The sequence below is a fragment of the Schistocerca cancellata genome, chromosome 3 (genome assembly GCF_023864275.1).
Source record: "Schistocerca cancellata isolate TAMUIC-IGC-003103 chromosome 3, iqSchCanc2.1, whole genome shotgun sequence".
NCBI classification, from domain to species: domain Eukaryota; kingdom Metazoa; phylum Arthropoda; class Insecta; order Orthoptera; family Acrididae; genus Schistocerca; species Schistocerca cancellata.
Window position 1 is genome coordinate 595661994 of NC_064628.1, and position 124853 is coordinate 595786846.

Genomic DNA, 124853 nt, shown 5'->3' on the forward strand with positions numbered 1-124853 from the left:
ATAATCTTGCTCATGCACTTGTAAGGAGTTTTATCAGTCTTTCCTTGCAACGGCGTGCCGCAGGGGATGAGGACCCTCTGGAGGTCACATATCTCTAACCGTTTCTCCGCTACGCGGCATTCTGGCGTTAGCGCTAACACAGGGCGCAAGTTGTGTGTGGCAGTCTGTTTTCTATTATTGTGGCTTCTTTAGCTATTTGTTTTATAATCTTTATATTATTCTGTGCATTCTGAAAGCTGCTTATTAATTACGTCATTATCTATAATATTTTCATTCGAGTTTATGTCAATTACGGTCTCTTAACTTTTTCCTTTTTAGCAATCTAACTTTCGTCGTGTTTTATTTCATCGCTTTTTATTACTGTAATGCGTCTTACACCTTATAAGCCCATTACAGACTTTACTGATTGTATCCCCCTTTATTTTACGTTGTACAATGAATCATTCAAGAATATGTGTATTCCTAAAGTGGAGACATCTGGTGAACTTGCAACACCAACGATTTGTGGCTACTGTACGGCCGTTTGTTTTGAACAGTAGTGCTGCTGACAAGATGATGCTTGCATATGCTGTTATTTATATACATTTGACGATGCTGGTGCTGATTTTGTGTCTAATGTTTGATGATGCCGCATGGCTCTAGTATATTAGGACACGTTTTTATGAAACAGTATGCCTCTTCATATTTAAAGTACACAAATGCACATGTATGTCAGTAATACTCTTTATTATGGTCAATTTTATTGTTTTAAGTTGCAGACAATCTTCTAGTGCATTTGTTTTTTCCCACATTTTGCTGCAGATCCGAAGATTGTCATTATAGTCTGAAACTGGTAGTCTGATGACAAAAACATTTGTGGCCATGGGCATGAAGTAAGGGAAATTTGTTCTGCATTCAGGTCACTGTTCAATTCACGACTATGTCGCAGCTTGTGAGACAGAAATATTCGTTTCGTAAATACAAACCGCCTTTTCTTTTTGCAATGTATTTTATTTCTCCCAGACGCGTTTCGCCTTTCACTTTAAGGCATCTACAGTGGGATATAGAATGATACAGTTTTGTTTCGATATGTGATATCTGTAGATTATAAAATAGTTCATGTCTGGTTTTTTATGTAAACAAGTGACTACTCAACTTCTTCGGGTTCTGACTGACATCTGCATTTCCTTTTATCTGGTCACATGCTGGAGGTCACACCATAACGTCACTTACAAAACATAAGCACATAAACGAAAGTATAGCAAGCAGCAAGAAAAGATGGTTTCTATTTATAAGACAAAAGCATGGTAACATTTAAAAGTCTGACTTTATGATAGTCTCCACTCTCTGTAAAGTACTTACAGTGGGTAAGATGATGGTTTTACAGAGAAAAGTGGCATGCTCTTCGTGGAAAAATGTAGTGAGGATGTTTGTTGATGTTTGTGTAATCTGATACAAATTTCGTGAGCTGTTAGATACATGGTGACAGGTAGTTTACTACATCCATCGTTTCAAAGTTAACTAAAATCTTAGTTCACAGAAGAGCTCCTTTGGTAATTACTAATGGGTAATATACAAAGAAAAATATGTGTCAAGCATACCTAGTGTGCAATGTTGTGGAATGAATGAAATCTTCTAACGAAGTGCAGATCAGTATGTTTCACTTGCTTAATCTGCTAGAAGTTTCTCATTTTCTCAAAACATTAAAATTCTCCAATAAATAAATAACTTTTCTGATGTTATTGTCATGAACGGTGATCTAATTATGATCTATCCAGTCACTGAGCAGACTATAAGATAAAGAAAAAATTCATTCTCTTAGAAAAGTATCTTCTTTTCTCCACAACATAAACTAACATCAGAAGCTTTGCCTCCTACTAACAAACCTACACAGATACCCACATCTCTCATCATAATTAACACATTAAACGTTTCAGTCCATCCTAGGCAAAAATTATCTTGAATTAATGCTTCTCGCTCTGAATCATCCATTACTCTAGGCCTTGCAAAGTGGGATTTGTGACTCAGTCTCCACAAGTGTAACAGAATAACAGGCTTTGTATAGTAGTGTAAAATCTTCCCCTGGTAAAACAAGAGGCGAGAAAAGCAGGTCAGTACGCAGCAGCTGCATGAGATACCAAAAAGAAAGGACTGCTGGCGGCTCTAGGCATCTGACAGACCGTCACACACTGAGTGACCGTTAATTCACAACCAGAAATGGCGAACCAGCTAGACCCTGTCATCTACGTCCTACCATCATTACCCATCGTAGTATCTGACAGCCCATGGCGCTATATGTGGTGTCAGAAGTCATTTGATGTTGGAAGTGGTCCAGTGCGAGGAGTTCGCCATGGGCACGACTTGGGTAAGAGCTTTCAAGTCAGCAGTATGAGATGGTGTAGCGCTCTTTTTTGTTTTCGCATTTTTTGTTTATGGCCCTATTAGGGCACAGTGAGTGTCACAGGAACTTGAAAGTATTTGTTAAGCTGTAGGAGCCTGCAGATCTATCTCAATTTAGACTTAATTGTACAGAGGTTTATTTGTGATTGGTAACGTGCACATATTGTAACTTGCCTGGACATAAATTGTCATATATGCACTTAGTTTCAGTTATGCAGGGTGTTACAAAAAGGTACGGACAAACTTTCAGGAAACATTCCTCACACACAACGAAAGAAAATCTGTTATTTGGATATGTGTCCGGAAACGCTTACTTTCCATGTTAGAGCTCATTTTAGTACTATTCTTCAAATCACATTAATCATGGAATGGAAACACACAGCAACAGAACGTACCAGCGTGGCTTCAAACACTTTGTTACAGGAAATGTTCAAAATGTCCTCCATTAGCATCCACCCTCCGTCGCACGGAATCCCTGATGCGCTGATACAGCCCTGGAGAATGGCGTATTGTATCACAGCCGTCCACAATACGAGCACCAAGAGTCTCTACATTTGGTACCAGGGTTGCGTAGACAAGAGCTTTCAAATGCCCCCATAAATGAAAGTCAAGAGGGTTGAGGTCAGGAGAGCGTGGAGACCATGGAATTGGTCCGCCTCTACCAATCCATCGGTCACCGAATCTGTTGTTGAGAAGCGTACGAACACTTCGACTGAAATGTGCAGGAGCTCCATCGTGCATGAACCACATGTTGTGTCGTACTTGTAGAGGCACATGTTCTAGCAGCACAGGTAGAGTATCCCGTATGAAATCATGATAACGTGCTCCATTGACCGTAGGTGGAAGAACATGGGGCCCAATCAAGACATCACCAACAATGCCTGCCCAAATGTTCGCAGAAAATCTGTGTTGATGACGTGATTGCACAATTGCGTGCGGATTCTCGTCAGCCCACACATGTTGATTGTGAAAATTTACAATTTGATCACGTTTGAATGAAGCCTCATCTGTAAACAGAACATTTGCACTAAAATGAGGATTGACACACTGTTGGATGAACCATTCGCAGAAGTGTACCCGTGGAGGCCAATCAGCTGCTGATAGTGCCTGCACACGCTGTACATGGTACGGAAACAACTGGTTCTCCCGTAGCACTCTCCATACAGTGACGTGGTCAATGTTACCTTGTACAGCAGCAACTTCTCTGACGCTGACATTAGGGTTATAGTCAACTGCACGAAGAATTGCCTCTCCATTGCAGGTGTCCTCGTCGTTCTAGGTCTTCCCCAGACGCGAGTCATAGGGTGGAATGTTCCATGCTCCCTAAGACGCCGATCAATTGCTTCGAACGACTTCCTGTCGGGACACCTTCGTTCTGGAAATCTGTCTCGATACAAACATACTGCGCCATGGCTATTGCACCGTGCTAATCCATACATCAAATGGGCATCTGCCAACTCCGCATTTGTAAACATTGCACTGACTGAAAAACCACGTTTGTGACGAACACTAACCTGTTGATGCTACGTGCTGATGTGTTTGATGCTAGTACTGTAGAGCAATGAGTCGCATGTCAACACAAGCACCAAAGTCAACATTACCTTCCTTCAATTGGGCCAACTGGCGGTTAATCGAGGAAGTACAGTACATACTGACGAAACTAAAATGAGCTCTAACATGGAAATTAAGCGTTTCGGGACACATGTCCACATAACATGTTTTCTTTATTTGTGTGTGAGGAATGTTTCCTGAAAGTTTGGCCGTACCTTTTTGTAACACTCTATATATAGCACATGCAGGTCAGTTGGCCTCGAAGCACATCAGTGCTCTGAATCTCGTTAGGCCATGATATGGCACAAGGATTTACTTAGTTGTGTATGTTAGTGTGTAAATTTTGCTATTGTATTGTTGGATAGAGATTACAAAAAAATGGTTCAAATGGCTCTGAGCACTATGGGACTTAACTTCTAAGGTCATTAGTCCCCTAGAACTTCGAACTAGTTAAACCTAACTAACCTAAGGACATCACACACATCCATGCCCGAGGGAGGATTCGAACCTGCAACCGTAGCGGTCTCGCGGTTCCAGACTGCAGCGCCTAGAACAGCACAGCCACTTCGGCCGACGATAGAGATTACAGAAAGACCGGAAACACAAGCAGCGACTATGCAGCAGGTGAATGAAAGTAGTACGGCAACAGGGACATCGCCCCAAAGTAGGTCACGTCAGACAGGGACGTAGCCCCAAATCCAATATAGTGGCCATGACGCAAGTACGTGACGTCACAGTAGTGGAGCAACAAGGACGTCGCCACAAAGTAGGTCACCCCAGGGGCGGCGTCAACCCAAAATACTGTTATCAAAGATGGTGGCCATAACGCAAGTACGTGATGTCACGTGACGTCAGCTGACGACGCAATTGACGTCAGCTGATGTTGCGAGTACCGTTATCCAAAAATGGCGAGAAGATAGGTCAATTGGGCTACCTCTACTAACCTAAGTCACCCCATCCTACGAACTCGCGAGAAGTTTGAATTTTGGCGGGAAGATAGATCAATTGAGCTACCTCTACTAACCTCAGAAAATGGCGGCAAATAAACTGTACTCAGGCTACATCCACTAATCTAAGTCACCTCGTCCTACGAACTGGACGTAAGTCTTTATTTAAACATTTAAAAGCAGTATCACCATCAATTTTGTTAGCCATCCTCTTGGAAAATTTTCTTGAGCAGAGTTGGCATGATGTCGCCTCACTAGAGGCTGCTCATTTAATTCGGATGTAAATTCTATAAATTTGTTTAAATTTCTTTAAGTTTATTTAAATTTGTTTAAATTTACTATCTACCTACAGCATTAGTGTTGGATTACCACCACAAGAGGTTGAGACATCAGTTTCTCATTCTTTTAATATCTTTATTACATACACTTATTCATCTCTTGACATAAGTCTTTATTTAAAAAATTACAAACAGTACAGCCATCAAGTGTGTTCGCCACTCTCCTCGAATTTCGAATTTTTTCCTCTAATAGCTTACATTCAATTCGAATATAATTTTTATAAATTTCTTAAAATATGTTTAAATTTCTTTAAATGTCTGTAAATTTGTTTAAATTTATTATCTATCTACAGTATTACTTTCATGATACCACCACAAGAGGCTGAGATATCAATAGCTGTATTACATAAACTCATTCAACTCTGGACACAGGTCTTTATTTAAACAATTAGAGCCACTACGACCATCAAGTGTGGCCATTGTCCAAAATTGTCGCTTTTGGCGGGAAGATAGGTCAACTGGGCTACCTCCACTAACCTAAGTGACCTCATTCTATGAACTTGCGAGAAGTTTGAATTTTAAGTGGGAAGATAGGTCAATTGAGCTACCTAAGAAAATGGTGGGAAAGAAAGGGCAGTTGAACTACCTCCACAAACCTAAGTAGCATAGTCCTAAGACTGGCTGGAAGTTTCAATTTTTGGGGGTGGGGGGATAGGTCGATTGGGATACCTAAGAAAAATGGCATAAAAGAAAGTGCAGTTGGGCTACTCCACTAACCTTGAGAGGTGCCTTAGCCCCCTCTCATATTTCTATCTTACTCTGAGTAATTCGATTTTCCTCTCTAATTGCATGCGGTGAAAAGTCGCTATTCCGTCATATGCGGACTTCCCACGCAGTGTCTCTCATCACCTGGGTGGTCCGGTGACAGGCGGGTTCTGCTGATCTTGAAAAGCTTAAGCCGATGGGTGTGACGGAGTCAAGTGGACGCTTTCCAGACGCCGACATTGTCATAAGAGCGGTGGCGACACGCCCACAGGGGCCTGACGGAGCGGCTGGGCTAGAGATTCTGTTACTTCGCAGAAACTTTGTGAAAACACTTTCTGGTTGGCTACGAGAGAGGCGTGGGAAGACTTGTGTTCCCAGGCAGTCTTGGCGGACAAATTACCGCGTTTTCTGCAAAATCATAACTGTGATTGGTTTGCTCAGGGAATAGCTCCGTGACGTAGCAAAATTGGCGCAGAAATTGGCGCCAAGTATCTCCATTGGTGGAATAGTACTGCGTTGGCAATAGAGGGGAATTTTCCGCCGGTTTTCCAGTTGCTGATTGGAACGTTTAACCACAACCACTGTCGTGGGGGCGGGAATGTTCTGTGTTCGGCTTGGACAGGTGCTCTTGAGAGAGTCGGCTCTCGGCTTTCGGTCGGGGTAGATTACAAGACTGAGCTCTCGCTGCTTTGGACAGTCTGCCTTCTGTTGGCTGTCTAATTTACTTTCATTTCATTGTTACTGTGTTAACAATGTTGCTGAGGTTTCAACTTCAACATAACCTTCCGAGTACAGTTGGTAATTGAGCGTTCTGCGTACAAGCGGCCTCTGTTGTCTGTCTTGAGCAGTTTTGGCTAAAGTTGACTGTACCAGAGTTACTGTGTGACTTCTCTTGTTAAAATCACTCACTGTACCGTCAGTCATTGTGTAGCGAGCCTTCTACATCTCCCTTCGAGGCGTATTTGTGTTACTAGGAGGTCTTTAGTCTGGAACAACCAGACCAGGAGAATTCGTTTTGGGCTATACTCACGACCTTATCATCACCATGACGGGACGTCGAAGCAACCAGCCATCGTCCCTGGCATGCCAGATCTTGTCCTTGCAGTTAAGAAGACAGCTTGGTAATGTACGTCCGCAGCACCGGCAAATCAGGGAATTTTGCTAGGTGATAATTAGAGCTCAGCAGAGCGCGCCTGTTCATCTTTTCTTTGTTCTGTCTTGGGTGTTCATTGTCTGAGTTGTCACTACAGTAGCACCAATTAATGTTGGGTTAGCTGGGTGTTTCTCTTAAGATTTGAGTTGCAAGGAATTGGCTCCACATACCACTTGGTCATAAATGTCACAATCTAGTTTATGGACAAGCTCACCTTCACAGCATTTATTTGAGTATCCAATTTGATGTATTTAAATGTTTCATGTGTTTTGTTTATTATTTTGAGTTTAGTCATAATAAATCAAATTGTTATTTTGAACAGAACTTTCATTCTGTTAATCGGTAGAGTATCCCTTTCATTTCTCACTGCGTTAATGAAACTTTCCTTTATCTAATTAATTTCTATGCAATTAAATTATTGGAGGTGCCAAACTGTTTTCTCCTCCACTTGCAGGGTCGATTACAGTCAGTTCGCATTTCTTCTTAATCCATGTGTAACAGCAAAATTTGGAGTTAGAAAAGGGGGGGGGGGGCTTAGAGCATCATTTCCACATGAAGATTCGAGAAGAATTTAGTGTTAAATACACTGCTAGCCCCGGCACCTCCCAACCTAACCCACCTCCTCCTAGGAATTGGACATAAGTATTTATTTAAACAGTAATAAGCAGTACCACCACCAATTTTGTTAGCCATCCTCAGCAGAGTTGGTATGGTGTCGCCCCCACTAGAGGCTGCTCATTTAATTCGAATATATTTTCTACAAATTTGTTTAAATTTCTTTAAACATCTTTAAATTTCTATAAATGTAGTTAAATTTGTTTAAATTTATTATCTACCTACAGCATTAGTGTTTTGTTGCCACTACAAGAGGCTTAGATATCTATAGCTGTATTACATGCACTGGACATAAGTCTTTATTTAAACAATTACAAACAGTACCACCATCAAGTGTGCTCACCATCCTCCTCGAATTTCGAATTTTTTGCTCTAAGAGTTTACATTCAATTCCAATACAATTTATTATCTACATCAATAGTTTCGTGTTACTGTCACAAGATGCTGCGCTTCGCAATATGTCACGTTGTCGCACGTGGGTACTATGAACAACACTCGACTAGCCTACTCTCACACCCGTTGACATCAGCAGGGCACAAACATTTTCACGTTCTATATTCCGTCTGTGTCCGGCACCTGTTGACGTATGCCGGACACACAAACATTCTCACTTTCTCTAACAAAACTCAGGTCCGTCTGGGCCAGCCTTACGTGAGGCCGAAGACCCACAAGGCTTTACATAGCTAAGAAAAGAGGTTCCCTACACTTTCAAATACCTAGTTTCAACTACTTTTCAAGGTCATCCGACCACATTTCCTACATACATCGAGGGACGTGTGTCACCTAGTTTATTACGCTGATGCAAAACACTCACACTGCCGGCGGTCTGGAGGGAGAGAAAATAGGTGTTCAAAACGAATCATCATGTTCTGGACTGCAGGAGAGAGGAAGGAGTGTACTTTATTTATTTTTTGGACAGTTTATTTAGCTAGGGATATCTCCTAACTTTTTTATTACGCTGATGCAAAACACTCACCCTAACATGCTTAGAGTCACAATATACAGTTTACAGATCTCTATGGTACTCCTAAATAATGCATTACGCTGATGTGCAGAGCCGCGAACAACTCGTATATTGCGAGGTCGCGCAGTGGCTAGCACACTAGACTTGCATTTGGGAGACGCTTACAACGTTTAAACACCTGAAAATAATTCAGAGCACAAACACTCAGTGCAAGTAAAACTTATCAACCAGTCGAACCCTGATTCTACTGGCTGGAAAGCCTAACGCCTGGAAACTCTCCAGATCCGGGTAACTGACCCAAGTATCCATCTTAATTATATAATTAATCACAAAGATAGGTCATAATTACACAACTATATGCATAGCGCTACATAAGGAAGGCTTAAAATCCCAAAAACCAACTATACAATTCACCATATCATGCTTTAATTACACAACTATATGCATAGCACTGCACAAGGACCGCAATACTACGCAAAAAACTGACAAATCGGTTTATCCTGTTTGGGAAAAAATTATACCACTCGAAAATAGCAACAGAAACTCTCAAACTCTACACTACACCTACAAGCTAGGGAAAAAACGTTTAATCACTAGATCCTGCAGTTCGAAAAATCACCCTAACCGAAGCCAGTGGGAGATCTTCGTCCGAAAAGACTGTCTTCTCATCCATGTACAATCACAAACTATGTGATCGAGCTACTATGCTAACAGTCTCACGGCACCTACCTCCCCAAAATGCCTCGCCACGAAAGCCCCGCTTTCCCCTTCAAGTGCATCCTGTTCGTCCCTAATGCCTACGAATCATAGCTGGCACAGCTCCACAAAGCCTCTTGTTCACAGACTGTTTTTACGTCACCTAGTACGCTCGAGCAGGGCCGGACGAGAGTCACCGCTCAGCGTTCAGCTATTATTATTTATTTAACATCAACTTCGCTCCTATAAAAAGCAAAATATTTCCGATCACAATAAATGTCCTATTTTTCACCAAAATAGACAAAGTCCAGTTTTATGAGCAAAAATCTATATAGTTTTTCACTTCGACTTAGAAACTCATCACCTCTCAGAACACATTTGCGTCTAAACCGATATTTCCACTCATGAATACAGATTTCCGTGATTTAGCAGATTCCAAATCACACCCTATAATTTACAAAGTCAAATAACGTCTTTCTCATATCTAGACAACTGGCAAACGTGTCTTCCACCTGCTAGATGCACACTCCACAATCGACCTCTTCTCAACTAAATAAAGAAGTCAAATGCGAAGAAGTATTCTACCGAACAATTTACGAGATAACAGAACAATGAAGCAGCGCAAACACACATCAATATTCAGTCTTGTCAAATTCCCACTTGATCACGAAAGCTGTCCAACACATACTAAGTATTAGTTCGCTATTCGGTCGTCTAGACGACTACGCATTTAAGTCAAATACATTTCCGCATTGCAACGACCCTCTCTGTTCGGATGGCTTCCCACTGTCAGCGGGAAACTAGAATCATCCCTACCACAGACCCCACATGGACAGAATCATCTAACCAAATAGAACACATGTATATTTGACCGCTATGCTTTCAATTGAATTACATTCGACAATGTATCCGAACTACACACTGCTTACGGCTCTGGAAATAGAAATATCTGTACCATTCTTATCACTTGACATACTCTCTCCTTTGCTATCACAGTATTCCACATCAACTCCAAGCCTTCAGAATGAGATTTTCACTCTGCAGCAGAGTGTGCGCTGATATGAAACTTCCTGGCAGATTAAAACTGTGTGCCGGGCCGAGACTCGAACTCTGGACCTTTGCCTTCGCGAGCAAGTGCTCTACCAACTGAGCTACCCAAGCACGACTCACGCCCCGTCCTCACAGCTTTACTTCTGCCAGTACCTCGTCTCCTACCTTCCAAACTTTACAGAAGCTCTCCCGCGAACCTTGCAGAACCAGCACTCCTGAAAGAAAGGATATTGCGGAGACATGGCTTAGCAAAGGGTCAAAGTTCGAGTCTCGGTCCGGCACACAGTTTTAATCTGCCAGGAAGTTTCTTATGAGCGCACACTCCGCTGCAGAGTGAAAATCTCATTCTGGAAACATCCCCCGGGCTATGGCTAAGCCATCTCCGCAATATCCTTTCTTTCAGGAGTGCTAGTTCTGCAAGGTCCGCAGGAGAGCTTCTGTAAAGTTTGGAAGGTAGGAGACGAGGTACTGACAGAAGTAAAGCTGTGAGGACGGGGCGTGCGTCGTGCTTGGGTAGCTAAGTTGGTAGAGCACTTGCCCGTGAAAGGCAAAGGTCCCGAGTTCGAGTTTCGGTCCAGTACACAGTTTTAATCTGCCAGGAATTTTCAACTCCAAGCCTTCCTTGCCACTGGACATAGTCATAGCCTTTACACACATCTCAGAACACAAGCACATACTTTATAAACCAGAGGCTCCCAAATAGAAAATTATTCTGCTAAGGAACGTGTTATGAAACTGGCATTTTCAACCCCCCAAGCCACTGCAGCTAGATATTTATCCAGTATTTGTAAACCATTCTCTCTCTCTCTATGCCTTGTCAGAGGTTCTGTGATATATCGACTGGGCTATAGGCAATGTTTGATTGGTTGGTTGGTTGGTTTGGGGAAGGAGACCAGACAGCGTGGTCATCGGTCTCATCAGATCAGGGAAGGATTAGGAAGGAAGTCGGCCGTGCCCTTTCAGAGGAACCATCCCGACATTTGCCTGGAGTGATTTAGGGAAATCACGGAAAACCTAAATCAGGATGGCCGGACGCGGGATTGAACCATCGTCCTCCCAAATGCGAGTCCAGTGTCTAACCAATGCGCCACCCCGCTCGGTGATGTTTGATTGAGAAGGATCGCAAACAGTGGATGATGTCGTAAGAAATGTACACCAGATTTTCAGATCTCTAGTGCTACGCTATCCGCTAGAAATGCAGTATCCGATTTTCAATCAAGTCCTCGTATTCAAGCACATATCTGCGTAGGAACCTATGGAGAAGTGCTTTATTACAGCCACTAATGAATCATATTTCTAGCACTCTCATATATCGAAACGACTCACCATTCTCGAGCAGAATTGCTACAGTAAAATCCTAACCTCCTTTTAGTTAGCCCCCATGCAACTGCAGCCTTTTTTCCAGCTTTACGAATCTGATCGTTCCAATTTAAATCGCAACTGAGTAGGAGTCGGGGGAAAATATATCTACCACCTTCTGCAACCCATGTAGAAACAGGCTAAGCTGCGTTATTGCAACTGACAGTGTTTTAACCATTCGACAGAAACCAGAACTGCTAGAAGAACAATGTTTTTTCTACTGTACTGCGGTGCGCCCTCCCAAACTACATGCAAGTACTACAGACCCGCTTCCATTCACATCTATCTTCGTTATTCTGTACCATCCAACAGAGAAATATCACCAATTATAAAAGCTCCACTAACTTCATCCAATAGACAATTCAATAAGATTTTCACCGCATCTCTCTCCTACCATAAATAGAAAACTAAATACTGCATGTGTGCAGTCATCGAGCCCATGCAACCATCCTATTAAATATACACGTTCTGATCAACTGAGCACCTCAGTTTAAAGTTTCACCACCTGTACCGTAGGACAATGGTCGTAGCCCGATGACTATACTGTAAGTCGCAAGAGACACACCCTGTGACCCAGTCTCGTTGTTTGAAACATTAATTTTTATGCTCTAACACACTATGTACACTGTAAAACATATTATTTATTTTTCCCCATCACGACTTCGAGGTCTGTGTCAAGTTCTAAACTGACATTGACAAAGCTTCTCATCGAAAACTGGACCTCGTGCAGTGATGCTACCCAAGACCATAGGAGAGTGTGGCGCCTCCCTGCCAAGCCTCCCTTTGTGGGAAGTTTGAATTTTGGAGGTGAGAGAGGTCAACTGGAGCACCACTTGATATCGCATGGTGTAAATAAATTTTTTACTGCTGTTACTATAACACGCACGCGATGATTTTTAAATAAAATTCACTTACAAGATAACGAAATTGGAATAGTTTTACCACGTTCGTGTGGGCTTCCAAACTATAGTCCGAATTTGATTGCTATGCGTGCCATTTCGACTGATTCCTCATATTGCAATCATGTACACAATCACTGTTTCGGTGCTAGCATCCCCCCAGAAGGTCTCGCCCGTCAACAAAACTGTTTCCCCAACTTGAACAAGCGTTGTCAGTCAATCATTATGTGGTAACCAACAACATGCAAGTGGACGGCAAAGACACTGGCCGATCTACTGAAATAGCAAGCATTACAATTGATTATATGAACAATTTTACCAATTGTAAATTAATTTCGACTCCAACCAGTGATGTGATAGCATGTTTACCAGATTCAGTATCATAGCTAAACCACCCCTTCTCCACTTTGCGAATCTGGATAGATGACTGTGCAGTACGTCCATTCATTGTTAATTCTCCAACACATATATCATCTAAGTATATTAGACAGTGCTCTACATATTTCTAACACCTACAGCATATTGCTTAATTTACGATCTATGTTTATGCTGTTGGGAGTCACAGAGCATGCGCACAGTCTTATGCTAAAATTAGTGACTGAAAGACCTCGCTCACACTGTCATCGACCAACCCGCCCTGCAGCACTGGTACCTATTTAATCTGCAGCTGACCAGAAGTAGTCAGCTATATTTCACGACTCGTGAATGGATGGAGTTCGCTGAGTCCTAGCCCATCCAAGTGTACAAGATTTCTCGAGATGTGTCCATGTCGAGGAGGTTAGCACTCCTTATCAATGTACAGTAACAGATTTGGAAGTGTTGTGATCTAATATCAAACCATTAAAAAGAAGAAGAACTAGAAAAGGGTGATTTTTTATGCGCAATGGCGCTTGAGATGGATGGAGTTCGACGCATTTTTACGTAAATCAATCAAACCAACAATTTTAAACTATTATTCCAGAGTCTAGGATCAGTAGCTGAAAGGTATTGTTAAGAGTGTTTCGTATCAGCGTAATAAACTAGGTGATGTGTATGTTGGAAACGTGGTTGGTTGACCTTGAAAAGTAGTTGAAACTAGGTAGCTGAAAGCGTAGCGAACCCCTTTTCTTAGCTATGTAAGGCTTTGTGGGATTTCGGCCACACGTAAGGCTGGCCCAGGTGGACCTGAGTTTTCTTAGAGAAAGTGAGAATGTTAGTGTGTCCGGCACACTTAAGTGGGTGCCAGACGCAGGCGGGCAATGGAAAGTGAAAATGTTTGTGCCCGGCTGATGGCAACGGGTGTGAGAGTAGGCTAGTCGAGTGTTGTCCGTAGTACCAGTGTGCGACAATGTGACATATCGCGAAGTGCAACCTCTTGTGACAGTAACACGAAACTAATGATGTTGATAATAACTTATGTTGGAAATTAATGTAAGCTCTTAGAGCAAAAAATTCGAAATTCGAGGAGAAGGTGAGCACACTTGATGGTGGTACTATTTGTAATCGTTTAAATAAAGACTTACGTCCAGTGCATGTAATACAGCTATCGATATCTCAGCCTCTTCTAGTGATTACACAACACTAATGCTGTAGGTAGATAATAAATTTAAACAAATTTAAAGAAATTTAAAGATGTTTAAAGAAATTTAAACAAATTTATGGAAATTATATTCGAATTAAATGAGCAGCCTCTAATGGGGCCGACACCATACCAACTCTGCTCAGCAAAATAATCCAAGAGGATGGCTAACAAAATTGATGGTGGTACTGCTTGTAATTCATCATCATCATCATTTAAGACTGATTATGCCTTTCAGCGTTCAGTCTGGAGCATAGCGCCCCTTATACAGTTCCTCCATGATCCCCTATTCAGTGCTAACATTGGTGCCTCTTCTGATGTTAAGCCTATTACTTCAAAATCATTCTTAACTGAATCCAGGTACCTTCTCCTTGGTCTGCCCCAACTCCTCCTACCCTCTACTGCTGAACCCATGAGTCTCTTGGGTAACCTTGCTTCTCCCATGCGTGTAACATGACCCCACCATCTAAGCCTGTTCACCCTGACTGCTACATCTATAGAGTTCATTCCCAGTTTTTCTTTGATTTCCTCATTGTGGACACCCTCCTGCCATTGTTCCCATCTACTAGTACCTGCAATCATCCTAGCTACTTTCATATCCGTAACCTCAACCTTGTTGATAAGGTAACCTGAATCCACCCAGCTTTCGCTCCCATACAACAAAGTTGGTTGAAAGATTGAATGGTGCACAGATAACTTAGTCTTGGTACTGACTTCCTTCTTGCAGAAGAGAGTAGATCGTAGCTGAGTGCTCACTGCATTAGCTTTGCTACACCTCGCTTCCAGTTCTTTCACTATGTTGCCATCCTGTGAGAATATGCATCCTAAGTACTTGAAACCGTCCACCTGTTCTAACTTTGTTTCTCCTATTTGGCACTCAATCCGTTTATATTTCTTTCCCACTGACATTACTTTCGTTTTGGAGATGCTAATCTTCATACCATAGTCCTTACATTTCTGATCTAGCTCTGAAATATTACTTTGCAAACTTTCAATCGAATCTGCCATCACAACTAAGTCATCCGCATATGCAAGACTGCTTATTTTGTGTTCACATATCTTAATCTCACCCAGCCAGTCTATTGTTTTCAACATATGATCCATAAATAATTTGAACAACAGTGGAGACAGGTTGCAGCCTTGTCTTACCCCTGAAACTACTCTGAACCATGAACTCAATTTACCGTCAACTCTAACTGCTGCCTGACTATCCATGTAAAGACCTTTAATTGCTTGCAAAAGTTTGCCTCCTATTCCATAATCTTGTAGAACAGACAATAACTTCCTCCTAGGAACCCGGTCATATGCCTTTTCTAAATCTATTAAAGCATAGATACAATTCCCTGTTCCACTCATAACTCCTCTCCATTATTTGCCGTAAGCTAAAGATCTGGTCCTGACAACCTCTCAGAGCCCTAAACCCACACTGATTTTCATCCAATTTGTCCTCAACTAATACTCGCACTTTCCTTTCAACAATACCTGAGAAGATTTTACCCACAACGCTGATTAAAGAGATACCTCTGTAGTTGTTACAATCTTTTCTGTTTCCATGTTTAAAGATTGGTGTGATTACTGCTTTTGTCCAGTCTGATGGAACTTGTCCCGACTCCCAGGCCATTTCAATTATCCTATGTAGCCATTTAAGACCTGACATTCCACTGTATTTGATGAGTTCCGACTTAATTTTATCCACCCCAGCCGCTTTATTGCACTGCAATCTATTGACCATTTTTTCCACTTCCTCAAATGTGATCCTATTTCCATCATCATTCCTATCCCATTCTACCTCGAAATCTGAAACATTACTGATCGCATTTTCACCTACATTGAGCAACTCTTCAAAATATTCCCTCCATCTGGCCAAGGCATCCACAGGGTTCACCAGCAGTTTCCCTGACCTGTCCAAAATACTTGTCATTTCCTTCTTACCTCCCTTTCGAAGACTGCTAATTACACTCCAGAATGGTTTTCCAGCAGCTTGACCCATAGTCTCCAACCTGTTTCCAAAGTCTTCCCACGATTTCTTCTTGGATGCTGCAATTATCTGTTTGGCTTTGTTTCTTTCTTCAACATAACTTTCTCTGTCTACCTGGGTTCTGGTATGTAGCCATTTTTGATACGCCTTCTTTTCCCTTTTACAGGTTGCCTTGACAGTATCATTCCACCAAGCTGTTTGCTTCATCCTACTTTTACACACTACTGTTCCAAGACATTCTTTAGCCACTTCTAGTACTGTGTCCCTGTACCTTGTCCATTCCTTTTCCAATGACTGTAATTGACTACATTCAACTAACTGGTACCTTTCTGAGATCGCTGTTATGTACTTGTGCCTGATTTCCTTATCCTGAAGTTTCTCCACTCTTATCCTCCTACATATGGACCTGACCTCCTGCACTTTTGGCCTCACAATCCCAATTTCACTGCAGATTAAATAATGATCAGTGTCATCAAAGAATCCCCTGAATACACGTGTGTCCCTCACAGCCTTCCTGAATTCCTGATCTGTTATTATATAGTCAATGACAGATCTGGTTCCCCTGCCTTCCCAAGTATACCGGTGAATGTTCTTATCTTTAAAAAAGGAGTTTGTGATTACTAAGCCCATACTGGCACAGAAATCCAAGAGTTGTTTCCCGTTCCTGTTGGCCTCCATATCCTCTCCAGATTTACCCATAACCTTTTCATACCCTTCTGTTCGATTTCCAATCCTGGCGTTAAAATCACCCATGAGCAGAACACTGTCCTTGTCCTTTACTCTAACAACTACATCACTGAGTGCCTCATAAAAACTATCCATCTTATCTTTATCTGTCCCTTCACAATGCAAATATACTGACACAATCCTAATTTTCTTGCTAGACACTGTCAAATCTATCCACATCAGTCGTTCGTTTACATACCTTATTGCAACTACGCTGGGTTCCATTTCTTTCCTGATGTAAAGCCCTACACCCCATTGTGCTATTCCTGCTTTGACTCCTGACAGGTAGACCTTGTATTCTCCCACTTCCTCTTCTTTTTCACCCCTTACCCGAATGTCACTAACAGCTAAAACGTCCAGCCCCATCTTACTTGCAGCCTCTGCCAGCTCTACCTTCTTCCCAGAGTAGCCCCCATTGATATTAATAGCTCCCCATCTCATTACCATTTGTTTGCCAAGTCGTATCTTAGGAGTCCCTGGTTTGTCAGTTAGAGGTGGGACTCCGTCACCTCCAAAGGTCCGAGGCATTTTGCTCTGATTGTTGCCAGCATCATATTTAAAGTACCAGGGAAGTAGGTTGCTAGCCTTACTTGCCCCGAGTCCCATTGGGTTTTACCCCTAACGGCTGAGGGACTAACCGGTGGATTTGGTAGTCTTTGCCGTATGAGCACAAAGGTGACCATGACTCAGAATATGTCCGAGATGCCCAGCCTTATTCCAAAGTAACTGGTATGCCGACTGTCGGGACCACTTACTTGGCCACTCATACATTGCCCGTGGTTCATGAACTAGGACATGACTACAGGAACCCACACCATGAACCACTGCTTGTAATTGTTTAAATAAATACTTAGGTCCAGTTCCTAGGAGGATGTGGGTTAGGTTAGTGGAGGTAGCCCAACTGCCCTTTATTTCATGCCATTTTTCTTAGGTATCCCAATTGACGTATACCCCCCACCAAAATTCAAACTTTCGGCCACGTGACTTAGGTCAGTGGAGGTAGTCCAACTGCCCTTTCTTTCCCACCATTTTCTTAGTTAGCTCAATTGACCTATCTTCCCACCAAAATTTCAAACTTCTTGCGAGTTCGTAGCACGAGGTGACTTAGGTTCGTGGAGGTAGCTCAACTGACTTATCTTCCTGCCATTATTGGATAACGGTACTCGCATCATCAGCTGACATCAATCACGTCATCAGCTGATATCACGTGATGTCATGTACTTGCGTCACAGCCGCCATCTTGGATAACAGTACATTGGGGAGACACTGCCCCTGAGGTGACCTACTTTGTGGTGATGTCCTTGTTGCTCCACTACTGTGATGTCACGTACTTGCGTCATGGCCGCCATATTGCATTTGGGGCGACGTCCTTATCTGGGGTGACCTACTTTGGGGCGACGTCCCTGTTGTCCTACTACTACTGTAACCTGGCTGGTCACAAATTGTCATATATGCACTTAGTGTCAGTTATATCTAGCACATGCAGTTCAGTTGGCCTCGAAGCACATCAATGCTCTGAATCTCGTTAGGCTATGATGTGGGGCAAGGATTTACTTAGTTTTGTATGTTAGTGTGTAATTTTTGCTATTGTATTGCTGGATATAGATTACAGAAAGACTGGAAACACAAGCAGCGACTACACAGAAGGTGAATGAAGTCCTGAAAAAGCAAGTAACTGAATTACAGAAACGTAACTATGCCTTGTGCTGACAAGTAGAGCATCAGGAAACAGTTGATGGGCATAGACAAACTGATCCAGTGAAGCCTATATCGTGATTTTCTGTACCCATTCCTTTGATAGATTCTGTGACGTCTAGCCTAGTGGTACCTCTTGCTGGTAAATCGACAGAAGATGTGTCAGTGTTTATTAGTGATCTGAAGGCTGCCAAAAAGTCAGGCAATTGGTCGGATGAAACACACTTGAATATACCCAAGCTATATTTGGTTGGTGAAGCCAAATTGTACATAATGTACTATGAGGGACAGAGTAAGGCACAAACGTTTGAGCGGTTTGAGAAAGGGCTTCATCAGAGGGATTGCAAACAAAACAGTACAGGTTCTTTCAGCGAGCAACTTAACAGTCTGTCACAAAAACGTAACGGATCGGTAGAAGCATTTTCGGATAGAATTTGGAAAGTCAATACAAGTACGTTTGAATCAATACAGTATATGGAGAAAGATAAAATCATTTTGCAAGAAGTTGAGATCATTGCTTTAGATACGTTTTTAAGAGGAATACCAGTGGACATAGCTTCTGCTATTATGGTGACCACACAACTGAAGGAAGTCGACATTGCTAGACAGGGAGAGGATAAATGAGATATTTTTTCTTCTGAGGCACAATGTTAAGAATGTGGACACACAAGTCACATAGAGAAGCAATGGTGACAATACTAACGTTTTGAATGTGGGGTAATGGCCATTGGGTATGTGATCATCACAGTAAAAAGCAGACTGGACAGCGTCAAAACAAGCTTTTGTTAGACACCAGTGGGATTTCCTCAACTGCCAGACAGCACTCCCAGGAAATCAGAATACTGCAAAAGCCATTGCTTGGAGGACATAGTTAACACAACAGAACGTTAAGCTCATGTGTTGGTAGCCAGCCTGGGCCTTCTAGGTAGGAGGAGACAGAGGACTACACAATATAGGTTACGTGGAACACGTGGCTATGATGTGATGTTAATAGGATTGGCATCACTCAATTAGAATATTGGAGCAAGGAACTTTCAAGAATCCATGGAGGTCTCGCCACATGTCAGGGACGGATACTGCAAGAATTGTGACTTGATTTTCTGAATAAACAACATTCAGAAATTGACCTTTTGTATTATACTTTCGAACTCAGTGGAACCTTAGTTCCAGCTGGGAAAGACCACTGTTAGCGTGGCACCGCCACCAGATTCACCAGTCCTGAAGATACTACTAAATAAACTGTAGATGCATACACTGGAGATTAATTTGCTTAAAAAAGTACTGAGAGGCTGTAACCTCCCCCTCACTTATCGACCTTAATGACAGTGAAAAATTAAACTGCGTGCACCTAATGGAAATTTGGCAAAAGCAATCGTCACCGAAGTTAATTTGTCGGTAAAGAGGGAGGAAAGGGTTACATCTAAATGAAAGGAAAAATGCAAATGAAATTGGTGGAAATCAATTTTGAGAAAAGGGTAAAATTAATAAAGAAAGTAAATGTGTGGTCGTTACATTAACAATTAATTGGCGTTAGTTAGATATTTGAGTTATGGGGAAAATTACGGCTGCCAGTCCTATGGACAACTACTATAATAACTTAAAATTGAAGATTAATGCACATATAATTAGCACTAAAAGCGTGGCAACTGAAGGTTGACACGTGTTGTGTGGAAACTGAGTGTTTGCCAGAAGTAATAAATTTCGCTGCACTCTGACTTAATTTAGAAAAAGAATTAATAAAACCAGAAAAGTGAAAGTTAATTTAGTGACTGAAATTAATAGTGAACTTTGTTTCTGAAGCGCTACGAAATTCAATAAAATAAGGTTAGTCTTGGGCTACCTCAACAATCATTTCAAAAACTACTTGAATCTACACAATTTAGAAATAAGAGATTTAACTTTGAACTTGAATTAAATGATTCTGAACAATGAACAATAGTAAAATTTAGTATGTATCAAGCTGAGCTGCAGTCACATGTAAGCTAAAATATGGTAACAAAACTCACGCTCTTAATTTGTGCTTGTGTAATCTAAATATTGTAGCCAGCTATGAATACCGTAACTGAACTTTGAAATTAAAGCAGTGAAATCGAATGATATTACTTTAATGCTGGCGTTTGATTTTCAATGACACTCGGGTTCATTCCAGAAAAGGAAAGACCCTGCTTGGAAATGCAATTGGGACAAAGGAGCAACAAAGGTTCATGCTAAGTTGGTGTAATTACGTGAGGCAAATGGGACAATTTTAAAAGCTGAGGTCTGCCATACAGTTCTAAAACTTTACGTGCTTCCAGTCTTCCTTGTTGGTTGATTGAAGGTTTGAAGTCGTCGGTCAGCCGTCGCTGATGCAGAAGCTGGGTGTTGGCGCGCCTTCTTCTCGGCACTGTCCCCAGGCGAAACGGACTCTTGATGTGCACCAGCTAATGCTTCCCGTCCGCGACATTGTGTCAGAAACTATTGTAGCAAGTCGAGCGCAATTACATGCTGCCAAGCCCCGAAAGCGCGGCAACTCGCGGGAGCGTCACTCAACACACCTGCTCCGCCGCCCTACTCCAGCCAGACCCTCTCCGCCCGCGCTCCATGCGGCAGAGGTAACACTACCAAAGATCCTAAACACTTTGGCTCACCACACGACCTATCGATGTAATCGTTCGATAGCATAGTTATCCCTAGGCAAGCCCCAGCGAAATAACACAAATAATATTTGCAAAACAAACTAATTATATATCGACATAAATGCATAAATATACATATATACAAATTGTAAAACAATTACAATATATAAAGGCACAGAAATCTCGTATCTTCAGGCAACAAAATAAGGAAAAAATTTATAGTACAATAGATGGAAATAGGAGGACATGCATTTCCGGCGTTACACGTGCCCCACATTGTCTGAGGATGTTCGTGTAACCTAAACAGACTCAGAAAATGTCCCAAAAAGGAAAAAGCAGCGGAAATGCATATGCTCAAAACATCTAGAAAATTTAGCATTAGGCTAATTAACCATAAACCAATTTTTAGACCACAATAACTGAGTGGAGACACCCCTAACCTTATTCCACTCTGTCATCTTACACAAAAGCAAACAGGTTGACAATATATTAAAATTCATAGAAAACATAGAAATTGGTTTACCTATTCTAAAATGAGCAAAATTCCTAACAGTATCAAGAAATGGAATACTATCTACAAAATTAATCAGAGTACATGGTCATAAAACAGGTAGATCTACCTGTTTTTATGACCATGTACTCTGATTAATTTTGTAGATAGTATTCCATTTCTTGATACTGTGCTTTAATCTCACAGTAGATTAAGGAATGTAAATATGATTTTGTAACTAGCTGTAAGATTTCATGAATATGTGTTTTACTAGTCATTGCTGATGTACTTAGATGCTGCTACTGTGCACACCCATGAACCATGGACCTTGCCGTTGGTGGGGAGGCTTGCGTGCCTCAGCAATACAGATAGCCGTAACGTTGGTGCATCCACAACGGAGTGGTATCTGTTGAGAGGCCAGACAAACATGTGGTTCCTGAAGAGGGGCAGCAGCCTTTTCAGTAGTTGCAGGGGCAACAGTCTGGATGACTGACTGATCTGGCCTTGTAACACTAACCAAAACGGCCTTGCTGTGCTGGTACTGCGAACGGCTGAAAGCAAGGGGAAACTACGGCCATAATTTTTCCCGAGGGCATGCAGCTTTACTGTATGATTAAATGATGATGGTGTCCTCTTGGGTAAAACATTCCGCAGGTAAAATAATCCCCCATTCGCATCTCCAGGTGGGGGCTACTCAAGAGGATGTCGTTATCAGGAGAAAGAAAACTGGCGGTCTATGGATCGGAGTGTGGAATGTCAGATCCCTTAATCATGCAGGTAGGTTAGCAAATTTAAAAAGGGAAATTGATAGGTTAAAGTGAGATATAGTGGGAATTAGTGAAGTTCGGTGGCAGGAGGAACAAGACTTCTGGTCAGGTAACTACAGGGTAATAAAAAGAAAATCAAATAGGGGTAATGCAGGAGTAGGTTTCATAATGAATAGGAAAATAGGAATGCGGGTAAGCTACTACAAACAGCATAGTGAACGCATTATTGTGGCCAAGATACATACGAAGCCCACGCCTACCACAGTAGTACAAGTTTATAAACCAACTAGCTCCGCAGATGACGAAGAAATTGAAGAGATGTATGATGAAATAAAAGAAATTATTCAGATAGTGAAAGGAGACGAAAATTTAATAGTCATGGGTGACTGGAATTCGTCAGTAGGAAAAGGGAGAGAAGGAAATGTTGTAGGTGAATATGGAGTGGGGGGAAGAAACGAAAGAGGAAGGTGCCTGGTAGAATTTTGCACAGAGCACAACTTAATCATAGCTAACACTTGGTTCAAGAATCATAAAAGAAGATTGTATACATGGAAGAAGCCTGGAGATACTGACGGGTTTAAGATAGATTATATAATGGTAAAACAGAGATTTAGGAACCAGGTTTTAAATTGTAAGACATTTCCAGGTGCAGACGTGGACTCTGAACACAATCTATTGGTTATAAACTGTAGATTAAAACGGAAGAAAAAGCAAAAAGGTGGGAATTTAAGGAGATGGGACCTGGATAAACTGAAAGAACCAGAGGTTGTACAGAGTTTCAGGGAGAGCATAAGGGAACAACTGACAAGAATGGGGAGAAAGAAATACAGTAGAAGAGGAATGAGTAGCTCTGAGGGATGAAGTAGTGAAGGCAGCCGAGGATCAAGTAGGTAAAAAGACGAGGGCTAGTAGAAATCCTTGGGTAACAGAAGAAATATTGAATTTAATTGATGAAAGGAGAAAATATAAAAGTGCAGTTAATGAAGCAGGCAAAAAGAAATACAATCGTCTCAAAAATGAGATCGACAGGAAGTGCAAAATGGCTAAGCAGGCATGGCTAGAGGACAAATGTAAGGATGTAGAGGCTTATCTCACTATGGGTAAGATTGATACTGCCTACAGGAGAAAAGAGAATCACTTGTATGAATATCAAGAGCTCAGATGGAAACCCAGTTCTAAGCAAAGAAGGGAAAGCAGAAAGGTGGTAGGAGTATATAGAGCAGGCTGTTCCAACCGAGCTCCAGGGAGCCGGAGCGCTCCGGAGCGCTCACTGCGGCAGCTCGGAGCCCGCGTGGAGGGGGAAAGCGAACTCACTGCCCCCTGGCCGCATGCAGCCGCAACTGACGCAATAATCCGTGTTCAATGACAGCTATGATTAGCCGCGAGAGCCCTGTACCTCTATTGGAGGATACCTTTCTATTCATTGATAGGATGGTCGTTCACAGTGTCTTGTATGTCATAAAGTAATTAATTCTGCGAAGAGGTACAATATACAACGACATTATACACGTCTTCACGCAGCGCACTACGATCAGGTAGAAGGCGTTGCACGCAGAGAACTGGTGGCCAGGCTTAAGAACGACATACCAGGAGACGTTAAGTTTAAAAACGGTTTCGTAATACGGAGGGTATCAAAACATGCAACATAGTTCGTGATCTGTAATGCGTTTATAATTTTCAGGTGAATGAGAGCGGAGAAAACACTACTGAGTCTGCAAATCGAGCAAGCTGCAGGGTGGCTCACATCATTGCGACGAGTGGCAAGCCGTTTTCGGTGGGACCACTCGTAAAATCGTGCATGGTAGCCGTTGCAGAATGTTTGTTTCCAAGGGAGGTGCAGGCAATTCAAGGGGTTTGCCTGTCGAAGCAAACAATGTCTCGTCGAATCCTAGACATGGCAGCGGATTTAGAGACACAGCTCAGGAAAAAGGCGGAGAGCTTTGTTGTATTTTCGCTAGTGCTTGACGAAAGCACCGACATATCGGACTGTGCTCAGCTTGCAGTTTTTGTGCGTGGAGCTGCAAGTAACTGAAGAACTCTTGGATGTGGTACCACTCGATTACACCGCAACAGGACGTGACATTTTTGAAGCTGTTTGTGAATCAGTGGACAATATGAATTTGCCGTGGGATAAGCTCCATTCTGTAGCGACAGACGGTGCACCACAAACGATCGGGTGTCACCAAGGTTATGCTTCTCGTTTGAAAAATAAACTCAGGGACGAATTCGGGAAAGACATTTTGACTCTTCATTGTTTTATTCACCAAGAGGCACTGTGCGCTGAAAAAATAGAGCTTGGTGGCGTAATGAAAGATGTCGTGAAGTGTGTGAATTTTGTGCGGCGTCACGGTATGAATCATCGCCAATTCAAAGGATTCCTGAAAGATATGGAAGCGAAGTATGGGGATATACCTTACCACAGTACAGTTCGTTGGCTGAGTCGGGGAAAATTTCTTGATGTTTTCTTTGCCATTCGTGAGGAAATAACCCTTTTTCTCGAAATTAAAGGGGAAGAAATGCGTTTTCTGAAAGATATAAAATGGATATCAGAGCTGGCGTTCCTAGCTGACATAACTATGCATCTAAATAATGTAAATCTGTCATTGCAGGGCAAAGGGCAGCTAATAGTTGACATGCACGACCAGATCAAAGCGTTCATGCAAAAGTTACGTTTATTTGAGAGGCATATGAATAATGGACATTTAACGTTCTTCAATCGTCTTGCTTCTTTAAAACTACCTGAAGGTACTACTTTCGGCGATTACCAAGCAAAGTTAAAGCAGCTCATCACGTCGTTTGAAACACGATTCCGAGACCTCACTAGTTTGGAAATGGAACTTAAGGTGTTCAGCATTCCTTTTTCAGTTTCCCCAATGACTTGTCATCATCACTTCATTTGGAGATTATTGATTAGCAAAATTCAACTTTGTTGAAAGACAGGTGCTACAACACGTTGGATTTGTCATGATGGTATCGTTCATTACAGCAAAAAACATTTCCCAAGCTTCACAACAATGCTGCTCAGATCATGGGCATGTTTGGATCTACGTATTGTTGTGAGCAGCTTTTCTCAGCAATGAAAAGAGTAAAAAGTAAGGAACGATCGTTTCTTCAGGATGCAACAATGAAGGCCATCCTCCGTATTACCGCTGTGAACACTTTGACGCCTGATATTTTAGATCTTGTAATGAAAAGAAAAGTCAAGCTACAGAGGCCCAATAAATTTAGTATGCAATGTCTTATAAAACAGTTGTTTCTTATTTATTTTCTGAACATCGTATTTCCTGGTGTAGCATGTCACCACGTCTTAGGAGCTAAAAGTATGAGGTTGTCAAACTTGTAAGACGCAACTGGCACATCAAAACGCTTGCCTTGCCGCCTGCCTCAGCCTGCCGTGCCACCTGCCGGCGTGCGGGCCCACTTGAATGGTCACAGCGAGCGACACGGCTCCCTGGAGCAGGGAGCACTCCGCGGCTCACAACGGAGCCGACGAGCTGGAACAGCCTGATATAGAGGGTCTATACAAGGGCGATGTACTTGAGGACAATATTATGGAAATGGAAGAGGATGTAGATGAAGATGAAATGGGAGATATGATACTGCGTGAAGAGTTTGACAGAGCACTGAAAGACCTGAGTAGACAACATTCCATTAGGACTACTGACGGCCTTGGGAGAGCTAGTCCTGACAAAACTCTACCATCTGGTGAGCAAGATGTATAAGACAGGTGAAATATCCTCAGACTTCAAGAAGAATATAATAATTCCAATCCCAAAGAAAGCAGGTGTTGACAGAAGTGAAAATTACCAAACTATCAGTTTAATAAGTCACAGATGCAAAATACTAACGCGAATTCTTTACAGACAAATGGAAAAACTGGTAGAAGCCGACCTTGGGGAAGATCAGTTGGGATTCCGTAGAAATGTTGGAACACGTGAGGCAATACTGACCTTACGACTTACCTTAGAAGCTAGATTAAGGAAAGGCAAACCTACATTTCTAGCATTTGTAGACTTAGAGAAAGCTTTTGACAATGTTGACTGGAATACTCTCTTTCAAATTCTGAAGGTGGCAGGGGTAAAATACAGGGAGCAAAAAGCTATTTACAATTTGTACAGAAACCAGATGGCAGTTATGAGAGTTGACGAACATCAAAGGGAAGCAGTGGTTGGGAAGGGAGTGAGACAGGGTTGTAGCCTCTCCCCAATGTTATTCAATCTCTATATTGAGCAAGCAGTGAAGGAAACAAAGGATAAATGCGGAGTAGGTATTAAAATCCATGGAGAAGAAATAAAAACTTTGAGGTTCGCCGATGACATTGTAATTCTATCAGAGACAGCAAAGGACTTGGAAGAGCAGTTGAACGGAATGGATAGTGTCTTGAAAGGAGGATATAAGATGAACATCAACAAAAGCAAAACGAGGATAATGGAATGTAGTCGAATTAAGTCGGGTGATGCTGAGGGAATTAGATTAGGAAATGAGACACTTAAAGTAGTAAAGGAGTTTTGCTATTTGGGGAGCAAAATAACTGATGATGGTCGAAGTAGAGAGGATATAAAATGTAGACTGGCAATAGCAAGGAAAGCATTTCTGAAGAAGAGAAATTTGTTAACATCAAGTGTAGATTTAAGTGTCAGGAAGTCGTTTCTGAAAGTATTTGCATGGAGTATAGCCATGTTTGGAAGTGAAACGTGGACGATAAATAGTTTGGACAAGAAGAGAATAGAAGCTTTCGAAATGTAGTGCTACAGAAGAATGCTGAAGATTAGATGGGTAGATCACATAACTAATGAGGAAGTAGTGAATAGGATTGGGGAGAAGAGAAATTTGTGGTACAAGTTGACTAGAAGAAGGGATCAGTTGGTAGGACATGTTCTGAGGCATCAAGGGATCACCAGTTTAGTATTGGAGGGCAGCGTGGAGGGTAAAAATCGTAGAGGGAGACCAAGAGATGAATACACTAAGCAGATTCAGAAGGATGTAGGTTGCAGTAGGTACTGGGAGATGAAGAATCTTGCGCAGGATGGAGTAGCATGGAGAGCTGCATCAAACCAGTCTCAGGACTGAAGACCACAACAACAACAATCTACTGTGACTCAGCTGAAAATTTAAACTAGCAGCTTGGATTTTTCAATTGATTAATAATCAGTTACTCTGAAATCATTTAGTCAAAATTAATTACTTATTAATTACAACTTCTTTAATGTCCTCTTGGTCAGGCAAAAGCATGGCAATCTAGCAAATCCTTAAATCTCACACTCTAATTTACATACTGTACAAATTACCCATTCTGCGGTATTAATCAATCCTAGGTTGGTACAATTTGAAGTCTACAATGTTCCATATACCTAATAGTTTTCCAGAGCTTGGATACTCTAAGCAATAAGCATTTGTGTGAGGTATACCAATGACTTTATATGGTCCATTATAAACAAACTTAAATTTAGAGATTTCACTGTCTACCTCGCTCGATTTCTCATGTGCTATTACAAGTACTAAGTCTCCGATTGCAAACTTAGCAAAACGCGCTTTAGCGTCATGACGACGTATGCGAGCATCGGTGTTTAGCTTCATTATTTCTCGCAAACGATCTTTTTTCACACCAATACTAATGTCAATCCATAGAGGGAATTTGATTATCTCCTCCACTAAACTTTTACTTCTGTCATCTAATAGGATTTCCTCTGGAGAAAATCCCGTAGACTCATGTCTCAAGGTGTTCATAATTCTCTCAAATTCTGCTACATATTTGCCCCATGCCCTATGGTTGTGGTGGCAATAGGTACGGCAAAGTCGGCCTAGCTCGCGCATATATCTCTCAGCGGGATTTCCAGCCGGACAGTAAGCTGATATATGGATCACTTCGACCCCATTACTTGCCATGTCTTCATTCCACAACTTAGAAGTAAATTGTGCCCCATTGTCTGATAGAATCGCCTTGGGTTACCAATATGAACAAAATAATCGTTCACAAGCTTGCTATAGACCGCTTTGCCTGTAGCTTTCCTAATCGGGTATAGTTTGATGAACTTGGAAAAAGCTTCTAGCACTACTAAAATGTAGGCAAAGTTTCCTGATGACTTGGGCAAAGGTCCGTACAAGTCCACGCACAGTAATTCAAAGGTGTCGTTAGGCCTTATACTTTGCATATTACCACGACTCGTACAGTTGGTAACCTTCACCTTCTGACATAAATCGCAAGTTTTCACTCTGTCAGTAACGCGTTTTAACATGTTGTTAAGATGCACTACTTTACTCAGCTTTTCCGTGAATTTATTTGGTCCACAGTGACCATACGCCAAATGGCAGTGGTCTATTATTTCCGTGACTTACTTGGTGGGCCAGCATACCCGCCAAATATTACTATCTTCACCCTTACGTATGTACAAGATATGATCGTATATCTTGTAATACTTCCTGAATTTCTCTCCTTCTTGACTCCTTTCGTCATATCGGGTTTTCACCATATTTAAACAACCGTCCTCGTTCTGATGACGACGTAGATTTTTACAGATGTTCACTATTAATTTACGTCCCTCAACTTCTTTAAAATAGTATAATTTGACCACTCCGTCCGACTCATCTTTAAACAGATCTCGATTAGACTCGGGCAACCACGATAGCGCATCCGCTACGCAATTGTCGGTCCCTTTACGTCACAGATGTCATAGATAAATTGCTGTAGATACAGAGACCACCTAGTCAGTCTTTCGTGAAGTAGTTTACAACCGTTCAGATAAGTGAGCGCCTTATGGTCCGTATGAATAATCAACTTACGGTCCCATAGGTAACCCTTGAACTTCTTGAATCCCCACAAGATAGCGAGACACTCCTTCTCAGAAATTGTGTAATTTTGCTCACTCCTTGGTAAGTTCGACTCGCGAACGCTATCGTCCGGTGTTCCTTATCCTCTCCTTTACCAACTTCTTGCAACAGTTCTACCCCCAACCCGTAATTTGACGAATCCGTTCCCAGATGGAAGGGTAGCGATAAATCAGGATGAAATAGTATGTTAGCTCTTAACAACTCGTCTTTTAATCTCTCGAAAGCGGCCTGAGATCCGTCAATCCACACAAACGGAACATTTTTTCGTAAGAGGTTATTCAAATTTTCATTAAACACCTGTCCTTTTACAAATTTACGGTAAAATCCTGTGAGCCCTAGAAAACTTTTTAACTGTTTCCTAGACTTGGGTGGAGGACAATTCCTTATTGCCTCTAGTTTCTCTGGGTCTTTCGTAATACCAGCAGTAGTAATGCCCTAAAAATTTCAGTTCCTGCTTCACAAATTCGCATTTCTTTAGCTTTAGAGTCATTCCGCCACGGCGCTATGCTCTAAAAACTTCAACTAAGAAGTCACAATGGTCATGCCATGTGGCATTGGCCAACAATAGGTCGTCAACATATACAGTTAATCTTGAACTCAAAGCCGGGCCTAGTACGTTATCTAGGGCCCTGATGAATACGGACACAGATATATTAAGTCCAAACGGCAGTACTCTATACTGATTAACACCTGCCCGCAAACAAGAAGGCGGTGTATGGCCTAGATTCTTCTTCGAGTTCTATTTGCTAGCAACTAGCCGTCAGATCGAGGCTAGTCATGAAAACGTTGCAAAATCTCCTCCATACTCTCTGGTGTGTCTGTTTCGCGTTGAACGACCCTATTCAACGTGCGTGCGTCAATCACAATACGCACACTACCATCCCGTTTTGCTACAGTGACCAAACCGTTATTGTATGGACTCGTCCTTCTTTCAATCACTCCCCATTCGATCATCTTATCTATCTCCCGGTACACTGCTTCCTTTTTGGACAGCGGTATAGCATACGGTCTCACGAAGAATGGTTCGTCCGGAATTACGTGCAACTTGCATTTATATCCTTCCACAAGTCCCGGTTTGTCTGAAAACACGCTCTTATTCCTCATTATTACTTCATACAGGCCACGTCTTTGTCCGTGTGTTACGTTTGATATACCGTCTGCAATACTTTCCAATTCACTTTCTACACTATTGTCAGTGCCGAGATTTCTCACATTACAGTAGTTCAAATTCATACCTACGTCAATAGCATCCGGACAGTTAACAATGTGTATAGGCTGGTATTGCCTATGCACACCGTCTCCTGCCTCGTCAAAACTAACTACTATTGTTTTGTCTTGTGACGTACATGTCAAAGTTTTGCTTTCGCAATTAATCACTGCACGGTACTTTAATAGCCAATCTAACCCGATAATTACTTCCGTAGCTAAGTCTGGCACGACGACAAACTCTTGTTCAAATGGTGCCCCACATATCTCGAAGTTGACAAAAATCTGTTTTGTGACCGGTTTATTGGCCTTTCCAGTAGCACCGATAATTTTAACTCCTGTTACTGGCATAACTACGATACCTGGTCTGTCTTTCAGTAACTCAAATATTTTCCCAGATACAGCACTCAATTCTGCACCGGTGTCAATCAACACTTTTAGTTGTAGGTCGTGCATATTAACAGACACTACTATCTGTCTACACTTGTCCTCGACTGTTTCTTTATTTTCCCACAATAAATCATCGTCTATATCCAGGTCATTCCAGAAAAACTATCCGGCTTTGATCCTAAATCAGGCTTATCTGCCGGCTTTTTCAGCTTATGTTCACATACAGTTTTAATTTCAACACTTTTGTCCTGAGGCTTAGTCTGTAGCTTCGCCTCCAATACCGAAACCTTTTCCTGTAACTCGTCAACTAGTGAGTGTTGCTTTGCTATCAATTCACTAATTGTCACCTTCGTTGATTCCTCTTTGGCCAGATTGATCTCATCTGCCAATCTACCTGGAGGAATGTGCCCAGTAGTATCTGTAATTACTTCCTCTGGATCTGCGCAACCCACACTGCTATCGTCCGACCGTATAACGTCAGCTCTAACCTCATACATGCTGTAATCTACGTGCTTTTCTACCAATCATGTCCGGCCATCACTAAAATTCTCGTAATCTTTCTCCTTAATACTCTCGCAATGTTTAAACTGGAGTTTTGCGTCGGATGGGTCGGCTACTTCTACCACTATAACTTTCGGTAAGGTCTGCCGGTTAGGGCCAGAACTTTCCGTTACTACTTTAACAACCAACTCCTGCAGGACGAAACACGACGAATCTTGCTCGTGCTCCCCATTAACATCAACTGTTTCTGGTAAAGTCTGCCGGTTAGGGCCAGAACTTTCTGTCACTTCACAAACACTATCTTCCTGCGGGACGAGACGCGGCAAATCCTGCCCGCGCTCCCCATAAACACTTCTCCGTACAGGCCCCTATAATCTCGTTCGTCGTATAAGTGACCGAACTGCCTTAACCAGACCTCATCGCTCTTTGCATCCCTTCGCTCGATGACGGACGTGTTATCCGACATCTGATATTCTCTCAACAATTGCGAATCATTCTTAAACTCAGTCTCCATTTCCGCTGTGGGTGTTACAGCTGCCACTTTATAATCGATTTCCAGAACACTACTTAAATTGTTCTCACTGACAGTGAATGTATTTTCTACTGCCGTGTCTACAGCTGATCTACTACTTGTGGGCGCACTCCTTTCTTCTAACACTGGCACACTCTCCCGCCGTTGATTACTCCATACGGAATTTTCATAACGACGACACCTGGGTTTTCTCCTGTTATTGGGCCGCCAAAATTTCTCCACGCCCGGTCGGCCCCTCACCGGCGCGGCTAATGGTTTCCCTGTCTCTTCCCAACAGATCTGCACCTCGGATGCTGCTGAGGCGGCTTATCACACCCTCTGACGTTATTACTGTTCTGTGAAGCCCATATCACGTTAGTATGATACTGGTTTCCGTCATTCCTGTTATTATTTGCATTGTACCGATTGTCATTACGGTCCGAACCATTATTGTTATTGCTGCCATGGTTGCCGTATGCATTATTCCCATGATTATTGTTGTTGTGGTTGTTGTGGTACCCGTTGCTGTTACCACGGCCTCTACCATTGTCTCGATTATTGCGCCAATTGTCCTCGTCCTCAACTCTTTTCAGGAAATCATTGATTGTCTTGTAATTGCTTCCTGGGTAGCGTTTTATATCATCTGGAAGCTTCTTGTAGAGTTCCCAGACTATTTCGGATTCCGTGCGGCGATCACGCAAATATTCCAACTTGTGGATCCAGCCCTCACAAAACTCCTTCATCGAGCCACGCGAATTCGCATCGAAAGGCCTCGATACGACAAATTCGTGCCAGACACTTCGTTGTTTTTGCTCTGAGCAGTATTCAGATAGAAACAAATTTTTAAACTCGTCAAAAGTCAGGTTCGTAATATTGAGGTTTAAGCCCCAACGCTTGGCATCACCAGCCAACACGTCAAAAACCGCATTAATTTTTCTCTGATTAGTCCATGATCTGGGTAAAACTCTTTCACAATTTTTAATGAAATCCGTCGCGTGTATACCGCCTTTTTTCAAGGGGTCGAACCGCTCCTCTTTCGTCAACAATTCCGACCTATGTGCACAGATAGGCACATAGCTCCGTTTTTCGTCAAGTTTCTTTTCTAATTCCGACACTCTCGTAATTACTTGGCAAGTGATTGTCGCAAGCGCTTCCACTTCCCTCTTTTTCTCTTCGCAGGTATTAGCCTCCTCCCTCACTTTAGTATCTACTTCGGACACTAAAGCCTTTAAAGTTTCCACCTTCTGTTGATCCTCTTTTTTCACTAATTGAACTTGTCCCGTCACCTTATTCTCGATGATCGGAGCAACTGCTTCTCCTACACTTTTCTCGATTCTGCTAATTTCGGAATCAAAACGAGTATTTATGCTCGCAATTTCCGCCTGAGCGCCTATCATTTCCTGTTTAAGATTACCGATTTCAGCATTAATTACAACAATATCTTCTTTGATTTTATCAACTTTGTGTTAACAACTCCAACATTGTTGTTAACAACATTAATAGCTTTGTTCTGATTGTCTAGCTTCCTGTCAATTTTTTCAGACTGAGCTTCTTGCTTGGCAGACTGAGCTTTAATTTCTACCGATTGAGTTTCTATCTTGCTAGACTGAGCCTTGATTTCGTTAATCAAAACATTCAATAAATCAGTTAAATTCCCGGAAACCAGCGGTTTTACTTACGTAGCGGGTGCCTCTTTAATTGTCCCCCAGTATTCGTCATCAAGGGGTTCAGATTTGATTTTCACTTCCGATTCCGAAACATTTTCTAAAGTTTGGAATTCTATTTCTGCTCTTGTTGCGTATCGGCGGTCGCGTCTTTCATGCTAGCCGTCCACCCCTGAACAATGGGTTCCGCGGTGCGCATTTCCCACTGTTCGGCCGATTGTTCCGTATCCAAGACTACCAAATTTTGGTAATTGTTGCCTTCACTCATTTTACTAATTTTCAATACAAATGCCAAATCTCAAATCTAATTAGGATTCTTCCCACTACTTATTCTCGCTGACGTAACGACCTGTTCGTAACCAGTACTTTGTTATGAGATTTGCACAATGCAAAATTCTTGTCCAGAACAATCTCAGATTGTCCTGTCACCAAGTCGCCACGTGTAACCTCCCCCTCACTTATCGACCTTAATGACAGTGAAAAATTAAACTGCGTGCACCTAATGGAAATTTGGCAAAAGCAATCGTCACCGAAGTTAATTTGTCGGTAAAGAGGGAGGAAAGGGTTACATCTAAATGAAAGGAAAAATGCAAATGAAATTGGTGGAAATCAATTTTGAGAAAAGGGTAAAATTAATAAAGAAAGTAAATGTGCGGTCGTTACATTAACAATTAATTGGCGTTAGTTAGATATTTGAGGTTTGGGGAAAATTACGGCCGCCAGTCCTATGGACAACTACTATAATAACTGCAAATTGAAGATTAATGCACATATAATTAGCACTAAAAGCGTGGCAACTAAAGGTTGACACGTGTTGTGTGGAAACTGAGTGTTTGCCAGAAGTAATAAATTTCGCTACACTCTGACTTAATTTAGCAAAAGAATTAATAAAACTGGAAAAGTGAAAGTTAATTTAGTGACTGAAATTAATAGTGAACTTTGTTTCTGAAGCGCTACGAAATTCAATAAAATAAGGTTAGTCTTGGGCTACCTCAACAATCATTTCAAAAACTACTTGAATCTACACAATTTAGAAATAAGAGATTTAACTTTGAACTTGAATTAAATGATTCTGAACAATTAACAATAGTAAAATTTAGTATGTATCAAGCTGAGCTGCAGTCACATGTAAGCTAAAATATGGTAACAAAACTCACACTCTTAATTTGTGCTTGTGTAATCTAAATATTGTAGCCAGCTATGAATACCGTAACTGAACTTTGAAATTAAAGCAGTGAAATCGAATGATATTACTTTAATGCTGGCGTTTGATTTTCAATGACACTCGGGTTCATTCCGGAAAAGGAAGGGACCCTGCTTGGAAATGCAATTGGGACAAAGGAGCAACAAAAGTTCATGCTAAGTTGCTGTAATTACATGAGGCAAATGGGACAATTTTAAAAGCTGAGGTCTGCCATACAGTTCTAAAACTTTACGTGCTTCCAGTCTTCCTTGTTGGTTGATTGAAGGTTTGAAGTCGTCGGTCGGCCGTCGCTGTTGCAGAAGCTGGGTGTTGGCGCGCCTTCTTCTCGACACTGTCCCCAGGCGAAACGGACTCTTGATGTGCACCAGCTAATGCTTCCCGTCCACGACATTGTGTCAGAAACTATTGTAGCAAGTCGAGCGCAATTACATGCTGCCAAGCCCCGAAAGCGCGGCAACTCGCGGGAGCGTCACTCAACACACCTGCTCCGCCGCCCTACTCCAACCAGACCCTCTCCGCCCGCGCTCCATGCGGCAGAGTTAACAATACCAAAGATCCTAAACACTTTGGCTCACCACACGACCTATCGATGTAATCGCTCGATAGCATAGTTTTCTCTAGGCAAGCCCCAGCGAAAAAATACAAATAATATTTACAAAACAAACTAATTATATATCGACATAAATGCATAAATATACATATATACAAATTGTAAAACAATTACAATATATAAAGGCACAGAAATCTCGTATCTTCAGGTAACAAAATAAGGAAAAAATTTATAGTACAATAGATGGAAATAGGAGGATACGCATTTCCGGCGTTACAAGGCATTGGAAGGTAATCTGGGTACAGCTAGGTTTTGACCTCCTGAGTGAAATGTTGCACACTGCAGAGCCATTAAAATGCAGTCACGAGTCGTGTCCATCACACTGCTTTGTGTCAAGAAGTGTAGTATGCATTAGAGAAGTAGATGGAAATAACTGGGTTCCTGTGAGTATAGATAATTTTTGTATGGATGAGGTGAGTCTGCCGAGGGGATTGCTTACTGCCAGACTAGATGTCCTGAATGAGGGTTATTTCGATACATCAGATGGGGCTTTTATCACAATCAAACCGTTCATATATCAGCCTTGGATGAGAGTAAAATATTTAATGTGATAATATGAATCTGCTGTAGAAGCTTTGCTGTTACGATCTGCAGGTCTGTTTAACCCTGGCGGGCCATTACCTGCAACAGCAGTGATGCAGGATAGGACGCCAACTGGTAGTAATACTTCAGTGTACAGAAAATTGTACAGAATTTGAAGCACAGTTAACCAGCAATGGAAGACTTTATTGACCAGCTGTTGGTGAATGATTTCATTGAGCATAGTGACTGTCCATTGGGAAAATTAATAAAATGTTCAAGGCTATTATGCTGTGGTCGAGTGGATTTCATCTTAAAACCCAACGTTTTATCCCCACCTGTGGAGAACATTTTCAAGAGGTATCATAGCTTTTGAATGACGGTTTCACACCCTGGCTCGCTACTGAATAGAGCCAAATTCCGCTTCTGTGTGCTTCCACACGGAGGCTTGATGTCACATGCTTCGGATGCACAAGTGCAATTGGCTATTGTCGACTACTGTCGTCCACCGTTGCTATCACCCCATGGTGGAAGACTGGTACACGTATTCTTCAGCACCAGAATCAAAACATCATTCATGCTCCTCCATCCTATTGACATACCTTGAGAGCTTTACAAGCTCTATGGCCTCCATGTATAACCTTTCGTGATATCCGCTTGTGGCTGACGGTATTTGAGTCCTATCAAAATGAATGTGGTGGTCTCCTCACTACAAAGCATGTTCTGCAACTGATGATCTGTCAATCTCTCCTCTTTTGCAATTGGCCATGTGCTCTTCTAGTCGTTTTTTGACCATTCTTTTTGTAGAACCCACGTACACCTCCCCACAACTACACAGAATCCTATAAATTCCTGCTTTTTCCAGCAGTTGGCGAGCATCTTTGGCCAATTTTAGGAGATCTTGTATCTTCCAGGTGGGTTTGTATATTACAGTGATGTTCAGTTTTTCAAGATTTTTCCTATGCAGTTAGTAACGTTCTTAATGATAGGCAGGAAAACTTTCGATTTCACTGGAGCTTGAGCATTGCTATGTTTTCTATGCTGTGGTCTTAACGCCCTGTTCACTTCAGCGAACGAATAACCATTCTTGAGCAGTAATGCATTGGTGAGATGTTTAATTCTGCATCAAACAGCTCTGATCCACAGATTTTCATTGCTCTAGCCGCCAACGTTTTTATGATGCCTCGCTTTTGTTGTGGATGGTCGTTGTAATTCCGGTGTAGGTAACAGCCTGTGTGCGTAGGTTTTCGCTAAACCATGTAGCCCAAGCTACCACCTACTTTCTTGAAAACTAGCACATCAAGAAAATTCAATCTTCCGCCTGCTTGCTTTTCCATGGTAAACTGAATCTTCGGACGGATTCTGTTGAGATGCTTGTGAAAATGATGCAGTTCCTCCCTGCCACGCCGCCACAAGAAAGATGTACCATCCACATACTGGAACCAGATTTTCAGTTTCTTGTTCCCAGCTTCCAATACCTGCTTCCAGAATTTTTCCATAAAGAAGTTAGCTGTAAGTGAGGTTAAAGGCCTGCCTAAAGAGACACCATTCATCTGTTCATAGAACTCATCATTCCATCTGAAATATGTGGTTGTGAAGCAATATTTAAATAGTTCTGCAATGTCAAGAGGGAAAAGTCCTATTCAGCTGTTGCAACAACACTTCATTGACCGGAACCATAGTGAATAGCGATATTACATCGAAACTAACTAATACGTCCTCCGGCTGCACCTCTATGGAATTTAATTTATTGATAAAATTTGCTGAATTCTTGATATACGAATCCTATCAGGCCACATACGGTCGTAATACGAGGTGCATTCAAGTTCTAAGGCCTCCGATTTTTTTTCTAATTGCCTACTCACCCGAAATCGATGAAACTGGCGTTACTTCTCGACATAATGGCCCTGCAGACGTACACATTTTCACAATGCTGACGCCATGATTCCATGGCAGCGGCGAAGGCTTCTTTAGGAGTCTGTTTTGACCACTGGAAAATCGCTGAGGCAATAGCAGCACGGCTGGTGAATGTGCGGCCACGGAGAGTGTCTTTCATTGTTGGAAAAAGCCAAAAGTCATTAGGAGCCAGGTCAGGTGAGTAGGGAGCATGAGGAATCACTTCAAACTTGTTATCACGAAGAAACTGTTGCGTAACGTTAGCTCAATGTGCGGGTGTGTTGTCTTGGTGAAACAGCACACGCGCAGCCCTTCCCGGACGTTTTTGTTGCAGTACAGGAAGGAATTTGTTCTTCAAAACATTTTCGTAGGATGAACCTGTTACCGTAGTGCCCTTTGGAACGCAGTGGGTAAGGATTACGCCCTCGCTGTCCCAGAACATGGACACCATCATTTTTTCAGCACTGGCGGTTACCTGAAATTTTTTTGGTGGCGGTGAATCTGTGTGCTAACATTGAGCTGACTGGCGCTTTGTTTCTGGATTGAAAAATGGCATCCACGTCTCATCCATTGTCACAACCGACGAAAAGAAAGTCCCATTCATGCTGTCGTTGCGCGTCAACATTGCTTGGCAACATGCCACACAGGCAGTCATGTGGTCGTCCGTCAGCATTCGTGGCCCCCACCTGGATGACACTTTTCGCATTTTCAGGTCGTCATGCAGGATTGTGTGCACAGAACCCACAGAAATGCCAACTCTGGAGGCGATCTGTTCAACAGTCATCCGGCGATCCCCCAAAACAATTCTCTCCACTTTCTCGATCATGTCGTCAGACCCTCTTGTGCGAGCCCGAGGTTGTTTCGGTTTGTTGTCACACGATATTCTGTCTACATTAAACTGTCGCACCCACGAACGCACTTTCGACACACCCATAACTCCATCACCACATGTCTCCTTCAACTGTCGATGAATTTCAATCGGCTTCACACCACGCAAATTCAGAAAACGAATGATTACACGCTGTTCAAGTAAGGAAAACGTCGCCATTTTAAGTATTTAAAACAGTTATCATTCTCGGCGCTGGCGGTAAAATTCCATCTGCCGTACGGTGCTGTCATCTCTGGGATGTATTGACAATGAACGCGGCCTCATTTTAAAACAATGCGCATGTTTCTATCTCTTTCCAGTCCGGAGAAAAAAAATCGGAGGCCTTAGAACTTGAATGCACCTCATAATGTTCTCAAGACCTTGACAATCGAATAGGTGGGCAAATCAGTAGCACTCTCTATGGGCCTTAGAGGAACATATTCTTCGTGCACCTTCAACAGTCCGTAAAGTCTTGGTGGTAGTGCAACTGAATTGAACAGACTTTTCTGAATGCTCTATTCAATACAGGATTTCTTTACGAGACATGTAACAGTTCAAAGAACTTTGTCAGGGCTTTTTGCTCCTATATGTTCGCGGATCTAATTAGTCGTTAATCTAACTATCCTAGTCGGTCAATTCAGAACAACCATTGCATTTCCCTTGCCATTGTGAAGGATAATAACGCTATCGTCCTCATTCAGACGTTTTATGGTATTCCTCTCACCCACGGTAAAATTACTCTTTGGAGGCTTTGCGCAAGACAATGTTCTAACAGCTTCTCGTACACGGATTTCTTCAGTTACAACCGTGTCCGCACTATGAATGCCTGTTTATACACTGGCTATTATTTCTTCCGTTGGCACAAGTCGTGGGTCAATGTCAAAATTTCCACCGTTGGCAAGCACAGATCCCTCATCGCCAGGTAACAAACGTCCGGATAAATCAATAACCGTGTGGGAAGCGTCTAAATGCTGGATGGTCTGATTAAGTTGAAAATTATCAAATTTCTTCTTCCGTCTATTAGACACTGTCAACATATGCTTCCTAATAGTATCGTGTAATAGTCTGCCAGTTCTATCCCAGTCAGTACTACGCAATTTATTGCTTACAGTAATATGGAGAGACATTACCCTACAGTCTGCTTTTGGCAGGTCCTGATTGGTCTGTTGAAATCTGCTCTCATAGTAAAGCATCTTCGTCCTTCTCAAAATCTGCTGCACCTTGACCGAGCTGCATAGTTGCTTAATCTTCAAAAACTACAAAATAATACTGACCGCTCTGCAACAAAACAGAAATGTGAGGGAACACAAAAGCTGCACTCTCTTCTTCTGGACATTTTCCACGAAACACACATTTCTTGACATCTCCCCATAGAGGCGGCTAATCGTAAAATGTAAACTTTCACAGTCAGACAATGTCACAATTAATAAAATGTTCTGGGCTATTATGCCCTGGTCAGTTGGATTTCACCTCAAAACCCAACTTTCGTTCCCATCTGCAGAGGACATTTTCAAGGGGGATGATAGCTTCTTTGAATTTCTGATTCACACCCAGGCTCGCTACTGATTACAGCAAAATTCTGCTTCTGCATGCTTCTGCACAGTGACGTGATATCATATGTTTTGAATGCATTAGCGCAATTGGCCACTGTCGATTGCCATGTTACTATTGGCCATTGTCGACTACCGTCGTCCACTGTTACTATCACGACTAGGTTACTAGGACGACTGGTACACATCTTCTTCAGCACCAGAATCCAGATGTCATTCAGTTTCCTATTGAAATTCCTGGGGTGCTTTACAACCTCTATGGCCTCTATATACAACCTTTCATGGTATCCACTTGTAGCTGACGGTGCTTGAGTCCTATAAAGATGAATGTAGTGGTCTCCTGGCTACAAAACATGTTCCGCAACGTCTGATCTGTCAGTCTTCCCCCTTCTGCAATTGCCATTGTGCTCTTCTAGGCGTTTTTTGACAGTTCTTCCCACAACTACACAGAGTACTATAAATTTCTGCTTTTCCCAGCAGTTGGCGAGCATCAACATACAAACCTACCCAGAAGATACAAGGTCACTTAAAACGAGCCAACGACGCTCGCCAACCACCGGAAAAAACAGAAATTTGTAGGATTCAGTATAGTAGTGGGGAGGTGTCCTTGGGTACTACAGGAGCGCTCAAAACCCGATTAGAAGAACACAAGGGCAACTGCAGAAGAGGGGAGATTAAGAGATCAGCTGTTGTGGAACATTTTTTGCAGGCAGGAAACCACCACGTTAATTTTGATAGGACTCGAATTAGTACTGTCAGTCACAAGCAGATACCACGACAAATTATACAGAGAGGCGACAGAGATTATAGAAAAATCCACAGGAATTTGAACAGGAAGGAGGCGGGTGTGAAACTGAATGATATCTGGAGTCAAGTGCTGAAGAAGACGTTTACCAGTCTTCCATCACAGGGTGACAGGAACAGCAGATGATGGCAGTTTACAACAGCCAATTTCACTTGTGCATTCAAAACATGTGACGCCACACCACTGTGCGGCAGCACTCAGAAGCAGAATTTTGCTATAGTCAGTAGTAAGCCATGGTGATAACTGAACATTAAAAGAAGCTACGATGTAAAATGTCCTCCACAGATGAGACGAAATGTTGAATTTTGAAGTGTAATCAATTCGACCATAACATAATAGTCCAGAACATTTTATTAATTGTGACACTGTTCGGCAGTGAAAGTTTACAGTTTACAATTAGTCGTGGGGCGCAAGCGTTACAATTGCCCCAAAGAAATCAGTAAATGGCACAAAAAATGTAGATTTTGCTGTGATTACTGTTACTTGAATTAGACGAATATTACAGATGCGTATCCTTCACGAACAAAGACTCTGGACAACTAGGGTCATTATAAATATTTCTCGCCAATGTATTTGAAAATCGACTGTCACCATTTGAAAGTAGTTCCAGAAGACTGGCTTAAGACCACTTTTACTCTTCCTTGGGGCCATTATCAGTGCCATCAGATGACATTTGCTCTCAAAAACACCCCAGCTACCCTTCAAGTTCTACTACGTGAAGTGCTCAGAGGGGCGGAACAAAAACAATATGTGGTTTATCTTGATGACATTATTGTATTTTTGAATGTCATAGAAGCGCATTTGCAGTGGCTGGAGGAAGTTATCAAGAGGCTACACAGCTCATGGTTAGTCGCTTCGCAATACAACAGGTGAGCAAAGAGTATCAATATGTAACAGCCAGTTGGAATGTCTATAAAGAAGGACAACTTATGTTGCATGTAATATGAGTGCAAGGGAGAGTTAATAGCTGCACACCACTGGGTGTCCAGAGTGTGAATGCAGTAGAATGACATCATAAGGAGAGATGGATGCTGTTATTGAGACGACTACGCAGAGTGGAGTAAGAAGGCATAAATCGAATGCAAGAGCAACTATTCAGTTCAGTGACTCCACAAAATATGCCTGCCACCACTCCTGAAAGGCAAAGCTGAGACCGTTTAGTTGCAACCAGGGTGATCAGAGGAGGTGACTGGACAAACAAAGCAGGCCAAGTGATATTATTGCCACCTCACAGTAGAAGAACACATGAAGCGTCCTGTAAAAGTATTACTCGTGTTCCAATGGAGGAATCTACTCAGTTCATAGCCATCCAGTCTGGAGATTGGATCTATGACAGTCTGTCTCCTGCTCATCTAGCCATCTGCAGTCTTTGTGGCCCAAGTCTGGCCTGGGGGACATAGTCACTGTGAGGTGCAGTGCTGCGTGCTGAGTCAAGATTTACAGGGAGTTGTGGTTACCATCGTCCAGCAGAAGCCTTGGTGGCCTAAGCAGTGGGTCCAGGGAGCAGATCGTGAACTAGCATCATGATGATGTTGAACTGTTGCCAGCTGCCTTCCTTTCCTGTGGACAGACTTTGGTGTTATCTGCTGCTCTAGGATGGCTATAGAGTGACTCCAGAGGACTGCATGCACTTTGTGCAGAGGTGTTGGTGCCTATCCTGCATGTGGCTTATGATAAAACCAGGCATGCACTGGTCACTCACTTTCTGTAGCTGCAAGCAGCTACGGCCAGAGCAGTCGACAATGTCTGTACAGCAAGACCACAGGCCGCATAACGTCACCAGAAACTGACACTACTATCTCCACAGCCACTATGGGATGAGATGGCATGCTGCATGCTGGTGTCCGTGCATTCCTGGCTTAGTGCCTGCCACGCTTGCTCCACAGCTGCAGGCAGTATCAGAAACTAGGTAACTGTAACTTTTTTAGCAATAAAGATTTATTTTGTTAATAGTGTTTCTGTGGCGCCTCCAGGTGTCTGACAGGCCATCAGATATGAGTCATTGCTCACCCACACCCAGGGCTGGTGCACCAGCTAGCTCTTGACCACAACGATCTGCCATCAACACCCAACATAAAGTTCAGTGTGTTAGGGCACTATAACTCTCCTCCGATCTGACTCATGTATTGCCATCCCAGCTGTGTCACAGCCGCACTGGCCAATTGCTTGGACGACTGTCAGTCATTGTGTATCACTGACCTTACCAACTGCCTATATGTTAATTTCATAAACATAACCTATTAAAAATTTCGAGTTTTAATTCGGTATTTGTTTCAAGCATTTACACTTAAGTAATGAGATACTTAAACATTTGCTTTAGATTGATTTAATTTGGTCTTCCAATGTGAGATTTATAACTTTCCTGGCCTATATATTGTTCCACAAAATTTCGGGAAAACTGCCGGATGTTTGCAACTTCCTGCCACAATATTTCGGCGCAGAGTCTTCTGGTCATCTTCAGGTGAAACTGACGAAAACTCCCTGAGCTGTGATATTTAAGGCCCCTCCGGCACATGCGTGATGGATTCACTTGTCATTGCGCGTGCGCTACTTGATCGCGTTCGGTTCTGCTGCGTCGCGCGCCCTCCGTGGTGAAAACTCGCCGCATCGATATCAGTTCGATTGTCTTCCTGCGGTTCCATCACAGACCTATGCTGGCCACGGAGGACACGAAGTTTTTCGACAATTGAATCCCATGCCGAATTCAATTGATAACCACCGTCACAATTAATAAGAGACTCATTGTCAGACAACTGTATTTTCACAGATTCATTAATAATTGAACTCCAAAAGTTAGACGCACCTTACTGCTGGGCACCTGCTAGTAAAAGTTGTGTTATTTGCCAAAAGAGGATTGTAAGAGACATAGAAAATGCTGCCTCAAGAAACTCATGCAAATCCTTATTTAAGAAACTTCATATCTTTCCACTACCATGTCTATATATTTTACAAGTAATAGTAATTGTTAGGAAAATCTTAGAAAATACGAGGATTGGAACTTCAATAGTGGCAACTATTTATTCACAACCGATACAAAAGAGTTACGTGTTTGCTCCTGTTACAGTCCTTCAAAGTAGTCACCAGTGTTGTGTAGAACCCGTTGCCAGCGATGTGGAAGGCGTAGTATACCGTTAGCAGAGCCTGTTCTGTTGTCGGTGCGAATGGAGCGGTCTAAACTTATGGTGATTATCCGTGTACGACTGTGATGGTGTTATCCTAATGCATTACGTTCTTCCACAGCAGAATCTCAATACACAGTATTACTGATAGTTTTTGGAGCATCACCTGCGACCAGCTTTGCGAAAGAAGCGGTGACACTTTCTACACAGTCCACCCATCATTTTGCACGACAATGCGTGGGCGCATGCAGCGGGAGCTGTGGCTGCTCGATGGGACTGGGACTGGGAAGTACTGTACCATCCACCATACTCCCCGGACTTAAGTCCTTGTGACTTTGATTTGACTCCAAAGATGAAGGAATCACATCGTGGCATTCGCTTCAGAACTATTCCAGAGATTCGACAGGCAGTACACCGCTCCATTCGTACCATCAACATCGTCAACCACGAAAAGCATGACGAAGTATGGACGATGTGCGCACAGCTGAAGGCACATCTGAAGGCAATTAGCTTGGGGTCAAATGATTAACAACGGACGATGATTATCAGCCGTCAAAACTATATTCCCGAGAAACCTTGACGGTGCCGTGACATGACGGCCAGTGTGGATGCCGCCATTTGAAATACATTGTGCAATTTTTCCAAGGGACGTAACGTGATGGTAAGTGGTAACTGTCCTTTAATCGCCATATGCCGCATGTCTAGTGCCGTCTTAATTTGTGTTCGTGTCTACCAGTATAGACGTATTTCGTTCAACGTTTTCTGTCAACCGAAGTTGAATAATGAATAGCTACAATCGTTAGAGTGCACGGAAACACATCTTTGGAAGTTGGATCGTGAAACTGGAAACGAAGCTCTATGGAACGAAGTCCTGTGATGCGTATACACTCTGATGTGGGAGGACTACGTGACGTTGTTACCCTTATGAAATTTATGTTATCTTCAACTATTTATGTTGTGTAAAATTCACTTGTTATTCTATTTGCTTGGACTGTTGTAGAAGCTAGTCTGCTTCTGTAAGTTCTACGTTGTATAAATGCGAATCTTAAGATAGTCGTAGACACGCAAAATGGCGGCTGTTGACTGATTTTTCATGAAGTCATTCATTTTTCCTCCTTTTTGCTTTTGAACTACCTGGACCTTGTGACCTGTGCCACGGGTCCTGCAGTTGTTATATTTGTGTACATTTACACAGAAGTTTTTCTTACCAGTCAGCTTCCGCCGTTAGTAGTTTTAATCTTGTGAGCTTTGAGTTCTCAGTACAGTGAATCACCTTGTGTTATTAATAGATTAAAAATTCTGGAAAATAAAGTGAAGCATTCCTGTAGTAGGGTCATTTTACGTGTTATTTGATTCAATTCATGTCTTTCTGAGCAAATGACCGAGGAGAATAATGAAAGTACAGGTTATGAAGTTGGATGAAGTGAAGTTATGAAGTCAGCACAACTAATAATTTATGCTTCTGTATAGTGCTGTAGCAGATTGGTGATAGTGTTATTCGTGCGGTAATATCACTGCTTTTAATTTGTGACAGATTGCCCGCTGTTGATGGATGCTAGTTAGTGCTATCCTTGTTGGGCCTAAAACGTTTTGTATTTGAATTGTTATTGTCACCGCTTTGGATACTAGTCCTTGCCTGTTATTGAACGCAGATATCTCTAGCGGTTGCTACAAAATTTTAGTCAGCCTACTGACACTGGCAAATAGGTCTACATAAAACTTTCTGAAGCAACAAGGTTCAACTCACTGTCCTCCCGCAGAAGTGTTAGGCGTACATGAATTAAGTTATTACTGGATGGCCGAGTGCCAGGATTATTCATTAGAACAATCAGTGCGGATCCTCATCTGTGCTGATAAACCGAAGATGGGAATGTGAAAACTCGTAATTTGATCCTCGATAATCAAAGAAATTTTAGTTTATCAATTCCAAAATTGAGCTGGTGCAGCAAAATTATAATATAAATATTTTTAATATATTATTTTGAACATCTTTGTTCTGCATACATACTGCAGTTATTAATCATATTTAACAATATATTTCAATATTTTAATGTGTTGTGTGGGCTCTTTTGTAGGTAAGAACATAAATTATGGCAGAAAAGACACAGACAGCACAAATGTCTATTAATCCTTGGCAGTATCCTCCACAGTATGGAATGTACAATCCATATGCTGGGTAAGTGTGTTGCATATAGCTCTAAGAATTGGTCCACAAAATTGTGGAACAGCGTGTATGCCGGGGAAGCACAGCTCTAAGAATTGCTAACTGTGAATGTTATGTTTAGAAGTTATTGGTCTATGGTGAAAATATTTGATCTGAATTAAAATCTGGTTAAAATTGGAGACTGGGACTCTAGTTTCATTGTATATAGTTATTCTGTCCACAAAAAACACCATACCATACTGTCCAGTAGTGAATGTGAATAGCCAAAATGTTGCGTGGGACTGCCAAAATTACAATTATTGGGACATAGTTGCTGCTTTCAGTAAGAGGATTTAGCAGAAGCGGTACACATTCAATAATAGCCTGAGATAAGTACATAATGAGTTAAGTTTTTGATGTACAACAACCAGCCACGGCTGGTTGCTGCACACCATCAACAATTTATTTCATGTAACAGCCACTGTCTCCAACCATGTCTTTATTTGAAAAAGTCACATCATACATAATGAGTGTTTGACTAAAGTCTAGATAAGGCCAGTGGCAGTCATGGTATAGTTTGTTTAGTATTTGTGGGTTGGTAATGTGTCATCATGAAGCCACTAGGATAATACTTTTATGTAACCAGTGACAAGGGAGAAAATGGGCAATATGTTGTCGCCAAAATTGAAACCATAATCATATTCACTGTTGGTTTGAGATTTTGTTGTATTTCTTCACTGTTGTCAGGGCATTTCATGGTATTATTTTGCTGGGCATGTCATATTTAAAATTTCAACTTGCTGGTGGACCTGTTGTTTAGTAGTTGTTACGTAGTTTTTAATTTGCAGAAAATTATAACAACAAATACGGATTGGCTAACTGCTAATGACAAGTTAGTTTTATTTTTGTATGCAGGCTGAAGCAAAATTCACGCACTCAGGCTTCACAGCGCGACTGCTCACATGCCAGCAATAAAAAAAATTGTCTCTCATGAAATTTCGTCCGGCGAGTACATTGGCAGAAAAAGGACATTAAATAGTGGCAATCTGGCAGCACTGTAACCACATGTTTGGTAACTACCTCTGTCAGCACATTAGTTGTGCTGTACTGTTGGTGCAAGTGGATAGGGTTTTGGGTTACTAAACAGGAAGTCAGGGATTTGATCCTGCGTTAGAGGGGCAAATCTATTTTTATTTTTTTTTATTTTTAATTTGCTAATTTCATTCTGACATTTCATACTAAACACCATTTCTTAGGTCACATGTATCCTAAATTTATAAAAATTTTTAATGCTGAGCATAACATACGTGGTTGGACACATAAGAAATTAATAATTGAAACAAATGACCTGTCATAAGATAGAATAACTACGAAAAAAATATCAATTTAGAGATGCTAAAGATGATAGCACAGTACAATAACACATAATCTACTTGTCATTTATACTACAGGTAGTATGATCTCTCAGATTTCGCACATTAGCAACCAGTGACAATAATAATGTCCATATTAATGACTGCATGACCTTCACACCAGAATATGTTGTCCTCAGAATAACAGATGCTCAAAGCAATTTTCCTGTACATCCAAACATTACTCTACTCAACGGATCATACAGCTCTGGATCCTTCGCAGCAAAGCTGTGTCCACAGTAACAAGAGCAGCACGAACACATGCTACCAATTCTTCCACATTCATTGGCAGGGTGGAGTACATGTGCTCCTTCAGGTGTCCCCATAGGAAGAAATCCAGGGGATTTAGGTCAGGTGAACATAGTGGCCTACAACTGAATCTCCATGTCCAAGCCATTTCTCTGGAAAATTTCTGTCTAAATACTGTTGCACATTAATTCCAGAGTGTGGAGGTGCACCATCATGTTGGAACCATATCTTCTGCCAAACATGTAGTGGAACATCTTCCAGCGCATCAGGCAGATAGTTTGAGAGGAATGCATGATACCTTTGTGCAGTCAGGCAACATGTAGGGGCCCAAACACCTGTCGTCCAATATTTCATCCCAGACGTTGATACCAAAGTGAACTTGATATCCACAGTTGTGAGTGATGTGCAGGTTAATCTCTCACCAATAGTGGGCATTGTGCATATTGAAGGGAGACTCACAAGTGAATGCTGCTTCATCTGACCATATTACGATGTTCACGAAGTCATCGTTGGCTTCCTGTTGTTGTTGGGACCATTCGCAGAATTGCAACCATACATGGCGATCTGCAGGATGCAGGTGTTGCGTGAAAGCATAATGATACGGGTGCAGTCCATGCTCGTGCAGCACCTTAATGACGGTACGTTGCAAGACACGCGGCTGCCTTGCTATGCTACGTGTCGTTCGCTGAGGTTCTTGGTGTATGACCTCCAGAATAGCTTCCTCAGTAGCTGGAGTATGGCAAGTCCATGGACGACCTCTGTCACGTGATGGTGGAAGGAGAGAACCTGATTCCCTTAGGTGCAGCTTCAGATAACAAAACATTTTAATCTGGATGGCTTTGATGAGGATATCTAACAGCATATTCACGAGTGGCAACACCAGCTCCGTTATCAGATGCACCAAGGACCAGAAGCGTATCCACATATTCATCATTTGTGTATATGTCTACCACACTGGTTTAGAGGTTTACAATGAGAAAATTTGATACATGTACGCATTTGTATTTGAGTCTGTCACAGGCGCGTTACTCCATTTGCAAGTAGTCTCTGTCTGGTGCACAGCACATACAGTATAAACACAGCATCAGTCCTGCACGCCGTCCCGCATAATGCGCATTGCCCCTCTGACAGATATTATTGTTCTGCATGAGTCATCCCGACACCACTAATTGTGAAACTGTGAAGTTTTCAATTTCAAATTACACTGTTTCCCTAATGGTAATAGAAGTGATGTTTCCATAATCACATAGATAGAATAATAATAAAATAATGCATTGAGATACAAACTAAACAGCATGTGGTTACCAAACTCGATGTTGAAAGGCATAATTAGTGGGACCATGGTGATAACACATACAAATAGTAACCAAGTTTGGACATTAGCAGCAAAGCACATTGTTAGTCCTACTGGGAAAGTAACGCCCTATCAAAATGTAATGGACCTGAACAAAGCAAGAATAATAGTTGGTACTAATCTATGGGATCATCAGAGGAGAGTACAAAGAAAACTGGTTTCGCATCTAGTAGATGAAGTGGTGTGAATAAATTTATGCCCATGACATGGAAAGGGCTGCTTTCAAAGCTGACCAATCTTCCATGCCTATCACTCTAGCATGTAAGTGCAAATGTTTTCTGAAGGACCCGTTGCAATCACTGTTGACGATTAAGATGCCACATTAAGATACCACATGGACTACATTTACCAAATAAAAACGTGCCTCAACCCAGGTTCGAACCATCGATCTTTTGTGTGCTAACCCAAAACTCTATCAACTGCGCCAACTGTACAGCACAACAAATATGTACTGACAGAGGTAGTTATCCTATATGTGGTTACAGTGTTGCCAGATTGCCACTCTTTAACGTCCTTTTTCTGCTGGATGTACTCCTGGACAAAATTTTGAGAGATACATTTTTTTATCACTGGCATTTGAAGAGTCGTGCTGCAAAGCCTGAGTGCGCGAATTTCACTCCACCCTGTATAAAATAAATTAGTTTACATCTGTTACACGCGTTAGCCCTGTGGCCATTTGTCTGTAAGAAATTTAATTAGGACAGAGCTTACAAATGATCGAAACATTCCACAAGAACATGATATAAGAATAGTAAAGGCTTATTTATTCTGTTAATTAGTATCCAACCCCATGATGGTACCCACACTGAATAAAAAGATGGCGGATGAGGTCCACAATTACTCTATACGCCAACATTAATGATGAGACATCGAACTTTAACCAGAGCTACAGTGTACTTACAGCTGCTTTCATAAACAGAAGCTAAATATCAAAAAAGCCAAAAGAATGCTACCTACTACCTAATAGACACTGTACCCAGAAAACCCAACAGCACAAATCAGTTTATCCCTCCTGCCAGGTGCGGGTTCAGGTATAAAAGACAATTGCAGTATCATCAGTTACAAGTGGTATAACAATAAGAGATATGTAGCCCTATATTAGACTCCGAATTGCTCATTGCTAACATCATGGACATAGAAAGCCTTAATAACATCACAAATATTGTGCTCAATGTTATCAGATCTCCCTGCAGAGTGCATTTCTCAATGCTTGGGGAGAAATTTTATGAAAATCTGTCCTGTTCATGGTTTTTAAGTTTTTATTGCTCTCACTGACAACCTATACCTTACTGATAATTGAACAACCACAAAAGGCAACAGGATGCAGTTATTTCTGAAAACCTTCATTCACCAGCTGCCATTTTCCACATCCATAATGGGTAAAAGTTGCTTTAATAGTTCCAAGGAAAAAGACAAGCACCACAGAAATATATCGACCTTTTTCTCCACAATCTAAGAGGCAGTTACTAAATTTATAACCAATCACAATGAAAAACATCAGATTTTGATCACAAATAGGAACAAGCTCGCTTTAGAAGTGGATGTAACAGTAAGAGAATTTGCAAGTCATGACAAAAATTGTAGAATGCAACAAATATGGATTATCACCTTTGTGTGATGGGTAGATTTTGAAAAAGCATTTGACATAGTTTCAACAAAATCTCTGCTGGCAGGGCATTGGTGAGGCATGTATTAGTGTACTGAAGATCTCTGTTTATTTTGCAGGGTGTTGGTTAGCCCTATATTAGTGTGCTGAAGGTCTCTGTTCATGTTACAGATTTCATTAGAACTCATCATTTTGAGAAATTTAGAATGAAGAAAGTCTGTACTGGGAAAAAGAAAAAAGGAATGTATTGGTACAAAGCACTTGATTTTATTTATAATGTTGTACTAGGCTATTTACTTCTAGTGCAAATGAAGGTAGGCTTATCTTGATGTTAATACCTAACCTCAAATCTCAAGCTGCCCAGTTTATTCCAGCAAATGGTGGAGATCAAATAACAATGTTGAAACCTTTGTATAGGTGACTATAATATACAGTAAACATGGTTTGCTTAACTCTTGTTTGGTTGCAAAAAAAAACACAATCCTTGCATTAACTGCACAAACTAGTGCCTTACCAAATGTGTTTGCAGAAGAGAAGTGATGTCTTTGTTGGCACTTGCACTATTCTTAAATTGAGTCTTTTTGTTTTTAATTTAAAGTTCTCTGAAACAAATTTTGTTGTGATTTAAGTCACATTGACTAGGAATTTCCTAATTTGAAAGTAAGTGGTGCAAAGTGTACTTCTGAAGTTAAGGTTGAGTGCACTCAACATAAGTTAACATTCACCATCTGAAACATTGTTGAGGGGTCAGAATTTGGAGAAGAGGCAACATTGTTTAATTGTGTTTAAAGTACTAGCGTATAGGATTAAAATTGGTAAGCATCAGTCAGTTGCACTCAGATTGGTCTTGTAATTTGCATGACTCTTTCTGAATAACAACTTCCTACCAACAGTTATGTTTTATCATTAAATGATGTATTTATTTTTCAGTCAAGCGTATGGACATCCAGGTTATGGACATCCTGGACCATATTTTTACTACAATTCGGTAAGTAGATACCAATTTCATGTAATTTCGTATTGAGGTGATGATTAGTGTGATGTGTTCTGTTAGGAAACATTAGTGTTATTCAGCAATAAAAATGCATTCTAACCCTAAAGCTCTGGATATGTACAGATTGCTGTGTCTGAAATTACCATTGAAACACTGACCAGAAAAAATGTTTGGACAAAATAATATGAAATTGAACCCATGACACCATTTATTAATGTTAAAAAAAACTTCCGTAAGTTTGAATTTGGTACTTCGTGACGAGCGTTATATACTTGGAAGAGATTAATCTTTGTGATTGAAAAGTCATTTGTGCTGCAGTAATAAGGAAACTTCTATTCATGTTCATTACTCAAGAGTGAAGTGATAATTGCACTGAATGACTAGTGCAAAGCTGTTCACACAAAGTTAAAATTGATTTTCCCTGTGTCCATCTTCATTACAGGTGTGATTAAATCAGTAGTAAACTTCTTTCTTCCCTCTCATCTTGCGTTAATGCATTATGGAGTTGTGAGTTCTCAAAATATGGGTTCTTTTTTTTTTTTTAGTTGACATTGTTTGATCATCTATGGTCTGTTTAAAATTACTTCATAGTTTACGTCTGTCACTTGCTGCTACATTGTTGCCACATTGGCTGCTGGCTACCACTTGGTTGTAGATCTCTCTCTCTCTCTCTCACACACACACACACACACACACACACACACACACACACACACACACAGTCACTTCACAAATGCAGTTAATGTGTAATGTGGAGCAGTGTTGAACCCAAGGTGCTCTGTCGATAGCTGATTTCAAGTGACTAGTGATTGAAGTGCAACGGGAGGATGCAGTTAATTGAATAAAAATGATCATCAGACCGTTTTGATTAGGTTTATATTTTAACTATTGTGTTAAAGTTCATCACTGAGTGATGTTATATTTTTGACTGTGATCACACAGTTGCAGTGATGAATTGCATCCTTCAAGAAATCGGTTTCACGCTGTATCATGTGGAGCTTCTCTAATGTAAACCAATCTCTGTGATTACGATAATTGCATATGTGATGTTGAATCGTATCTTGTGCGGAAGTATCCAGTAGTGTTTAGTTAATGCTGCGTATGAAACAAGTGTATTTTGCACCATTATGTGAGTGATGTTTGTGGTGTGGTTATCGCATATGATGGAATATAAAATGAAAGTGCCAGTCCTATGAATTGGGATCCAAATACATCAAGAAAGAATGCTGGCCAAGAACTGGAAGTGAACTGACCAATTGTGACAGTTTGACAACAACAAAAAATTCGGGTCTGACATTGTATGCTCTGATTATAGGAAACCAGCTAGAATATGTAAACGTCCAGCTGTCAAGTAGTTTCAATCAGGCTATGGTGCCGATGTTTTCTGGCTACTGCTTTCATGTTTAATCAATGTAAAATACTTACTACATTTGGCTATCATTCCGATGTACATCAGATGTCTAGTTTTGAAGTTTGTGTTCCCCAGTTAATTTAGAAATTTGATGAAGCTGTGTGGTTTTTAGGCTAGAGCAGTTATTTAGCTGTGTGATGGAACTGTAAAAGGTCAAAGAATGACACTACAAGTTTAGAATTGTGACTTAATAAATATATGTTTTTTCAGTTAACAACTTTGGTGCATTATTTTTGTGCTCATTAGCTTTTGTATATGTTTTAACTAATTTAATTAGGATCTGTGGTTCTTTGCAGAATATGGGATATAGCCACAGTGTGTTCGATCAGAATGCACATCATCAAATTCCACCTAGCACACATCAAGGTATGCTAACATTTTTGCATTTATTTTAAAATCTGTCTTAGTGATTTACATGATATGCTGGAATTGTGTATGCGTATAGTGTTTCCACTTGTAAATTGTACTGAATGTTAAATAGTGTACATTATGCTGTGATTTTTATCTTACTTTTATTGTAACTTTATGTGAATGTAACTACAAACATCCATGGACACAAAGTAAAAAAAAACACTCTACACACTTGATATGTTGCTATGTCATCCTACCTTACAGATATATTTTATTTTTATATAAACTCTTAGATGTTCAGCATTTTTTAAGCACACACAGTAAACATTGTATTTTACTTGCTCCGCACCTTTCAATATCACCCCTTAAAATACAATGTTTGTTTTTTAATGGCTCTAAATCACAAGCTTCACAGATTTAGTTATCACACAGTCATGGTAATTGTTTCATAATAACATTTCTAAAGTTCTCAAACTTTGATCTTTGTAGAGCTTTGGTCAGTATGTCTGCTAATTGTTCTTCCGTATTACAATATTTTATCTCGAACAAACCTTCTCTGTATTGTTCGCTAACATAGTGAAATTTTACATCTATATGAGTGTGTCATCTAACCAACTGTCCTGATTTGATCATTTGGATAGCGCTTTGTCTACATGAAGAATGATTTTACTTTTCTTCTGGTTAACTCTTGTATTGGGGTATTGATGTCTTTTATTTCTTCTGTGCATTCTGCTGCTGAAATGTATTCTGCTTCAGTTGATGAAGTAGCTGTCACACTTTGCTTCCGAACACCAACTAATGGGAGCACCATTATAAAGAACTATGTATGCAATTGTACTTTTTCTGTCTCTTAAATCTTGCACATAATTGGCATCACAAACATTTAGGTGAATATTGTCATCTTCTTCACTTTCTTTTTTCTTACAGAAGAGACCATAATTCTTGGAACCTTGTAGATAACTAAGAGTTCTTTTTACATTTTTGTAATCCCTTTTCTTGGTGTCTTCTGTGAAGCGGCTCTGATAATTTACTGTAAATCCAAGATCTGATCTGGTTTTACATGACAAATAAAGAAGGCTTTCTATGGCCTCACAACATGCAAATTCATTGTGTTCGTTTTCTTGATTTTCTTCATTTGTCTTTTCCTCTGGAACCAGTGGAGTCTTCGTGGCCTTACAGTCAGTCATATTGAATTTTTCTAGTACTTTCTTTGCATACTGTTCTTGGTGTAAAAATATTCCATCCCCTATCTTCATTATTTGTACCCCTAAATACATATCTGGATTTTCTACCACAACCAATTCAAATTTCTTTTTAAGTTTCTTTGAGTATATTTTCAATTTTCTCCAAGTCTTTTCCTATTATGATTCCATCATCAACATGTATACTCATGTACATTTCTTCAGTTGCATCTTCAAATATGCACTGGTCTGATTTCAATTGAATTAGTCCTTCTGATTTTAGGAAATCTGTCAAAGTTTTATTCCATATGGATGGGGCTTATTTAAGTCCATACAGAGCTTTCTTCAAAACACAGATTTTTTCCAGCTTCTTTGTATCCTTCAGGTATCTTAAAAAAAATTTCTTCATTCAGTTTCCCGTAGAGAAATGCTGTTTGACATCAAACACTCTCATATGGAAATTTTTCTCTGCTGCCAGTGCAAACGACAGTCCAATGAACATATATATACTACGGGGCTGAATAATTCCTTAAAATCTATATCCTTTTCTTGTTGACAACCTCTGATAACTAATCTGGCCTTATATTGTTCATCATCTTTGACTATAAAGATCCATTTGCTTGTTAAGATTTCTTTCCCTTTCGCTTCCTCTGGACTAACCAACTTCCATGTTTCATTCTGGTGAAGACATCTCTTTTCTTCGTCAATTTACTTTTAACCAATTTTATTTGTCTGGACCACTTCTACATAATTCATAGGTAAGTAAAGCTGTTTCATAATCATTATATTTTACAGGTTTTTTCAAACTAGTTCTTTTCCTAAGGTTGTAGTTTCTTGTGTCTTCATTGCGTGTTATTACTTCTTGATTTTCTTGTCCTTGATTTTCATGGTCTTCTATTTCATTTTTTTATTGCTAGTATCATTTGATAGTTCACCAATAACAAGATTTTTCTGTCGAGTTTCTTTTGTCACTTTCTGCTCAAATTCGACATCTATTGACACAGCAATATTTCTTCTTTCTGTAGCCATTTTACTTCATACATCTAGTTTCTTCAAATAGGCTAAATTTTTGGCAAAAACTCTTGATCCAAAAATTTGAAGTCTTGACAGATCTCTTCTTTCCCCAAACCACTTCTCTGCAGGTATGGCACTTTGATTGATAGTTGGGCTTCTATTGATTATGTAGCTGTGAGCACGGCCTCTCCCCATAGCTCTTTCTTTATTTTACTATTGAATATCATAGCTCTTGCCTTGTTTATTATTGTCAGATTTAGTCTCTCTGCTTTCCCATTGAGCTGAGGGCTGTAAAGAATACTATAGTCTAGCACAATTCCTTTTCCTTCACACCAATTCTTAAACTCACGGCTGGTATATTTACCACCTTTATCACATCTTATTTTTGACACTTTCGTATTGAACTTATTTTCAATTTCTAACACAGATTTTCTTATGAATCTTTCAGCCTCTGACTTAGATCTTAACAAGTAGGTTACACAGAAATGAGTGAAATCATCTAACACTGTCATGTAGTACCTTCATCCATTAAATGTTGGGGGTTCTATCTCTCCACAGATATCAGTATGTACGATTTCAAGAGGTCTTGTTGTTGCTCTTTCTCTCACAGTAGAAAATGGTTTTCTTGTTAATTTTGCTCTCACACAAGCTTCACGCAATTGTTCTGCTCAGCATAAACTACAATTTGGCCATTAAAATTGCTACACCAAGAAGAAATGCAGATGATAAATGGGGATTCATTGGACAAATATATTATACTAGAACTGACATGTGATTACATTTTCACACAATTTGGGTGCAGAGATCCTGAGAAATCTGTACCCAGAACAACCACCTCTGGCCGTAATAACGTCCTTGATACGCCTGGGCATTGAGTCAAACAGAGTTTGGATGGCATGTACAGATACAGCATCCCATGCGGCTTCAACACGATACCACAGTTCATCAAGAGTAGTGACTAGTGTATTGTGATGAGCCAGTTGCTCGGCCACTGTTGACCAGACGTTTTCAGTTGCTGAGAGATCTGAAGAATGTGCTGGCCAGGGCAGCAGTTGAACATTTTCTGTATCCAGAAAGGCCCGTACAGAACCTGCAACATGCAGTTGTGCATTATCCTGCTGAATGTATGTTTCGCGGAGTCACGGGTCGTAACACATCTGAAATGTAACGTCCACTGTTCAAAGTACCGTCAATGCGAACAAGAGGTAACAGAGACTTGTAACCATACCATCACGCCGGGTGATACGCCAGTATGGCGATGACAAATACACTCTTCCTATGTGTGTTCACTGCGATGTCACCAAACATGGATGCGACCATCATGATGCTGTAAACAGAACCTGGATTCATCCAAAAAAAATGACGTTTTGCCATTCGTGCACCCAGGTTCGTCGTTGAGTACACCATTGCAGGTGCTCCTGTCGGTGATGCAGCGTCAAGGGTAACCGCAGCCATGGACTCCTAGCTGATAATCCATGCTGCTGCAAAAGTCGTCAAACTGTTCTTGCAGATGGTTGTTGTCTTGCAAACGTCCCCATCTCTTGACTCAGGATCGAGACGTGACTGCACGATCCGTTACAGCCACGCGGATAAGATGCCTGTCATCTCGACTGCTAGTGATACAAGGCCGTTGGGATCCAGCACGGCATTCTGTATTAAGCTCCTGAACCCACCGATTCCGTATTCTGCCAACAATCATTGGATCTCGATCAACATGAGCACCAATGTTGTGATACGATAAACCGCAATCACGATAGGCTACAATCCGACCTTTATCAAAGTCGGAAACCGTGTTGGTACACATTTGTGTTCCTTACACGAGGCATCACAACAACGTTTCACCAGACAAAGCCAGTCAACTGCTGTTTGTGTTTGAGAAATCAGTTGGAAACTTTCTTCATGTCAGCACGTTGTAGGTGGTGCCACCGGCGCCAACCTTGTGTGAATGCTCTAAAAAGCTAATCATTTGCATATCACAGCATCTTCTTCATGTCTGTTAAATTTCGCGTCTGTAGCACATCATCTTTGTGGTGTAGCAATTTTAATGGCCAGTAGTGTATTAAGAACTCCTTCACACATTCTCTTGATCTTTGAAGTGTAGCTTATGCATGGATGACGTAGTTTCTTATGCCATTCTTGTTTTTCTTTTTGTCAGTAGTGACTGCATTCCTGATTTAATGTTCACTTCATACAACCCATTTCTTGTTTTTTGTCCTTTCAAAACAAGTATTTCACCTTTATAGATTTGAACAGAATGTTTAGAAAATACAACTGTACAATCTTTTTCAGTGATTGCATTTACAGACATAAGATTTCTGCTCAGTTCAGTAACATACATGACATCTTTTAGAACACAGTTATCTCCTACAAAGTTTCCTGTTGCAACTATTTTCATTGGTCCACCTTGTTTGGCAACTTTTACAATACTGTCATAATGTATCACATTTGTTAACTGGTCCACTTCATTACACAAATGTCCTGTACATGCACCATCAACAACCATGACCATATCTTCTTTTCATTGGCTTCTTGTGAAATCTTTCCTGTGTTACATCCATATGCAATATGTGCAGTGTCTTCCATTTTCTGTTCTTCGTCAGTGTCTTGATCCTTGTTTTCTCGAGTGACTAGATCTTCTTCTATCCCTTCAAAAGTACAAAATGATTTTCTTTCGCTGTCTTTGTTCTTAAAATAACAATCTTCTTCTTTGTGGATAGTCTTTCTGCAATGAGGACAGGACTTGAAAGATCTCAATTTTGGTTCTTGAATTTTATTTTTAAAGAACACTCTTCTTCTTTGTGATTATTCCTCTTGCATATAGAACAGTGTTCTTTTTTCTTAGGCTTCTTGCATTCTCTTGCAAAATGTACACGACCACAACAATTTTTACAAATTATATGTTTTATTTTTGTTAAACCCAACATCAAAGGCAATACTCTCTTCTTGATTATTGTTTTTCAGTCATTCCTCTTCTCTTATACGCCTTGCAATTAGATTTTCCATAGTCTTATTACCACTGTGTGACGAATCCCGTGCTGGTGAAAAGTGTTTGTATTCTTCTGGCAAAATAGACAAAATCTTGGGTTGTTGTTGTTGTGGTCTTCAGTCCAGAGACTGGTTTGATGCAGCTCTCCATGCTACTCTATCCTGTGCAAACTTCATCTCCCAGTACCTACTGCAACCTACATCCTTCTGAATTTGTTTAGTGTATTCATCTCTTGGTCTCCCTCTACGATTTTTGCCCTCTGCGCTGCCCTCTAATACTAAATTGGTGATCCCTTGATGCCTCAGAATAAGTCCTACCAACTGATCCCGTCTTCTAGTCAAGTTGTGACACAAATTTCTCTTCTCCCCAATCCTGTTCGATACCTCCCCATTAGTTATGTGATTTACCCATCTCATCTTCAGCATTCTTCTGTAGCACCACATTTCGAAAGCTTCTATTCCCTTCTTGTCTAAACTATTTACCGTCCATGTTTCACTTCCATATACGGCTACACTCCATACAAATACTTTCAGAAACGACTTCCTGACACTTAAATCTATACTCAATGTAAACAAATTTCTCTTCTTCAGAAATGCTTTCCTTGCTATTGCCAGTCTACATTTTATATCCTCTTTACTTTGACCATCATCAGTTTTTTGCTCCCCAAGTAGCAGAACTCCTGTACTACTTTAAGTGTCTCATTTCCTAATCTAATTCCCTCAGCATCACCCGACTTAATTCGACTACATTCCATTATCCTTGTTTTGATTTTGTTGATGTTCATCTTATTTCCTCCTTTCAAGACACTGTCCATGCCGTTCAGCTGCTCTTCCAGGTCCTTTGCTGTCTCTAACAGAATTACAATGTCATCAGTGAACATCGTAGTTTTTATTTATTCTCCGTGGGTTTTAATTCGTACTCCGATTTTCCCCCCCTGCTTGCTCAATGTACAGATTGAATAACATCGGGGATAGGCTACAACCCTGTCTCACTCCCTTCCCAACCACTGCTTCCCTTTCATGCCCCTCGACCCTTATAACTGCCATCTGGTTTCTGTACAAATTGTAAATAGCCTTTCGCTCCCTGTATTTTACCCCTGCCATGTTTAGAATTTGAAAGAGAGTATTCCAGTCAACATTGTCAAAAGCTTTCTCTAAGTCAACAAATGCTAGAAACGTAGGTTTGCCTTTCCTTAATCTATTCTCTAAGATGAAATGTAGGGTCAGTATTGTCTCACATGTTCCAACATTTCTACAGAATCCAAACTGATCTTCCCAGAGGTCGGCTTCTACCTGTTTTTCCAGTCGTCTGAAAAGATTTCATGTTAGTATTTTGCAGCTGTGGCTTACTAAACTGATAGTTCAGTAATTTTCACATCTTTTTTACATTTTTTAAATGTTCAGATAATAAGTTGCCGTCTCTCTATCTAAGAATAGATGATGAATGCAGCTATCTCTGTGTAATGTCTTGTCTGTATAGGCATGTATCTGTTGCCTTTAAGATCCCTTCACCTTCACACATAAATCTATACAGTAAAGTAAGGCCCTCCCCGTTCTTGGCTGATCCGTGATAAGACAGGCGAAAAATTAGACTAATGGAGGATTATTAGTATTATCTCTATTTTCATTCGCTCTCTCTCTTTCTCTCCTTTATCTATGTACAGTTTTTAATATAATATTTCATTACGTGAAATCAGCCAAGTAGGATCTGTGGTGGAGTCCTTCGTCTTGGTAATCAGTGGCTGGCTTGCTGTAAGAGATCTTTACATTTATTATTACTGTTAAACACTGCAGTCAGTCGGGAGAATCAATCGTTTGGACAATTTGTTCCTTTTACGAAAGATTGTGAATTCCAGATGTGTACGAAGCCTTTTTGGACGACTTAACACAGACTCCGTGATTGCAGGCTCTCTTCGACACAGCTGAAACTTCCCCACTAATTACAGGGCCAACATGATCATCAAATGATTCTGAAAAAACTCATTCGTTCATTCGCTCCCGAACAAAAAAGTCACAAACCTTATTTATGAAGGAAATTGTGTATTAAAACCATCTCCATTACATATCCAGATCTCCGGTGTTTCCACGCCTTAATTATTTTCCTTTTACAGTCTCTTTCTCCTCAAACAAACTGCTAGTGGCACAAATGTTAATTGGCTCGCTTTAGCGAGAAGAAAAGCAGAATATGTATCTCTCAGAAACACGTCAATCCCTCAACAGATACTCCAGAAGGTGTCCTAGTTAGCACTCTCACAACCATGGAGAATGCATTAATGCATCTCTGTTATTTCAAAGAATAAGCGCACTAGAAAATACTTTGGCGTCGTCGAGCTGTTGCCGCATATATTACGAGAAAATCAGATCAGATAACTTTTGCAAAGTGAATGAATGTGGATGGTTTGATTGAAAATGATTAATTGGTGCGTGGTAGAGGGTATTTTCTGTGGGGACATTACAATCTGTCAACCCCTGCTTTCTTTGGGATTGGAATTATTATATTCTTCTTGAAACCTGAGAGTATTTCGCCTGTCTCATACATCTTGCTCACCAGATGGTAGAGTTTAGTCAGGGCTGGCTCTCCCAAGGCTATCAGTAGTTCTAATGGAATGTTGCCTACTCCCGGGGCCTTGTTTCGGCTTAGGTCTTTCAGTGCATTTACTGCATTTTGTATTTTCTCCTTTCATCAATTAAATTCAGTATCTCTTCTGTTACCCAAGGATTTCTATTAGCCCTCGTCTTTTTACCTACTTGATCCTCTGCTGCCTTCACCATTTCATCTCTCATAGCTACCCATTCTTTTTCTATTGTATTTCTTTCCCCCATTCTTGTCAATCGTTCCCTAATGCTCTCCCTGAAGCTCTCTACAACCTCTGGTTCTGTCAGTTTATCCAGGTCCCATCTCCTTAAATTCCCACCTTTTTGCAGGTTCTTCAGTTTTAATCTACAGTTCATTACCAATATATTGTGGTCAGAGTCCACATCTGCCCCTGGAAATGCCGTACAATTTAAAACTTGGTTCCTAAATCTCTGTCTTACCATTATATAATCTATCTGAAACCTGTCAGTATCTGCAGGCTTCTTCCATGTATACAACCTTCTTTTATGATTCTTGAACCAAGAGTTAGCTTTGATTAAGTTATGCTCTGTACAAAATTCTACTAGGCGGCTTCCTCTTTCATTTCTTACCCCCATTCCATATTCACCTACTATCGAATTCTAGTCACCCATGACTATTAAATTTTCGTCTCCCTTCACTGTCTGAATAATTTCTCTTATCATAAATTTCATCAATCTCTTCGTCATATGTGGAGCTAGTCGGCAGATAAACTTGTACTACTGTGGTAGGCATGGGCTTCGTATCGATCTTGGCCACAATAATGTGTTCAGTGTGTTGTTTTTGGTAGCTTACCCGCATTCCTATTTTTTTATGTATTATTAAACCTACTCCTGCAATACCCCTCTTTGATTTTGTATTTATAACCTTGTATTCACCTTACCAGAAGTCTTGTTCCCCCTGCCACTGAACTTCACTAATTCCCACTATATCTAACTTTAACCTATCCATTTCCCTTTTTAAATTTTCTAACCTATCTGCCTGATTAAGGGATCTTACATTCCACGCTCCGATCCGTAAAACGCCAGTTTTCTTTCTCCTGATAACAACATCCTTCTGAGTAGTCCCTGCCCAGAGATCCGAATGGGGGACTATTTTACCTCTGGAATTGTTATAACTTCAAATTTTCCCCAAGAAGGCCTGCAGTTCCTTAACAGATGTAGGGCGGGGAAGGGCATTGATCGCAGTGACAGTTTGCTGAAGCGGACGAATACCATCCCGAGGGAGTTGAAACCCCCAAGTACATGATAGATGCCTGAAAAAATTTTGATTTCTGAAGATTACACTTAAGACCGGCAGTCTGTAAGACATGGAAAAAATGTGAGGAGATTTTGAAGATGGTCGTCAGTGGTGGAGCCAGTGACAACAATGTCGTCCTGGTAATTTATACACCCAGGGATAGTGAGCACTAATTGTTCCAAGAATCGCTGAAAGAGAGCAGGGGCGCCGGCAACCCCGAATGGCAATCGTTGGTATTGATAGAGGCCGAAAGGCGTGTTACGGACTAGAAACTGCCGGGAAGCAGTGTCAAGAGGAAGTTGATGATAAGCTTCTGACAGGTCAAGTTTAGAAAAATACTGGCCTTCAGCAAGTTTAGTGAACAATTCTTCAGGTCGAGGCATAGGGTAAATGTCAATAAGGCATTGAGCATTTACAGGGGCTTTGAAATCGTCACAGAGACGAATATCACCATTTGGCTTAGCAACGACAACGACAGGAGAGGATCACTCGCTGGAAGTGACAGGAAGCAAGACCCCTGAAGCAGTGAGACGATCCAGCTCCCATTTGACCTGATCATCGAAGGGCCACAGGAATGGACCGACCCCGAAAAAACTTAGGCCGAGCAGTGGGTTTGAGCGTGATATGAACTTCAAAGTCATTTGCACGGCCTAACCCAGGAGAAAAAGGGACGAAAATGTCGTCGACAAGGAATCCAATTGAGCATAAGGAATAGCATCAGAGACGATACTGACAGTCATCTATGGAGAACCCAAAAACGCGAAAGGCATTGAAACCAAAAAGATTCTCTGCATTACTATGGTCAACCACAAATATGGGAACAGTGCAACAGTGTAAGATACCTCAGCATGAAATTGTCGCAAGAGAGAAATCTTCTGTTTATTGTAAGTCCGTAATTGCCCAGTGACAGGTGACAGGATTGGAGAACCCAACTGAAGATACGTCTGAGAATTGATGATAGTGGCAGCAGAACCAATATCCACCTGCATGCGAACATCTCGACCAAGTATTTGGACAGTGAGAAATAACATCCCTGAAAGGGAAGAAGTACAATTGACGGACAACACAGAATCAGAATCAGCGTCATGTTCATGAACATCATGTATGCGGTCGGATTTGCAAACGGATGACAGATGACTTTTTTTCACACGGCCCAACGTTGTGGACAATCTTCTCATGAATGTTTCGTAAAACACCGCGGACATGAAGGAAGTTGCCATGGGTTTTGCTGCAGTTTCTTGGAGGTTTGTTTACGGTTAGGCCGAGGCTGCACTGGGGACACGCCACACACTTTGTCAGCATCGCAAAGAGGTATTTCCCCGATGTTGCCCCATGCCTCTATTTGCACTCCAGCAGCGCGAGAAATTTCAAAAGACTGAGCGATGGATAGGACTTCATCTAGAGTCGGATTTGTCAACTGAAGGGCACGTTGCCTAACTTCTTTGTCGGGCGCCGATCGGATAATAGCATCCCGTACCATAGAATCGGCATAGGATACTTTGTGAACTTCAGTAACAAATTGACACTTTCTACTGAGGCCGTGAAGTTCAGCAGCCCAAGCGTGATAGGATTGATTCAGTTGTTTTTGACAACGATAAAAGGCAACACGAGAGGCTACCACATGTGTTTGCGTTTGAAAATAGACGGACAGAAGTGAGCACATTTCAGCAATGGACAAAGACACAGGATCTTTCAGAGGAGCCAATTGCGACAACAACCGATACATTTGAGGTGAAATCCATGAAAGGAACAGAGACTTACATGTTTGTTCGTCCGCGACGTGAAATGTCAAGAAGTGCTGTCAAAGACGTTTTTTGTACTCAGACCAGTCTTACGTCATCTCGTCGTAAGGAGGAAAAGTAGGTAGAGACAACAATGAGAGACTGCCCGCATTTGATGCCGCGACAAAATCACAAATCACATTTGTGAGAAGCATTTGCTGTTCTATGAGACCTTGCTATAGTTGCTCTAAAGTAGCCATGGAAACATGTGGGTCAACGATGGAAAAGAAAAATCACTACCTCAGCGCAAATCGTTTTAACTTCAAGCTGAACAAAAATATTTCAAGGAAGACACAATACATGAATGTCACAGATCAAGTAAACAGAGTAAGACGTGTGTACACTTTTAACAGTCAAATCATAACTGAGTCCAAGTCTAGCGGCCGCTGGCTGGCTGGCCGCTTAGGTGGCGCTGCTGCTGCATGGCTGGCAGACAGTGCCGCATGTAGAGGACGCGCGTAACTGCGTGGCGGCACTTTGAAAGATTGGCGAGTCACAACAGGAATATTTTTACCCAAGAGGACGCCATCATCATTTAACCATACAGTAAAGTTGCATGCCCTCGGGAAAAATTACGGCTGTAGTTCCCCCTTGCTTTCAGCCATTTACAGTACCAGCACTGCAAGGCAGTTTTGGTTAGTGTTACAAGGCCAGATCAGTGAATCAACCAGACTGTTGCCCCTTGGCATCTTGCATATGATCATATTGTGTGTCATCTTTTCTGACTGGAGATGATTCAGTTCAAATACTATATTCTGTAGTGCCCTTATATTACTAGCTATGTCTCTGGTTTTATCATACTTGAAACTGTAAAATTCTTGCAGCAACTGCTGAGTTCTTTGAGACGTATCTATTTTATAAATTGCTTTAAGTTTATCATACATTGCCTTGGAAGTTTCACAACACAGTACATGTGGCTTTTTCAGTTGTTTTCATTATAAAATGTTTTGCCTTGCTGTACATTTTCTACCATTTTTTCTGTTTTTCTAAAGTTTTGCAGTTTTCCAGTGTTTCAGTTCCATCCACAATATCACACAGGTCTTGCGTATTAAATAATATTCTAATTTCAACATCCCACAGATTGAATGTACTACTGTCTTTAAGCACTTGTATATCACAAAATTCTTAGTTTTCTTGAAACATCTTTTAACTGTTTTTCTTCCTTATTCATGCCTTCTATTTTTTAGCTTTTCTATTTTCTTATTGCTCTGGGCCCATAACCTGCTGTGATTTATGTCTTAATTTTATTGTAACTTTATGTGAATGTAACAACCCACATACATAGAAACAAAGTAAAAATAACACTATACACACTTGATATGTTGCTATGTCAACCTACCTTACAGATATATTTTATTTTTATATAAACTCTCAGATGTTAAGCACAATTCTTTTTTTCCCCTCTTTTTTTAACACAGTAAACATTGTATTTTACTTGCTCCATGCCTTTCAACACATTATCAGCAGATACGCAATATGTGAGAACAATATGTTTACTTTTCTAACAAGATAGTGGTGGCCCAGATTCATTTTTACACATTAATGGCCCTTTTTTATATAGGCATTTGTGTGGTTTTTTTACATTCTTGATGACTAAAAAATATCCGAATTATTATTTTGTGGTGGTGTTTTATTTTGTAACTGTGTTTTACCCTTAACAGTGACAGATTCAGTGAACTTAAAAGTACCTTCATATTTTTCCCCACTAGGGGAATTGTGAAGTTTTCATACTTTCATAATTTTATATAATGACATTATTTGGAATAAGTGTAGTTTTCTGGATAAGGGTAGTTGTGGGAATGTCACCTTTTTCTCTGAGCAGGTGTTTGAGTTGTAGCTGCGCCTTCAACCCTCTGACAGCTTGTAATGTCCTTCTCCTTGACGTAGTAAGCTTGTTATTTATTGTTTATGACAGTAGTATTTACACCATCCCATTGTAGATAAAAGTTGATAATTAATGAGCAAATACAAACATAAAACAAAAGAAGTAAAGCAAACGTAATTTGCCGCACGACATTATTTTACTGTCATCAGTTGCTTGTAGTTACTAACTTTTGACCTTATATTTACATTTCCCTGTTGTCAAAGAGAAGTTTAATGACAAATCTAAATGTAAAATACAAAGAAGTAAATAAATGTGAAACATATAAAGTAGAATGTAATGTTCCCTTTTTACCTGGTATATCACTAAGCCCACAGTAACCTCTAACTGTATTTTGAGAATCTAGTAGCATTTCATACTTTACTTAAGCACATTGGGCCATAGTGGCAATGAGTAAATTGCGATTCAGGGTGGCAATGAGTATTATGTTTGTCTTTTCAGAAAGCATGTTCGTACAGAAAATACAACATTTGCAATGTAGAGAGATGATGCACTACTGCAGTGGTCACAGTTATTATGTATGACAGAGCAGTAAACAACTTATCCAGTTAATAAGTACTTTAAAACAAATAAATTTGTAATAACATAATGTGAAAAGGGAATCTTTTTTTTGTTTATTAATAAATTAGCTTTGTAAAATATAGGTACGATAGTTAAGTCTCTTCTATGTTAAAATTTGCCACACATAGTAACTTCTAGTGGAGTGTCAGAGGCCTGTTAAAAAACCTTTCTAATGATACGTCATCCATACTTGTACATTAATAAATGTTGAGAAAAAGGGATAAGGACTTACAAAATTATGTGTATGATTACAGTTAAGGCGTGTATTCATGTAACTTTAACACTTAATAATTGAATTTGTTAGATTTTCGGCAAGAGGAGAATCAAGGTGGTACACCGGGTGGTCAGGCATCACCAGATGAAAATATTTGTGGCCAGCGCAATGAAATGCCACCACTTCCTCCTGGTCCTCCTCCACCTGCTAACCAGAACTATCTTTTGCCAACACCACCAGCCTCAGCTGTCACATCCAGATCACCTCAGTTCTACAATCAACCAGGAAACACGAGTATGTAGCCATTCAGTTGTATTGAAGCTAATGTTTACAATTACTACTGTAGTAAATAAGTACTTCACCCCACAATTTGTAATTTTGTTAGTATTTGAGCATGTTATTCTGTCTTGTCACATGAATTACAGGGTGATAAGAACTTTTCTTTGCAGCATATGGTCCCATAAAATTTAGTCTTCCAAATAAAAAGCCCGGGATTGGTTTCAAGCCGTTCAATAACAGTGGAGCAAGCAAGAAGAAGCGTAAGAATAAAAATAAGAAGAATGCACAAAACCTTAACAATTCTCTCAGTGAAAACTTTATGCCCAGTTCACCAGGTGGCCTAATGATACATCCTCCCCCTCTTCCTCCAGGCGACAATACACCGCTGTTTCCTCCTTTGCCTCCTGAACCGGCGCCCCCGTCAGCAATGCGTGAAAAGTCGTCAGAAGAGGCCGAGGTAACAAATGCGGCCGCAGAAGAAGATTCTGGAAAACCCTTTTCTGTTTCTAAAACACTACAGGAGCGGGCATCTGCTGCTGTAAACCACGCAGAGACACACCAGTATATGGAAGCACTCGCACGAACTGCTCAGTCTGTCATAACAGGTGAATGGCCGGAGTCTCTAAAGTGAGTATTCTTTTAAATTTAACTGCTAAAACACAATTTATTATGTAATTGTTTGTCTATCCCTTGAAACAATTTGTCAATTTCTAATTGCATATTTACAGAAATCGTAATAAGTTACTGCAGTGCGTGTGATTTATTTTTCCAATTCATGTATAATTATGTTATGTTACAATTTCTTCCACAACACATTTTATGACATAGTTCATCTATTCAGAAGTATTAAAAATTAACTGTTTAAATATGTCTCGGGTTCTTCCGTATGACTGAGGATCTTAATTCGTGACTGAACTGTAAGAGATTTAAAAGTAATTTGCATGAAAATAATTGTTTGGTCTAAGACTTGTTAATGTAGAGGGAGTGAAATGGAACACATTCCTGATCTGCACTTTATTCCTTGGCAGTTTCAATTCCATAGTTATGCCCACAGATTTGAAACAGGAATGTGCTCTTTGTCATTGTGTCCTACTAATATGCAAGAAGTTCATAAAGGTACATATTGAACTAGTAAAAAGAGTATTCCGAATGAGATGAGGTTATAAATGTCATTAAACCTGGGTTAAAAGTGGAAAGAGAAAATAGCTAAGATATAAGAATTTGAACAGGGTATAAGAAATGGAGGTACCTTAGGAGTTTTGTTAAAGACAAAAAAGCCAGGAAATAACAAAATAATTTAAACAGTGGACAAAATTATCAAAATTCTCACATCAGTGAAAGAGATATTGGTAAATAACTATATATACACAGAGCAGTTGCAGAAACAATTAGTGCTGCAGAGCAGAAATGTTGCTGCTGGACAACTGGTAGGAGGAGGGGAGGGTTTAGAGCATCTGGAATGAGCATTCTAGGTGTCAGGATAGCAATGAGTATGAATTATCAAAGAAATTATAGTTGGAAGATAAAAAAAAAATACAGTGGCAGTAATACGTAACGAGAATGGAGGCTGAGCATGACTCAAAAAGGGCTCCGATTTCGTTCCAGTACGAAGAAAATGATTAGAAAATGACCATTGGGGTGTGTGTGTGTGTGTGTGTGTGTGTGTGTGTGTGTGTGTGTGTGTGTGTGTGTTGTGTGAATAGAATTTTGTAGAAAGGTAATATGTCTTGCCAGGCAAAAGAGGCATTTTAAAAATGGTGGTTGGAAGGAACATATCTCACACGCGAATGGCAACATTTCAAAATCAGACGACTTAACATGACTCTGTATAACTGATTTTTATTGCAGGGTATATGCCACTATTGGCTACCTCTGTTAATGTTCATACCAATTCCATATTTTCAATAATGTTAAAAATATACACCCTTCGAAACTGCACTAATGTATGTTGCATTCAGCTGGAGAGTATAATAATTTAGCTTTTACATTTCAGGAACTATATAAATCGATGTTATGATCAGTGCATTGAAACAGTAGACAAAGATAGAGTTGAGATAATCTTGAAAGGTAAAATTACAAGAGCTGCTAGTGAAGGGACTTTATGGACGAAGAACTGGGATGTTGAGCCATTACCAAGGTAAAGGTGGCACACATTAGCAGTATGTAGTCTTTTCCATTATGCAGTTGATTGCATTTGTGATGTATCATTAAACATACTTAAAATGTGGTACTCTCAAAGTTCCCCGAGTACAAAATGTTGTTTGCATACTAATGTTCAACATAAATTTTTGACTTTCCTAGCATCCATACTGAGAGGAATGTAGAGCTCAAGAAGACTTTTCCTACAACACCAGATTCCAATGTGACACCAACTGTTAAAATGACTCCAATTGGTCGGGGTAAGAAACCGAATCTGTCAGCAGCGCTCGGTTCAAGGTTGGGAGCTCGATGCTACAGAAACCAACGCCGCTCACGATCTCGGTCGAGATCCCACTCGAGATCCAGGTCTCGTTCCAGGTCGAAGTCCCACTCGCCCTCAGGGAAAAGCCGCAGGAACAGGTCACGATCAAGAGACAGTTCTCGAAGCAAGAGCCCAGCGAGGCGGAGGAGGAGGAGGTCAGTTTGAATCCATATGCTAAATTTAATATTGCTGAAGATGAGCAGGGAAGTCGGTGGCTTAATTAGTGGTACAGTGTTAAATGAAGTAATTATGCTAACCATTAACCTCTCTGAGGTTACCACTTATATCATGACAGTGTGTTGGGTTTTCAATGACCATTTTGTAAGATTTAGGACATACATGTGTAGTCTACACAAATTGGCTGCCAACTTACCTACTCTGGTCTTCCGTTGATTCATTTTTGGTCACTTATGCAAATGACATTTTTGAGTGTATGCTGGTTAATTGACACTTCGTTAGGGTGATCTGTAGTGTATCCACCGATCTAGGTTGGTTAAAAGGTGATAATTGGTTAAGAGTTGGAGAAGACATTTTATGTGATTTGTTTAGGAGCTATTGTAATCTTTGTGTGGCATTGTTTAAAGTCTTTCATCTATCATATGTGACGACATTGGTATTAGTATGCTTTGTGTGTCCTGGACTGCAGTTGGCAAACAGCAGGAATGATGTTGATTCACATGTTACCAGAGGTGGTGTCCTTTTTGTATAACTTATTTTGCAAAAGTATTGGAAAAGTGTTGTGATTGAAAGAAAGTGTTAATGGAGAATCATTTGTTGAAAATAGGTTATTTTTGTCTGAAGTCCCATCTGTAGTATCGGTTCTTTGTGGTAAATGGTCATTTTATTATTACACATGGACTTCAGCCATAAGAATGAATAAAGATCCAGTTTCGACATTCTGTAACTGCCAGTCACCAATATTAGTTAACTGCTGCTCTTATATTTAACACAGGAGTTGAGGAAATGCAATATTTTGTGTCACATAGCTAAAAAAGGTAAATTTTGTGGTTTTAGGTGTTTCTGCAAAATTTGCATAAATTTCTACTGTTCTCTAGCATATAAATTGCACAGAAGTCAACATAAAACTCGAGAGAGATCACATACATGTTAGGGGTTGAAGACCTACTATTTAATTCAAATGTTATTAATGTACACAAAATGGTATGACTGAATTTTATTATTTGAATCTGAGAAAGACAAAATTTTTCATAAATTTTAATTAACTATAAAGTGTTCCTGCACCCAAGTGGTTAAGAAACTACCCATATGTGACATAAAGGGCGAACATTATTAAAACTGAAAAACTGCAGGCTTGAATCCATGGCTGTAAATGGAAGAAAAAAGGGCCTATATTCACACGTGCCTGGAAATGGACAGCGTGCATGCAATGACAGCAGATTGCCCCAAAACACGGTACAGAGCTGCACTGTATTCATGTCACAACAGATGTTTAAAGTGGCCTCTATGGGATGCCGTGCACACATTGACCATGTTGCATTATGGATTGCCGCACTGTTTTGCATGTTCCATCCTCTGTCCGAATTGAACATGCTCATGAAGGGTCTGCTCATTAGGACCTCGTTCAGCATACACAGCACTTCTCAGATGCTCCAAGAGATAAGAATCCAGGGGATGTAAGCTCGGTGATCTAGCTGGCTATGCTACAGGCATCCTTGAGGAATGATAATCTGTCAAAGTACGTGGTCGCCAAGAATCCTTGCCTACACATTGATGCTGAACCAATGCTGATGAGATGCCATACCCATTGCTTGATTGTTTTCTGTAGCCCACAGATGACAATTGTGCAGATTGATTATGCCCATTGTGGTAAAGGTTGCTTTGTCGGTAAAGGGGACTGATGACAGTAATCCCATAAGTGTGATGATCTGGTGCGAAAACCATTTACAAAATCTTTCCCATAAAGGGAAATCCACTGCTAATACTCTTTCCACTCATTGCAGGTGATACGGATAGTAGTGGTTGCCATGCAGGATACACATAATCGTTGTTTGGATTACACCATGTTGCTGGGTCATTTGCCTGGAGCTTTTATGAGGGTTCAACTCAGTATCCTGTATAGCCCTGGCCTCCAGATCTGGTGTGCACACAACCCACTGGCTCCCTCATGTTCGATTGTTTGAAAGAAACCGTGATCACACAAACATCCAAAAAGGACATGAAATGTCTTACATAGTTGGTGTCTGTGAGGGTACTTGTTTTGGTATAGCCATGTATCACTCAACCATTTTCGTATGTTTACTGTACATAAACACCATTTCAGTTTGTTTCTGACAATGAGTACCAGAGCATTCCACTGCTTACAGTACACTGTGTCAATCACACAGCCAGCAACACACTAGAAACACGAGGCACATGGTCAGAGGTACCTTCATTTGTCAGTACCATCTACCGTTGCAACGATGCGTTTCCAGATGCATCCTCATAGGAGGACTTTTTTTTCTTCCATTTCCAGTGAGGAATCCTTTACTATAGTTTATCAGTTTTATTAATGTTCACGCCGTATATAAAAGCCAATGCCCCAACTGACTGACTCACTCACCAACTCGTCACTACGCATCCTAAACCACAAAGAATAGAAACTTGAAATTTGCAAAAAGTGTTGATCACATACTGTAGGCATCGCTTAAGAAAGGATTTTTTGAAATTCCACCCCTAAGAGGATGAAAGGTTTTTTGAGAAGTATGTCACTATTGAAGCAACTTGGAAACTAACTACGGAAATTTGTATTTGGTTTCTTGGTCAGAAATAAAGAAATACATGATTCAGCACTTCAACAAATTTGAATCCTATGGAGGTGAAATAATGGGTGAAAGTTTTTGGAAAATAAATCACTATACTAAAGAACTACTAAAGTGTTTTTAAAGCTATATCTATGATAGTTGATTTTTACTCCTCAGTTACAGATAAAAAAATGCATGTTTCAGTGTTTTTGAAAATTCAACTCTATAGGGGGTGAGAATTTTTAAAAAAAATATTTCTTTATGTCAGAAAATTTTTAAAGTTAAATCTGTGACAGTTGGTATTTCACTTCTCGGTTAGATCTAAAGAAATATGTGTTAAGGGATGAAGGATTCTACAGAAATGTCATCTAAAAAACACAAAAGTAATGATTAACAAAACCTAGGACTCCAGCTACCATAATCTCTTTTTAGTCAGAATTACATTTGGAAAAGACCATTGCCTTAATTAGCATGAAAAGTTTAGGTGTTGCAATTTGTGAACAACATAAGAATTGGATTAAAGAAAACAAAAAAGAACTTGCCGACCAAACTGTCTGTGCAAGTGAAGCAGTGGGCGATAAGCTAGTGGTCTTATGTTCTGTTGTAATGCCAAAACGTGTGGACTGTTTCTTTAGCTCAGGGCCATATTCTAACTACAAGTAGTTACTTGATTGTATCATTCTGCCGAAGTTGCGAACTGAAATTATACTCCAGTTGGCCAACTTTGTTGTCTGGTATAATAGTTATTTGTATCACAAACAACTTTCATTTACTTGTATTTATAAGTAAGAAAGTGCAGTGTTGTAATTGAAGTTATTTGTTTTGCAAATAATATTTCAGCATTTTCAGTGTCCACCCTGAGCCTTGTAATTATTTTTTTATGGATTTACTGTTACATACTTAGTAACGAAATGATTGTCAATATACTTCTTTTAAGTTGTATGTGTGTATGCCACTGCTTAATGATTTCCATATGTACAGGATATAGGATGAGTATATTGTATTTGCTTTTTTATTTTTAGTGCTGCTGATAGCAGTACTTGCAATGGAGACTTTTGATTATTTAAAAAAACAAAGAAGCTGTAACTTACCAAATGAAAGTGTTGGTATGTTGATAGAGACAATAACAAACACAAATTTCAAGCTTTCGCAACCCACGGTTGCTTCATCAGGGAAGAGGGAAGGAGAGGGAAAGACGAAAGGATGTGGGTTTTAAGGGAGAGGGTAAGGAGTAATTCCAATCCCGGGAGCGGAAAGACTTACCTTGGGGGGGAAAAGGGACAGGTATACACTCGCACGCGCACATCCATCTGCACATAACAGACACAAGCAGAGCAAGCAAGGTAAGTCTTTCCGCTCCCGGGATTGGAATGTCTCCTTACCCTCTCCCTTAAAAACCCACATCCTTTCGTCTTGCCCTCTCCTTCCCTCTTTCCTGATGAAGCAACCACGGGTTGCGAAAGCTTGAAATTTGTATGTTTGTGTTTGTTATTTTTTCTATCAACGTACCAACCCTTTCGTTTGGTAAGTTACAGAGAGAGAGAGAGAGATATTTTTATTTTTTTTTTTCCTGGTTTAGTGAAGTCTAGTAATTATTCATATGAGAGAATCCACTCAATTCCTGGAGAAAATGATCAATGTTTTGAATGTGAATTCTAATCAGATCTTTGATTAAATAAGTACTTAAATGGAAGGTGATTCAATAGGGGGTAAAGTCTTGCAGTTGTCAGTTCTAACATTGTGGTCAGTGAGGGGTAGATTTTCCCACCACTGCAAATTGAAGTCGTAAAGTGGTTTGTTACTTACAAACCATCAAAAATCCAGCTCTTTTTGATTATTCATTACAGATAAATTTACAATTTAACAAAAAAAAAGTTGTTGTTAGGGTGATGTGGCTCTAAGGTTTACAAGTTTGAGTTGTGGTTTTCATGTTGTTGTTGTGTTGTCTTCACTCCAAAGACTGGTCTGATGCAGCTCTCCATGCTACCATATCTTGTGCAAGCCTCTTCATCTCCGAGTAATTACTGCAACCTATATCCTTCCGAATCTGCTTACTGTATTCATCTCTTGGTCTCCCTCTGTGATTTCTACCCCTATCTCTCTCCCCCCCCCCCTTCCACTACACTTCCCTCCAGTACTAAATTTGCAATCCCTTGATGCCTCAGAATGTGTCCTACCAACCAGCCACTTCTTCTATACCCGGGCCGGTGAAACATGTCACTTGACAGCTCGCATGTGGTTGGCTACACTGCTATAATGAGGTTGCAACAGCTACCACTGCACATGCCCACAACTCCGAAATACGTTTTGTAAATTTAAGCTACAATTAATGTTTATACGTAAGTGCAACAAAGTATGTTTTTCTAACAGTGGAGAGAACGACGACGGAGACTAAATGTTTGATTGTATATTAAATCGGGAAATAAAAACACCTGAAGTTAATGACAATATCTATGAAAAGTTGTTCCAAATTGTTACAGTAATAGCTGCATGTAAGACGTCGTATAATAATGTAAATCTAAGCATACCAAATAACATGCTATCCCCACTCATAGAAAGAAATAAAGCAAAACATGCATAGCCTATCTGATAGCAGAGAGAAAAAGAATTAGTTCTGTATACATTTACACTCACCAATTTACGATGTCAATGATGCAATTCCATCCATTTCTCCTTCCATGTCATCGGAATCGGAACCAAAACCTTTGTCTTCATCATCATCATTAAGAGAAATAGTTAACTGTTAGTTTTCATGTATAATGCCATCTATATAGTCTGTGCTTCTCTTATCAGTTTAGCAACATGGTCTACTTTTTTCCTTCATGAGGTAGTGTGTACAGTAGCAAGACCTTCACGTAGCAGTCTTTCCACATCTGTTATAGTAAAAGTCTTGTTGTAACTTCTAATGTACGTCTTGACTTCACTCCAAACCAATTCAATTTGTTTAAAATAACAGTGATAAGGGGGTAGACTAGTTACCAAGTGACCCTGTTCGCTTGCAATTTCATCTGCATTGTATTTAGGTGTCACAGGCTTATTTTGTTTCACAAGTGAGTATAACAGCAGTTTTGTCATGCTCACGTCTGCAGCAATGTCTCTCGCCTGCAACCACTGCACCATAGTTTATTTATGGTCACCAGTGGTTTATCTAAAATCATGGAGTGGTGCGGTGCATTGTCCATCACAAAAACTGTCATAACACTAAACTGGAGCAACAAATTTTTAAACCACTGTAGAAACTGTGGGAGGTCCATATCCTCATTATAGTCACCGTTTTTTTCCCTCCTTGAACAAAAAACTAGAAGTCCTTCAGACACAAAGTCGTTTGAAGATCCTGCATGGGCCACAATTAATCGTGATCCTCTTCCTGTTGACTGATGACCACTGCTATTCGGAGTATCATCTGTCAAGCATTTCTCAACTTATTCTCCAGCGTTGACCTAGGTTTCGTCTAACCATATGACTGAGTGTATGTCCTTCCCTGCAATTTTGTGTAAGAAAATGGTACAAGCTGCAACGACATGAGCTTTTTCTAGTAACAGTTTTCGTCTATCCAACTTTTTAAAACGGAAGCCCATGCTTTCTAATATCATCTTAAGTGACGTTTCCCCCTCTGATAGAAGTTCACTTTCTTTTAAAGAAATTAGCAACTTCACTATTGTGGGGTATTCTTTCCTTTAAAAGTATCCACATACGTGCCGACGAATTGCCCCGGATTGGAAAGCATCAATATCTGTAATAGGACGAGGCTACTTCTTTTTCTTGCCTGGAGTACTTAAAAACACACTGTTTCTTCCACAGGGGCTTTCTTCCACATTGTTTACTTCACTGTCTTGTAATTCTTGAAGTATCACCCCCTTTCCTTACAACTGTTCTTTCACTTAGTCCTAGAGTTTTCGAGGTACACTCTAAAACTCGATCGGCAGGAATCGATGCATGCCCATGAATGAAACAAATTCTTTTTCTTGCTCATAAGTCACACATCCTCCATAGTAATTCCAAATCTTGACTATTTAATGGCACTCCACAGCACAACAACGGATTGTTGCTGGTGAATGACATAATTTTGGTGACATTGTTTAACAAACAAAAACTGTAGTCGAGACGGTAACACAACGCAACAGCAGGTATCGCGCACTAACATATAATGTGTACACAGAAGCCGGCAATGTGGTAGTGTTGGCGCCAGAACTGGCTTTTGTTCAGTACTGTTATTGGTTCAGTAGACGCGGCGCCTCCTGTTCCTCACTTGTTTGTTAGTTATACTACCAACTATACGGCGCTTGGGGAGTGACCTTGAAGTGACACGTTTCAGCGGCCCGGGTATAATCAGGTTGTGTGACAAATTTCTCTTCTCCCCATTTTTATTCAGCACCACCTCATTAATCGTGAGGCATCCATCTAATCTTCAGCAATCATCTGTAGAACCACATTTCAGAAGCTTCTATTCTCTCCTTGTCTAAGCTGTTTATCATCCATGTTTTCACTTCCATACATGGCTACACTCCATACAGTACTTTCAGGAGACTTCCTGACAAATTTCTCTTCTTCAGAAATGCTTTTCCTACCATTGCCAGTCTACAGTTTATATCCTTCCTACTTCAACCTTCATCAGTTATTTTGCTGCCCAAATAGCAAAACTTATCTGCTACTTTGTGTCTCATTTCCTAATCTAATTCCCTCAATATCACCTGATTTAATTTGACTACATCCCATTGTCATTGGCTTGCTGTTGTTGTTGTTCATCTTATATCCTCCTTTCAAGATACTGTCCATTTCTTTCAAATGCTCTTCTCAGTCCCTTGCTGTCTCTGACAGAATTACAACCTGTATTTTACCCTTGCCACCTTCAGAATTTGAAAGAGTATTCCAGTCAATATTATCAAAAGATTTCTCTAAGTCTACAAATACTATAAATGTAGATTTGCCTTTTGTTAACCTATCTTCCAAGATAAGTCGTGAAGTCAGTATTGCCTCGCGTATTCCCACATTTCTCCAGAATCCAAACTGATCTTCCGTGAGGTCTGCTTCCACCAGCTTTTCCATTTTTCTTCTGTAAAGAACTCATGTTGGTGTTTTGCAAAGGTGACATATTAACTGATAGTTCAGTAATTTTCACACCTGTCAGCACCGACTTTCTTTGGAATTGCAGTTGCTACATTCTTATTGATGTTCGATGGTATTTCGCCGGTTTCATACTGTTTCATATGTCTCGCTCACCAGATAGAAGAGTTTTGTCATGACTGGCCCTCCCGAGGCTATCAGTAGTTGTTTCAACTTAGGTCTTTCAGTGCTCTGTCAAATTCTTCATGCCGCATATCTTCTGTGTCATCTTCATCCTCGTTCTCTTCCATTTCCATAATATTGTCATAAGGCATATCTCCCTGTATAGACCATTTATATACTCCTTCCACCTTTCTGCTTTTCCTTCACTGCTTAGTACTGGTTTTCCAAGTGAGTTTTTGGTATTCGTAGAGGTGATTCCCTTTTGCCCAAAGGTCTCTCTAATTTTCCTGTATGCTGTGTCTATCTTACCCCTAGTGATATATGCTTCTACATCCTTACATTTGTCCTCTAGCCATTCTTTCTCAGCCGTTTTGCACTTCCTGTCAATCTCATTTTTTAGAAGTTTTTATCCCCATTTTGCCTGCTTCATTTGCTGCATTTTTATATTTTCTCCTTTCATCAGTTAAATTCAGTATCTCTTGTGTTACCCAAGGATTTCTACTACTGGTAGCCCTCATGTTTTTACCTATTTGATCCTCTGCTTCCTTCACTATTTCATCTCTCAAAGCTACCCATTCTTCTTCTGTATTCCCTTTCCCACTTCTTGTCAATCCTTCCTCTAGTTCTTTCAGTTTATCCAGTTCCCACCTCCTTAAATTCCTACCTTTTTGCAGTTCCTTCAGTTTGCATTTACAGTTCATAACACACAAATTGCGGTCAGAGCCCACATCTGTCCCTGGAAATGTCTTACAATTTAGAACCTGGTTACCATTATATTTTCAATCATAAACCTTCTGGTGTCTCCAGGTCTCTTCCTTATATACAACCTTCTTTCATGATTCTTAAATCAAGTGTAAGCAAAATATTACCAGGCAGCTTTCTCTTTCATTCCTGCCCCCCCCCCCCTCCTCACCCTATCCATATTCACCTACTGCTTCTATTCCTTCTCCTTTACCTACTACCAAATTCCAGTCCCTCATGACTATTAAATTTTCATTTCTCTCTCTTCATCTGTGGAGCTCGTTGCCATATAAAACTCATACTACTGTGTTGTGGGTATGTACTTCGTATCTTCTTTGTTACAATAAAGCGTTCACTATGCTGAAACTTCCTGCCAGATTAAAACTGTGTGCCGGACCGAGACTCGAACTCGGGACCTTTGCCTTTTGCAGGCAAGTGCTCTACCAGCTGAGCTACCCAAGCACAACTCACGCCCCGTCCTCACAGCTTTACTTCTGCCAGTACGTCGTCTCCTACCTTCCAAACTTTACAGAAGCTCTCCTGCGAACCTTGCAGAACTAGCACTCCTGAAAGATAGTATATTGTGGAGACATGGCTTTGCCACAGCCTGGGGGATGTTTCCAGAATGAGATTTTCACTCTACAGCGGAGTGTGCTTCTGTAAAGTTTGGAAGGTAGGAGAAGAGGTACTGGCAGAAGTAAAGCTGTGAGGATGGGGTGTGAGTCATGCTTGGGTAGCTCAGTTGGTAGAGCACTTGCCACGAAAGGCAAAGGTCCCAAGTTCGAGTCTCGGTCCGGCACACAGTTTTAATCTGCCAGGAAGTTTCATAACTGCACACACTCCGCTGTAGAGTGAAAATCCCTGTGTTCACCTGATCAGAAGTCCCGTTCCTCCTGCCATTGAACTTCAGTAACTCCCACTATATCTAACTTTAGCCTATCAATTTCCCTTTTGAAATTTTCTAATGTACCTGCCGGATTACAGTATCTGAAGTTCCATACTCCGTTCCATGGAACGCCAGTTTTGTTTTTCCTGATAAAGGCGACCTCCTGAGTAGTCCTCACCGAGAGATCTGAATGTGGGACTATTTTGCCTCCAAAATATTTTACCCAGGAAGATGCCATCATCATTTAACCATACAGTAGAGCTGCATGCCCTCCGGGGAAAAATTCTCGTGTTACCACCATTTGTATGTTAGCTTAATTATTCATATTTATGGATGTTGTTGCAAGTGAATGAAGATATAATACATGAACTAAGGCGTGATTAATTGGAAGAATAATGTGGCTTTAACATTGTTTCCAGACGTAACAAAATATGATTGTTTGAAATTGAGATTTGGCCATCATAGTACCATTATAAATGTGAACTGAGACATTGTGCCTTAATAAGAAAATGCTTCTTCTTTTGTACAGGAGTTTGAACATATTATGGTGAAATTAAAGAAAGTTAAGCTCTGAGATGAATAAGCATTCAACTTTCTTGCTGTGAGTGTTGGAAAAGGAAGAGGGACAAATTATGCTGGTATAAACTTCTCCCAGAGAAGAAATTCTGGCATACTGGAGGATAAAAATGTTCCAATGTTACTGAAAGGCAGAATTCTGATGAAACTGTAGTTCAGGGTATTATGATTTGAGTGAATGGATTTATCATCGCTAAATTTTAGAATCCACATTGATGGCGAAAAAGCCTCTATTTTGTATGTCCCCCACTTCGTAATGTAAAAGTTAGTCTGAAGGCTATCCAGTAGGTTAATGGTAGTTTAAATTGGTTATACACTCTATCATGTTTTTTATTGTTATTGTTTTAGTGGGAGCTCCTCAAGTAGTGATGACAACTTCAAGTCACTGAAGGTTACATCCAAAGTTCGTGCAACTGCTCGTATTGCTGATAGGTTGAATATCAAGAACAGAAACTTAAATAAAGGAAAAATAGGAAAAGCTAAACAAAATAATAAACTGTAAGTCTAAATTACTAATGCATTTGCTTCATTTATATTACTGATACTGTATTTGCACTAATGAGTTAAAAGATTGACAACTTCCTTAACTCTCTCGCTGCTGCGGACATGTATACACGTCTAACCACACCATTCTCCAAATGCTGTGGATGTGTATATGTGCGCTACTTGGGTTTTCTTGCGGTATTATAGATGTTTGTGTGTGTAATGCACTGCTGACTTCTCAATGCTTCAGACGAATTACTTCTGTATCTCAGTGAATTAAGATGTCTCGAGTATTTATCATACAACACATATGCCTATCATTTGCAAAAAAACCTCGTTTCAATACCCTGTATTGTTTGAGATACGACAATTGTTATGACCACGATTCATGAAACACAAGGACTTGATTGAGCACATCATGCGCTACCGTTCATCATGTATAAAACCCAATAACTTGAGAAGAAAATGAGATATCGTTCTGCTCACAATTTTAATGAAATCTCAATATCTTATGTGCATTTCATTTCCTGCAGTGTAAGAGCTAAAATTGACCATATGCACAGGTTACGCTTAGTGTTTCTACCTCTGCCATCTCCTTAAAATTGCATGCAGTGTTTTTCTTAATTTGATGCGGTGCAGTATGTATGACAGATAATGAAAAGAAATTCAGCTCTTTATCAATTGAAGATACCGGATGGTATGGTGCAAAAATCAGATTTTTTTCAGGCAATAGTTTTTGAAAAATTGGATGATAAATACATCATATCGGCCAGAACGTCATCTCTCAGCACAGAATGCAGGGAACACGTCTGTAGCTATGTGCATGGCATAGACTCCACAAGTCCTTTGTACGTTTTTGGTAAAGCCCTGTGTTCAATAAGTTGGACTGAATGATGTGCTCAAGAACACTTTTGCCTGCACCAGCATAGTACTCTGCTAGATCTGCCAGAGCATCACATATTGTGCTTCACTGAGAAGAGTAATATCTTAGATGTGTTAAGAGACCTAGAAGCCAAACACCTAGTATCCTATGTGGTTTCACACTCTGCCAACCCCTTTCCATAGATACTTGCGATAACGGCCTGTGAACAGGTGACAAGTTTTGCCATTTCCAGGAGCTTGCTCCCATGCGGCAGGCCGTAACAACCTTTGGCAGAATCAATGATTCCAATGGCTTTGTCAATTTGCAGACACTGTCGTCACTAGTTTGATTCCCCACATGTCTGTGCTCTGCTTACATACTGAGTCGCGCACCTGTAATGCGACAAGGCATGCTCTATCTTTGGGAAGAGTAGTCATAACATTTTGGCATGTCAGTGTACATTTTAAACATAATGTGCACAGCAATTAATTGTGAACACAGCATGTAGGAGTATGATGATTAGTGTTGCACCAAAGAGTGAACTTTGTAAAGGTATTGTCTGATTCTGTCTTTGAATTTGTGTTTTTCTTATTAAAATTTAAATATTTTTATATTGTAGCAGAGCCCATGATGTTTATTGTTCAGTTTTCTAAGAAAAAAGCGGCTGCAGTTAAATATGTATGAGTGTAGTTTCTTATAATCCATTAGTGGCAAAAATTAATGGTACTGAAATGACGTGCACGTAAGAATCGCACACGTTGTCCAATTTGGATGAAGGCCTTTTTGGCCAGAAGATTACTTTTTGACAGTCTTTTTGTTGTGCCCATTTGCGACTCAACATCTCCACTGAACAGTGTGTCTAATAATTATGTCATTATATTGTAGACAACACTTCCTAGTTATGCATATGGAGCTACTTGTTAACAGTATGTGGTGCATTTGAAGACACCAGAGTATCTGATAAGTTTCATCCTCCCAAAATTGATGGTTAGCACTTTTTCCTCTTGCCAGTTCAAAAGCCCATGTGAATGTCCATGTGCTCTGCAAAAATAACATTTGATTTGTTAATGTGCACTGTCAAGAATAAATGGTTTCCAGAGATGCCCACTAACAAAGTCTGTGAGGTTTCCCAACCATCACAAATGTAAAAGTGGTTCATTTTGGATCCAAAGGTGGTTGCGTTTGAATGAAATCTACTTGTGATATTTTATGTTTGCATTTGGTTTTACTATTTAATATAGTACCATAAATTTATTACTGTAATTTCCAGATTAAAAAGAATATATATTTTCCCAACTTGTCATCCTAAGGAATGTGGGATCACATTAATTTCCCAGATGAATCTTTGGTAGTTGTGTTGTTGTGCAGTAACTTCTACAGAAAGTTAAAATTATTGTTAGGTCATTTTGTGACACTTGTTAGATGGTGGTGTTTTGATCTGTTAATGTAAAATATCAGTAGAGATCAGTTTTTATTAATTGGTATAGGTGTAACTGAGCAAGGATTTCTGGATGGACTGGTAGGGAACAGAAGCTGGAATGAGAAATTGAAAATGAAGAAATACAATTCTGAAAAATTGTAAATTAGGAATAATAGGTTGAGAAGAGATTTAAATTGTTGATAAGGTGAAGTGAACTGGGAAGAAGATGGAGGAATGAGAGATTACATTAATACGGGTGATTGAGAATCTAGGTTTCTCAGCACGAGCTGTGTGTAGTGCATAGCAACATTTTGGTATAAAAATTGTATGCAGTTGGTATTGCTATTTTATTATGTCCAGATTCAGATCTTAAGAAATTGTAATGTTAAACCGTTTGGCTTCGTAATAATGCTGCTTAATTTCTTACTTTGTATGTAGTTCACAATTTTCATTCATCTCATTGTACTTCAATAGTTTTTTAGTATATGTATACAGTTTGTTTACATAGTATTTCCATTTACACTTCATCAGGTTGTTTTCTTGTCACTCCTTTTAATTTCCAACATTTGTTTCTCCATTGCGCTCTGACACGACTTTATTTTTGAATAATTTCCACGCAAGTATGTAACTCACTACCATATGTCAGATTGGTAATATGAATTGTAAAATTTCCTTTTCAGTTGCATTGGAAGCTTAGTGAGAAAAACTATATGTACCCTTCTGTTTCTTTTCTTGTCATGTGGTTGTCTTTGTGATTTATGAATTGGATAGTTTTAACAGACCCTACAAATAAGAAGTGCTCCCTAAAAGAACACAAAATAAGTGACATGGATTCAGGGGACAGGTGTAGTGCTTGGCGGGCGGGTGTACATGCCCAGGAATTACTCATTGTTTTGGATTTCAGTTAAATTTTTGTCCTTTTGTCTGGGAAGAACTGATACTCATAACTGCAGCAATAAGACATAAACGACAGAATAACACCAGAATGAAACTTCAATTGCAAAGAAAATGTGCCATGTACAACAACAAAACACTGTGCACATTTTGCTGTCTGCCAATTGGAAAATGTTTCAAAGGCTTTAGGATGAAGACTATGCAGTGGTTAATAACAATAAACTGTTTTTGATGAGCATGACATCACAACTATTTGTTTCTAAAGGGCCTCACACATTAGCGCCACAACTATTTGTTTCTAAAGGGCCTCACACATTAGCGCCAGATCGCAGTGATTAGTCACTTGCTTTGTAGATTGCACTTGTGGGGGCAGCTTGAAACGATCAGTTGCTGATCTCTGGTCAGCATGGAAATCTCAGGCAATCAGATGGATTGCTTGCAACTCGCATTATGCAATATGACTGTGATTAATTTGTTTATTAAGCATGGCTATGCAGTTTTGTTTCATCTCACTTTGTCCTCATTGAGTAAGAAATTAAAGTTATCCAGGGACCACAAACTGCTCTGAGAAATGGAAGCTGGAGGTGCCATTTATATTAAGAAATAATACAAAATACACTTTCAGATTTCACAGTGATTACCATTTTGAAGCTTGTGCTATAGAAGTTCAATTGCTGATAAGATCAGCCGTGATGCAGTGAGCTCCTTCTTGAGATTGAGTTATTTATGAAATTATTATATGCATTTTACAGTTTTTGACTTCTAAACAGAATAACATACGTACCTGCTGCAGTGTTATAATTTGTGTGCAGGGCAAATCTGGTGTACAGTTATACCGTATTTACTCGAATCTAAGCCGCACTCGAATCTAAGCCGCACCTGAAAAATGAGACGCAAAATAAAGGAAAAAAAAAAATTCCCAAATCTAAGCCGCACCTGGAATTTGAGACTCGAAATTCAAGGGGAGAGAAAAGTTTTAGGCCGCACCTCCAAATCGAAACAAAGTTGGTCACATTGTAATGTGAGACACAATTTAGGTCGAATGAATGACGATACAGCTACAGTAGTTTGGTTCGAGTCGAAAGCTTAGCAGTTAAGCTTTACCAGGTAGCCATTGCTATGCGTCAGGCGCTCCGTCCGTATTTATACGGATACCCTTCCTTTTTCACGTGCTTCGTCTGGTTTGAATCGATTGCTTATTTTGCTTTGATCTGATAAGTGGCGTTTTCTATGTTATAGGTGTTTACGTCAGTCACTCGAAGCTGAAAATGCATTACTATACTGTGTCATGCATTGTTTGTCGCATTCTGATAGTGCGTGTTTACGGCCTGTTGCTGCTCGCGGCATGGCTTGCTTTTGTGCGCGCTACCGCCGCCTACAATTTAAAAAAAGAGAGGAATCGTCTCATTAGCAAAACAGTGGCAAGAGGCTGCTATTTGTTGTTACTTATGTAACATCCCCCTCACTTACCTACCTTAATGACAGTGAAAAATGAAACCGCGTGTACCTAATGGGAGTTTTGGAAAAGCAATCGTCACCGAAGTTAACCTGTCGGTAAAGAGGGAGGAAAGGGTTACATCTAAATGAAAGGAAATGTGCTAATGAAACTGGTGGAAATTAATTTTGAAAAGGGGTAAAGTTAATAAAGAAAGTAAATGTGCAGCCATTACGTTAACAATTAACTAGCGGTAATTAGGTATTTGAGATTTGGGGGAAATCACGGTCGCCAGTCCTAAGGACAATTACTATAGTAACTGAAAAAGAAAGGTTATTACACATATAATTAGCACTAGAAGCGTGGCAACTGAAGGTTGACACGTGTAGTGTGAAAACTGAAAGTTTGTCAGAAGTAATAAATTTCGCTACACCCTGACTAAATTTAGCAAAGGAATTAATAAAATCGAAAAATCGAAAGTTAATTTAGTGACTGAAGTTAATAGTGAGCTTTCTTTCTGAAGCACATCGAAATTCAGTAAAATACGGTTAGTCTTGGACTACCTCAACAATCGTTTCAAAAGCTACTTGAATCTACGCAATTTAGAAATAAGAGATTTAACTTTGAACTTGAATTAAATGATTCTGAACAATTAACAATAGTAAAATTTAGTACGTACCAAGCTGAGCTGCAGTCACAGGTAAGCTAAAATATGGTAACAAAACTCGCACTCTTAATTTGTGCTTGTGTAATCTAAATAGTGTAGCCAGCTATAAATACTTTATAACAGAATTTTGAAATTAAAGCAGTGTAAACAAGTTAGCTATATTACTTTAATGCTGGCGTTTGAATTTCAACGACACTCGGGTTCATTTCGGAAAAGGAAGGGACTCTGCTTGGTAATGCAATTGGGACAATGAGCAACAAACGTTCATGCCAAGTTGCTATAATTATAGTGACGAAAATGGAACAGTTTGAAAAGCTGAGGTCTGCCATACAGTTCTAAAACTTTACGTGCGTCCAATCTTCCTTGTCGGTTGATTGAAGGTTTGAAGCCGTCGGTCGAGGAGGTGGCGACAGTCACTCATTGTCGGCCGTCGCTGTTGCAGAAGCTGGATGTTGGCGCGCCTTCTTCTCGACACGGTCACCAGACGAAACGGGCTCTTGATGTGCGCTAGTTAATGTTTCCCGTCCGCGACACCATGTCAGAAACTATCATCGCAAGTCGAGCGCAATTACATGCTGCCAAACCCCGAAAGCGCGGCAACTCGCGGGAGCGTCACACAACACACCTGCTCCACTCGCTACTCCCGCCACACTCCCTCTGCTCAGCCCGCGCTCCACGCGGCAGAGTTAACACTACCAAAGATCCTATACACTTTGATTCTTCACACGACCTATCGACGTAATCGTTCGATAGCAGTCTTCCCTAGGCAAGACCCAGCGTAAAAATACAAATAATATTTACGAAACAAACCAATTATACATCGACATAAATGTATAAATATATATATATACAAACAGTGAAACAATTACAATATACAAAGAGACAGAAATGTCATATCTTGAGGTAACAAAGCAAGGAAAAAAAATAATAGTACAATAGATGGAAATAGGAGGATATGCATTTCCGGCGTTACACGTGCCCCACATTGTCTGAGGATGTTCGTGTAACGTAAACAGACTCAGAAAATGTCCCAAAAAAGAAAGAGCGGAAATGCATATGCTCAAAACATCAAAAAAATTTAGCATTCGTCTAATTAACCATAAACCAATTTTTAGACAATAATAATTGAGTGGAGACACTCCTAATCTTATTCCACTCTGTCATCTTGCACAAAATAAAACAGGTTGACAACATATCAAAATTCATAGAAAACATAGAAAATGGTTTAGCTATTCCAAAATCATTAAAATTCGTAACACTATAAGAAATGGAATACTATTTGCAAAATTGACCAGAGTACATGGTCATAAAAAACAGGTATATCAAAATACGCAAACTAATAATTAATTACATAGAATACACATTTTTATGTAACCTTTTCATAATTAATATTCTCGTCATGTCCAATTAACGCTAAACAAGAAAATAATATACAGCAGATAAAATAAAACATAAATATTGACAGCAGAATTCTTTCACATCAGCTGTCCGGGAAGAAAAACAACTCCACCTTCCGTACTCGCAAGTACAAAGGATGCCGACAGCGGCACAAGAGCCGACAGCGGCTTCGCCTCGCAAGTATTGTTGCGCCTGCCTGTGCGGCACGCTTGATCTCACTCGTCCTTGTAACGGCGTTTCCAGAACGTCCGTTTCACTGAATTCTTTCGGAAAAACTCACTCCCGAGTAATCTCAAGGAGTCCATAAACACTATCACAGCGGATAACTCAACACTGTCCATCATGACACGCATGTACTAGCCTGAAACTTAAAACAGCGTCTAAGTACATCGGCAATGACTAATAAAAACACACACTCATGAAATATTACAGCAAGTTACAATATCATATTTACATTCCTTAATCTACTGTGACTCAGCTGAAAACTTAAACTAGCAGCTTGGATTTTTCAGATGATTACTAATCAGTTACTCTTAAATCATTTAGTCAAAATTAATTACTTATTAATTACAACTTCTTTAATGACCTCTAGGTCAGGCAAAAGCATCGTAACATGGCACATCCTTAAATCTTACACTCTATATTTACATACTGTACAAATTATCCATTGTGTGGTATTAATCGATCCTAGGTTGGTACAATTTCAAGTCTACAATATTCCGTATACCTAATCGTTTTCCAGAGCTTGGATACTCTAAGCAATAAGCATTTGTGTGAGGTATACCAATGACTTTATATGGTCCATTATAAACAAACTTAAATTTAGAGATTTCATTGTCTATCTCGCTCGATTTCTCATGAGCTTTTACAAGTACTAAGTCTCCGATTGCAACTTAGCAAAACGCGCTTTAGCGTCACGACGACGTATGCGAGCATCGGCTTTTAGCTTCATTACTTCTCGCAAACGATCTTTTTTCACACCAATACTAATGTCAATCCGTGGAGGGAATTTGATTATCTCTTCCATTCCGAGATTCCTCACGTTACGGCAGTTCAAATTCATTCCTACGTCAATGTCATCCGGCCAGTTAACAATGTGTATAGGCTGGTATTGCCTGTGCACACCGTCTCCTGCCTCGTCAAAACTAACTACTAATGTTTTATCTTGTGACGTACATGTCAAAGTTTTACTTTCGCAATTAATCACTGCGCCGTACTTTAATAGCCAATCTAACCCGATAATTACTTCCGTAGTCAAGTCTGGCACGACGACAAACTCTTGTTGAAATCGTGCCCCACATATCTCGAAGTGGACAAAAATCTGTTTTGTGACCGGTTTACTGGCCTTCCCAGTAGCACCGATAATTTTCACTCCTGTTACTGGCATAACTACGATGCCAGGTCTTTCTTTCAGTAACTCAAATATTTTCCCAGATACAGCACTCAATTGTGCACCGGTGTCAATCAACATGTTTAGTTGTAGGTCGTGCATATTAACAGACACTACTATCTGTCTACACTTGTCCTCGACTGTTTCTTTATTTTCCCACAGTAAATCCTCGTCTATATCCAGGTCATTCCAGAAAAAACCATCCGGCTTTGATCCTAAATCCGGCTTATCTGGCGGCCTTTTCAGCCTCTGTTCACATACAGTTTTAATTTCAACACGTTTGTCCTGAGGCTTAGTCTGTAGCTTCGCCTCCAATACCGAAACCTTTTCCTGTAACTCGTCAACTAGTGAGTGTTGCTTTGCTATCAATTCATTAATCGTCACCTTCGTTGATTCCACTTTGGTCAGATTAATCTCATCCGCCAATCTACCTGGAGGAATGTGTCCAGTAGTTCCTGCAATTACTTCCGCTAGATCTGCGCAACCCACACTGCTATCGTCTGACCGTATAATGTCAGCTCTAACCTCATACACGTTGTAATCTATGTGCTTTTCTACCAATCGTGTCCGGCTATCACTAAAATTTTCGCAATCTTTCTCCTTAATACTCTCGCAATATTTAAACTGGAGGTTTGCGTTGGATGGGTCGGTTACTTCTACCACTGAAACTTTCGGTAAGGTCTGCCGGTTAGGGCCAGAACTTTCCGTTACTACTTCAACATCCAACTCCTGCGGGACGAAACACGACGAATCTTGCTCGTGCTCCCCCTTAACATCAACTATTTCTAGTAAAGTCTGCCGATTAGGGCCAGAACTTTCTATCATTTCACAAACTCTATCTTCCTGCGGGACGAGACGTGGCAAATCCTGCACGCGCTCCCCATAAACACTTCTCCCATACAGACCCCCTATAATCTCTTAGTTCTTCGTATAAGCGACCGAACTGCCTTAACCAGACCTCATCCCTCTCTGCATCCCCTCGCTCAATGACGGACGTGTTATCCGACATCTGATCTTCTCTCAACAATTGTGAATCATTCTTAAACTCAATCTCCAGTTCCGCTGTGGGTATTACAGCTGCCACTTTATAATCGATTTCCGGAACACTGACAGTGAATGTACTACCTACTGCCGTGTATACAGCTGATCTACTACTTGTGGGCGCACTCCTTTCTCCTAACACTGGCACACTCTCCCGCCGTTGATTATTCCACACGGAATTTTCATAACGACGCCACCTGGGTTTTCTCCTGTTATTGGGCCGCCAAAATTTCTCCACGCCCGCTCGGCCCCTCACCGGCGCGGCTAATGGTTTCCCTGTCTCGTCCCAGCAGATACGCTCCCCGGATGCTGCTGAGGCGGCTGATCACACCCTCTGGCGTTATTACTATTCTGTGAAGCCCGTATCACGTTAGTATGATACTGGTTTCTGTCATTCCTGTTATTATTTGCATTGTACCGATTGTTATTACGGTCCGAACCATTATTGTTATTGCTGCGGTATGCATTATTCCCATGGTTATCGTTGTTATGGTTGGGGTGGTACCCGTTGTTGTTACCAAGGCCTCTACCACTGTCGCGATTATTGCGCCAATTGTCCTCGTCCTCAACTCTTTCCAGGAAATTATTGATTGTCCTGTAATTGCTTCCTACGTAGCGTTTTGTATCATCTGGAAGCTTCTTGTAGAGTTCCCAGACTATTTCGGATTCCGTGCGGCGATCACGCAAATATTCCAACTTGCGGATCCAGCCCTCACAAAACTCCCTCATCGAACCGCGCGAATTCGCATCGAAAGGCCTCGATACGACAAATTCGCGCCAGACACTTTGCTGTTTTTGCTCTGACCAGTATTCAGCCAGAAACAAATTTTTAAACTCGTCAAAAGTCAGGTTCGTAATGTTGAGTTTTAAGCCCCAACGCTTGGCATCACCAGCCAGCACATCAATAACCGCATTAATTTTTCTCTCATTAGTCCATGATCTGGGTAAAACTCTTTCACAGTTTTTAATGAAATCCGTCGCGTGTATACCGCCTTTTTTCAAGGGGTCGAACCGCTCCTCTTTCGTCAACAATTCCGAACTATGTGCACAGATTGGCACATAGCTCTGTTTTTCGTCAAGTCTCTTTTCTAATTCCGACACTCTCGTAATTACTTGGCAAGTGGTTGTCGCAAGCGTTTCCACTTCCCTCTTTTTCTCTTCGCAGGTATTAGCCTGCTCCCTCACTTTAGTGTCTACTTCGGACACTAAAGCCTTTAAAGTTTCCACCTTCTGTTGATCCTCTTTTTTCACTAATTGAATTTGTTCCGTCACCTTATTCTCGATGATCGGAGCAACTGCTTCTCCTACACTTTTCTCGATTCTGCTAATTTCGGAATCAAAACGAGTATTTATGCTCGCAATTTCCGCCTGAACGCCTATCATTTCCTGTTTAAGATTACCGATTTCGGTATTAATTACAACAATATCTTCTTTGATTTTATCAACTTTTGTGTTAACAACTCCAATATTGTTGTTAACAACGTTAATAGCTTCGTTCTGATTGTCCAGCATCCGTTCAATTTTTTCAAACTGAGCTTCTTGCTTGGCAGACAGAGCTTCTAGCTTGGCCGATTGACTCTTGATTTCGTTAATCAAAACATTCAATAAATCAGTTAAATTCCCGGAGACTACCGGTTTTACTTCCGTAGCTGGTTCCTCTATACATGTTCCCCCGTATTCATCATCAAGGGGTACAGATTTGATTTTCGCTTCCGATTCCGAAACATTTTCTAAAGTTTGGAATTCCATTTCTGCTCTTTGTTGCGTTTCGGCGGTCGCGTCTTTCATGCTAGCCGCCTGCCCCTGAACAATGAGTACCGCGGTGCTCGTTTCCCACTGTTCAACCGATTGTTCCGTATCCAAGTCTACCAAATTTTGGCAATTGTTGCCTTCACTCATTTTAATAATTTTCAATATAAATGCCAAATCTCAAATATAATTAGGATTACTCCCACTACTTATTCTCGCTGACGTATCGGCCTGTACGTAACAAATACTTTGTTACGAGATTTGCACAATGCAAAATTCGTGTCCAGAACAACCACAAATCTGAAGCTTGTCCTGTCACGGTCGCCACGTGTAACCTCCCCCTCACTTACCGACCTTAATGACAGTGAAAAATGAAACCGCGTGTACCTAATGGGAGTTTTGGAAAAGCAATCGTCACCGAAGTTAACCTGTCGGTAAAGAGGGAGGAAAGGGTTACATCTAAATGAAAGGAAATGTGCTAATGAAACTGGTGGAAATTAATTTTGAAAAGGGGTAAAGTTAATAAAGAAAGTAAATGTGCAGCCATTACGTTAACAATTAACTAGCGGTAATTAGGTATTTGAGATTTGGGGGAAATCACGGTCGCCAGTCCTAAGGACAATTACTATAGTAACTGAAAAAGAAAGGTTATTACACATATAATTAGCACTAGAAGCGTGGCAACTGAAGGTTGACACGTGTAGTGTGAAAACTGAAAGTTTGTCAGAAGTAATAAATTTCGCTACACCCTGACTAAATTTAGCAAAGGAATTAATAAAATCGAAAAATCGAAAGTTAATTTAGACTGAAGTTAATAGTGAGCTTTCTTTCTGAAGCACATCGAAATTCAGTAAAATACGGTTAGTCTTGGATTACCTCAACAATCGTTTCAAAAGCTACTTGAATCTACGCAATTTAGAAATAAGAGATTTAACTTTGAACTTGAATTAAATGATTCTGAACAATTAGCAATAGTAAAATTTAGTACGTACCAAGCTGAGCTGCAGTCACAGGTAAGCTAAAATATGGTAACAAAACTCGCACTCTTAATTTGTGCTTGTGTAATCTAAATAGTGTAGCCAGCTATAAATACTTTATAACAGAATTTTGAAATTAAAGCAGTGAAAACAAGTTAGCTATATTACTTTAATGCTGGCGTTTGAATTTCAACGACACTCGGGTTCATTTCGGAAAAGGAAGGGACTCTGCTTGGTAATGCAATTGGGACAATGAGCAACAAACGTTCATGCTAAGTTGCTATAATTATAGTGACGAAAATGGAACAGTTTGAAAAGCTGAGGTCTGCCATACAGTTCTAAAACTTTACGTGCGTCCAATCTTCCTTGTCGGTTGATTGAAGGTTTGAAGCCGTCGGTCGAGGAGGTGGCGACAGTCACTCATTGTCGGCCGTCGCTGTTGCAGAAGCTGGATGTTGGCGCGCCTTCTTCTCGACACGGTCACCAGACGAAACGGGCTCTTGATGTGCGCTAGTTAATGTTTCCCGTCCGCGACACCATGTCAGAAACTATCATCGCAAGTCGAGCGCAATTACATGCTGCCAAACCCCGAAAGCGCGGCAACTCGCGGGAGCGTCACACAACACACCTGCTCCACTCGCTACTCCCGCCACACTCCCTCTGCTCAGCCCGCGCTCCACGCGGCAGAGTTAACACTACCAAAGATCCTATACACTTTGATTCTTCACACGACCTATCGACGTAATCGTTCGATAGCAGTCTTCCCTAGGCAAGACCCAGCGTAAAAATACAAATAATAATTACGAAACAAACCTATTATACATCGACATAAATGTATAAATATATATATATACAAACAGTGAAACAATTACAATATACAAAGAGACAGAAATGTCATATCTTGAGGTAACAAAGCAAGGAAAAAAAATAATAGTACAATAGATGGAAATAGGAGGATATGCATTTCCGGCGTTACACTTACACTGCTGCTTTCTTTGATAATGATCAACAAGAACCAAATAATAGACTGCGTATGATAGAACATGTTCTGAACGAGAGTTTGGCGAAAATTTTTCTCCGTTTGAAAATCTTTGCGACCGCTTCTTTAGTACATCAAATTCTGCACAGAAATTAGTCATCTTAGATTTAAAAATCTAGTCAGTTGCCGTGCTTCATTTCTGACAGTATCACTATTAGGCATAAGAGTAATACGAATATAAACATGACACGATACATATATTCTTCCGTGTTTGCTGTTGTCTCACTCTAGTTTCGTAGTTTATTTGGCAGACAGGATTTAAATGAGATAGAAGCAAACACGATAGAATACATGGCAAAATGTTTATATTCGTATTATTCTTATGGTGAAGAGAATACTGCATGTGATTCACATTTCATCAGGTTCGTATTAGCAACCATCTCTTCTCACAGGTAGGAAAAAATTCAGAACGTAGAGTTGGCCATATTGACAAAAATCCCAGTATTACCAGTCGGATTTTCGTAGTACATTGATATTCGAAGATGAACAATACGGAATTTGTATTTTATTTACTGACGCAGAGGTTTTGGCGCCAGTATTTGTCTTTGTGCCGACAAAGGATGCCTGTGTAGCGCTACATATATTCGACGGCAGAAGTTAGTTGTGGCGGCACCTATCAACATTTTTCAGAACTTCCGCTTGCTTTGCACTCGATTCTAAGCCGCAGGCGGTTTTTTGGATTACAAAAATCGGAAAAAAAGTGCGGCTTAGATTCGAGTAAGTACGGTACTCATTCCCTTGTCATTTCATATAAACTAACTCTACCTCATATAGTTTATAACAAGAGTTACAGTAATCAATAGTTCTTCTGTTGACAACATTTCTATATACACATAGAGTAAATTGTGTAAATGCTTGGAGTTAAATTATAAGACAAATGAAGTCAAGGTGAGTGACTAATTACAGGCGACATCGCATTCGGCTGATCGCTGTGGCGCCCTTGTTAGGTTGTGGGAAAATATTGAGAGTGGTGGATTGAGAAGCATTATATTGAAAGTAAATTTTTGTGTACGCAAGATGAATTCCGTTATGTGTGAAAATGTGCGAGGAATTTCTTATACAGGGTGTATACGATCCGGGAAAAACCCGGGAATATTTTTCTTCCAGGGAAAATCGGGAATTTTTTATTCTTTTAGTTTTCAGTTAATTTTTTGTAACATTGACTGGTAAGAACCAATACTCTAACAAAGGATATTACTGTATCTCGCTACTTCAGAATAATACTGCAGCAATAAAACATGAAAGAGAGGGAAAGAAAATAAAAAAAACGAAAATTAAACTAAGTTGTCAATGAAATGCGCCATATACAGCAACGAAACAAAGTGCTCACACAAGCGTCTGCCAACAGCAAAATGTGTCAACGGCTTTAGGAAGACAATGCAATGCTTCATAACAACAAATTGCCTCCAATGAGCGTGACATCACAACTGTTCATATTACATTCGTTTGAGCAGTTGTGAGCGAGTGCATGCACAGTTGAGTAGCGTATGAGTAGTACCTTATCCTGCTTCTAGCTGCAGAAGTGTGGCAGTTAGCTGTACAAGCAATAGCGGCAAACAGCCAGATGCTACCCAGAAAAAATTTTACTGGCGCGCCTAAGCTGTCAAGATTCACGCATGTGCATCGGGCCTGGATATAGGGTTCGGGGGGGGCAAACAGGGATGTCTGCCCTGGGCGGCAATTTCTTCTGTTGGGGGAGGGGAGAGGGAGGGGGGGAAGACCTTGATTCACAAAGCACCTAGTATCCAGCGCACATCTGTCTATCGATTATTCATATGATTTTGAAACACTTCCCATGTCACAGGTAAGAAAGAGTACGTATTATCTTCTTGGTATAACCAAGAAAATGAAATTTTGGCAGAAAATTTTTGCCAGAACGCTACACTGGTAAGGGCCAGTTGTACAGTCCCCAGCTAGCAGTCACTAAAGTTATATTCTGGGAGTAACATGGAAAACACGTTGTACGAACACATAATAATGCCTACCAGAGAATAAACGTGAGATAACTAAACCGGTGATTGTGGCAGGGAGAATAAGTTTTAACCCTGGCAGGAATAGTTACAGAATTAGTGATGACAAGATTGTTTGTTAGAAAGAGGAAGGAGAAGCAACGGGAACATCACACAAATTATTGAAGAATATGATTATTCCAAATCTATATAAAAAATTTGTACTACTCCTTTTCAATCTCGTGCTTCAGAAGCTAGAGTGTATGAATGAAATGTGAGACCATTTCCTAACATGAAACTTTTTGCTTGTAGTAGGCCTAATAGGCATTTGATATTTTGATACTTCGTGATTATATTCTGTCGTGTTATAAAAATGACCATTTGTGCCAAAATAGTGGCGGTGTGTGTCACAATTGCTGCAATATTAGGCAGACCTATTTCGTGTTACCTAGCAGACAGTGACAAAATACACGTAATCAGATCAAGAAAGCCCACCAGTCTTGGGTACAAGCAATCTATTATTGCCCTGGTTCGGAAATATCGTAGATCCGGAGCTCATCCACAGAGTAGTATTAAGTTGTAATCGGGAGGTGAGTAGTCTCACGTGACCCATGTTTACATTTAGTGAGATTGCTGTTTCCTTTTCGTTTATTGCTCTCACATCAAATGAAAACAAAACGGATATCTGTGGCCAGGAGCTATCAAGTCAATTAAAATACATTTACATAATTATGGAAGGCTAAAATACATTATTAGTTTTTTATGTTCCCTTTGTGACAGCCAATCATTAGCCTAATCCCTTTGTGACAGCCAATCATTAGCCTAATCGCCTTGCAGAACAAAAGTTATTTTTAACTTTGCTAAAAAAAATTTTGGCTTTAATTAATCTTTCCCGCTGAGCCAGTAAATTTATTTGAAACGGAGTGTTAAATTCCACACTGTTGGCTAGTTTCAACTGTTCGCTGCGTTTAAAGTGCACGTTTTCATCTTCGAGCACCTATGACATTATGCTATAATAAAGAACCAAACATGAGATAATACAGTACTCATACTCCAAGAAAATTTACATCCGAATCTGGGCATATGAATGTGCACTTTCAGCTGAATTATGCATTTTAGTATGGTGCACAATATTCCCGTGCTCTTGGCGTATCCTCTAATGTCTCGTTTCTTTTGTGGCATTATGTAAGGTCTTTTAATGTTTTACACGTTCGCACATACAGGCTTCCTGCGTAGCTGCGCAAGCACGGTGACGTTTGTTATCTGGCGCTCTCTGGCAACTGCTGAAACGAACCTATTTCTAACAGGTCGCAGGAAAATATTGTGAATGATGGTTTGAAAACTGTTACTTTCAAAGTAAATGTGAGAACGTACGATGAATTTCTTAAATCACAGAGCGTTTGACCCTCATTTAAAAATCAGCCCTTTGAGTACGATGATTTAGAATAATTTCGTACCCAGAAGATATGACTTTTATGTTGTTATTAAAAATTTTACTGTCACATTTGTGTGATGTATCTTAAAGTGTAACACGTGTGAAAGCTTTTCTTTTCTTGTGGCAACAATACGTATATTAATTTAAACCAGTAACTTTCCCTATATGGTATTCGCGCTACTTAACAATGATGTTGCTATTGGCTGACTACATCACGTGTCCTATGTTGTGAATGTCAGCTGCTATCGGCTGGCGAGATAACATGATGTGAGCTATGACTGGCTTACAAAAGCGCATCGCAATCTCGATTTCAATGCTTCAGAAAGTACCATGTGGTGTTTGGTGGAATTTATACTTTCATAATACGAAAACACAGTTTACATATTGTTGCACGTCAGAAAATTCCCAAAACGTGTTTTGCTACCTGAGTTTCTCTTGCTAAAGTGGTGGGAAATTCTACGCCGGTATATAAAACCGTAACCATTCAAGAGACTGATAACTTTTGCAGTTCCGAGGAAAAGTATACTCTCACATAGCACGGAAAAAGTGTATTTTCACCCGGGAGGAAGTGTACTTTTAACCGGGAAAAATCCGGGGATCTTTTTTCCTTGTCCACGTATACACCCTGTCATATCATGGAGAGTGTGATCCTCATTCAAAACTTAACACTTTAAGACTCAGCCACATAGAAAAATTTTGAACCTATAAGACCAGTTACTTACGCCATTATTTAAAGTTTCTATGGCACATTTGTATTTGACTTATCTGAAAAGGGTAACACACACTAAAAAAAGACCAACATTATGTGTTAAAGGATAGCTTTTCTTGTAGCTGTACTGTGCGCGTGTGTCTTTACTTTTCCTATTCGTGTGTTCATGCTACTTAATGGCAAGATCAAGTGCCATGAGCTATGATTGGCTGATAAATGCGTGGTGCAATCTAGATTTCAGTGCTTCAGAAGCAACCAAGTTGTATTTGGTGGAATTCATATTTATACTTTAATACGAAAATATGCAGTATACAAGATTTTGTTTCCTAAAGTATCGGGAAGTTATAAGCCGTTGTATAAAATCACTACAATTCGAAGGACTGACAAGTTTTACAGCTCCAAGGGAAAGAATATTGTCACTTAACACAGGAAAAAATGTACTTTCACCAGAAAATGTGTGTTTACTGGGAAATCCACGAAAAATCCTCACTCCAGGGCAGGGTCATTGTTGTGTTGTAGAAGTGCACGTCACTGCTAATGCCTCGTCTATTATGATATTATGACAAGATTGTAAAACACACACACACACACACACACACACACACACACACACAAACACACACACACACACAGGTCTCGGCAGTGTACCTTGCTGTTGTTCCTTTTGTTTAGGTGTGTTGAAAGTGAGTGCTCTTTCTTCTGTCTAAAATGTATTGCATAGCTGTTATTAGCACACATTGTTTATATTTCTGTAATGTAAGTTTTATGTTGTTATATAAACTCAATCGTGTTCAACTGATATATTATGCTTCTGTCTTCAGGTCAAAAAGCCATTTCTACTCTGAGTTTGGTTCTCAGTTCAATGGTAACGAGGATTTTGGTAGTTCGGAAAGACTGCAACAACGGGCAGCTCGTTTCAGCTCGAATTTTAAGGAATCTGAAGTTGCTTCACCAACGGATACTCCTCAACGGAAGAAGAAACCTCTCAGCCTTATAACAACAACAATACAAAATAACCTTTATTTTGTTGATTCAACTGGTGACCCAGACTTGAGCTCCTGTAGAATTGTGGGGACATGCCAGGATATAGAAAAACCTTACCTTCGTCTCACCTCAGTAAGTGTCATATCTTCAAAGATTTTGTCTGTGAAGTATTTAGTTCAGAATTGTGGTTGTTTTTCTGTTATTTAAGCAATGTGCTGCTGTTAACATAATTACATGGCACAGAAATGTCAAAATGGGGTGTTGCAACAGCAAAGTTGTTTATAATTTTTAAAGTAATGTACAGAAACTATGGTATGATAAACGACGTATTTTGCATTTCACAAGAACATTTATTATTGAGCGAGATGTTTGGTTGTAGTGTTTTCACAACTGCTGCAGCTTCACAAGAATAGGCATGTTTTATTAAAGAGGTCGCTTCACATCAGTTTGGGACAGAAGCAAAAGATGCCTTCCTTTGAATGAATTGTGGCTTAGCATCACAGCTAATATAACTTAATATGGTGCCATTTGGGTATTCACATGCATCAGCATGCAAACTGGAAACGTAGCTATAGAAAGTGTTCTTACCAGTTGTATGACATTCTGTTAATCGGAGTAACTTGAGAGCGTTGACCTTTTTAGAGTGTTTATGTTGCTTGGTAACATACATTTCTGTCTTCTTGATAGATTAAAATGGCAGTTGACCTCCACACTCATCTGGAATTATGTTGTATGACTTCCTAATTTATTGGTTAAACCTGCCTTGTGTAAAATATATTGTTTTGTTACAACTTGTAAATTTGAGATCTGCCACTGTCTTCATGGCTTCAGAACTGACACTATATGGGGTTTTGCTGTCTACTGTGGTTTGCATTTTCTGACTTCATTCTTTTCATATAAAGATCATATACTCACCACTGTGTGTCCCAAACTTTGTGAACAGCTTCAACATGTGCTTGTTCAAGTATCAGTGCAGCCACAACTCATTCTTGTCCCAAATAATAAGTAACATTTGCTATACAATCATTATGAAATTATAACTATTGTGCATGGTGATTTGAGCAAATGAGTTACTTTACTATGTGGCAAAATCTAAATAAAATTCACTGTGTGTGTGTGTGTGTGTGTGTGTGTGTGTCCCCTTTGATGCTAATATTGCTTTGTAGTTGTTTTAAAAGGAGTTTCCAATTTTCGAATCATTAAGTTTTGTTCTTAAATACATAATTTCATGTATGAATGTGGTTAGCTCCAGCTTAAATGTGACATTCCATTGTGTTGTATAAAATCAGGGTTGCCACAAGTTCTGGAAATCAGGGAATTTCAAATGTGTCAGGGAAATTTGAAAAAACTCTGGAAAAATCTCGGTGTTTTTTTCCAGTAGCATGAAACTGTTGACTGAGATGTCACGCTTCATCACTGGCTGGGTGCAGCTGAGTATGTGCGCCGCTTCCCTACTCTCTCATTCCTACTGCTTCTCTCCTTACCACCCCTCCCCTCAGCTTGCAGTCAGTGCTGCCACCACTACTTGCTACTAGTCTAGCAGCTGCCGAGGAGAGGCAGGGAGGCTTGAGGAGTGGTTTGTTTGGAACTGATTCTCAGTGAAAGTAGACATGGCAGTCATCCCCCCAGGGGGCTCACAGTCCTTTCGTGAGTACGTGCGTGGCGAGCACGGGGCCTCGAGCTATTGCAGCCTTCCTTCATTCCCGGCTGCATTTCCTTGCCCTTCCCCTCCTTTCCTGTCCTTGTTTATGTTGGCCCCGCTATCCTCCTGGTTATGTTGGCTTTGCAATTTGGTTTTGTTGCATAATTACTTCATCCTTTTGGTATTCTCTGGTCTCCCTCTGGGGTTTGACATCCATTACTAAATTTCTATTCTGTAGTGTAAGCCATTTGGGGAAGAGCACCTCACCTAGTGTCTTCGGTGTGTGACTTCCTAGTTCCTTTCACCTTTTCCTTCACGTTGTCGTCTGATGCTAGGGTACATAGCCAGCGTGGTAGCCAGCCTGCGGGTTGGGGTCACTATGTACCCTTTTGGTTGAGCCCCCTGAAAACACAGGGATCACACTTCTGATACCTGAGCTGTGACCACCTCATGTAAGCCTAGGAGTGGTTGCTTGTCATCCTGGAGCATCGGAACTCCCAGCAATGATCACCGTGCCTGACGGCCCTTGCTGTGGCTGGGTGGCACCCATGGGGGGAGCCCCTGATCGGAGTGGATGGTATCAGGGTGGACGCTATGCAAATGAAATGCATATGGGTCCAGAACTCTGGCCATTGTTCTACGGTTGTCTCTTTGCATGGAAATGATTCTTTTAGTGCTGCTTCTTCTGTCCCTTCAGCCTTCCCTTCCATGGTTCCATGGCTATCCCTCTGGGAGGAGGGTCAGGCTCATCAGCTAGGGGCGAAACCTTTCCCCTGCTCTCTGGTTTGCACCAGGACTGATGGGGATACTTTCACCAATACCAAACCTTAATTTTTTGTGGAACAAATTGAAGTCAAGTTTGACAAAGATGTGGTCGGGTTCGTTGTTGATCGAAACTGCTTCAGCTACCCAGTCTGCAGCCCTTCGTGTCTGTAAACATCTTGGCACAATTCCTGTGTCCATTACCCCCCACCAGTCTTTCAATTTGGTTCAAGGTGTAATTTTTCATAGGGACTGAGGAACTTCGGGACAATCTCGGGCGGCGGGGTGTCCACTTTGTTTGGCATGTTCAGAAGGGTCTGAAGGACAATCACATTGATACTGGTGTCTTTATCCTGGCCTTTGAAGGGGATACCCTCCCTGAGGTGGTCAAGATTATGGTTTATCGATGTGACGTGAAGCCGTACATCCCACCACCTATGAGATGTTTTAAGTGTTTGCATTTTGGACATGTCTTCCCACTGTTGGCAGGCCCCTCTCTGTGGTGACTGTGGATGTCCACTCCATGAGGGGGGGTGAAATATGCTCACTATTTTTATATACTTGAATTTAGCATATTTCGTGACAGTACTCACTTTTCCGTGAAATGTTTATAAGATGATATTTGACTTTTCTGTGTTGGCTTCTGTCGGCTGCAGAAATGACGTGGTTCGATGCGTTTGCCTCATTTTTGGTGCTTCAAATACCATTTCTTCGAATGTGGTTCCTTCTTGATGTTTATATAAAAAAAGTAGTAACATAATTCATTTTTCCTGTTCACTAGCAAATTATTATAACGGTGACCTGCACATTGTTCCACTGTCACACACACCGAGAGTTCACTGCCGACCGACTACAGTCAAAGACGACTCCAGCGTCAAAGCCATTTTACACAACACACAAGCTTCCACTTGTAAACAGTCTCTTTGATATTCTTCATCACATCTGCTAATATTAATCAATATGCTGTCACTCTCGCACATATAAGCAAATTAGCATAAAATAAGGCAAATTACAATTCACAAAAAAATATTCTGACAAAAATATAAGAAAACATTTACAACTTCCCTCATTAGATTTGGTATCGACAAATCCGGTAGAAAATAACACATCTCCCAGATCCATTACAGGGGGGTTCCTGTGTTCCCTCTCCTGTGATGTGCTAATTGTTATGGCAATCATTCTCCGCGTTCACCGGATTGCCCAGAGTATAAGAAGGAAAAGAAGATACAAGAGTGTAAGTCCCTTGATCGTCTAACCTACACTGAGGCTCATAAGAAGCATTCATGTCTTCATCCTGTGTCCATGACGTCTAGCTATGCTTTAGTTGCATCTTCACCCCTTTCTCCTCCTTCCTTACCCCAGTCCCGAACCGCTCTCCCCCGCCCCCCACTGCGCCCCCCCCCCCCCCCCTCCTCTGCGGCTCCCACACCCTCCCTTTTGGGCGCCACTCCCCGTCCACAGCCGGAGAAGTGTCCCACTCCTTCGGCATCTGCCGGTCAAGGGCACCCCTCCCGGGATCCCCCTTCCTGGCACCTTCCAGGCCAAAGGTCTGCTGCCACACAACCACCATGAGAACCAAGGTCTGTGGACCCCAGGTTGCCCGATCCCTTTCTGTTCCAGATCTTGCTGCAGCTGGCTCCTTTTTGCCACACAGCCCTCCTTGATCTCAAACAGAAGATAAGAAGAAACATAAGTAACAGGACAAGGAGCCTCTGGTGTTGCCAGAGGTCAAGTCCTCCCACCTTCACAAGCTGATTCTGACCTGTTGTTCATGGATGTCGCCCCTTTCTTGTTGGTGACGGGTTGTGACCTGGTGGCATGACTGGCTTCAGCCTATTCACCCCCCATTTGAATCATCATTCTGTGGTTATCCAATGAAATTGTAGTGGATATTACCGTCACCTTCCAGAGTTGAAATCCCTTATTTCATTTTACTATGCAGCTTGTGTGGTTCTACAGGAATCTCATTTTACTGATGATCACACACCGACCCTCCGTGAGTTCCGTGTTGTCTGTCGAAATCGGGTCGCCCCCCTGCGGGCCTCTGGTGGCGTTTGTATGTTGGTCCGTACGGACGTTGCTAGCATGTGGATTCCATTTCAAACTACATTGGAAATGATTGCTGGTAGGGTCCGCCCGGACTCTGAGGTCACGGTTTGAAATCTTTGTCTCCCTCCTGACAGGACTCTTAAACCTGCAGCCTTCACTGCCCTTCTTCAGCAATTTCCTCCTCCCTTCCTCCTCCTCGGGTATTTTAATCCTCATCATCCCCTGTGGAGCAGTGCATTTCCATCTAGTTGGGGTCTTTTCATAGACCAGTTTCTTGCAGACCACAACTTGGGCCTTCTTAATGATGGCTCCCCTACTCATTTCAGTGCTGGTCATGGTATCTTTTCTGCCATTGATCTTTCTCTTTCTTCTCCCTCCCTCCTCCCTTCATTACACTGGTCACCACATGACAACCTTTGTGTTAGTGACCATTTCCTGTTGATTCTCTCACTCCCTTCCCACTCCCTGATGGACAGGTTACCTCTTTGGTCTTTCCAATGCGCCATTTGGTGTCTATATACTGCACAGGTAATTTTTTTTCTCCCCCTTTGTTGGGCTGTATTGATGACGTCCTACGTGACATGTCGGACGTGATTGTTCGCGCTGCTAGCCTTGCTATCCCACACTCATCTGGAACATTTCGCCGCCGGCAAGTCCCTTGTGTGGAGTACGGCCATTGCCATCCGTGATCGCCGTCAAGCTTTTCAACATCTTAAGAGGCACCCATCCATTGCCAACCTTATTACCTTTAAACACCTTCGCGCCAAAGACCGTTACTTAATCAAACAGAGCAAACGGATGTGTTGGGAACGCTTTGTTTCTTCCCTCGGTTCTACTGTCCCTATGTCAGGGGTATGGGCTACAGTTCACTATCTCCAAGGTTGTCACCAGCGGTCCCCGGGCCTTCACCTCCCAAATGACCTTTGTATGGACCCGTTGATTCTTGCGGAACATCTTGTGACCCATTTTGCAACAGCATCAGCCTCCTATCCGGCTGCTTTCCTTCACCAGAAACATTGGGCCGAAGTGTCCACCTTATGTTTTACCCCTTGTCAGTTAGAATCTTAAAACGAACCTTTTACTGAATGGGAACTTCTTTCCACACTTTCTTCTTTTCATAATACAGTCCCTGGCCCAGACTTCATTCATAACCAACTGCTTCAACATCTCAGTGCTCCACAAGGGCAACATCTTCTCCAGGTGTTTAACCATATTTGGCTCCAGGGTGGCTTCTCTTCTCAATAGAGGGATAGCATTGTGGTTCCTGTCCTTAAGCCTGTTAAGAACCCCATGTTTGTCGAAAGCTATTGGCCATTAGTCTGACAAACGTTGTTTGCAAGTTACTTGAACGGATGGTAGCCCCTCCTCGAATCTCGGGAGGTATTGACCCCTTACCAGTGTGGCTTCCGAGAGGGACGGTCTCTGATCGATCATTTACTTCGCGTGGAATCCGCAATTCAGCAGGCTTTTTCCCAGCACCGCCATTTGGTTGCAGTATTTTCCGACCTTCGCAAGGCCTGTGACACGGCTTGGCACCATCACATCTTACTTACCCTTCATGAGTGGGGTCTCTGGGGCCCACTCCCAATTTTTATCCACCACTTCCTGTTCCATCGGTCCTTCAGGGTTCGGGTTGGTACTGTTTTTAGTTCTCCACAGACCCAGGAGAATGGCATCCCACAGGGTTCCGTATTGAGTGTACTTTTCCACATTGCTGTAGATGGACTTGTGGCGTCTGTTGGTCCTTTGGTCACCCCTGCTCTGTATGTGGAAGATTTCTGCATTTGGTTTGGTTCCTCTTCGATGGACTCTGCAGAGCGGCAACTCCAGGGAGCTATACAGCATGCTCTGCATGGACCATCTCACACGGATTTCAATTCTCTCCTTTAAAATCGCGGGTGGTCCACTTCTGTCGCCATATATTACGGTCCTACTTGATCCGGTGTTCTACCTCGATGCACAACGATTACCTGTGGTTCCACAGTTTTGTTTCCTAGGTCTTCTTTTCGACAACAAGCTCGCTTGGCTGCCTCATATCAGACTTCTGGAGGTAGGATGTTTCCGTAAACTCAATGTCCTTCGCTTCCTTTCCCACACCTCTTGGGGTGCGGACCACTCCCTTCTTCTCCGCCTTTATCAGGCTTTAGTGCTTTTCTAGCTTGGACTATGGTTGTCAAGAGTATGGTTTAGTTGCTCCTTCCACACTGCGCCTCCTGGATCCTGTTCACCATCGTGGTATCCGTTTGGCCACTGGTGCCTTCCCTACAAGCCCTGTTGATAGTCTCCTGGTTGAAGCTGGGATCTCTCCCTTTCTGTTCGGCAGTCGCAGCTTCTGGTTTCTTATGCAATCCTGTCTGTTCCTCTCCCACTCATCCTTCGTATTCTATCTTGTTCCTAGACCAAGGACATCGCCCACCTGATTCACGCCCTCGGGCGGGTTTAGCAATTGGGCTCCGCCTTGCGTCTCTTCGCCATGATTTTCAGCCTCCTTCTTTGTCCTGTCTCCCATGTTCCCTCCCCAACACCCCCTCCCCCTTGTTTAGTTCCTCGGTCCTGGATTCGGATGGATCTCCACCATGGTTCTAAAGATTGCGTTCCCCCGATGGTGTTTCGTTGTTTTTTCCACCAAATTTTATGGGAGTTTTGGGGTGCTGTTGTTTTATACACCAATAGCTCTAAATCTGCTGCTCATATGGGATATGCCTTCACGTCCTCTGTTTGCACGAAAATCATCTCCTGCCACCTACATGTGAGGTGTTTACTGCGGAATTGATGGCAATTTCCGAGGCCCTTACCTTTATTAAACAGTCCAAACTCCACCGCGTTTTGCTATGTACGGACTCAATGAGTGGCCTTCAGGCTATTAACCAGTATTTTCGCGCCATCCCTTGGTCTCGGCCACCCATGACTGTCTCGCTGATCTTCACCATACTGCTTGTTCCGTTGACTTCCTTTGGGTCCCTGGCCATGTGGATACCCCAGGTAATGAGCTTGTTGATTGTTTGGCTGGGAGAGCACAGGATGTCTACGTGGACAAGAAAAAAAAAATCCCGGATTTCCCGGTTAAAAACACAATTTCTCCCAGATGAAATTACGTATAAAGCGGGTGAAAATACATCCGTGTTAAGTAACAGTATACTTTTCCTCAGAGCTGTAAAACCTATCAGTCCTTTGAATCGAAAGGTCTTATACCGGCGGAGGATGTCCCAGCACTTTAGGAAACGAAATCCAGGAAAAACAATGCGTTTGGAAAGTTGTTTGATGCGAGACAATATACACGGAGTTTATTTTCGTATTGCGAAAGTATATACACAAATTACAGCATGGTAGCTTCCGAAACTCTAAAATAGAGATTGCGTTGAGCGAAGCACTTTTGTCAGCCAGTCATAGCTCATGTCACGAGATTTCGCTAGCGAATGACGGCAGTTATTCAGAGCACGAGGCCTACGAGAAAGACAGGCCGCGGCGCGTACGTTACAAAGGTAGGCTGTGCTCACTCAACTCAGCAAAGTGCATTTCTACACCGGTTAACTCGTAAGTAGATGTGTATGTATGAATGAGAATTGCATCGTCTATTGGCATCCACTGTTATTAGTCCTACAATGATAGGAAGTCCGTAGGCCTACTAACAGGCTCTAATTTGGCAATTAAAATCGTGCCAAAATGATTATCAGTTGCGTAGAAAAGTCGAAGTGTTCTGGCATGAAGAGACTTGTGACATTGTTCAGTAACACATTATGCACATTTTGCCATAGATTGCATAATTTTTTATATATGAAAGAACAACATTAAATATGAAAACTAACTTGAAGCTCGGTCTTTTTTTAGCATGTATTAACCGTTAAGTCATATCAAATACAAATGTGCCGGTAAAATTTTAAATAGTGGGATAAATGACTTATCTTATGGGCCTGACATTTTTCTAATGGCTGATCCTCAAAGTGTTAAAATTTGAATGAGAGTTATAACGCCCTGTGATTTAAGAAATTTACTGCACATTCTCACATGTAACATAAATCATCTTGCGTGGAAATTTACTTTGAAATTAACGCATCTCAAGCCACTATTTGTAATATTTTCTGGTGATCTGTTAGAAATGTAAACAATTGTGACATCACGCACATCGAATGCACGTTAGTTGTTACGGTCGTACTGCATAATTTTCGACCTAAAGCCTTTGACACTTTTCGGTGTCGGCAAACTGGTCTGTGCATTGTGTAAATTACCAATTTTCTATGCAACTAAACTTTTATTTTGGTGTTATTCTCTGATTTATGTTTCATTTCTGCAGTATTATTCAGCAGTAGTGGACTAAAGTTCTTTGTCAGCGTATCAGATCTTACATGTCAAACCTACAAAACTTTAACTGAAATCTAAAACAATGAAAAATCCCGGAGTAAAATTCCCGGATTTGTCCCGGATGAAAAAATTCCGGCTTTTTCCCGGATCTCCCTAATGTCCCGGGCCGTATACACCCTGGAGCAGTCACTTACCCCTCCCCCCCCCCCTTTCTCTGTAACCCCTCCTGTTGTGGATTTACAGCTTCACATCAAATCCCACTTCCCACAATCATGATGGGCCAACTCTTGGGAGGCTACCTCCCTGTCTAATAAACTTCGTGCGATTAAGGTAACACCCGCCCTGTGTCATTCTTCCTTCCGCCTCTTCCAAAAGGACTCGGCCATCCTGTGTCATCTCTGCATTGGCCATACCAGGCTGACCCTTGGTTTTCTTTTGTGTAATGAGCCACCCCCCACTTTGTGGTTGTGGAGCCATCTACATCTACATCTACATCCATACTCCACAAGCCACCTGACGGTGTGTGGCGGAGGGTACCCTGAGTACCTCTATCGGTTCTCCCTTCTATTCCAGTCTCGTATTGTTTGTGGAAAGAAGGATTGTTGGTATGCTTCTGTGTGGGCTCTAATCTCTCTGATTTTATCCTCATGGTCTCTTCGCGAGATGTATGTAGGAGGGAGCAATATACTGCTTGACTCTTCGGTGAAGGTATGTTCTTGAAACTTTAGCAAAAGCCCGTACCGAGCTACTGAGCATCTCTCCTGCAGAGTCTTCCACTGGAGTTTATCCATCATCTCCATAACGCTTTCGCGAATACTAAATGATCCTGTAATGAAGCGTGCTGCTCTCTGTTGGATCTTCTCTCTCTCTTATACCAACCCTATCTGGTACGGATCCCACACTGCTGAGCAGTATTCAAGCAGTGGGCGAACAAGCGTACTGTAACCTACTTCCTTTGTTTTCGGATTGCATTTCCATAGGATTCTTCCAATGAATCTCAGTCTGACATCTGCTTTACCGACGATCAACTTTATATGATCATTCCATTTAAATCACTCCTAATGCATACTACCAGATAATGTATGGAATTAACTGCTTCCAGTTGCTGACCTGCTATTTTGTAGCTAAATGATAAGGGATCTATCTTTCTATGTATTCGCAGCACATTACACTTGTCTACATTGAGATTCAATTGCCATTCCCTGCACCATGCGTCAATTCGCTGCAGATACTCCTGCATTTCAGTACAATTTTCCATTGTTACAACCTCTCGATACACCACAGCATCATCTGCAAAAAGCCTCAGTGAACTTCCGATGTCATCCACAAGGTCATTTATGTATATTGTGAATAGCAACGGTCCTATGACACTCCCCTGCGGCACACCTGAAATCACTCTTACTTCGGAAGACTTCTCTCCATTGAGAATGACATGCTGCGTTCTGTTATCTAGGAACTCTTCAATCCAATCACACAATTGGTCTGATAGTCCATATGCTCTTACTTTGTTCATTAAATGACTGTGGGGAATTGTATCGAACGCCTTGCGGAAGTCAAGAAACACGGCATCTACCTGTGAACCCGTGTCTATAGCCCTCGGAGTCTCGTGGACGAATAGCATGAGCTGGGTTTCACACAATTGTTTTTTTCGAAACCCATGCTGATTCCTACAGAGTAGATTTCTAGTCTCCAGAAAAGTCATTATACTCTAACACAATACGTGCTCCAAAATTCTAAAACTGATCGACGTTAGAGATGTAGGTATATAGTTCTGCACATCTGTTCGAAGTCCCTTCTTGAAAACGGGGATGACCTGTGCCCTTTTCCAATCCTTTGGAACGCTACGCTCTTCTAGAGACCTACGGTACACCGCTGCAAGAAGGGGGGCAAGTTCCTTCATGTACTCTGTGTAAAATCGAACTGGTAGTCCATCAGGTCCAGCGGCCTTTCCTCTTTTGAGCGATTTTAATTGTTTCTCTATCCCTCTGTCGTCTATTTCGATATCTACCATTTTGTCATCTGTACGGCAATCTAGAGAAGGAACTGCAGTGCAGTCTTCCTCTGTGAAACAGCTTTGGAAAAAGACATTTAGTATTTCGGCCTTTAGTCTCTCATCCTCTGTTTCAGTACCATTTTGGTCACAGAGTGTCTTGGACATTTTGTTTTGATCCACCTACTGCTTTGACATAAGACCAAAATTTCTTAGCATTTTCTGCAAAGTCAGTACATAGAACTTTACTTTCGAATTCATTGAACGCCTCTCGCATAGCCCTCCTCACACTACATTTCGCTTCGTGTAATTTTTGTTTGTCTGCAAGGCTTTGGCTATGTTTATGTTTGCTGTGAAGTTACCTTTGCTTCCGCAGCAGTTTTCTAACTCGGTTGTTGTACACGGTGGCTCTTTTCCATCTCTTACGATCTCGCTTGGCACATACTCATCTAATGCATATTGTACGATGGTTTTGAACTTTGTCCACTGATACTCAACACTATCTGTACTTGAGACAAAACTTTTGTGTTGAGCCATCAGGTATTCTGTCCAATCAGTAGCCCACATTTTGGTGGAATGCCCCTTTCTTTTGGCTCTGCGTACTAAGTACAGACTACCTCGCACTTTACCTTTAATGTTGGCTGACGATTCCCGGATGGTTGAACTGGTTCTCAGTTTCCTCCGGAAAGTGGTTTTTATTATCAGTTTTAAGGTTTTTAGTCTCACTCCGGAGGGGGGGCAGGGCAGAGAGGGTTGGGGTGTTTCGCACTGTAAGCTGTGTTAGGAGATTCCAGACTCCCTTCCCTGGCCAAGATCCCCTTTTCTTTCCCTTTTACTCTGTTTTTATCTCTCTTTTAGAATTGGTTAGTCTCCTTTTAGAATATGCACTTCTACATTCTAGCAGTTGAACGCTTTTGAATAGCAGTTGGTCTCGCCTGTACTGCATCAGAGGTGGGATATTTCCTGCCTCTAGCATAGCCTTGGGGTTGCTCACGTGCTGACTTCCCTCATTTTATTTTATCATTGACAACACAACTGCATTTTTACGTTTTTCGGCCTTTTACCTTTTATCATTTTGCCTTTTCTGAGATGTCAGTCTGTCTGAATGGACCACATTGAAACAAGGGACTGATGACCTTGCTTTTTGGTCCCTTCAACTCCAACCAACCAACCAACCATGGCAGTCATGTGTGCATTAGTTGTGTCTGAGTGATTGTGCAAATGTGTGTGTGATCGTTTTTTGACTAAAGCCGTGGCCTAAAATTTAGTTGTGAGAGTGTCTTTTCTATGTACATATCTGTGGCTCAGTGATTATCTTTACGGTGAGTTGCTACTTGTCCTCATTAATATTGATTCTCAGAGTATGTGCACAAGTTATCTGTTGCATGGGTGAGCACCATGGTCTCATTTCATGAACATGGTGTCTGTCTCACACATGAATAACTGGCCACACAAGTGAAATTGCACGGTGGGCCAAAACCGCAGGCCGTTTCTGCGGGTATCGGGCCTGCCAATCTGAAGCCCATAGTTTCCCACAAATGTGTTAGCCCTGCCTGTCGGGTCTAGTCTCACCGATCTGCCCCCTGGCCGGGTCTGACTGTGTGTGACGTAATTCGGTAGATTTTTATGGCTGGTTTATCAATCGTTTCAAGACTGTTGTGTTCCTCGGCAGGCCAGAGGTCACGGACGATTGACGTTAGGAATTAAGACTGTCTCACCGCAAGTATATTGTACAGTGCAGCGTTTTAGAGACATTTTATTTATTCTAGTACATTTTGGCACTTGGAAAGTAGTTTATATATTAGAAAGTAGACGATAAGAAGAAGAAAATTGTGGCAGTCACTGGCAGTTTGTATGCTGCGTACTCATGTATTTCTTTAAAGAAAAATCATACAATACCTGTAGAATAATGTACATAACACATTGGGTAATAACTGACAATAACGAACATAGCAGAACCAACATTTTATTGGTGGTCACCTGCAGTGTTGGTTTACATAACTCTTCCCCACATTATACATTTATTTCAAGAGGCCTACTTTTTTCTGAGGTTATTTCTGAAATCAGTGAAGGTATTTTAAATCTGTCTTGAGATTCCAACAAAATGCATATTTTTTGTCACCAGATGTGTTTTGCTTTATTGAAATAAAATAACATCAGTAGTCTTAATGAAACATGTATACCATTTGGCTTGCTTCCTCCATCTCTCAATAATTCACTACAAAAGATGTTGATGTTAATACTTAAGAATTTTGCTCACATGTTTAGATATACAAAAGTCCTTACATTTTTTGTCAATTTCGGTCTTTATTACCCTTGAGATCCCAAAATTTGTCAGGGAAAATGCTAAAACTTGTCTGGCACTCTGGGAAATATCATGGAATTTCACATGGGGAAACTCATGGCAACTCTGAAAATTATCCATAGTGGGAAAGAATAGGAGAATGCAATGATTACTTTAGGTTAGCCTCATATTGCTGTCTTGTTTCTACAGTGTAAAAAGTGCTGTGTTGTGTTGGAGTTATGAAATTGAAAATTTTTCCCAAATAGCTACTCATAATGTGACCATAGAAATTTTTACAAAATAATTTTTCGTGGCAATTCATACTTTGCATAAGCATTATACATTTACAGGCACCTCATGCATCTGCCATCCGTCCTGTTGAAGTTCTGAAACAATCGTTGCAAATGGTGAAAGACCGCTGGATTAACAAGCAAGACTACAGATACGCTTGCGATCAAATGAAATCTATCAGACAGGACCTTACGGTACGTGTGTTCATATCTGAAAGCAAACTTTGCACCTATTTGTAGTCTTTCAAGAGTAAATCATGATTAACTTACACCACTTAAAGTACAGTAACATGATGCTTCTGTAAAGTAATTGATCAATATGAAAAAATGTTTATATTTATTTTATAGTGTCTGTGCAGTAGAAAATCAAACACCTAAATCTGTGTGTACAAGTGAGACATACATTTAGGTCTCGGCCTTTTTTGGACAGTGGTCTGCAAGTTCAGCCATCCACACTGATATCCTGACCTAACTTAGTTCATCTGCCAGTCTCTCTTTTACTTCTTCACATCCACTGTCAGGATTATTCTTGAATGTGATGCTGTGTCCCTTGCATGCAGACAGGTTATTGAAGACCTTAGGACTGGAATATAAAAGGTCATTAAGAACTCTTATGTAACAATGCAAAGTCTGTGAAAAAATTGTTATTCTTTGTATTGATTTTCTGTATTTAACACAGTTAAGTTGGAACTGAATATTACAAAAAAAGGCCATTAAAAATAAGTACTTTTATATTTCTGTGAGAACCTTGAAGGTGTCTTCTAAGGTATTATCTCCCCACCCATCCTGCCAGCAAATAAATAGGCACTGAAAACATGATTTTTAAAAAGGCTCATGTTATTCTGTTAATGTCAACAGAGTGAAGTGTTATATTATTTAGAGATCTACTGGTTGGCCACAAATTATCTTCAGGAGGGAAAATCAGCACTGGATAGAAACACATAAGAGAGATAAGGATTTTTCTAATATAATTACTGTAAGCAGTAAGAGATTCCCAAGATCAGAATAAAGCAACTGATGTGTTTTTAAATTAACTCATTAGTTTTTGTTTACCCTCCTGTGTTTTTGGCCAAATCTCCCACTTATTTTCACCTTCTGTCTGATCATTGAAATAGACTTGTGGGAACACCAGGTCATTTGTGAGCGGTTTTGAGTAAAAAAAAATGTTGTAATGTTCTGAGTTAAAAAACTGACTTGCCATTTGTTTAATCGTGTCTGTCCTTCTAATGTTTCTATTGGGTATGTTGTGAGTTCAGGTGCTGCTTCAGAAAAATTGAAATAGTACAACGTGTTCTTTATTATAGGTTCAAGGAATAAGAGATGAATTTACAGTACAAGTTTATGAGACACATGCACGAATTGCTTTGGAGAAGGGGGATCATGAAGAATTCAATCAGTGTCAAACACAGCTGAAAATGTTGTACTCAGAAGTAGGTGGCCAGAACAAGCTAGAGTTCACTGCTTATCGTATTCTGTATTACATTTACACAAAGAACACTCTCGGTAAGTATAATTCTAATATCACATTACATTTATGAGAAAAAGAAAACAGTTAAAAGGCTGTGTTGAGTAGCAGTAGTTGCAGGTAGTTGATAAATCTTTTTAAGAAAATCTCTTTTTTGATGCAAATATTAACTACCTAAGATCAGGCAGAAGTTTTGGAGCAAATTATTAAACTTAAATACTGAATTGTGTTCTTACATAATGTTACCAAGTTTGTAAGTGAAATGCTGTCGCACAAAACATCAGTGGTGTGGTTGTCTTTTGAATGCAAATAGTTTGAAATAAGATCTCTCGGAAGAATTTCCTAATTATTTAAGTGTTGGATCTTTTTAAAATGACCTCTTTGAATGGTCTGAAGTTGAAATTTGTAGTGTAGAGCTGCAAGGGTATTGTCAAAATAGTAAAAAAATCAGAAAAATACTGGGTATCAAGGTCCAAAAATTTATTTCACATGTGTTAATGTGGATTGTATTTTCCAACTGCAATTCAGTATTGTTTGCAGTTAGCCCCACGATGTTTGGATTCTGTATGATACTGTTAAATTGTAGCTCATACTACAGAATACATTCACGTTTCTACTGTTATGGGCCATTAGTTGACTTAATGTTGAGTCATGTAAACTGCAGCCAGTTATTTGTATAAGTAATGGATGTCAGTCTTTGGGTACCAATGTTATTGATTGATATTAATTTACAGATCTCACAACAATTTTAGCATCACTGACACCAATTGATGAAAAAGAAGAGTGTGTTTCATTTGCATTGGCCGTACGTTCAGCATGGTGGCTTGGAAATTATCATAAGTTATTTCAACTGTACAGAGAAGCACCAATGATGACAGCATACTTGATGGATTGGTTTGCAGATAGAGAGCGGAAATCTGCGTTGAAAAGCATGGTGAAGAGGTATGTATTAAAATATAGCCGTTATGTTTAACCTTCTAGTATACACTTGTATAAATTTAAATAGACTTTCTCCTTGACGAAGCACACACAAATCAGGTTGTTGTTGTTTCAGTCTGAACTCCTGCATCCTGCGTCCATTTGAACTTTCGTCTTTGTCTATGGTGTTAAAGTTCCCCCATAAACACATTTCTCTGTCTTACTAAATTGACAGTTCCTTGATGCCTCGTGATATTTCTTATCAACTGCTGTTTTCTTTAAGCAGGTTTTTCTACATTTCTTTTCCTCTATTCTACTTAGTACAGTCTCATTAGGTACTTGATGTACCCAATCTTCAGCAGTTTTATGTACAACCTTATTCCAATAACTTCTCTTAGTTTCTTGTCATCAGTGGTGTTTATCATCCACATTTCACTTCAGTACAAGGTTGTACTCCTTACAAATAACAACAGAAAAAATCTCTCAAAACTTACATTTATATCTGATGGTAATATGGGTTCAGAATCATTCAGTGTTTTATTTAACCTTCATGTTAATTAGGTTTTTGTAGGTATCGCAGCTGTAAAAGTTTGGTTTAGTATCACATTGCCCATGATTATTCATTTGTCATGGGTTGATTGGGCATAAAGACTTCAGAATAAAACACGCACACTTGAGCATACAGAAGTGTAAAATTGTTTTGTAATTGTAAGGAAAATTTGAGGAAAACCTAATTTGGAACAATGGTAAAAACAGAAATTCATATTTGGCTACTAATTCTAAGCTGCAAACAATTAATAGGTGAAAACTGAGAGTGAAACATGGGAATACATAGATTCATTTCTTTCTTCTTCTCATTTGCTTTCTCATTGTTCTCGTCTCTTTCCATCATATTCGCTCTTTACCAAAAGTGTAATGAGGATACGTCATAATGCTTCCACTTTCAACATCTCTGCTTTACAGAGATTGGAAATCTTTAACACTTTAAGGTCCAATACTGCATTTTTTTGCCAGTTCAAATCCCATGCACAGGATAAACATAACGCAGGTGCCCCCTCACACACACACACACACACACACACACACACACACACACACACACACAATAAATTGTTCTGCACTTCTGTTGATAACGTACTTGTCAAAGATTTTATTAGAGTCCAGAGCCTAAAAATATTTTGTAGTGATGTCTTAGCAGTACTAATACATTCTCAGTAATGTGTACTGTCAACAAGGAGTGCTTTATGGCCACCGCAAAAAAACTATAAAATATTGCAAATTTCTTTGAATGTTCTTGACTTCTGTTAACAGCATACAGTGGAACTCCTCTTTTACACTTCACAAGTTACTTTAAGAAAATTGTATGAAATGTTGCAATAACTTCTGAAGCTATAAAAGTTAATGTATAATGTCCCCCCTTAGATTTTCGTAGTTGGTGTGAGATATATGTGCATAATGGACATCAATATAAGTGTCAAGAACTTATTTATTATCTCATACGTTAACTGAAATTTGTGTTATGTTTAACAGCTGACATAATTGGTAGTAGTAACTATCTGGGAATGAAAAATGTTGGATTCAGTTGATTCATCATAATCAGTATTTGTGAAAAGTCTGCAAATGTGTCACAGTTCAGTATTTTTTCATGCTTAGCATGACGCATTTCAAGAATTTATTCTTACTGTTAATTGCAAATATTCACGTAAGTATTTAAGTATTTTGCGTAATGTTTGCATGTGTGTTGTTCTGTCTATCTTGCACTGTAGTTTTTTAAAAGGCTATAAGGTAGACGTGCCTCCTCCACTACACACAAACCCTAAATCACATTGTTTGTGAAAGATCACAAAAATACTTAACATAAATATTTGCAGTTCACACTGAAAATAAATTCTCGAAATGTGTTACGCTAAGAATGAAAGAATAGGTCACTGGTGCAGTATTGCTGTATTTAGACCAGAACCATTTGAGCAATGCAAAGACAGCAAATGTTTCAACCAGTGCTACCAGTGGCCAAGCAACTAAATGCGAAATTATTCTAATGAACGTAATTACTCCTATCAGTCACTTGCAGAGTACAGTTCCAAGGTGGCAGGAGACAGCACAAGTTCACGTTTTCACCATTTCAGATCTGCTGAATAAAGCGCCATGGTGTCAGGAAATTAACAGATGTACTTTCGTACACACTATTTGAAGGCCTATGCCATGCAAGTGTCATTTTATGTCAAATACATCAGTTTTTTGACCCGAACATTTTCATAAAGCATAAATATCGGGAAAATTTTGAATATGTTAATGCAAAAACAGGTTTGAATCATCATTGTGAATATAGAAAATTTGGTCGGAGCGATTAAAAAAAAAATTGTGAGGGGAGGGAGGATGTTAATTCCACTTAAGGGGGGGGTAGGACGTCAAACGGGCCGACTTGGAGCAGGAGAGGCACCACAAGACATTTCAGTTTCCACTGTCTTTACTTTTACAAATAAATTCATAAAACTTTGTCAGCATGACCAGGAAGGATTCATACACTCATAGCAGTGGAAGATCTAAAACATAACGAAGTAAATTTTTTTTAAGTGTGAAATTTCATCTTTTTTTTTTCATTTACTAATGGCAGCAATTGTTGCTGTAGGTACACATTTCTTCATAAGTAAGAGAGATTCTTCGATGAATTTTGCACAGCATACAAACCATACCTAAAGGTGTATGAAATTCTAGAATTTTCCAAATTTATTAAAAACTGTGGTAAAAATTGGGGTAATTAACTATAAAATTTGTGTTTTTTCTAAACATGAAGTTTAAAATATAACAGTTCACTCATTTTTTCATAAATTAAATAAATTCTAGAGTTTCATACACCTGTGAGTATGGTATGTATGCTGTGCAAAATTCATCGAAGAATCTCTCTAACTTATGAAAAAAAGTGTACCTATAGCAACAAATGCGGCCATTAGTAAGTGGAAAAAATGATGAAATTTCGCACGTAAAAAAAAAATTTATTTTGCTATGTTTTCGGACTTCCACTGCAATGGGTGTGCATCCTGCATCCTTCCTGGTGATACTGACAAAGTTTTATGAATTTATTTGTAAAAGTATAGACACTGGAAATTAAAATGTCCTGAGATGCCTCTCCAAGTCGACCCATTTGACGTCCTACTCCCCTTAAAAGTGAGGTTAAACTGTGCATTGTAGATAGTTCATTATGTGTAAGTAGGATTTGGAACCAGAAAATATTGAATATGACAGTCGTAAAATGTCAATTTTTGGATTAAGTGTAACTGGAAAAATTAAAACAATTAAAGAGCCTAGTAGAGGGTTTCATTGAAATCAATAAATATTTTCTTTAAAAATTTGAACTACAAAGTACATGACAAAATTAAAATATTTACAAAAATGGACATAAAGCTCTCATACCCCCCCCCCCTTTGGTACTGGTAAGCTTAGTGTAAATAAATACAAAATGGAAGCTAAGAAAAATCAAAACAATATGATGGGCATCTTAAAAACTGATAATTTTTCACTATTGATGGACAATAAACAGTAATAAATGAGCAAATGACGTAAAAACAATAAAGAAATGTGGTGTAACAATACCAGAGAAGGAAAGTTGCTACTCACGATATAGCGGAGATGCTGAGTCACGATAGGCACAACAATAAGATTCACACAATTAAAGCTTTCAGCCATTAAGGCCTTTGTCAGCAGTAGACCCCCCCCCCCCCCCCACACACACACACACACACACACACACACACACACACACACACACACATACATACGTCTGCAGTCTTAGAGAGTTGAGACCACACTACGAACAGCACCACCATTGCATGATGGGAGTGTCGACTGGGTGGGGGTAAGTTGGTGGCTGGGGTGGGATAGTATGGTGGGAGTGGTGGACAGTCAAGTGTTGCAGTTTAGATGGAGGGCAAGAGAGAAGGTGCGGAGGGGGAGGGGGTAAGTAGTGGAAAGGAGAGAAATAGAAAAAATTAAAAGACTGGGTGTGGCGGTGAAATGATGGCTATGTAGTGCTGGAATGGGAACCGGGAGGGGGCTGGATGGGTGAGGACAGTGACTAACGAAGATTGAGGCCAGGAGGGTTATGGGAACATAGGACGTATTGCAGGGAAAGTTCCCACATGCACAATTCAGAAAAGCTGGTGTTGGTGGGAAGGATCCATATGGCACAGGCTGTGAAGCAGTCATTAAGATGAGGGATATCATGTTCGGCAGCGTGTTCAACAACAGGGTGGTCCACTTGTTTCTTGACCAAATTGTCGGTGGCCGTTCATGCGGACAGACAGCTTGTTGGTTGTCATGCCTACATAGAATGCAGCACAGAGGTTGCAGCTTAGCTTGTAAATCACATGACTGGTTTCACAGGTAGCCCTGCCTTTGATGGGATGTTAGTGACTGGACTGGAGTAGGTGGTGGTAGGAGGATGTATGGGACAGGCCTTAATGGCCGAAAGCTTTAATTGTGTGAATCTTTTTGTTGTGCCTATCGCGACTCAGCATCTCCGCTATATGGTGAGCAGCAACTTTACTTCTCTGGTATTGTTAAATTCCATCCTGGATTTTCCATTGTTTAAAGAAATGTGGTGGCAAGTCATGAAGCTTGATTGGAAGAAAGGACATTAGTGTGTGGAAAGTTTAGTTTGTGGCACCTTTTATACAAAAGGCAGTGAAGTTCCCTTGTCAGAGAAAGAAATATCATAAAATTAATAGTTACCATCATTGTGTGTAAAGGTAATTCAGATACAGGATTGCCACTGATCTTTTGTCCTGTGGAGTGACTAAATATGAATACTGACCATACGGGAGAAAAATTCAGCATACATTAACTCACATGTTTTTACTGTTATTACTTATGCTGTCACTAATCTATGGGCATTTGTAGTGATTTTTTTCTTCTGCTGGATCTTTCAAGTGGTAAAAAAAGCATTTTTGTGCCAATATTTTTTTGTTATTAATGTTTCTTCTCTGTTGCAGCTTTCGTCGTTCTTTTCCTAATCTAATATGCATGTTCTTGTTTATTGCCTTAGCTATCGTCCATTTTTGCCAGTGAGTTTGGTGACTCAGGAACTAGCTTTTGAATCCGATGAGAAATGTTTAGAGTTCCTCACTCCATTTGGCCTTAAATTTGACGATGCCCAAAGGACCAAGATTGATTGTAAAACAAGTTCTACCATCATCTCCAATATCTGAGGCCATTGGTCATTATTTCCAATGGAATCATTTATGGTAACTTTTTGTGTTCTCAGTGGGAGGTTCCAGTTGGTCTTCAAGCAGTGTTTTCTTTCATACATCAATCTTAAGTTGCCATTACATATTTCATTCTTTTTCCACATCACAGGAGATTAGTGATGTGAAATAACTGCATGGCTGGTATAGTTTTGTCTTATTTTGTCTGTCCTGGAGGTATTTCTGACTTAGTGTAAATTGCAGTCTTGATTATGGCAGATGTGACAGAAGACTACATCAAGATCATCAATCTGGGGAAAATGAAAAGAGCTCAGAGATAAAATTAATTTTGCCTTACAGATTGACGAGGTGCAAAGAGAAACATGGAATTTTTGAAATGCTGCTCCTGATGAAGATGTGGAACATACAGATTTCTTGGGAGGCTACATCTTACTTCGAAAATATAACCGACTATCTCATTGTTATAATCCTGGGAAGAGAATAATCGCTACCGGCCATCTATAAGCAAGATATCATATCGTTGTCATATTGGAAAGAGGAAAACTGCTACTAGCCACCTCACTTGTCATTGAAGCAGTAAAAACCTTTTGTCTGGAATGGGAGTAACATCAAACTTAAATGTTGATAAGAACAATGTGAAGGAGATCGTGCAACATAGGAAATTCGCACTTTGATGATGTGGCTATTGAACAATGCTTCCTGAAGAGCTAGATGATGCTGTAAACCTCTGTATACCAGTGCGAAGTATTTGCTGCATTGGAATTCTGCTTCAGAAGAGGAGTTTTCTTCAGCTACTTGGAAGACTTAATGAAAGTGAGATGACATAGCATATAAGATTCACTTTAAGAGGGGCTATTTTCTGCAAGAGCCAGCAACTAATTACTATCTCTGAGCTTCAAAATAAGAAGATGCCTGCAGTTTTGTCACATACTGCTGTAATGACTCAATAGGGTATCCATCCTTACATGAAACATCGTTGTTTTATTCCCTCTTCAGTAGAGCCTTTATTACCTCGACAAATTGATTGTTATGCAACTCTGTTGATACGCTAATCAGTCTTCAGTATTGTAACAGTTCTGGTATACTCCTTTTGTTACTGGAACCTCCCTCTAGGTGGTCGCTTGTTCAGGTTAAATGTAGATATTCCAGGAGGGTACTGCAGGTTCCATGAACTCGTCGCTGGAGGCAGAAATTCGTCGTGGAAAACAGCACACCGAGTCAACACATCCCGAAGATGTGGAAGCTGGAGATAAAAGTACAAATTCTGAGTTTTATGTAATTTTTGTGTATTATATATTTTGCATTCCAGTGCATTGACAGTTTTTGTTATGCGTTATGGTGAGTTTGTGTACATAGACACTTTGACTTTGAGACTGATTGTGCGTGTGTAAATTTGGTCCCAGTGTATAAATGTGAATATCCGTATGCCTGTGATTAGGGAGGAAGTGACATTGATGAACGATATTTATATAGTGTGCACGCTATTATTAATAAAAGCGGTGTGTACAGGACTGCATTCTTGTGGCTAAAAAAGCCGGACAGTTTTCGGTGAGCATCATCCCAATTTTTTTTATGTTGGCTTTTATTTAATAAAATGTTTTACTATGCAACTTTTCTTATATTTGTGTAATAAATGGTTTTCTACTGCATTAATTACTTTCATTGTACCAAATATTTTTCAACTTCTCTAAAATTTTAAATTCTGAAAGCCTATTTAATTTGCAAATTTATTTAGGTGCAATAAACTCTCTTTAAGTGTTCCTATTTTTTTCACTAGTAAATGTGTTTTGTTGTAAGAATAATTTGATTAAATGACTAATTTTATTAGTATGTAACCAGAGCCATAACTCTGGATTTCACAGTTCATGGTCCTGAGGTAGGTCATTGTAGAAACACTTAAATCTCGAAACATTTGGTAAAAAGGGAGTATTTTTGTACCAGTGGTGTTATGTAATTTTTTTTTCAGAATTGCAATAAAATATGAAAGATAGAAACAATTTACTAAAATGTTGAATTGTTAAATTTTTTGTCCCAGATGCATAAGTTAATGTTTTGAAAGCTGTTAAAAGCGACTTCCACAGAAGTCATTTGTGTACAAAGTTTTTTTTGTATGTAGAGTTTGCTGAATACACAAAATTACAAAATTATTTACCTTTCTTAGTTTTTAATTTCTTTATGTTTATAAAGTGTGTGTGTGTGTGTGTGTGTGTGTGTGTGTGTGTGTGTGTGTGGTTATGGTAAATATGTAACACTTTTTTAGTTCTGTGCTGTTTGAGTTAATCTACCTGCAGTTCCATTTTGTGCTGCAGTACTATAATTTCCATAGTAGCACTGGTTTCAACTGCAAGTGTGGTAAAGAAACCAATGATAGTTACTCCTGTGTGCCAGGTTATACAGCTGGAATGGATTTGATAATCCTCTTAGCAGCAGATGCATGTGAAATGTGTTCCAACGTTCGACTGTTCTTTGCTAAAGTGCATTGCCCGGAAAATTCAGTGTTAATCTTGTTTAAATGTAGTATACACTGATGGGAAAAAAAATCACAACACTAACAAACAAGTAATGTAGAGCAATGAAATTTTGGCAATACATTTGTCTGGGTAAGATATTTAAGTGATCAAGTTGCAAGATCACACATTAATGTAAGCACGAGATAAGCCATTGCAAATGCGGATCCATTGTGTCATACAGGTGCCGGATATCAGTTGGTGAGATGGAGTTCCATGCCTTTTGCGCTTGCTTAGTCAGTACAGGGTTAATGTTGGTTGTCGATGATGCTCAAATTGTCATCTGATGACATTGCATACACACTCAATTGGAGACAGATCTGGTGATCAAGCATGCCAAGGCAACATGGAAACACTGAATAGAGCACGTTGCGTTACATGGGCAAGTGGTTTACAGTTGGAGAACACTGCTGTGAATGCTGTTAGTGCTAGGTCGAATCACGAAACTGAAGTATAGATTTGCAGTCAGGGTGTGCAGGATAATCACAAGTGCTCTTGCTGTCACACACAATTGCACCCCAAACCATATCCCCAGGTGTAAGTCCAGTATGTCTTGGCCACAGACAGACAGGTTGGTTGCAGGTGCTCACATCGCCTCCTCCTAACCAACACACTGCCATCAGTGGCAACAAGGCAGAATTGCATTTTATCGGAAAACACAACAGACATCCACTCCAACTTCTAATGAACTCTCGCTCAACACTACTGGAGTCGCAAACTGTGGTGGTCGGGGGTCAGTGGAATGCACACTACATGGCGAGTGGCTTGGATCTGTCCTTGAAGTATCAGATTTGTAACGGATCATTGTGTCACTGTGGTGCCAACTGAAGTTCGAATTGCTGCAGCAGACACAGTACGATGTGCCAAGGCCATATGCCAAACACGACTGTCTACTCTTTTGGTAGTGCCACATGGCATCCAGAGCCCGGTCTACTTATTACCTATGACCACTGCCAGCAGTAATGTTGCGGAAGGAACATGCAGCTTCTCGTAGCCCTATTACACAACCTCATTCAAACTCAGTGAGCTGTTCATAATGGTATCATCTGTGTCTTAAAGACATTCTTCCCAAACATCGATTTACTATGTCCAATCTCAAAGGTTACAAATGCTCATGAGTAGAGACCAAATTATATGCATCATAAAAAACTTAAAATATGCAGGAAAAATGCTTAAAAATGCATGAAAAGTGTCAAAATATGGAAGATCAAATAATCAAAAAAAATTATAGTTACTGCGTGCATTATATCTCAAATCAATATCATATCAATTACGACGACAAGTGCCAGCCACGTGGGAAATCAGTACAATTAAAATACTCGTATCATTTTCTGAATACCAACTTCAAGATATAACTCCATAATATTTTATTTAAAAAACAACATACAATAATGAATGTTTTTGAACAACATTTACTTTTAATTAATACTACTGGACCAAAGCACCATTTAAAATTTATTTTTCTACTATTGTAAACATAAATGACCAAGTACTGTTCCAAATGTTCAGTAGTAAGATTGTGTCCTCAATCACTCAAAACATTTTTATAAGCAGAAAAGGACCATTCTACATCATCTGAGGTAACTGGGCAGTATTTGAATTTGGGTGAAATGTTTCTGGTAAAAGTTCACCCGTCCCGTTAATAAAACTGAACAGTATGCTACAAGGGTTCAAGACCTGGGTTACTGTTTAAGATGTTTTCCAACTTTTAAGTTTTCTTGGGAACACCTGTGGCAATGAGTAGTTTGCTGGAATAATGTTATTCATTAACTGAATAGATTCGTTCAACGCAAAACCTTTAGTTTCAAGCATTTTAATACTTGCAGGTATACGGGAAATATGAGTGCTAATCACAACAATGTCTTTTTTAATACCGGAATCATTGAAAGCTTCCTTGCACGGGCAAGCTTCCAAAGCCTCTGCACTATCAGTCATTTACTACCCCTCCGGCCTTGAAATGTTCATGGTAAAATAACACAGCTTCAAACCCCGTACCCCAATGAGTTACCACTGTTTCGGGAGGTAAAGACACATTTGGTAGTTTTTCTTTGTAGGTCTTGATGTGATCAGAAGCCTTTAGAAACACTTTATTTCTGGATGAAATCAGTTTACCTACATTCACAGATGTGGAACGTGCTTCTTCAGCAAGGCGATGTACTCCATGAGCAAAGCACATAATATTATTAAAATTGGGATAAAATACTCAGAGGGCTTTTCCTGCTTTGATCTTATAGGGAGCAGCATCTGAAATAAACAGAAACATCCTTTCATCTGCAGAAGATTCTGGAAATATTTTTAATACCCTCATTCACAAATTTGGCGATCATAGAATGATTTACTTTTTCAAGATCTTTGTAGGCCGCTAAACACGAAAAAGAAGGCCTTTCTTTTAAAGCATCAACAATTACATTTTCAACATAACAGCCACAAGCATCTGTAGTTCCTGTCAACCGAAATTCAGATAAAGCAGTCCTTGAATTCATTGCATATTTCTTCCAGAACATTTACATACATTATCAGTGTGCAATTTTTACACAACGTTGATTCATCTGGTATATTTTGATTTAAGCAATATTTGCGCAGTAAGCCTTTGAGGGTAGGATTTGTAAGTTTGTGAAGACGAATATTGCTTGAAGTGAACGCTTCACATAGATCCATGTTAAACCAACTTTCTTTGTTACCTTTGGACAAGTTCCCGCTACTACAACTTGCTGTGAGAAGTTGTTGTTATGGTTCTTTCTTCAGCCTTCGTGAAATATGAATACTGGTCTTGAAATGCTGGTCTATTTGAATCTCTCTCTCTCTCTCTCTCTCTCTCTCTCTCTCTCTCTCTCTCTCTCTCTCTCTCTCTCCCACCCGTGCTTCCATCCCTCCCTCCCCCCCCCCCCCCTTTTTGCAAACTCGACAATATAGAAAAATTCTGTCCTATGTAAATGTTCCAGGATGGTCTGCTATCT

The 124853-nt window shown here is 40.4% G+C and overlaps 1 protein-coding gene across 4 annotated transcripts; it reads left to right on the forward strand.

Annotated features, from left to right (window-relative positions):
• The first annotated feature begins 45012 nt into the window (after nucleotides 1-45012).
• On the forward strand, nucleotides 45013-121038 carry LOC126175478 (leukocyte receptor cluster member 8). Of its 4 annotated transcripts, XM_049922293.1 has the most exons (15): nucleotides 45013-45172; nucleotides 46232-46332; nucleotides 51851-51908; nucleotides 53622-53691; nucleotides 67238-67441; nucleotides 67597-67686; nucleotides 67798-68053; nucleotides 69420-69563; nucleotides 69728-70042; nucleotides 80406-80555; nucleotides 98327-98621; nucleotides 111866-112000; nucleotides 113110-113308; nucleotides 114005-114212; nucleotides 119230-121038. In XM_049922293.1, exons 2-15 carry the CDS (start codon nucleotides 46247-46249, stop codon nucleotides 119390-119392), a joined length of 2373 nt encoding a protein of 790 aa, XP_049778250.1. In that variant the 5' UTR covers nucleotides 45013-45172; nucleotides 46232-46246; the 3' UTR covers nucleotides 119393-121038. The 4 variants fall into 4 exon arrangements, with proteins under 4 accessions (XP_049778250.1, XP_049778247.1, XP_049778248.1 ...); XM_049922290.1 differs by having other exon boundaries at nucleotides 67597-68053; XM_049922291.1 differs by lacking the exon at nucleotides 45013-45172 and adding an exon at nucleotides 45269-45379 and having other exon boundaries at nucleotides 67597-68053.
• Nucleotides 121039-124853: the final 3815 nt, after the last annotated feature.

Coding starts and splice junctions, on each gene's coding strand:
- LOC126175478 (XM_049922290.1), top strand. CDS start 46,247: ATGGCAGAAAAGACACAGACAGCACAAATGTCTATTAATCCTTGGCAG. Junction 53,692..67,237: donor TCCACCTAGCACACATCAAG/GTATGCTAACAT, acceptor TGAATTTGTTAG/ATTTTCGGCAAGAGGAGAAT. Junction 113,309..114,004: donor TTACACAAAGAACACTCTCG/GTAAGTATAATT, acceptor ATTAATTTACAG/ATCTCACAACAATTTTAGCA.